General features: G+C 44.5%; 1 protein-coding gene across 1 annotated transcript; it reads left to right on the forward strand.

The window, feature by feature from the left end:
- The first annotated feature begins 21329 nt into the window (after window positions 1-21329).
- On the forward strand, window positions 21330-112100 carry LOC149455652 (cytochrome P450 2K4-like). Its single transcript, XM_089686045.1, has 10 exons — window positions 21330-21871; window positions 35584-35780; window positions 39898-40060; window positions 50058-50207; window positions 58288-58448; window positions 61632-61808; window positions 67062-67203; window positions 79852-80036; window positions 101457-101598; window positions 107235-112100. Exons 2-10 carry the CDS (start codon window positions 35607-35609, stop codon window positions 107411-107413), a joined length of 1473 nt encoding a protein of 490 aa, XP_089542171.1. The 5' UTR covers window positions 21330-21871; window positions 35584-35606; the 3' UTR covers window positions 107414-112100.
- The last annotated feature ends 32079 nt before the right edge of the window (window positions 112101-144179 follow it).

Genomic DNA, 144179 nt, shown 5'->3' on the forward strand with positions numbered 1-144179 from the left:
GGAGGCCGTACAGGGACCCATGAGAGACTCTAGACTTGGCAGCAGCATGAGGAGGCGGTATATAGGGGCCCATGGCAGATTAGGGGCCTGGCAGCAGCTATGTGAGGCCCGTAATCTGCCTGCACCCTATGTCAAAAAATTAAACACACCAGCAGTGTGAAGAGACCTGAAAGTGGCACATGGCAGCAGAGTGTGGCGATGGAGACAGCAGCAATGGGAGGCCGTACAGGGACCCATGAGAGACTCTGGACTTGGCAGCAGCATGAGGAGGCGGTATATAGGGGCCCATGGCAGATTAGGGGCCTGGCAGCAGCTATGTGAGGCCCGTAATCTGCCTGCACCCTATGTCAAAAAATTAAACACACCAGCAGTGTGAAGAGACCTGAAAGTGGCACATGGCAGAGTGTGGCGATGGAGACAGCAGCAATGGGAGGCCGTACAGGGACCCATGACAGACTCTAGACTTGGCAGCAGCATGAGGAGGCGGTATATAGGGGCCCATGGCAGATTAGGGGCCTGGCAGCAGCTATGTGAGGCCCGTAATCTGCCTGCACCCTATGTCAAAAAATTTAACACACCAGCAGTGTGAAGAGACCTGAAAGTGGCACATGGCAGCAGAGTGTGGCGATGGAGACAGCAGCAATGGGAGGCCGTACAGGGACCCATGAGAGACTCTGGACTTGGCAGCAGCATGAGGAGGCGGTATATAGGGGCCCATGGCAGATTAGGGGCCTGGCAGCAGCTATGTGAGGCCCGTTATCTTGCAGCACCCTATGTCAAAAAATTAAACACACCAGCAGTGTGAAGAGACCTGAAAGTGGCACATGGCAGCAGAGTGTGGCGATGGAGACAGCAGTAATGGGAGGCCGTACAGGGACCCATGAGAGACTCTAGACTTGGCAGCAGCATGAGGAGGCGGTATATAGGGGCCCATGGCAGATTAGGGGCCTGGCAGCAGCTATGTGAGGCCCGTAATCTGCCTGCACCCTATGTCAAAAAATTTAACACACCAGCAGTGTGAAGAGACCTGAAAGTGGCACATGGCAGCAGAGTGTGGCGATGGAGACAGCAGCAATGGGAGGCCGTACAGGGACCCATGAGAGACTCTGGACTTGGCAGCAGCATGAGGAGGCGGTATATAGGGGCCCATGGCAGATTAGGGGCCTGGCAGCAGCTATGTGAGGCCCGTAATCTGCCTGCACCCTATGTCAAAAAATTAAACACACCAGCAGTGTGAAGAGACCTGAAAGTGGCACATGGCAGCAGAGTGTGGCGATGGAGACAGCAGCAATGGGAGGCCGTACAGGGACCCATGAGAGACTCTAGACTTGGCAGCAGCATGAGGAGGCGGTATATAGGGGCCCATGGCAGATTAGGGGCCTGGCAGCAGCTATGTGAGGCCCGTAATCTGCCTGCACCCTATGTCAAAAAATTAAACACACCAGCAGTGTGAAGAGACCTGAAAGTGGCACATGGCAGCAGAGTGTGGCGATGGAGACAGCAGCAATGGGAGGCCGTACAGGGACCCATGAGAGACTCTGGACTTGGCAGCAGCATGAGGAGGCGGTATATAGGGGCCCATGGCAGATTAGGGGCCTGGCAGCAGCTATGTGAGGCCCGTAATCTGCCTGCACCCTATGTCAAAAAATTAAACACACCAGCAGTGTGAAGAGACCTGAAAGTGGCACATGGCAGAGTGTGGCGATGGAGACAGCAGCAATGGGAGGCCGTACAGGGACCCATGACAGACTCTAGACTTGGCAGCAGCATGAGGAGGCGGTATATAGGGGCCCATGGCAGATTAGGGGCCTGGCAGCAGCTATGTGAGGCCCGTAATCTGCCTGCACCCTATGTCAAAAAATTTAACACACCAGCAGTGTGAAGAGACCTGAAAGTGGCACATGGCAGCAGAGTGTGGCGATGGAGACAGCAGCAATGGGAGGCCGTACAGGGACCCATGAGAGACTCTGGACTTGGCAGCAGCATGAGGAGGCGGTATATAGGGGCCCATGGCAGATTAGGGGCCTGGCAGCAGCTATGTGAGGCCCGTTATCTTGCAGCACCCTATGTCAAAAAATTAAACACACCAGCAGTGTGAAGAGACCTGAAAGTGGCACATGGCAGCAGAGTGTGGCGATGGAGACAGCAGCAATGGGAGGCCGTACAGGGACCCATGAGAGACTCTAGACTTGGCAGCAGCATGAGGAGGCGGTATATAGGGGCCCATGGCAGATTAGGGGCCTGGCAGCAGCTATGTGAGGCCCGTAATCTGCCTGCACCCTATGTCAAAAGATTAAACACACCAGCAGTGTGAAGAGACCTGAAAGTGGCACATGGCAGCAGAGTGTGGCGATGGAGACAGCAGCAATGGGAGGCCGTACAGGGACCCATGAGAGACTCTGGACTTGGCAGCAGCATGAGGAGGCGGTATATAGGGGCCCATGGCAGATTAGGGGCCTGGCAGCAGCTATGTGAGGCCCGTAATCTGCCTGCACCCTATGTCAAAAAATTAAACACACCAGCAGTGTGAAGAGACCTGAAAGTGGCACATGGCAGCAGAGTGTGGCGATGGAGACAGCAGCAATGGGAGGCCGTACAGGGACCCATGAGAGACTCTGGACTTGGCAGCAGCATGAGGAGGCGGTATATAGGGGCCCATGGCAGATTAGGGGCCTGGCAGCAGCTATGTGAGGCCCGTAATCTGCCTGCACCCTATGTCAAAAAATTAAACACACCAGCAGTGTGAAGAGACCTGAAAGTGGCACATGGCAGAGTGTGGCGATGGAGACAGCAGCAATGGGAGGCCGTACAGGGACCCATGACAGACTCTAGACTTGGCAGCAGCATGAGGAGGCGGTATATAGGGGCCCATGGCAGATTAGGGGCCTGGCAGCAGCTATGTGAGGCCCGTAATCTGCCTGCACCCTATGTCAAAAAATTTAACACACCAGCAGTGTGAAGAGACCTGAAAGTGGCACATGGCAGCAGAGTGTGGCGATGGAGACAGCAGCAATGGGAGGCCGTACAGGGACCCATGAGAGACTCTGGACCTAGCAGCAGCATGAGGAGGCGGTATATAGGGGCCTATGGCAGATTAGGGGCCTGGCAGCAGCTATAGGAGGCCCGTAATCTGCCAGCACCCTATGTCAAAAAATTAAACACACCAGCAGTGTGAGGAGACCTGAAAGTGGCACATGTTTGAGGCATGATTCATGGCGGATTTAGTCAGTTGTGTCAGGAACTGGTGGTTTGAAATCCAGACTAATCCACGCCTGATTCATTTTCACAAACGTGAGTCTCTCCACACTTTGGGTGGACAGTCGTGTCCTCCGCGGAGTTACAATACCTCCTGCCGCACTAAACACGCGCTCCGATGCCACGCTACTGGCCGGGCATGACAGCCTTTCAAGGGCAAATTCAGCTAGTTGGGGCCAAAGGTCAAGTTTCGTTGCCCAGTAGTCAAGGGGATTGTCTACCTCGGTTGGCAGGGTGCTGTCCAAGTAGGCCCAAGCCTGTTGTTTGAGCTCCTGCTCCAGGTCCACCTGATGCTGCTGCTGCTGCTGCGGCTGGTTAGTAGTTTCCTCACTGCGCTGGTGAAGAAAGCTACTCATCATCGACTGCAGACTGAGGCAGCCGCTGCTGGTGGAGCTGCCACTGCTCCTACCACCCCACCCCTCCCCTGCTGCCATGCCAGCGGAACGCGAGCGCACAGGGCCCACAGTGTCTGAGGATGGACGTTGGCGCACAAAGGCAGAGACCAACTGACTACATAGGTGGTTTTTATAGTACGTAATTTTGGCCTCCCTCTCAGCAGGTGTGAAAAAGGCCACCATTTTGGACCGGTAGCGAGGGTCCAACAAGGTGGACAGCCAAAAGTCATCCCTCTGTCTGATGGTTATTATTCGGCTGTCGCTACGCAAGCAACCGAGCATGCTATGGACCATTTGTGCCAAGGAATGCGAGGGACTCCCTGCCTCCATCTCCACAGCATACTGCCACGGTGCGTCTGGGTCCTCTGTCTCCTCCTCCTCCTCCTCTACCAGATGCTCCTGCTCCTCCACTCCTGTCCACTGAGTGGAAAAACCACCCATTTCACTCAATAATTCCTGAGCACAAATGTCCTCCTCTACCTCCTCCTCTTCTTCCTGTCCTGCCCCCACAGGGGTCATGTGGCGTTGAGATCTGTGCGCCACGTCTACCGCACCCTGACCAGCCATTGTTAACAGCATTTGTTCCAGGACGTGCAACAGAGGAATGACGTCGTTCATCCCATAGTCCTGCCGACTCACGAATAGCGTGGCCTCCTCAAAGGGCCTGAGCAAGCGGCAGGTGTCACGCATGAGCTGCCAATGGCTGACATCTAAGTTACACAGGGGAGTACCTTTATCCGCTTGTAACATCAGGAAATCGGTGATGGCCTTTCGCTGCTCGTAAAGGCGGTCTAACATGTGTAGGGTTGAATTCCACCTTGTTGCAACGTCGCAGATCAGGCGATGCTGTGGAATTCCGTTCTGCCGCTGCAGCTCAATGAGGGTGTTCTTTGCGGTGTAGGAATGGCTGAAATGCATGCACAGTTTACGTGACATTTTAAGGATGTCTTGCAGTGGGATGGTGGATTTTAGGAACCGCTTGACAACCAGATTGAACACGTGAGCCATGCATGGCGCATGGCACAACCTTCCTTGACGCAGAGCAGACACCATGTTCTTTCCGTTGTCAGTCAACATGGTTCCGATTTTTAGTTTGCGCGGAGACAGCCATCTGTCGATTTCTCTGTTCATTACACTCAGCAGTTCCTCCCCTGTGTGACTACGTTCGCCAAGGCATACCAGGTGCAGCACAGCATGACACCGTTGCGCCCTGCACATGTGATATGCCGGTCGGGTAATGGGACTTGGCACGGGGGTGGCGGCTGAGGACACGGCGGAAAAAGAGGTGGTAGAGGCGGACATGCTTGCTGGACCAAGGACGTGCAAACGTGGAGGCAAAAGCGTCGTGACCTGTCCAAGTTGCTGGTGCGGCTGTGCCGGCACCACGTTCACCCAGTGGGCCGTAAATGACATGTACTGTCCCTGACCGTAGTTACAGCTCCACACGTCGGCGCTGCCGTGCACTTTGGCAGAGACCGACATGCTCAAAGACTGGCCCACCATCTCTTCTACATGTGAATGCAGGGCTGGCACTGCCTTTTGGGCAAAGAAATGACGGCTTGGCACTCTCCACCGCGGCGCGGCACAAGCCATCATTTCTCGGAAAGGTGCTGAGTCCACCAGTTGGAAAGGGAGGGACTGCAGCACCAGCAACTTGGACAGGAGGACGTTCAGCTTTTGCACCGTCGGGTGCGTGCTCGCAAACTGTTGTCTCTTGGATACGGATTCCAAGAAAGACTGTTGACGGAATCCGAGAAGAGGAGTAGCAGGAGAAGGAGCATCTGAACGAGCGGAAGATGCCAACGAGCGACAACTCCCCTCAGCAGAGGTGTTGGAGCCTTGACTGGCTGATAGAGGGCGATTGACGACGTCGGGTGACGGAGCAAGTAACGGAGCGGGTGATGGAGCGGGGGCTGGGGCAGGCAGAACCGCCGTATGTTTATCACGGTTTTCCCAGGCCACCGAATGGTGACGCTGCATATGCTGACGCAACGCTGTAGTCCCAACATGGGCCCCCTGGCCACGCTTGCATTTCTGGCCACATAGTCGACATACGGCTACGTTTACTTCCTCGGGCGGCTTGAGGAAAAATTGCCACACCACCGAGTAGGAAACTTTGCCCCCGCTACTCTTCACTGGCTGACTGCTACTTCCTCCGTGCGCACCGGCACCACTACTGGCCGTGGTGGTAGGCTGCAGTGGAGCTGGTGCTCTACTCCGTGGACGTTTGGCTCCACTGACACTGATGCGACCCTGCTGCTGTCTCCTGGGCAACCCACCGACTGTTTTGCTCGCTGCCAAGCTGCCACCCTCTTCTCCTGATGATGCAGAAGAAATTGCCTGATGACGACGAGGCTGCCAAGTGCGATCAACCTCCTCATCATCAAGTAGGGTCTCCGCCTCACTACTAGCCCCCTCGGCTGCGTCTGGGTCAGGAGACAGACCTGTCTCTAGACCGGCTACCGAGCCACTCTCCTCGCCAGTACTTGTTCGCTTGGCTGCTGAAAAGGCCGATGTCTCCCCCCGTTCCTGACCGCCCTCTGTTAGCTCTTCCTCACTGTACAGTGGGGCTGAGCCCACAGCATGCGATACTTCGCTTGGTGAGGGAACAGCAAAGGACAGGGGCAGGTAGAGGACACGTGATTTCAGTGGGCTTGCTCCCGGGCCATGCCAACTAACGGTTGTGTCTGACGTACCCACCGACCGTTGGCTGTAGGTGTCAGAGGTGACCTGGGAAGAGGAAGACGACCGAGCCAACCAATCAATGACGGCAGGGTTGTCGGTGGAGACACGACCGCTGGATGACACCGGGAGCACTGGCCTCTGGCTGCGAATACTGCTGCCTCGACCCCTTCCTCTGCTGCCACGTCTGCTCGCTCCTAAAACATTGCCTCCTCTGCCACTCCTCTGCATGTTGTCTGACATACTATTTAATTCAACGATTAGGTGTCCCTGAGTAACAATTCTCTGGCACTCAGTAACAATTCTGTCTGTCCCTGAGTATGAATTCTGTGGCCCTGAGTAACAATTCTGTGTCTGTGCGAGTAACAATTCTGTGTCTGTGCGAGTAACAATTCTGTGTCTGTGCAAGTAACAATTTTGTGTCTGTGCGAGTAACAATTCTCTGGCACTCAGTAACAATTCTGTCTGTCCCTGAGTAACAATTCTCTGGCACTCAGTAACAATTCTGTCTGTCCCTGAGTAACAATTCTCTGGCACTCAGTAACAATTCTGTCTGTCCCTGAGTATGAATTCTGTGGCCCTGAGTAACAATTCTGTGTCTGTGCGAGTAACAATTCTGTGTCTGTGCAAGTAACAATTTTGTGTCTGTGCGAGTAACAATTCTCTGGCACTCAGTAACAATTCTGTCTGTCCCTGAGTAACAATTCTCTGGCACTCAGTAACAATTCTGTCTGTCCCTGAGTATGAATTCTGTGGCCCTGAGTAACAATTCTGTGTCTGTGCGAGTAACAATTCTGTGTCTGTGCAAGTAACAATTTTGTGTCTGTGCGAGTAACAATTCTCTGGCACTCAGTAACAATTCTGTCTGTCCCTGAGTAACAATTCTCTGGCACTCAGTAACAATTCTGTCTGTCCCTGAGTAACAATTCTCTGGCACTCAGTAACAATTCTGTCTGTCCCTGAGTATGAATTCTGTGGCCCTGAGTAACAATTCTGTGTCTGTGCGAGTAACAATTCTGTGTCTGTGCAAGTAACAATTTTGTGTCTTGCGAGTAACAATTCTCTGGCACTCAGTAACAATTCTGTCTGTCCCTGAGTAACAATTCTCTGGCACTCAGTAACAATTCTGTCTGTCCCTGAGTAACAATTCTCTGGCACTCAGTAACAATTCTGTCTGTCCCTGAGTATGAATTCTGTGGCCCTGAGTAACAATTCTGTGTCTGTGCGAGTAACAATTCTGTGTCTGTGCAAGTAACAATTTTGTGTCTGTGCGAGTAACAATTCTCTGGCACTCAGTAACAATTCTGTCTGTCCCTGAGTAACAATTCTCTGGCACTCAGTAACAATTCTGTCTGTCCCTGAGTAACAATTCTCTGGCACTCAGTAACAATTCTGTCTGTCCCTGAGTAACAATTCTCTGGCACTCAGTAACAATTCTGTCTGTCCCTGAGTATGAATTCTGTGGCCCTGAGTAACAATTCTGTCTGTGCGAGTAACAATTCTGTGTCTGTGCAAGTAACAATTTTGTGTCTGTGCGAGTAACAATTCTCTGGCACTCAGTAACAATTCTGTCTGTCCCTGAGTAACAATTCTCTGGCACTCAGTAACAATTCTGTCTGTCCCTGAGTAACAATTCTCTGGCACTCAGTAACAATTCTGTCTGTCCCTGAGTATGAATTCTGTGGCCCTGAGTAACAATTTTGTGTCTGTGCGAGTAACAATTCTCTGGCACTCAGTAACAATTCTGTCTGTCCCTGAGTAACAATTCTCTGGCACTCAGTAACAATTCTGTCTGTCCCTGAGTAACAATTCTCTGGCACTCAGTAACAATTCTGTCTGTCCCTGAGTATGAATTCTGTGGCCCTGAGTAACAATTCTGTGTCTGTGCGAGTAACAATTCTGTGTCTGTGCAAGTAACAATTTTGTGTCTGTGCGAGTAACAATTCTCTGGCACTCAGTAACAATTCTGTCTGTCCCTGAGTAACAATTCTCTGGCACTCAGTAACAATTCTGTCTGTCCCTGAGTAACAATTCTCTGGCACTCAGTAACAATTCTGTCTGTCCCTGAGTAACAATTCTCTGGCACTCAGTAACAATTCTGTCTGTCCCTGAGTAACAATTCTCTGGCACTCAGTAACAATTCTGTCTGTCCCTGAGTAACAATTCTGTCTGTCCCTGAGTATGAATTCTGTGGCCCTGAGTAAGAATTCTCTGGCACTCAGTAACAATTCTGTCTGTCCCTGAGTAACAATTCTCTGGCACTCAGTAACAATTCTGTCTGTCCCTGAGTAAAAATTCTGTGGCCCTAATAACGTTTCTGTGGCCCTAAGTAACAATTCTCTGGCACTGAGTGAAAATTCTGTCTGTCCCTGAGTATGAATTCTGTGGCCCTAACTAGCGTTTCTTTGTCCCTAAATAACGATTCTGTGGCCCTCATTAACAAGTCTGTGTCCCTGAGTAATGGTTCTCTGTCCCTAAGTAACTTCTCTCTGTCCCCAATTCTCGTTTCTGTGGCCCTAACTCTGTCCCTGTCCCTAGTACAGAGCGGTCTGCCTCTGTTCAATGACTGCAGGCAAATGAAGATTTCCAAAATGGCCGCTATATATACCTCGACCATTACACAGTGCTGGCTGGCTGCTGATTGGCTGATGCGATCACATGTCGTTGAGGAATGCATTATGGGGCAGCGCGCCTTGTCTGCGCGCCTTCCCCGACATCCCCGCTCCGTCGCCGCACATGTCAGCCGCCATTTTCGGAAAAATTTCGATTCGCGCGTCCGAATTAGGCTGTTTTTCGGATTCGGCACGAATCAAAATTTTTCCGATATTCGACTCGAATTCCACTTCGGATACTTCGATTCGCTCATCTCTAGTAACAATGTATTACTTTGGTCATAGTAAAATATGAAAAAAAATCTTAAAAAATTAAAAAAAAGTAATAATAAATTAAAAATTATTAAAAAAAAAAAATATATATATATATATATATATATATATTTATTTATTTTTTTTTTTTTTTTTTTTTTCATACTGTCACCAGTCAGTGTCCCTGTTCACCTCCATGCCAGTTATATGATGATGCTGTACTGCACTGGTGACAGTATGTAAAAAAAAAAAACAGTGAAAATAATTTTTTTAATTTTTTCATTTTCCGAAAAATTCTGACAAAAAAAATACAACTTCAAAAAACTCGCCATTCCTCTTATGAAGTACGTCGGACTGTCTACTCTGCAAAAAGGGGTCATTTGGGGGATATCTGTACTATTCTGACATTCTTGGACCTCAAGAAATTAGATTGGCTGTCAGTACTTCAGGATTGATCAATTTTCAGATCTATACCATAGTTTGTGAACTCTATAACTTTCCTACAAACTAAATAATACATCCTATCTTGGGTTATTTTCACCAAAGACATGTAGCAGAATACATCTCGGCCTACATTTATGAAGAACAATTATTTATTTGTAAACTTTTATAACAGAAACAAAGAAAAACGTGTTTTTTTTTCAAAATTTTTGGTCTTTTTTTGTTAATTTAGCAAAAAATAAAAACCCCAGCAGTGATTAAATACCACCAAAAGAAAGCTCTAGTTGTGTGAAGAAAATGATAAAATTTTAGTTTGGGTACAATGTTGTATGACTGCGCAATTGTCATTCAAAGTGTGAGAGCGCTGAAACGTGAAAAATGGCCTGGGCAGGAAGGTGTAAAATTGCCCGGTATTGAAATGGTTAAATAAGGGCCACCTGTTCAACACCTTAACAGACTGAATGCCCTCACTAATTTAGTTCTACATTGCTTTCAAAGAATGTTTCAATTACACAGAATCAGCAGCATGCATGCCATGACTGTTGGGTCGGTTGGTTTTCTTTGGATTACTCTACAACACCTACTAGTAAACTATCTGCCATGTAGAAATACAATTTATTCCAACAACAGTGATTAATCTGGTTAGTGAAGTTGGACTGCTATTATTTTGAACACAACTGTATGTGCATATTTTAGTGGGCATAGTCTGGGCACAGGCTCAAATGAATGTTTGCTCATGGATACTGACCAGTTTGTTTTTGCATCTAGATTCAATTTGTCTGGAAATCAAGTCTTTAGGTGTGGCTTGACTTTAGGTGTGGCTAGGCTATCTGGCAGGGATGTGTTGATCAAAATACAGTCCACAGAGGTTTAAAAATCTTTCAGCAGGTAAAATAACTAATTTCTTTTGCTGACCATTCTTCTCTATGTGAAGAATGCTTTCTCTAAAAAGTTACCTTATTAAAGTATAACTAAAGGCACATGTCGCATTTTGTGTTAGATTTGGATAGTGAGGATTTAGAACCCTTTTCTGCTTTTTATTACTGTTTGTTACCCCATTAGTGAGATTTACTCTCCCTAACTGCCCTGATCACCAGTGTTACTAGGAAAGTCAGGGTAAATCCAATATTTTGAGTTGCCATGAGAATAAAGAGAGGGAAGCTTCCAATGGAGACACTTGATCCCTTGACAACTGTCCAAGAAGGGATTTCCCTCACTTTGGAGAAAGATATCGCCCTGCTTCCTACTGAGTCTCTCAAATGTGACATACTGTAGATGGCAAAAAAAAACTAGTGGTTTTTTTTTTTGCTTTTAGGTATATGTAGAGCAACCCTCGTGGGGGCTGCTGTGTTTCTAGGTACACCTAAGCTCTGCACAGCCAGGCAACATGCATTCCCCACACTTGCATCCACAGTTAGTGAACAGTCCATGAGCTTGGTTTTTGGTATTTTATTAGGAGAAATAACTTGTATAGGGTAATAGGGATTATGGAATGCCCAACTTAATTGAATTAAAACACAGGGCAATTGCCTTCCTATTTTCAGAAACAGATCCTGGACTGTCCTTTACCTTGAAAGCCATCAGTCTTTGTGGCTCAGTAGCAACAGCCCCTTATGGGTGAGGGACTTGCAGCCCCTCTGAAAAATCAGATCAACTTGTTGACTATATGCAGAGATTGTGGCGATCACGGCGTCAGACCCCAGCCCTTCTCACCAAACTTGTGACCGAAGGACTAGCCAATCTAAAACCGCGCTGTCACGTGCGTAACAATGCCATGCCCAGCTGCACCCTGCACAAAGATTTTCCAGCTAATGGACCACAATCTGTGTACTTGCAGCCTGGGAGTGATTGTTACTGGGCCAGGTTAATTACGCAATTAACCCTTCACACTGCCACCACCTCCTTTTTGTACAGATGATGATGTTTGCATAAGCGTCGGTATACCACTGTCACTGCAGGCAGAGATATACCGAAGATTAAAACACACACACAGTAGGCAGGGGTTCTTAGTTTGTATTAAAGAGCTTTAGAAACAGTTCAACACTTTCAGAAAGTAAGATTTATTATTAAAAGGTCCAAAGGGTGCAATAAAATTATTTACAGAAAAAGATGTAGCCAATATATATATATCTACATATACAGAGAGCAATGACACAGCAAAGAGATAACAGAAAGAAATTTAGGGAGGTAAAGTACTTGCCAAAAGTCCTGGGTTAAGCAGATCAAGTTTCAGAGCAGAAGGACCTTATCTCCCAAAGTTGGTTCCGATGTTAAAAGGGAGTGTCAGGAATTGACTCACCACTGGTGGTGGGACTCACCTGCCTTGTAGGCTGCAGTAACAGTGCTGGCCAGCGGGTGCTCTCAGCAGCCAGAATCTCACTCCTGCAGTCAAGCCATCACCTAAGGCTGATTGCAGGAGGGGTATTTAAGCAGGACCAGGCCTGCAATCAGTGCCTTGGTGTATTGTTCCCATGAGCCCCTGTGCCTGAACCTGATCCTGTCGTCTGCCTGCCTTCCTGATCCCTCTGCCTGACTCCTAATATTGATAGAACTCTGCCTGCACCAACCTCAGCTATTCCTGACCACTCTTCTGCCTGCTCCTTTGTACCTTGTCTGCCCGATGGTTCCTGACCTGGCCTGCCTGACCACTACACCTCACCAGCCCTGACTACTCTTGTCTGTGTGCTTGTACTTTCCGTTATCAGTTGGAGGTTTGGTTTTGTTATATTGTGCATTTATATTTTTGTATAGCTTCTAATAAATTATATTGTTTACACCATACTTGAGCCTGCGTTTCCCTGTGTTAGCCCACACACCTCTGGTCATACCTGGAGCCCTGACAGGGATATTTCTTCAACTTAGCTCAACTCAGCTTAGCTTAGCTTTCTGCTCCAAGCATAACAGCTTTTCTAGCAACTCAGCAGGGTGTCTCCTTGAAGCAGAGAACCAATCGCCTCACTTGGGGAGGGAGGTGTATGTGGAGACCCCAGCTAGAACAAAAATCCCTCATAGCTTATATTATGGCCCATAACATATAGCATTCCACCCACGGGTAGATTAATACGCAGAATCATCTGCTGAACGTCTAGGTATGAAATATGACATACCTGTTGTGACGGTTTAGGAGATATCATTTTCTGCTCTCCTGTTGATGCCAGCTAGGGGATGTAATATATCAGACTACTTGTATTAACGAGACCGATCTGAATATATGCCTGGTTTTTATGTACGTCTTTCGTAGTCCAAGATATGTAATCTTAGGGGAAAGTGGATGTTGGATGTGATGTCTGCTTTATGGCTTATCTGGAATGTTTTTGAGGCTCAGGGGAAGGACTGGTTTATGGTTTTACGATCCTTCTCCAAACAGAGTCTCGCAGACATCTGGGGGCCAGGCCAATTGGGGCTTATAGCCATGAGCTCTCTCACTAGGCCTGTTGCCTTTTGAACTCAGCATTCACATACATACCACATTCCTGAGGGAGGGGGGAAATTGGAGGAGGGAGACTGATTTGGGAGTAGAAATGATACAAGATGGAAGATCCTTAACAAGATGGATGACCGCATCCATCTTTGTATGCACAATTGCTACATCTCCCCCCTCAGGTGGTTGCATGGGAGGGAACTGCAATTTCCCTCCTGACGCAACCGACACCTGCTGCTGGTTTGGCTGATCAGGGCACAGACCCATTGGGCCCAAAGGTTCACCTTGGGGTGATCTGGTACTACTGTACTGCGGGAGAACCAGGTTCCTTCTGAGAAGGGTGCTGTTCTCCCCAGCAACACGGTTGTGCCAACCAAGTGAGTTGTCAGGGGTGAGTACCAGTCGGCTGTGACTATCCGGATATCGTGGCAACTGCCGTGGTGCCCACTTGTTCACAAAACACTTCTGTTCAGGGGTGTCATATGCTAACATATTGAGATGTAGCTTCTTGTCGAGATAGAGAATGAGATTTCCCTCTCCCATCTCCTTCCTCCTGCCCAGGACTACATCTGACCCGAAGGTAGTGGCGTCTGTGTGTACCGGAACCAGACAGCCGAATTCTGGAACTCGCCTCCCAAATGTGTTCGCAAGTACCTTCGGACAAGATGAACAGTAATCTTTACCTGCTAGCATCCAGGACACCAGTTCTGCCAGTTTCCTGTCGGCTAGGTCAGTCACAGGTTTAGCTGAGCCATGATAGTTGCACCCAGGCATCTTACCGTAGCCAGCTGCACCCAAGACTGACGTAACCTGCCTTTTAGCCTGGGGAGTAGTCCAGGCCATAACTGCCTCAGTCTCCCCATTCCCAGACCTCTGGGGATCTCTTCCTACTGGTGGTTCCCAAGGCTGAACCACTGACATGCCCCTCTGACAGTTACCATTCTCGGCTGTCAGACTAGGCACGGGCAGTTTGTTCCTGACTAGTGACAGGGGCCCAAGTTGCTCTTCCCAGACAGGGCCAAACACCGCAAGGCCCCTAAAGTGGGCAACTGCACCCAGTTCCACTCCACATTGCAGGTCATTCCTGACCCCTGGGGAGGTGGTTGGTGCGTTCTCAACCCCAACTAGCTTTCCTGTGCATTCAGGCAAGCCAAATGGGGTGGTGAAGGCTTACTCATCCTGAGCCTCCTGGGTTAGAGATGGCGGCCCATGCCCTCTGCTCAGGTCCATGATGGTTAGACAGCGGGCACCTGCCGGATGCTTCATTACCTCATGGCTCCTGGGCATGGGGTAGGCCACAACCACAGGGCTGGCGCTCAGTTTTCCAAGGTCCTCACAAAGCCTGGTCATCTGATCCTGTTTGGGGACCGAGACTACCGGTGATGCCCAGACCCTGTGGGACCGCTGGATTCCTTACTGCGATATTACCTCTGTCTCTTTGGCTCATTCAGTCTGCACCTTCTGTGAGGTGAGGTGGGCCGATGGCATGAGGGAAGGATACATCCTGCCGTCCAAATCATGAACAGCCGGTGAGCTCTCCCCGGGTTTCCCTGAACCCAGACACCATCTATCATAGGCCTTGCCAGCAGCTTCTGTACCTGAATGGAAAGGAGAGGCGATTGGAGCTGAAGGCTGCAGCCCCCTCTCTGAGAGCTGGCTATCAACTCCAATGAGGCCTCTCGCACTTCCAATCCAGGTGTACTGTCACTACCTCTGACAGATATTTGTCTGCCAGGTGTTTGGGGAGGAAATCTAAGCCAGAAAGAGTTGGAGGGGGTGTCCTCCCTGGCTTCAGATTTTCCCCATACACTTTGACAGGACAAATCTGGTGACACTCTTTCAGTCCCCAAGCCCCCTGCTAGTAGACCATTCATTGCACTATCCCCATCAAGCCATTGTTTATCTTTCTCAGCAGGGAAGCTCACAGCTAGCCTGTTGATGAATGCAACATTTTGGCCATGCTCTAGTGCTGCCTTGCCCGTGGGACTACAAGTCCTAACCAGCTGTTGTTTACAATTCTCAGCAAGGAAGCTCACAGCTAGCTTGCTGCTGAAGTCCACATTTTGATCACTCTTCAGTCCTGCCTTGCCCATGGGACTACAAGTACCAGCCGGCTTTTGTGTACCATGCAAGGACAATGGCTGGGCATTTATAAACGTAGATTCCTCTGAGCCAGAGCAAGAAAGAGGCCTATCCAGACCATCCCTTTGCTCAGCACCCAGAGATTGTACCTCTGCCCACTTCACAGCACTGTGGGTGATTCCCAACAATGAAAATGCGTCATTATTATCATCATGACCATCATCATCATTATCATCATCGACAGTATCAACATTATCAATATCAGCATCATCGTCATCATTATCAACAGTTACTTTTATAATATCAATGACACAAGAGTTCATTACCTCCCCATGCAAGGGGATTTATTCTCCTTCTCCAGCTAATGGGGAATCCTGTAACCCCCTCCATTCTCAGCCCCCTCCCTCTGTCCATCAACAGGTTTCCCAGACATTACCCCAACATCTGCACACAGTACCTTGGCATGTCCAGAAAGTTCCAGGGGGGCCTTCAGGGTATCTCGGCATGGGCATAATAGGACACAAGAGTACCCAAATCGGCACCCAACAAAACATGTGTGGGAATTTCATCCGAGACCCCCACCTCCCTCATCTACCTTCCCGCACCCCAAGCTATGAATACCTTTGCACAGGGTATGCGTGAATGGGTCCCCCCAACTCCCGTGAGGGTAAGGAACTTTTCTGGGATGAGGTTCCTTTGCTCAATCACCTCTGGCCGGATCAAGGTGACTTCTGCCCGGTATCACGGAAACCAGTTACAGACCAGTTGCAATCAGTGACTGGCTGCAAGTTGGTGGGGGTTACCCGCATCTTCCTGCGGACAAACAGCACTGAAGAAAAGTTGCTGGCCGGCTGGCTAGGTGATGTCATCTGCTTCTGCTCAGGACACTGCATCCTGAAATGTCCGGATTTCCACAGGTGTAACATCTGTGGTTGTCAGTCAGTAATGGCTTGGCTCCAAGTACTGCAGGTATTGGGTGAGGGGGAGCGTGACTCATTGGTGTAGGAGGGGTTGCTATGGGTGATTTCCCTCCTTTCCAGCTATTTGGAGGAGCCTTGCGCTGGTCATACACTCGTGTGTGGACGAAGGTATCTGCCAGATCAGCTGCAGCTTTAGCAGATGCTGGTTCTCTCTCCAAGACAAACTGTCTGACGTCTGCCGGGCAGATATGCAGGAGCTGAACTCGTATCATGAGATCCTCTAGAGACTCGTAGGAGTCAGCTTTCAGTCCTTTAGTCCACTGCCAGAATGTGGTACGTAAGCGACTTGCCACATCCGTGTAAGAGTCCCCAGGTCCCTTTTGCAAGGACCTAAACCGCTTGCGGTACACTTCCAGGGTCATCTGGTACTTCCGGACTATGGCTTCTTTTAGAGCTTCATAATCGTCATCCTGCCCCTCTGGCAATTAGACAAACGCATCCAGGGCCTTGCCTCGTAGCCATGGTGTCAGGTACCGAGCCCATTGTGCTTGGGGCAGATGGTACTGACGGCACGTTTTTTCAAATGACAGTAAATACACGTCACTATCTTTTTCCATCACTGGAAACTTGGCTGCTGTGCCCATGGCCAGAGATGCGTCCCTATGCTCTAAGGACCCAAGGTTCTGAGCCTGTCACTGAGGCTGGAGCCTCGCCATCTCCAGCTCATGCCGACGATCAGCTTTCCCCTGCACTGCCTCTCTCTCAGCCACTCTTTCAGCTTGGTGTTCCTCTCTGTCAGCCGCTGCTTGGCGTTCCACTATGTCTGCCGCTGCTTGGCGTTCCTCAGCCTCTCTGTCAGCCACTCTCTCAGCCTGGCATTCAAGGAACTGCAAATATGCCCTAGGGTCTGTCTCCATGAGGCGTTTCAGAGCTTCCTGCATCTGAGGAGAGTCCCTGCTGGATACACGCACTCCGGTGCTGGCCTGCTCAGGCTGTGGTGTGAAGATAACATTCGATGATACTCCAGTGTCAGTCTCTGAATGCCCATCCTGTGAGGCCATCTCTGAGCCACTGGGATCGGAGGTAGCGGGAACCCCTTCATGGTCAAGTTCCCCCGAGTTCTGGTCTGCTCGGCTATCATGCTCCTGTAGGTCACGAATCAAATCTTCACGAGTTTTGCGACCGACCTCCATTCCACGTGAGGTACATTCCGTGCTAGAATCACTTTTGCTCATTTTTCTGTATTCTACGTCACCAGGCATAATTGGAAGCAAAGATAGAATAGAAAGTAGAAAAAGGAAGGAGCTGTTGCTATATGTCTCTCTCTCTCTATATATATATATATATATATACAGTCAGGTCCATAAATATTGGGACATCGACACAATTCTAACATTTTTGGCTCTATACACCACCACAATGGATTTGAAATGAAACAAACAAGATGTGCTTTAACTGCAGACTGTCAGCTTTAATTTGAGGGTATTTACATCCAAATCAGGTGAACGGTTACAACAGTTTGCATATGTGCCTCCCACTTGTTAAGGGACCAAAAGTAATGGGACAATTGGCTTCTCAGCTGTTCCATGGCCAGGTGTGTGTTATTCCCTCATTATCCCAAATACAATGAGCAGATAAAAGGTCCAGAGTTCATTTCAAGTGTGCTCTTTGCATTTGGAATCTATTGCTGTCAACTCTCAAGATGAGATCCAAAGAGCTGTCACTATCAGTGAAGCAAAACATCTCTATGGTGTGCAGGGAGTGATCTCAGATCCCCACCCCTTGCTGAGAAATAATCTTTGATATTTGTGCTTTAGAAGGCTGGAAAACCACTTTAAAGTGTTACTAAACACAAGATCCTGCATTCACTATATCCGGTCTTCCACAGTACAGAGACCAGGGAAGTGCAATTATTTTAGTAAAAATAAATTGCTAAATACCTTTTCTCATCAGCAGTATATAGCAGTCTTGTGACTTCTATCAGTGTCCAGCACAGAAAGAAAACTCCTTCTACAAGGAGGATGCAAAACCCCTGACCTCTGTCTGGACAGTGCTGATTGGTTCTGTGCTGATCACATGCACTCTCCCAAGAAAAAAAAAAATCTCTCTAGCAATACACACTTTACCGAGCATGTGCAAAATGGCTACGGTTCAGTCTGTCTTATCAGGAGATAAGATGTGGATATTTGAACAAGAAAGAAAACTCCTTCTACAAGCTTTAACAAGAGGAGGAGCAGAGAAATCAGGATCAAACAGCCTTTTTACACAATGCAGAGAATTAACCTCTTAGCTTCCACAGTGAGTATAACAAGCATGCTTTACTGTAAATAAAGACTGATTTTACTGTTGTGGGTAGAGATGAGCGAATCGAACCAGGCGAACCGGAATTCGAGTCGAATTTCAGGAAATATTCGATTTGCGTCGAATCCGAAGTTTTGCCAACTTCGGGTGCGCAAATCGAATATTTCCCGATCAGCCGGCAAAAGTGTCCCTGCAGTGAGCTCCGCTATTTCTGACAGTTCTCTGACAGAAGGAACACATGTTTAGTGGTTGAAACATTGTATCTATTAGTTTCCATTTAGGATACAGATGTTTCAACCGCTGTACATGTGAAGAAGCTGTCAGAGAACTGTCAGAAATAGAGGAACTCTGCACATACACTTTTTGCCGGATTGGAATTATTCTTATTTTCATCCTACTTCTTCTTCTTCTTCTTCTTCATCCTCATCCTCATCCTCTTCTTCTGAGGATGAGGATGAAGAAGAAGAAGAAGAAGAAGTAGGATGAAAATAAGAATAATTCCAAGCCGGCAAAAAGTGTATGTGCAGAGTTCCTCTATTCTGCAGATACACTTAGAGGAGCTCTGCAGATACACTTAGAGGAGCTCTGCACATACACTTTTTGCCGGCTTGGAATTAATCTTATTTTCATCCTACTTCTTCTTCTTCATCCTCATCCTCAGAAGAAGAAGAAGAGGATGAGGATGAAGAAGAAGAAGAAGTAGGATGAAAATAAGAATAATTCCAAGCCGGCAAAAAGTGTATGTGCAGAGTTCCTCTATTCTGCAGATACACTTAGAGGAGCTCTGCACATACACTTTTTGCCGGCTTGGAATTAATCTTATTTTCATCCTACTTCTTCTTCTTCTTCTTCATCCTCATCCTCATCCTCCGAAGAAGAAGAGGATGAGGATGAAGAAGAAGAAGTAGGATGAAAATAAGAATAATTCCAAGCCGGCAAAAAGTGTATGTGCAGAGTTCCTCTAAGTGTATCTGCAGAGCTCCTCTAAGTGTATCTGCAGAATAGAGGAACTCTGCACATACACTTTTTGCCGGAAACCGCTGTATGGAGGGAATGTCCCAGAACTGTCAGAAATAGACTATTTATGACAGTTCTGGGACATTCCCTCCATACAGCGGTTGAAACCGCTGTATGGAGTGAATGTCCCAGAACTGTCAGAAATAGACTATTTCTGACAGTTCTGGGACATTCCTTCCATACAGCGGTTGAAACATTGTATCTATTTGTTTCCATAAATGACATTCTGCAAATACACTTAGAGGAGCGCTGCAGATACACTTTTTGCCAGCTTGGAATTAATCTTATTTTCATCCTACTTCTTCTTCATCTTCTTCTTCTTCATCCTCATCCTCATAAGAAGAAGAAGAGGATGAGGATGAAAAAGAAGAAGAAGAAGAAGTAGGATGAAAATAAGAATAATTCCAAGCCGGCAAAAAGTGTATCTGCAGCGCTCCTCTAAGTGTATCTGCAGAATGTCATTTATGGAAAAAAATAGATACGTTTCAACCGCTGTATGGAGTGAATGTTCCATAACTGTCAGAAATAGACTTTTTATGACAGTTCTGGGACATTCACTCCATACAGCGGTTGAAACCGCTGTATGGAGGGAATGTCATAGAACTGTCAGAAATAGACTATTTATGACAGTTCTGGGACACTCACTCCATACAGCGGTTGAAACATTGTATCTATTTGTTTCCATAAATGACATTCTGCAGATACACTTAGAGGAGCGCTGCAGATACACTTTTTGCCAGCTTGGAATTAATCTTATTTTCATCCTACTTCTTCTTCTTCTTCTTCATTCTCATCCTCATAAGAAGAAGAAGAGGATGAGGATGAAGAAGAAGAAGAAGAAGAAGTAGGATGAAAATAAGAATAATTCCAAGCCGGCAAAAAGTGTATCTGCAGCGCTCCTCTAAGTGTATCTGCAGAATGTCATTTATGGAAAAAAATAGATACAATGTTTCAACCGCTGTATGGAGTGAATGTCCCATAACTGTCAGAAATAGACTATTTATGACAGTTCTGGGACACTCACTCCATACAGCGGTTGAAACATTGTATCTATTTGTTTCCATAAATGGATCCATTTATGGAAACAAATAGATACAATGTTTCAACCGCTGTATGGAGTGAGTGTCCCAGAACTGTTAGAAATAGTCTATTTCTGACAGTTCTATGACATTCTCTCCATACAACGGTTGAAACCGCTGTATGGAGTGAATGTCCCATAACTGTCAGAAATAGACTATTTATGACAGTTCTGGGACATTCACTCCATACAGTGGTTGAAACTGCTGTATGGAGGGAATGTCATAGAACTGTCAGAAATAGACTATTTCTGACAGTTCTGGGACACTCACTCCATACAGCGGTTGAAACATTGTATCTATTTGTTTCCATTTGTTTTCATCTCCAAGGGCATTTAAATTAAAGGTACAGTGTTCTGCACTAATTTAAAGGCTCTCTGAAGCCTAGAAACCCTTTTAATAAGTTAACTTCGTAGCGAATTAATTCGCATCGAATCGAATTTCATACTGGAATTCGCCGAATCAGCCGAATCGAATTTTTGAGAAATTCGCTCATCTCTAGTTGTGGGTTTAGTAACACTTTAATGTATGTCATACTCTGCCTTAATTCATATCCTAGGAAAAATCGCAGTATATTCTTCATCAGATGGGATTTAGCATTGCCTGGAGTTCTGCTTTAAATGTTTATTTCAAATAAGACTGAAGAAATGAAAACATTTTTTTTTCTCTTTTTTTTTTTTGCCCTAATGCAGTTCTTTCAAAACAACTAATCCATGGCACAAACAAATCTATTGTTAGTCAGATGGCTTCTTGGCACATACACTACATATTTTATATTTAGATGTTCTTGGCTGCTTGATTGCACTGCCAAATGAGAACAGCAAACAGTCATAGTGCACAGGAATGTGGAAAGTAAGGAGAACACATGTGACTATTTCACCCATTACTTTAGTCTGAGGTCAGTGTGTTCAGTCCAGGCTGCTAACATGAAAAGAAGAATTTTCACTAGGCACTTTGATAACATTTAACAGTACCAAGGCAATGTTCCATGCTGGAACTTCCAACCTGGAACGTCAGTTGGTGCAGGACCTCTAAGTCTTTATGTCCAGAAGAGTTTTGGGACACTAGGCCAGGTGATCTGTTATTTTCTCTAGCACTGGAGGATTCAATATCTGGGAGGTAGAAGAGACAAGCAGAAACTCTACTCTCCACAACTGGGCTCTGCCACCAGCACTCTACCAGTGGGTATTGGTTTCACCTAACATCCAACTAAGGCTCTATATAGGGCTGCCTGGACCTGCTTTGGATTGGTTTTTATATTTTGACATTAGTTTGAGATGCTTGTGAGATCATTTCGAATGCATTGACATGTGCAGTTGACCTTCTCTGGACCTGCTTTAATAAAAACCTAAAGAGAAGACTCTAGCGCTCTATCACCTACCTAAGAAGAAGAGTAGAAACCCTGAAGCTAATGAAGGTAGGTGTACTTTTACATTTCTGCTATGTTAGATGGAATATTCTGTATCTTGTTTTTAATATGTGAATGAAAATATTGCTTTGGTAATGGAGAAATTCATGTTGGGTGGTATTTTATGTACCCATAACAGACTTTTGGCATCAGTTAGTGTAAAATGATGCATTTTTGTTAATTTAAAAAAAATTACTATTAATGTCTCATTACATACGGTTTGAAGAATCTGCATCCAATAGCTATGAATGTTCTCAGCTAACTAGTTATAGAGGTGGGACCTTCTTTGTCACAGCTTCTCTGAAATTATGGTGGTCAGCTTCTCTGAAATGATGGTGGTTATCTTCTCTGAAATTATGGTGGTCAGCTTCTCTGAAATTATGGTGGTTATCTTCTCTGACATTATGGTGGTCAGCTTCTCTGAAATTATGGTGGTCAGCTTCTCTGAAATTATGGTGGTCAGCTTCTCTTAAATTATGGTGGTTATCTTCTCTGAAATTATGGTGGTCAGCTTCTCTGAAATTATGGTGGTCAGCTTCTCTTAAATTATGGTGGTTATCTTCTCTGAAATGATGGTGGTCATCTTCTCTGAAATGATGGTGGTTATCTTCTCTGAAATTATGGTGGTCAGCTTCTCTGAAATTATGGTGGTCAGCTTCTCTGAAATTATGGTGGTCATCTTCTCTGAAATTATGGTGGTCAGCTTCTCTGAAATTATGGTGGTCAGCTTCTCTGAAATTATGGTGGTCAGCTTCTCTGAAATTATGGTGGTCAGCTTGAAAAATAAAGCTGTATGACTAGTTTTCTGCACCACCTCATATAAAGCATTTCTTTTTAGTTTTATTTATTGTTAGGGCTCATGTACACTGCAGCTGATAAACTCACGTTTAGGAGCTTTTCTGCATTTTTTTTTCAGCAGCCCCTGAACTCTCCCTAATGTTTTTCTATGTGTCCATGTACACATCGTTGTTTACAAGCAGTTGAGTTTACAGTCATTTTTTTGAACGCAGAAAACTTGAGTTCAGGAGTAGATGTTATCAGCGTTTTAAACACCAAATGCTTGTAAACGCGAGTAAACACGGCTTACCGCGTTTCTAAGCATTTGTGTTTGAAATATTTTTAACTCTTCCATTTCCAGATGCTGTCCAGAGCCATTTTTCATCATGAAAAATGCATGCAAAGCGTTTTCCCGGTGCTCTAATGGACTTGGTATACCATACTTTGAGGTTTCGCATGAATGAAAATATGTTAGACACTGCTGCAATAATTTCTGCACAGAAATGAGCTGGAACACATCCAAACACCACAAAGAAAAAAAAAGACAGCTAATCTCAACAAATACTGCTCTCTCTGCTTCTGCTCTCTCTATTTCTCTCAAAATATCTGAAATAGTTAATTTGTTACTGTTTTTCAATTAACTCTGGGCATTTTGGAAGGTCTCCTGAGGTTATGTTTAAAAAACACTTCTAAACTCAAACGCTCATAAACGCTCATAAACGCGGTATGCAAACGCTGCTAAACAGACATTTTTTAACCTGCGTTTTCCAGCAGTCAATTTCCATCGTTCTGAAGTGTCCCGTGTACATGGAGCCTTATAACCTTTATCAGACCGGGTTCTGTTGAATGGTCTTGCTAGAAATGCAATGCCAATGGCTGCAGTTGCTAATCTGTATATTCTGATAATAGGGGGTGTTCCCCTGTCAGAAAACAATAGCATAGTGGGAGAGATCCCCACATCAACATCGTATGTGTTGATGCAATTATCTGTCAGGTTTCTTATTTTGTTCAACCTGATGCTTGAAAGAAAAAACTGTACATGCATACCCTGATTTAGTAGTCTAGATTTATTGCCCAATGAGCTTCTGGTCATCACAGCCAGCACTGAAATTAACCCTGTATGCCTAGTTGCAGTCTTTGCCAGTCTGTAGAAATCTTGGATTGCCTCCTTAGCTAAAAGGTGACAGCTGTTTGTAAGTTCTGAGAAATAGCCCAACAGTTTATCACTTTAATACCGGGCACTTTTACCCCCTTCTTGCCCAGGTTAGTTTTCAGCTTTCTGCAATCTCACAGTTTGAATGATAATTGTGCGGTCATGCAACACTATAAACTAAATTTTATCATTTTATGCACACAACTAGCGCTTTCTCTTGGTGGTATTTAATCACCACTGTTTTTTTTATTTTTTATTAGATAACAGACGAAAACCCTAAAAGTTTGAAAAAAAAAAGAAAGTTTTTCTTTGTTTTTGTTATAAAATTTTGCAAAGAAATAATTGTTGTTCACAAATTTAGGCCAGAATGTATACTGCTACATTTCTTTGGTGAAAATAACCCAAATTAGTGTGTAATATTTAGTCTGTAGGAAAGTTAGAGTCCACAAACTATGGTATATATCTGAAAATCAATCAGTCCCAATGTACTGATGGCCACACGTTTCAGGACAGTACAGATATCCCCCTCATAACCCCTTTTTGGAAAATAGACAGTCTTCAGTATTTAGTAAGGTGTGGTGCGTTTTTTTGCAGTGAGGGACACTGACTAGTGACAATATGAAAAAAAAAATTGTTTTCATTTTGTTTTGTATAAAACACTGTGACCAGAGTATTATAATGTTACCATAGTAACATTGTACTACTCTGGGGAAGTGATCAGTATTTTTTTTTTATTTCACTGCTATGGGCAAGCATTTAACTGCATGAAACTAATTAATTCAGTGTTTTTTGTTGTAATTGGCCATAACTAATCACATGGCACAGATGGGCTGTGATTGGCCTAGTCTGTACCATACAATCACTGAGACCAATCACAGTTAGCAACACAATTGTACACAATGAATGGCATAAAAGTAAGCCATGCATTGTTTTCAATTGCCAATGGACCTGCGGTGATTAGTCACAGTGATCATATGGTATGGGCTAGTACACAAATCGGTCATTGGCTTTGTCCAATGGACACAGTAGGTGACAGATCTTGCCACAGCACGGCCCCGCAGGCGGGTGAGGTGGTGATCTGGAAGGATATCAAATGATGCCCACCTGGATGGACGAAAGTCCCTCTTGGGATTGCCTGCATTGATGCCCTCCTCTTCCCTGACAATTTCAATTGACAACACTGGTCCCTAGTAATTTCCTGACTATGCTGACCCCTCTCCTGCATACTATCCTGACATACTCATGTGGTATAATAATGACAGTAGGGTGGTTGCTAGGTGATCCTCTCAAAATCTGTTAGGGGCCCCATGATATGTGTTTATGTCCCCGATGATAATGTGTTAGAGCTTAAAGTGTAAACAAATATTTTTCAAAAGATATAAGGCCTTGGCAGGGAAGGCAAGCTATTAATAAATGAATTTGTTAAATGCAGTTGCAGTAACATAATTATATACTGGAACCTCCCTTGTGTATTCTGAATGTATTGTAGCTGCTATTTTAATTTCCAGCTCCTCTAGGTCACAAGATATAAAAAAAATTATATTCTGTGCTCCTTGCTGCAGATTATTAATTGTTCCTCCCAGGGGCGGACTGACCATTTGGAAACTCGGGTACTGCCCGAGAGCCTGGGGTCAGTAGGGGACCCCATGAGATGCCCCTGAAACCTTTTTCATAGGCGTTTTTGAGTTTGGGCAAGTACACAGGGGTCCCATGATCCCCTATTGCCCGGGGGCCCCATGAGTTGTCAGTCCGCCCCTGGTTCCTCCTTTTGCATTCTTATGCATGCAGTATATTTTCTGTTGTGTTTTGAAGCATTGTTTTAAATCTTATTATCTTTGCACAGTCCTGTGCTTTTACAGCTGTCATTAACTGCCAGTATTTAGTTACAATGAACAGAGGGTGAAGAACTGTTGTCAGAGCAGATCCTCACATTAAGTTTGCTGGGACTTGTACGGGAAACTATTAGGGTGAATTTACACTTATGTGTTCTGTTTTGGTATGTTAATGTATTAATGTGTTGGTAAGCTGGATTGGCTGCCATTTCCTCCCAATCTGGGCAGGGACTCTGCCTAGCTACAGTACGTCTTCAGATAGAGTATGCTCAAACCTGTCCTTGGCAACTCCACCACTTTGTGTCCCATTCACTTCAAGCCTGAGACCCACTCCCACCATAGTTTTCTGGCACAAGACCTGCCTTCTTACAGTGCATCCAGAAAGTATTCACAGCGCTTAACTTTTGCCACTTTTTTTGTGTTACAGCCTTATTCCAAAATGGATTAAGTTAATTTTTTCCTCAACATTCTACAAACAATACCCCATAACGACAATGTGAAAGAAGTTCGTTTTGAAATCTTTGCAATTTATTAAAAAAAAAAACAAAAAAAAACCACATGTACATAAGTATTCACAGCCTTTGCCATGACACTCAAAATTGAACTCTGGTGCATCCTGTTCCCACTGATCATCCTTGAGATGTTTCCACAACTTGATCGGAGTCCACCTGTGGGAAATTCAGTTGATTGGACATTGAACCTGTCTATATAAGGTCCTATAGTTAACAGTGCACAAACCGAGCCATGAAGTCCAAGGAATTGTCCGTAGACCTCCGAAACAGGATTGTATCAAGGCACAGATCTGGAGAAAAATTTCTGCAGCATTGAATGTCCCAATAAGTACAGTGACCTCCATCATCTGTAAATAGAAAAAGTTTGAAACCACCAGGAATCTTCCTAGAGGGGGCCGCTCGGCCAGAATGAGCGATTGAGGGAGAAGGGCCTTAGCCAAGGAGGTGATGAAGCACCCGATGGTCACTCTGAAAGAGCTCCAGTGTTTCTCTGTGGAGAGAGGAGAACCTTCCAGAAGAACAACCATCTCTGCAGCACTCCACCAAGCAGACCTGTGTGGTAGAGTGGCCAGACGGAAGCCACTCCTCAGTAAAAGGCAAATGGCAGCCTGCCTAGAGTTTGCCAAAAGGCACCTGAGGGACTCTCAGACCATGAGAAACAAAACTCTCTGGTCTGATGAAACACATATTGAACTCTTTGACCTGAATGCCAAGGGTCTTGTCTGGAGGAAACCAGGAACCACTCACCACCTGGCCAATACCATCCCTGCAGTGAAGCAAGGTGGTGGCAGCATCATGCTATGGGGATGTTTTTCAGTGGCAGGAACTGGAAGACTAGTCAGGATCGAAGGAAAGATGAATTCATCAATGTACAGAGAAATATTTGATGAAAACCTGTTCCAGAGTGCTCAGGGCCTTAGACTGGGGTAGCGGTTCATCTTTCAACAGGAAAACGACTCTAAGCACACAGTGCCACTCCAGGCCAACTCTGTGAATGTCCTGGAGTGGCACAGCCAGAGCTCAGACTTGAACCCTATTGAACATCTCTGGAGAGATCTGAAAATGGCTGTGCACCTACGCTCCCCATCCAACCTGATGGAGCTTGAGAGGTACTGAAAAAACGACTGGGAGAAATTGCTCAAAAATAGGTGTGCCAAGCTTGTAGCATCATACTTAAAATGACTTGAGGCTGTAATTGGTGATAAAGGGGCTTCAACAAAGTATTGAGCAAAGGCTGGGAATACTTATGTACATGTTTTTTTTTTTTTTTTTTTCGTTTTTTAGTTTTAATAAATTGCAAAGATTTCAAAACAAACTTCTTTTATGTTGTCATTATGGGGTATTGTTTGTAGAATGTTGAGAAAAAAAATGAATTTAATTCATTTTGGAATAAGGTTGTAACATAACAACATGTGGCAAAAGTTAAGCACTGTGAATACTTTCTGGATGCACTGTAAATGAGAATGTCCACACAGAGTGCCGTTTCAACGATCTAAGTAGAACATCAGAGGCAATAACTTGGCACATTAACTTCTTAACTCCACATCTTCACAAATACACCGCAGAACACTTTGAGTGCCACCAAACCAAATTCCTAAAGTCCAGCCATCTTCCCAAATACTCTTTGTCCCTGAACAGTGGGTCATCACACAAAGTCTACTCCCTGGCCTAGGCCCTGCAGGTCTACCACTCTTTCTACCAACATGCTGTAAGCCAGGGGTAGCCAAGTTCCTAGTACTTTAAAGGGCACAATGTTCCAACCACTATCATCATTGGGGTAATGATCTTTCTAAAAATGTGTACTACCATAGGCTTACAAACATGGCTTGCATTGAGGCAGTTCATTCATTATTAATGAGAATCCAGCACAGAGCAATGGGCCTAAAAATGAATGCTACCATTTTTTCCCACTGCAGGACACACAGTATATTAGCAAAGCAAGACGGGGTTTCAAATCCAAACAGGAGTGGGTTGCTACCATGGCCGGCTCTAGGGGGGTGCTGGGATGGACTTTGCCCCCCCAGGACCAGTGACACATCATTGTGCCCTCTCACACACTGCACACAGAGGAATCCATAGCTTGTCAGCAGTATCTGCCTGTGACTGCTGGACTTTCAGGCTGGGAGGGGGTTGCACTGCCGATCCTATTACTCAATGTCTTGCTCTCACCAGTCCTGTCGGTGAGATAGAGACACGGGATTGGCAGTGTGCTCAGTACAGTGCACTGGATGCATGGAACAAAGCAGGCTGAATCTGCCCCTTCCCCCATCCTATTGTGTCTGCCGCACCTATACTCCACTCTCCCTCCCCCCATATGCACACATAGCTCTGAAAGGACTTGCTGTGCATGTGCAAGCTCCAAGTTGGATTACATAAAAAATGCAAGAAGTACTTATGCTGGATCCTAGCTGCCTGAGGGCAAAGCAATCCACTCACAGATCACTCATTTGACAACACTTTGCCTCCTAACCATCTGTTTTAACCACTTAAATGCTGCACCACCCCACCACAAGCATTGCATTCAATTGCGGGGAAGTTGGTGTGCCGTATCAGCACAGTATATATTCACTTTTTTTTTTTCAACAAATGTTTGTGAAATGTCACACAGACATTTCATAAAGTTCAATTGGCTGCAACACGGTACAAGATGGTGGACAGCTTTGTACTGCACTGGGCTAAAAAAAAACTACTGCTTGCACAATACTGAATTGGGCATACAAGTTATTTTGTCTTGTCATGCAGTTAGACTGGCTGTAATAGCCCCACTGCATCTGGTTTGAATATACCCTAAAGGGGGAGCAGTAAAACCATGGCTCAACCTGATGGTTTTACCACCCCAACCACACATGTGACAGCATCCAGAATGAGAAAGAAGCATAACTGTGGAGTCTTATGAAAGGAGTAACTACTGCATAGATACGACCGGAAATGATATCAGTACATCCCTCTGTGCTCATTCTCTCTCCCCACCTTTCTCTTCCCCCTCTCTTTCATGTTTCCCCATTGTCCATCCATCTGCCACCCTCTTTCCCTCCTCCCTCTAACCCCCTCTTCTTTCCACTCCTGGTCTCACCTTGCCCCATCTCTCTGGTTCCTCTTCCCCTTCCTCCCCATTTCTCACTCCCACCCCTCATCTCTCTGTCCTTCCATATTTCACCTCTCTCTCTGTCACAGAAGTTGGCCTAACGATTGACTTTTGTTGAATGAGAATGTTGGAAAACTTTTCTTGATCATCAGCTGCAGCCACTTATCAGTATATTCTGACATCAATAGCACAGTGGGGAGGATTCCTCCATCCACCTCAATTGGAAGGAGGAATCAAGCCCACTGGCTAATAGAACAAAAAACGATGACTCTATGACCATCTTTACTCCTACTCCTGCCCTCTCTCTATATTGTACATGACATAAGCCTGACCAAGGTGTTCATTATCTCAACAGTTGCTGGTTTTAATCACTTGCTAACCGCGCTATAGCCGAATGACAGCTATAATGTGATTGTCCAGTTCTGGGAGGGCATCATATGATGTCCTCCCAGAATGCACTCACCCACACGCCCCCAGTGGTGCGCACCCGGCAATCTCCATGATTGCTGTGTCCTTACGGACACAGCTGATCACGTGGCGTGGTAAGAGGCCAATCACAGCGGCCTTTTACCATATGATCAGCTGTGTCCAATGACGCAGCAGATCACAATGTAAATACAGTTGCAGTGATGATCAGTGTCCTGCAGTGCCACCCACCAGTTCACAGCAGTGCCTCCCAGCATTGCCCATCAGTGCTGCTCAGTAGTTGCACCCACCAGTGCCGAGCAGTGCCACTTATCAGTGCCCAGCAGTGCCATCAGTCAATGGTATCTGTCACCGCCACCCATTAGTGCCTCCTATCAGTGACCAGCATTGCTGCATATCAGTGCAGCATCATCAGTGCCACTTCATCAGTGCTACTTATCTGTGCCTCCTCATCAGTGCTGCCTATCAGTGCAGCCTCATCAATGCACATCAGTGAAGGAGAAAAATTACCTATTTGCAAAATTTTATAATATAGTGCAAAAAATAAAACCCCCATTGACTATTAAATACCACCAAAAGAAAGCTCTATTTGTGTGACAAAAAATGATAAAACTTTCATATGGGTACAATGTTGCAAAAACCATGCAATTGTCATTCAAAGTGTGAGAGCGCTGAAAGCTGAAAATTGGCCTGGACAGGAAGGGGGTAAAAGTGCCCGGTAGGCAAGTGGTTAATGAGGTTCTTCAAGATAGGCTCAGTGAGACCAAGCTATACCTTTTTGTGTGAAAAAGAAAATGTAAAGGAAGGTTTAATTTTTTTAAATTATTCTTTGTCCGAATGTTTTTTTTTTTCCTGTGCGACTGTCGCTTGTGGCATAGTATTTAGGAGTATTTTGTGGGTACAAGGACTGTGGCATATGTGTAGAGTGTATACTGGGTCTAGGCTCAGTTTCTTTTTATCCCACTTTAAGCCATTGCCACTGTTACTCTAGGTCAGTGATGGCGAACCTATGGCACGCGTGCCAGAGCTGGCACGCAGAGCCATCTCAGTGGGCACGCCAGGAAGAAGAGGAAGATGAGCGCACACGGACCGGCCATCCAGATCTCGTCCACACTGGACCCCCATCAAACTACATTTCCCACATGTCTCTGGGGCCAGGGTGGGTGTGGACGAGAGGAAACGGCTCCAATGCGGCTCTGGCACCAGGGGTGATGTAGCCGGGGATGGGCGTGGAAGAGAGGAAGAGGCTCCCACACTGCTCCGGGGCCAGGGGCAACGTGTTAAGCGTAGATGGGAATGAGCTGCTGGGTTGGAAGCCACACCGACGCTGCCAGAGGTGAGATTAACTGCTTGCAGTGTCATCCATCAGTGCCGCCTGTCAGTGCCCAGCAGTGTTGCCCATCAGTGGCACCCATCAATGATGCCCTGCAGTGCGATCCGTCAGTGCTGCCCAGCTGTGCCGCCTGTCAGTGCTGCCCAGCTGTGCCACCTGTCAGTGCTGCCCAGCAGTGCCACCCGTCAGTGCTGCCCAGCAGTGCCACCCATCAATGATGCCCAGCAGTGCCATCCAGTGCCCAGCAGTGTCGCCCATCAGTGCCCAGCAGTGTCGCCTGTCAGTGCTGCCCAGCAGTGCCACCTGTCAGTGCTGCCCAGCAGTGTCGCCCAGCAGTGCTGCCCAGCAGTGTCGCCCAGCAGTGCTGCCCATCAGTGCCACCCATCAATGATGCCCATCAGTGCCCAGCAGTGTCATCCATCAGTGCCCAGCAGTGTCACCCATCAGTGCCCAGCAGTGTCGCCTCTCAGTGCTGCCCAGCAGTGTCGCCTCTCAGTGCTGCCCAGCAGTGCCACCTGTCAGTGCTGCCCAGCAGTGCCACCTGTCAGTGCTGCCCAGCAGTGCCACCTGTCAGTGCTGCCCAGCAGTGTCGCCCATCAGTGCCACCCATCAATGATGCCCAGCAGTGCCGCCGATCAGTGCCGTCTGTCAGTGCCTCCAGGTAAGCAAGTGGTTAATTGCAGTGTTGGCACTTTGAAATAAAAAAGTTGGTTTGTGTTGCAGTTTTGGGCACTCGGGCTCAAAAAGGTTCGCCATCACTGCTCTAGGTTCACACCTAAGCATTTTCTGCAGCGTTTTGCAGAAATGCAGTACAATCCATTTAACATGATTTCCAATGGGACATGATTACATCTGTGTGTTTTCACCTGATGTATTTTTTGGAAAGGGTCAGGGACTTTTTTAAACGTTGCATTTTTGGTTCTACAGACTTCGATGGAAATGCTGCAGAAAAGCATGTTTTGCACTTTTGTTGCATTTTTGTCGTGTTTTTGATGCGTTTTGCATTTTAAATCTGCCTAGCAAAAAGAAAGAAAAAAATTAGAAAAAAACCCACGAAATGCATCAAAAACACAGCAAAAACTCAATGCAGAAACGGCTCAAACGCAACCTGCATCGGTGTGAACCTAGCCTTGGGCACAGCCTGACCATGACAACCAATTGCAATGGTGTGCTACATGCACTGTGGTACATGCAATGATCATTAAATATAATTAACAAAAATTCAGCGCTCACAAGCTATAGAATGGGATGGTGACATAGTGGAAGGAAAAATGGGAACTGACTGAACACACAATATAATGGAGAAGAGTCACTGGGTGGAATGGTCCATAGCAGGGGTGGACTGACCGATCGTGGGGCCCCTGTGTCCTTGCCCAAACTCAAAAAAAGCCTATAAAAAAGGTACCAGGGGCATTTCATGGGACCCCCTACTGACCTCGGGCCCTTGGGCAGTGCTCGAATGGTCAGTCCGCCCCTGGTCCATAGGATAGGCAATAGGAGGAGAAGGCAGACCAAGGAACCAGGACACCTGGATAGGAGCTGGCAAGCCTCGTCAGAGATGGTGAAGATCCTATGTGACCGAAGTGTTGGCAGTGTGTATACACAGTTGTCCTGAGGCTGATGATGGAAGAAGGGATGGACCAGAAGGCAAACGCCTGGGAAGGGAATGGCAGCTCCTCGTCAAGGATGTGGGGAATCCCTCAAAGATAAGCAGAAGAAAAAGGAGGGTGCCCTCCTTTTCTTCTGCTTATCCTGTGCTACATGCACTGCTGGACTTATTTTCTGCTCAATCCCAGTTTTTCCTCAGCTGGGATTGAAGGTTGAAAACCGCTGGCCTAATACATGTGTTTTTCATTGCAGCCACATGGAGTTGTAGGGAGCTAATAGAGGAGAGGATAAAATGGTAGTGTGTAGACATTATGCCCCCCTGACTTTTTTACTGCACCGGCAGATCAGACAGGCTAGATCCGGCCCTGGTTGATACTACCCGTCAAATGTTTTGGGCTTAAAGCATATAAACTCACCATGCCCGATTAGTAGTCTCCATCTGCTTAGGAGTACAACTCCGATTCCAAAAATGTCAGCAACAGTTGAATACAACTGAGCTAATGTGACAGACTGATCCAACATGCACCACTAACCATATACCACACCCAGTGAACATGAGAACTCCCAATAAGCACATAAATAACCACAGGGGAAAACATACACAAATATATCAACTCTAATACATACTGGCTTTTGGAAGTTATAAAAGTAATACTTCACATATATGTCTAAAGACTTCAGGAGCGAATAAAGCGGAAGATCAACCCAGATGCAGATCCACATCTCACCTGAGGTTTAACCCCAAATGTGATCTGGTCTGCAACCTGTGGATTCACCATACTTCTCTCTGTAATAATTTACAATGCCTAATCCCCCTTCTTATTTTTGTGAGTTATCATGTTCACTGGGTGTATTATGTGGATAGTGGTGCACGTTAGCTCAGCCCGTCCCCTGCATCTACAGGTGTCGTTATTTGATCCGATTACAAATGGTGGGTTGGGCAGCCGTGTTCCACTCCATATATTGGTTTTGTTATTTTTGATAGAACTAGCTATGAATAAGGTCTGTATTTAGACTGAAAAGCATTAGCATAAGTTTATTATGGAATAGTTTTACTTCTTTATGCAGTAAAGAAGATTTTTGTATTCACCTGTTGCTGATATTTTTGGAATTGAAGAAGGGGTTGCAGCCTCTGACAGGCTTCTATTGATGTCCATGACCATGATTTATATTACCTCTCACAAAGACCACAGTACACCCCATGATAATGCCTTCCTCTGCTTTTGTCTCCAGTAGGATGGCATCGTATTTGTTTAGGTGTGGTCAGGTGCTGGGCTAGAGCAATATGGAGAAGGAGAGCAAAGTGCTGAGAATATTCAAAAATAGGTGTAGCGCTCTCTAAAATGAAAAACCGTGAATAAAATCCCCAATAGGATATAACAATAGAATAGATTTGAGATGCTGATAAACACCATACATGATCGCCCATCCTGTATGGTGTTTATCAGCATCTCAAATCTATTCCTAATACATCAGAGAAGAAACTCCACACGTAGCATAAACCACATGAAGTCATTCTAAACTCCCAACAATAGTGGGAGCTGGTCATACTGATTAGAACAATTTAAAGGGGATTATCGAGCTGATCTTGGTCTGGAAGGCATATGCTGTTTCTCCTGTGGTGAGATTGTTTGGAGGATACGATTTGGTCTTGGAGGATCCAGGAGTGATCCCAAAGGCTTGTAGGCCCTTTTAGGGTCACGGTAAGGAGGTGAGGAGCCAATCTAGCTGTGTGTGGAATCATCACCAGAGGCTGCAACGCACAAGAATCACCTGCATGATTTTTATATTCTTGTGGACACTGGTGTCACATATTGATCAATAGATTTGGGTTTATATGTTTTGCAGAAGATAAATGTTTATTTTTTTCACTCACAATTGTATTATTTGTGCATTATTAAATCAATCATATTTCCATAGGGGATACATATGTTTATTTCTATATTTGTCATATATATGGTTTGAGTGTTTTTGGACACGGAGCACTTTTTTGTCACTTTTTTGTCACTTTTTTGCAGTTATTCATCCCCCAGTGCTGAGATCACATGTATATTTTCACTATATATCAATATATTTTATTGAGTTTATTCACTTTTGCTGGTTTATCCAGTATTGGAACACTTTAAGTTGTTTGTTTATTCACCATTTGTCACATTGTTATATCCTATTGGGGATTTTATTCGCTGTGTTTTATTTTAGAGAGCGCTACACCTACTTTTGTATATTTTTTTGTTCGTTTCCACTTTTAGGTAATAAGGTACAGGTGTTAGCAGCCTTCAATAGCTGTATTAGGTTCTGAGCACAGGAGGTCCTCTTTATTACATAAAGTGCTGAGAATACTGGGAGTTGTAGTTTGAGATGGCAACCATACAATGGGACAAATAGACTCCTTACACTAAAGACTATTCACCCATTGATGATACTGCTAGCAGGGACCAAGTCACTGATAGCAGAACACCAAGTGTACCTCATTCATACCGCACCCATGCTGCACTCTATACTGCACTTATTCCAAACCTAGATTGCATTTTTACCAACCCTGCACTGCATTATACCAAACCTTTACCGCATCTGAACCACATCTACATTGCACCTGTGGTGAGACAATACTGTACCTATACTGCATGCAGGTTTAGTGGGACTGTTGTTAATTTCACTGACACTCTCAAGAGGCCCCAGCAATATTCGGCAGAAGAACAACTCAATAGACTGCCCCTCCCATAACAATATTTGCAAGTCTCTTTTGCTGATGTTTCTGTTTTTTTCATTTTGGCTGCACTTAGGTTTTAAATTTTCTGTTTTTGGATAAACTTTAAAAGCTGACTTCCACTTTTGAATGGGATTTTTTACCTGTATACAAACTTTGCATCTATATGTTGATTATGGATACATGTATTTATATACTGTACTTCATTAGAATAAAGTTTTTTATGTTTTCACTTGTGAAGGCTTTGACCTTTCCTACTAGCTTGTGACTCCCCCTTTTTGTTTTCAGGTGTTGTCACAGACTTATAACTAATGGATCCAGTCACAATTATCTTCTGCATTGTTACCTGTGTTTTTCTGGCAATATTTTTACACGAACAGAAGAAAAATGTTCATAAAAACTATCCCCCGGGACCTCCGACTTTCCCGATCATTGGAAATATGCATGTTATAAGCATGGAAAAACCTTATGTGACATTTCACGAGGTAAGATCTTGGGTATACACATGTATAGAGAAAAGAGGTTCTTCATCTAAAATAATAGTTGGTTAATGTTCAGGCAACAGGTGTATTAAAGCACAACACTGCCCTAGATAAGGTAGCAGCTTTGGCTTCTCCCCCATTTCTTTGATTGACTAGGATTGCAATAGTAACAGAAGCCACTCCATTTACATTATTATTATTATTATTATACAGGATTTATATAGCGCCAACGGTTTGCTCAGCGCTTTACATTATAGTGGGAGACAATACAGTAGCAATACAGTTCAATACAAGAGGGATTAGAGGGCCCTGCTCCTTGGAGTTTACAATCTAGGAGGGCGGGGTGAGTGGTACAGTAGGTAGTCACTGTGGGGGATCGAGTGGTTGTAAGAGTAGAGGATACCAGAATTAGCAGAGTGTGGGATAGGCTTCCCTGAAGAGAAAGGTTTTCAGTGAACGCCGAAAGGCAAGTAGAGTAGGTGATAATCTGATAGGTTGGGGTAGGGAGTTCCAGAGGATGGGTGACGCCCTGGAGAAGTCTATTATCTATACTATCATGGCTATCCAATGAGACACCAATTGTATGCTAGTTCATCCTCCCCTGTGAAGTGACAGTCATGTGTACAGTTTTTATCACTTGTGCTCAGGACCTGGGGTCAGTAGGGGGCCCCATGAGATGCCCCTGGTACTTTTTCATAGGCTTTTTTGGGTGTGGTTTGAGTGTGGGCGAGGACACAGGGGCCCCATGATCTCCTATTGCCCAGGGGCCCCATGAGTTGTGAGTCCGCCCCTGGTTGTGCTTTACTGCAAGATCAAGAGGTAACCTGGGCCCTCTAGACATCCACTGGGCACTAGGCTTCTGTCTAGATTGCCCTGTAGATGATTTGGCTTCTTCAGATCATTCCATGTTATAACACATATCATCTCCTAATACACCCAACAATTAAACAGCAACTCCAATCTACAATAACAAAAATATGTACTCTTATCCATGACTAAATTATACAATCAATGGATGCACATGTTAGCAGAGCCCTGATTCATCACCAGCAACAGTCAAACCAGCCGAGGGCACCTCCAATTTTTCTCCTGCAACTGGAATGTGATGGGGTACCATACTCCTGTAGAATGGAGGAATTCCACCATTTTTGTTACTCACATACTCCCAGCCAGAGGCCCAGCTCCAGAAATAACGGAATAGCCACACACAATCAGTCTTTTCAATATTTTACTGTAACATGAGCAGAGTGCACAGTTCTTCACAATACACAAGTACACCTCTTCCTCCTTCCACCAGACAATAGAATTACGACACAGTCTGCACTCCTTTTTTTTTTTTTCCCCCCAACTCTGGGATGCCAACTAGCACATCCATTTTCCTAAGGTGTAGATTTTTTATATTATTTCTCTAATGGGGTCTATGTCACCATACTGCCCCGAACTACATCACTGACCTAATATCCAAGTACCGCCCAGCACGCACACTCCGCTCCTCACAAGACCTCCTTCTCTCTAGTTCCCTGGTCTCCTCCTCCCATGCCCGCCTCCAGGACTTCTCCAGGGTGTCACCCATCCTCTGGAACTCCCTGCCCCAACCCATCAGATTATCACCTACTCTCCTCTCCTTTAGGCGCACCCTGAAAACCCATCTCTTCAGGTTAGCCTACCCCGCCCCCTGCTAACTTGCCGACCTCCTCCACTCTTCCTACCACTCCATCCCCCACAGCTATCTCCTCCTGTGCCACCATCCCCTCCCTCCTAGATTGTAAGCTTGAAAGAGCAGGGCCCTCGATCCCCTCATGTTTTGCATTGTATTGGTATTGTTCTGTCACATGTTCTGTCCCCCTTTGTAATGTACAGCGCTGAGCGAACTATTGGCGCTTTATAAATACTGAATAATAATAATAATAATAATGTCAGGACTGCCCCAAAGGGCTACTCTTCAGGACTGCCCCAAAGGGCTACTGCCCCAAAGTGTCAGGACTGTCAGGACTGCCCCAAAGGGCTACTGCCCCAAAGTGCTACAACCTACATAGTGGTGTTCTGTATCTCCCTATCAACCCCTGTAGCTCTTACCCAGAGACAAGGTTTCCTTGAAAGGGGTACTAATCTCTGCTTGAACACACATCACCCATCCAACAACATACAGTAGATGGATGCATCCATTTTTGTGACGCTCCAAGTAAAAAGGTCACCAAACTGCGTAATGCATATCCAGAAAACACTGCCAATGTCTTAAAGTCAGAAACATCACACAGTTTATTTTAAAGTACAGCTTGTTACTTGTCATAGCACACATCATAACAGGCATTAATGGTAATGCACAGTAGTGCACTTTGTAAGAGTAATCATTCCTAGGAATTTCAATCCATTGCACATGTAGCTTGTGCTGCAGTGAATGTTCTCTACAGCACACCAAAACACATGGGGGAACATGCTCTGTGCATTGTGGCATGTCAATTTGTGAAATATTTTTATAAGAAACAGACCTATTTTTGTTATTTAGTGAGGTACATTCCATCAGGCTGAATGATGCTCAATAGTTTGAGGGAATATCCGATTGCCTCTCAGGAGATCAGGAAGGAATTTTTCCCCCTCAGGAACAAATTCAGTCATGCCTTGCTGGGTTTTTTGCCATCCTCTGGATCAACTGTGGGATAACTTTTTTTTTTTTTTTTTTTTTTTTTTTTATGGTTGAATTGGATGGACTTTTTTCAGCCAGACTATGTGTTCAATACTATGAACTATGTATTCAGTTTGTCAAAAGTGGAATTATATTTCCTAGCTCCTTTTGAGGACATGTCTTTATCATATCAGAACAAACCTACTTACCTAGCAAGAAAAGAGGTCTACAGGCTAGGAATCTCCTCTATTGTCCCCACAACTCTTTTTTTAGTTCTCTTTTGTCAACTCATTGTTCTGGGAACTATTCATATAATAAAGTTAGAATGCATGGTTAACAAAATAAAAGTTGAATCATAGAATCCCACATTCGATGCTATGTTTGTCCTATTGTTATTTAGGAGGGCTGAGCAGCAGCCTGGGTGTGATGGCTAGCAGGGTAAAATTTCGGTCAGAGCTGAGGCTCTGCAGATCATCTCTCCGAAACTAACCCTGTACTAGAACTTTGGAGAAAGTTCTGGAAGCGGTGGGTGGAGGTGAGGAGTGGCTAGTCTGCACTCTTGAGCTATCCTGACCAATCCCCAACAGAAGGCTTGGCTTGGGGTCAGGACACCCCTTAAAAGTGACAGGGACTGCTCAGCAGCAGGAGAGTTAGTGGAGGGTGGATGATGAAGTGAGGCTAGAGAGCAGGAGCCTGGGAGGGAGCCTAGATGGAGAGCAGGCAGAGGAGCTTGGAAGCAGGAAAGCTCAGGACTTCACTGGCCACCAGAGGGAGGACCAACTATACAGCAGGGAAGGAGCGGCCCAGCTAGAAGGCTTTGTAGCAGCTATCAACCCACCAGAAGCGTGGGAGAAGAATTGAGTGAGTAGACCTACACCCCCTGGGCCAGTAAGTGGAAGGAGCACTTCAGTAGGAAACTGGATTAGCTTACTACCCAGGACTGTCTTACATTTAAATTGACAGGCACTGGATCCCCTGTCCAGGCAGCCAGATAAAGGAGTATCTGGGGTCTGGAGTGTTAGTACAGCTCTCCAGAAGAGAAGTTTGCTGTAAAGACTTGTACATAGTTCCAGGAAGTTGTCCTCGGTTGTTATACCCTTGGGCATCCCATACAACCCTTACTCCATCCAAGTTCTAATTTTTCTAATAAAATCTAAAAAACAAGCTCAAGGGCTGGTTACAAGTCTGAATGGAATATGCATGATGCTTGACTTTGCAGGTCTATAGGGGGACCCAAAACTTCAGCAACTCCTAAAGGGGTAGTGCTACAGTAAAATGACTTACATTTTCTCAAAGCATTTCCATTTATACTGTATATTATATGGAATATGACACCTCTCCTTTTTTAAAAAAATTCCAATTTTTTTTAACTATTAAAAAGTAATATGTTTTTTGTATGTTTATTAAAGATTACCTAGCCATGACATTTCATCTGTGATGAATCGCCCCCTGGTTTCTTATAGGCTGAACTAATTTTTTTTCTTTCTAATATTGCAGCTCGCTGAGAAGTACGGCTCAGTGTACAGCCTACAGATAGGGACACAGAAGATGGTTGTGCTCTGTGGCTACGAAACGGTAAAAGATGCTCTAGTCAACCATGCTGAGGAGTTTGCTGGGAGACCCCTTGTGCCAGTTTTTGTAGACATTTCTCATGAGCATGGTAACTATATTTTTATTTATTTGTAGTGGTATGGCTGACATAATATACTTATAAATAGTGTATACTAGCCTTTTTCTAGCCAGTGTACAGAGGCACCCTGGGGTGCCTTTTGAATTTTTCAGGGGTGCCTTGGCAAAATGCCCAAAAAATTGTCAACAAACCAGCAACTGGATCAAGCCTGCCTTTTTGCTACATAAAGCCACAAATTTTTATTGTGCAGAATTACAAACTTGAACACTGTGCAGGCCAGTCACTGGCATCCTGACAAGCAATGACAGTGTCAAATACCTTTTTATAGCATCCATTTTTCCTCCTCTCCCCTGCTCCCCTCTGTCAGGATTTTTAGCAGAGAGAGGGAGAGAAACAGAGGTAGAAGGAAGTGCTAGAATACTATTCAGTATAAGTTTTTGAAAAGTTGGAGGAATAAATCACCTGTAATGCTAGGTAGCCCACATGTGTGTGGATTCTGCTGTGTTATGTAAAACTATTCACTTTTTTCACTTTAAAATGGGGTGCCCCACGACTGTTCATCATTTTAAAGGATGCCATCACTGGAAAAAAAAGGTTTAGAAACACTGGTATATAGTACTACTAATGTGCAATTAAATAGTTAAACATGCAAGACTTCAGAAAAAAAACTGCAATAAAATAGTAAACCATCTACCTTAAAATATTTTATTTATTTTATTGTACTTGGATATTTTAATATATAACAATAAAATATACAAACATCATATATATATATATATATATATATATATATATATATATATATATATATATATATATATATATATATATATTTATTTTTTTTATTAATAAAATATATATATATTAATAATAAAATATATATATTTTTATATATATATTTTATTATTAATATATATATATATATATATATTTTATTATTAATATATATATTTTATTATTATATATTATTATATATATATATAATTTTTTATTTTTTTTTTACAGTGTATACACCCCCCAAAAATATTTATTTCTTTTATACTTCTATTTTGCATACTCTTTATTGTATTTTGTTGTCGTTTTGAGGTTTTTTTTTTTTTTTTTTGTTTTTTTTTTTTTGATCGAAAACATTTTAAAAATATGAAAATAGTACCTTTTTGGATTTTGAACACTGGGCATGTGTGTGTGTGTTACTTTTTCAGGTCATTATTAAAGTGTTACTAAACCCAGGAGCCTGCATTCACTATATCTGGTCTCCCACAGTACACAGAGCAATTGTTTTAGTAAATATAAACTGCTAAATACCTTTTCTTATTGGCAGCTACAGCAGTCCTGTGACTTCAGATGAGGACGGGTTAAAGCTTGTAGCAGGAGTTTTCTTTCTGCTCTAGGAGGATGCAGAACCCCTGACTTCTGTCTGGACAGTTCTGACTGGCTCTGTGCTGATTACATGCACTCCCCCCCCCCCCCCCCCCCCAAAAAAAAAAAAAAAACACTCTCTAACAATACACACTAAACTGAGCATGTGCATGTGGCTACGGGTTCAGCATGTCTTATCAGGTGGACATTTGAACAAGAGGTGGGGCAGAGAAAACAGGATCAAATGGCCTTTTTACACAATGCAGAGGATTAACCCCTTAGGTTCCACAGTGAGTATAACAAGCATGCTTTACTGATTTTACTGTTGTGGGTTTAGTGACACTTTAACAAAATAGAATAGTTGCTATTCAGAATCAATAGTTTTACAATTTTCTACAAAAAACTCCAACAATAGAAAATACACCAAAATCTAGTATTAGAGTTTTTTTTTTAAAAAAGGTCAATTCATCCTGTATGGCATAACAACAAGGTTGAGTTGCCAAATCCTTTCTTCACTCTCTCAATATGTAATCAATTACATCTGTTTCAATTCCAGCCCATTGATAAAGAAAGTCCATTGAAAAAAAAAAATATTCATGGATTTCCTTATCAATAACCTGGAACGCAAACACAAGTCATTGGTTATACTGTGATAATGGAGCAATGAGAACTGGATGAGTGACTCCCCATAATGTCATTTTATGCAGAGTACAAGGAATGGAGTTTTGTCAATACAACAAATGTCCATTTACTGTGATAAGGAGTGAGGCGTGGTTCACACTATTGCGGGCCGTGTGGCGTGCATTTGCACGGGCACGGAAGGCCATTCATTTGAATGGGCTACTGTGCTTTGTTTCTTGCAGGAAAAAGTGTATGCACGTTTTTAAAAACACAGCCACAGGGAAACCACATGGTCTTTTTAACCATGCGGCTTGTCTGCGGTCCACACACCTGCAAATGCTATGCAGACTGAGATGCGTAGGGGTGCCATTCAGATACAATTCCCGCAGCCAGTCTACAAGTGTGAACCTAGCCTGAGAAGGCTTTGACAGTCAGGGGCTAACCGTGGCACTGTGAATGTTACAAACAATGCTATTGTCTTAAAGCTACAGGGAATGCCTAAATTATAAGTCCAGTGCACAAAGCAGTTGAGTGTTTCTTAACCCCTTAGCCTCCCGGCCCTTTAAGGGTTTCAGGAGGCGGGGCGGGGTTTTAGGGTCATGATCGAGAAAGGTCCCGATCGAAAGAGGAGATCAGGACCTTTCCGTGAGTGTTGTGAGTACCGGACATGTGTGCTGGGAGCGCGCAGGGTGTGCGCTCTCCGCACATATGGTTTTTTTAACCACTTCCAGACCAGACACTTTTACCCCCTTCCTGTCCAGGGCAATTTTCAGCTTTCAGCGCTATCACACTTTGAATGACAATTGCGCGGTCATGCAACACTACCCAAATGAATTTTTTACCATTTTTTTGAGACAGATAAAGCTTTATTTTGTTGGTATTTATTCACCGCTGGGATTTTTATTTTTTTTGCTATGTAAATGAAGAGTCCAAAAATTTTGAAAAAAAGTGTTTTTTTTTTTTATAAAATTTTGCAAATAAATAATATTTCATTATAAATCTTTGCCAAAATTTATTCCATTATCTTTTTAGTAAAAAAAAAATCCAAATTAGTTTATAACCAAAAAAATTATAATTTTTAAACATTTTCTTTTACATTTTTCTTTTCTTTTTTTATATTATTATTATTATTATTATTATTATTTTTTTACATACTGTCACCCTAGCAGTACAGTGTCACCATGGTGATGGAGGGTGATGAAGATTTTTTTTTTTTTTTTTTTACACATTGCTTTTACACCCATATAGGATGTAAAAGCAATCATTTCTCTTTCTCTCTGTGTGCATTCTTGCACTCATTGAGAAGTACTGAGGAGTGAGCTGTGATTGGTCAGAGCTTGTCACATGGCACAAGCCTGTTGTGAATAGGCTTGTTCCATGTGACCTCTGTGGTCATTCACAGATTTCACACGTAGTAAGCAATGATGTCACAAGTGACATCTTGCTTACTACTTTGCATGTGATCACTGATTGGCCAATCAGTGATCACATGATCGGGACCTCGTACAGAGGTCCCGTCCGACGATCAGTGTTTCACTGTGTCCGGAGGCGGTGCTGCGCGCTCCCAGGGAGCGCGCACAAGCAGGGGGCGGGGAGGCCGTTTATAAACGGCCACCCGACCCTGCACTGCCACCCTCCGGCCGTTTTATATGCAACGGCCGGTCGGGAAGTGGTTAATTGCACATAAATGTGCGGCCACTCGGCGTCTAGGCCCAGACACCGGGAGGCCACACATTTGTGTGCGGCCAGCATGAGGAGGTTCAAGGAACCCAGGACCCATTCCACCAGCGTAGGGTGTGACAGTGGGTCCAAGGATTTCATCCCGATACCTAATGGCAGTCAGGGTGCAATTGTCTAGCCTTATGAGGTCTGTGCATCCCTCCATGGATATGCCTCCCCAGACCATCACTGACCCACCACCAAAACGGTCATGCTGAACGATGTTACAGGCAGCATAACGGTTTATACGACTTCTCCAGACCCTTTCACGTCTGTCACATGTGCTCAGGGTGAACCTGCTCTCATCTGTGAAAAGCACAGGACCTGCCAATTCTGGTGTTCAATGGCAAATTCCACTCAAGCTCTATGGTGCCGGGCAGTGATCACAGAGCCAACTAGAGGACGTCGAGCCCTCAGGCCACCCTCATGAAGTACACAAAGGAGCAGATACCGGTCCTGATGATGGGTTAGGGACCTTCTACAGCCCTGTCCAGCTCTCCTAGAGTAACTGCCTGTCTCTTGGAATCACCTCCATGCTCTTGAGACAGTGCTGGGTGACACAGAAAACCTTCTGGCAATGACACGTATTGATGGGTCATCCTGGAGGAGTTGGACTACCTCTGCAACCTCTGTAGGGTCCAGGTATCACCTCATGCTACCAGCAGTGACACTTACCCTAGCCAAATGCAAAACTAGTAAAAAACAGTCAGAAAAGATGAGTAGGGAAAAAAATGTCAGTGGCCTCCACCTGTAAAACCATTCCTGTTTTGGGGGTCATCTCATTGTTGCCCATCTAGTGCACCTGTTGTTAATTTCATTAACACCAAAGCAGCTGAAACTGATTAACAACCCCCTCTGCTACTTAACTGATCAGATCAATATCCCAGGAGTTTAATTTACTTGATGCTATACCCTGATTAACCGCTTCTGCATGGCCCTATAGCAAAAATACTGTTACAGGCCTCACGGGTGCAGAAAATCACGTGTGTATATATATATATATACCCGTGCCGCCTTTTGTGGCCCCAGCTGTCAATTATCTGGTCCCGGCTGATGATTCCCCCGGCACCCACCGATGTCCAAGGATTTCCAACGGGGGAGAGACCAGTATTTAAACAATACAGATCTCTCCCATGTCAGCTCCTGCACACTGCTTTGTATGGTTCTGCATACAAGAGGTCAGGAATGATAGCCTTCCTTGTTTCTATCATGACAGGTTTGCTTTAAATGGAGTTCCTCTCTGTGTCAGAATGCCCACCGCAGTCCCTCTATAACTGGCTGGTTGCCGCATTACTAGTGAAAAAAAAAAATTCCAGTGTATATATACCGCCATTTGTTGACGCTATAACTTGGGATTTTTTTTTAGCAAAGACCTGTGGCAGAATATATTTTGGCTTAAATTTATGAAGAAATTACATTTTTAAAAAAAAAATTTTTTGGATATGTTTTATAGCAAAAAGTAAAATTATTATTATTTTTTTTTTTTCAAACTGGACCGTTTTCTTTTGTTTATATTTAATTTATGTACAGCGTTGCATGACCACGTAGTTGTCAGTTAAAGTAACGCAGCACCGTATTGCAAAAAATGGCCTGGTCAGGAAGGGGGTAAATCCTCCGGAGGGCAAGTGGTTAACATAGTAAATAAAGTAAGATATGTGGAAGATGGTGCAGCTTTTATGGAGGGGGGAGAAGATTGGGGCAGTGGAGGAGGGGTTGCATGCAGAGGTCTGAGTTAAAGAAGGGTGAAAGCAAGATGTGCATGGGGAATGCAGAGTAAGCAGCTGTGGAAGAGGCTAAACTCTTTACTTTGTGTGTAGCACGCCTCTGAACGCTGCACTCTTTTGTGTAGCACGCCCCTGAACTCTGCACTCTACTGCGTAGCACTCCCCTGAACTCTGCACTCTACTGCGTAGCACTCCCCTGAACTCTGCACTCTACTGCGTAGCACTCCCCTGAACTCTGCACTCTACTGCGTAGCACGCCCCTGAACTCTGCACTCTACTGCGTAGCACTCCCCTGAACTCTGCACTCTACTGCGTAGCACTCCCATGAACTCTGCACTATACTGCGTAGCACTCCCCTGAACTCTGCACTCTACTGCGTAGCACGCCCCTGAACTCTGCACTCTACTGCGTAGCACGCCCCTGAACTCTGCACTCTACTGCGTAGCACGCCCCTGAACTCTGCACTCTACTGCGTAGCACGCCCCTGAACTCTGCACTCTACTGCGTAGCACGCCCCTGAACTCTGCACTCTACTGCGTAGCACGCCCCTGAACTCTGCACTCTACTGCGTAGCACGCCCCTGAACTCTGCACTCTACTGCGTAGCACGCCCCTGAACTCTGCACTCTACTGCGTAGCACGCCCCTGAACTCTGCACTCTACTGCGTAGCACGCCCCTGAACTCTGCACTCTACTGCGTAGCACGCCCCTGAACTCTGCACTCTACTGCGTAGCACGCCCCTGAACTCTGCACTCTACTGCGTAGCACGCCCCTGAACTCTGCACTCTACTGCGTAGCACGCCCCTGAACTCTGCACTCTACTGCGTAGCACGCCCCTGAACTCTGCACTCTACTGCGTAGCACGCCCCTGAACTCTGCACTCTACTGCGTAGCACGCCCCTGAACTCTGCACTCTACTGCGTAGCACTCCCCTGAACTCTGCACTCTACTGCGTAGCACGCCCCTGAACTCTGCACTCTGAATGCAGCATGCCCCTAAACTCTATACTCTGTGTGTGTGTAATACACTTCTGGAATTTACTGCCCTTTTAAGACCCTCACACTTTTAGTGAAATTTGATCACACCCACTATTTGATGTGGTTTGGAGGGTGTGTGTGCGGGGGGGGGGTAGAGGTGTTTTGGGGGGACGTGGTTGAATTTCTGTACATAATTTCTGAGATAAAAAGCCCTGGTAATGGCATGCAAACTCTCCTCCAAGACGCCTCATGCTCAAAACCACATTCCCCCAAGTCACTTGCACTCACCATGTGGAATGACTTATCTGTGAAACAATAAACAATACCGCTTGTATTAAGATAGTCCTCCTTATATCTGCACTCCTTCCATATCACCTACTGACAGTGGGTAGAAGTGATGCACACTCAGTGTTGAGCTCTAATGAATACTGAATATTCCATCAAAGGAAAGGAAAAGACCAAAAGTGTAACTCTGTTAAAAGCAAATAATTGTTCAAACTCCAGTAAAAATGCTACTCACAAACACATGTATAAAAAGCCCATCAATGGTCACAATGATATCCCCACAATGAATCTGTGTGCTGCATCAGCGGTGTCTCACCCTCGCTAACTGCGAGCGGAACGTCATTTCCTGGCAGGGGATGTAAGGTGGCTTTCGGTTGCGCTACGGTCTGATTATCTATAGTATTATGCCCCACTGTATACAGTTTTCTTAAAGTGGTACTAAAAGCTAATTCTTTAAAATTTTAAAAACATCAGTATTTACAAATGTAGTGCAACTTCATAAATTATTCCTCAAAAAATCTATTAAAAAAATGCTGTTTAAATTCCTCAAGCATTCAGACATCCATCGCAAATACCATCGGTAATGTATATAATATGCATATTGCCTTTGATCCTCAGCTCAATCTAGTGGCCTTAAAGTGTTACTAAACCCAGGACCCTGCGTTCACTATATCTGGTCTCCCAGGACCCTGCATTCACTATATCTGGTCTCCCCCGGACCCTGCATTCACTATATCTGGTCTCCCCCGGACCCTGCATTCACTATATCTGGTCTCCCCCGGACCCTGCATTCACTATATCTGGTCTCCCCGGACCCTGCATTCACTATATCTGGTCTCCCCGGACCCTGCATTCACTATATCTGGTCTCCCCGGACCCTGCATTCACTATATCTGGTCTCCCCGGACCCTGCATTCACTATATCTGGTCTCCCCGGACCCTGCATTCACTATATCTGGTCTCCCCGGACCCTGCATTCACTATATCTGGTCTCCCCGGACCCTGCATTCACTATATCTGGTCTCCCCGGACCCTGCATTCACTATATCTGGTCTCCCCAGGACCCTGCATTCACTATATCTGGTCTCCCCAGGACCCTGCATTCACTATATCTGGTCTCCCCGGACCCTGCATTCACTATATCTGGTCTCCCCGGTCCCTGCATTCACTATATCTGGTCTCCCAGGTCCCTGCATTCACTATATCTGGTCTCCCAGGTCCCTGCATTCACTATATCTGGTCTCCCAGGTCCCTGCATTCACTATATCTGGTCTCCCCAGACCCTGCATTCACTATATCTGGTCTCCCAGGACCCTGCATTCACTATATCTGGTCTCCCACAGTACACACAACATGAAATTATTTTAGTAAATATAAACTGCTAAATACCTTTTTAGCAGTTAGAGCAGTCTTGTGACTTCTATCAGTGTCCAGCAGAGCACATGGTAAAGCTTGTAGGAGGAATTCTCATTTTGCTATAGGAGGATGCAGAACCCCTGACCTCTGTCTGGACAGTGCTGATTGGCCCTGTGCTGATCACATGCACTCTCCCAAGAAAAAAAAACCTATCTAGCAATACACACTAAACTGAGCACTTGCAAAGTGACTCCACACATACTGTATGTCTTATCAGGAGATAAGAGGGAGACGCTGGAAGAAGGAGAGGATCAGAGAAGTCAGGATCAAACAGCATTTTTAAACCATGCAGATGATTAACCCCTTAGGTTCCACAGTATAACAGTTATGCTTTTATGCTGCATATACAGACTGATTTTGTTGTTGTGGGTTTAGTAACACGTAAATATAGTATTTTTTCTAAAATAGCATGTCACGGACACTGGCTGCAGGGACCTTTTTCTGTCCACTTTCACCCCATTATTTGTTATATTTTCCTTTTTAAGTTTTTGAAGGACTGTTTTTTCTTGTATTTACCTTTTTAAGGAGTATTCCTAGTTTGTTTGTTTTATTTGGAACAATACATGTTCGTTGAAAGAGCTGGTCACATTGGTCTCTTACAGCCACGATTAAGGCCTTATGACTGAAAAACGGTGGCTTTTTACATGACTGTACCACATGAACTTTAATAGAGAGCATTTGATTATAGCCGGAATGCCAGCTTTTAAATGCATTACTTGAAGATGAAGAGGTTAACAGAGACCTTCCTAGCTGGAAGCCCTTGCCTGCAAGCTGTGGATGATTAGGATGGTAGTAGCTCTGTTTCACCTGTCTTCACATTGCTCTGTTCCATGTACTCTGTTCCATGTAGGTGCCAGACTGTCTGGGGTGGGCTCCCAGACTGGTCTGGGTGCCTGGCTGTTGATTAGCTTACTGTTAATTAGATCACTGTTTAATTAGGTTACTGTTAGCTGTTCATTAGATGTGCTGTTAGATAAACTGATGATATTACTGGTTAAAGTTTGCATTGTTTAGGATCATGTGATTAAGCTCTTATCTGATTTTGTGTGGTATAAATTCTTTGGGAATTTTTTCAATAAGTGAGTTAATGTTTGCACCTAAGCTAGTGTTGTGTAGTTCTTGCTAGCAATTCCCAGCTATAATACCTTGTTCCTGTGTTCCAGCGGCAAGGAATCGGCTCTCTGATGGAGACATCCAGGCAGGGTGCCAGGCAGTCCATCACAATCTCATTTAGCAAAATAATGCATTATGGTATGTGGAGCTGACAGTCCTAGAAAATGAATATATAAGGCTAATTACGTGTATTATTTATGACAACTGTGTGAATGCTTGAGGCATTCACACAGCAAGTTTTTTTTTTTTTTTATAAATAGACCACTTTCTGTTTAAGTCTATTAGGGGCACAGTCCCTGGGTGCCAATGGACCACATTTCTGAACTACCAGCCTCATCTACATTCACGTTCCTGCTTCCTTGGGACTATATGACTCAGGTTATAATGCCCTGACACTTGCACGACCAAGTAAGCCACCTTTAAGCAGAGATGCAGAGGTGAGTGCATCTATCGCTCTCAAGTAAGTCGCAAGAGAGTGCACAAAGTGGTAGCTCCAGAAAGGCTCCATAGGACCTGCAAGCCAAGGAGCCATCGCTACATGGACGTATGGACCAACGGTCAGGAGACAGTGAGAAAAGGACACACAGAAGTAAATATAATGCATAAAATGCTTGCGATTATATACTGTAAATTCTACCCTCTGCATCTAATATAGGATTATTATTACTTTAAGCATTTATTTTTGTGAATTGGTTTCAAAGTTTCTTACCTGAAGATCCTGGGTCACAATTTCAAACATAGTAAAAGATTTTGGTTTACATACACATAATCTGATAGGTTGTGTGGTGTTGTTTTTTTTCTCTTTTTCTTTAGGTATTATATTCTCTAATGGCAACAACTGGAAATTCATGAAACGATTTGCTGTGTCTACTATGCGAAATTTGGGGATGGGGAAGGGAACAATAGAAGATTCGATCTTGGAAGAGTGCAAAAATTTGGTAAAAACCTTTAAAGCTTACAAAGGTCAGTAATGAGTTCTGGTTTTGTTGCGACAATTGTGATTGTAGCACAATGTCACTGTCCGATCATGGAATCTGATTGGCTGTTTGACATGGTGGCTTATGCTTTATGCATCATGCAAAGCCGCTCTTATTTTACTGTGATGGTCTTGGCCATGCTTCTTCTGTGGTTTGGTTTTCTCTCGTAATCTGGCTGTCTTCTAGTAAAATGCTTGGAGGAATATAAATTTAGGTTCAACTTGAACACTGAATTTAAGTCCCAAATGACTGTGTAAGTAAAGTAAAGCACCAAACATATTACCCATTTCTGCTTCTTAATAGTAAAACAAAACAAGGAAAGCTCAGATGAGGTAATAAAAAAACCTTGTCTTCTGCTGCCACCTGGAGGAATCTGTTTGAAACATGGCCTCATGGATTGCTACATATATACTGCTCAAAAAAATGAAAAGAACACTTTGAAAATACATCAGATATCAATGGGGAAAAATCTCATGCTGAATATCTATACTGATATGGGCTGGGTATTGTGTTAGGAATGTAAGGATGCCCCATCGTTTGATGGAAGTGAAAGTTACCAACCTACTGAGGATTGAATTCAAAGACACCTTGAAAATCAAAGTGAAAAAATTATGCAGCAGGCTAGTCCATTTTACTGAAATTTAATTGCAGCAACTCCAAATGGTACTCAGTAGTTTGTATGTCCCCATGTGCTTGTATGCATGCCTGACAACGTCGGGGCATGCTCCTAATGAGACAACGGATGGTGTCCTGGGGAATTTCCTCCGAGATCTGGACCAGGTCATCACTGAGCTCCTGGACAGTCTGAGGTGCAACCTGGCTGCATCTGATGGACTGAAACATGATATCCCAGAGGTGTTCTATTGGACTTAGGTCAGGCAAGTGTAGAGGCCATTCATTGGTATCAATTCCTCCTTCTTCATCCTCCAGGAACTTCCTGCAAACTCTCGTCACATGAGGCCGGACATTGCCGTGCATCAGGAGGACCCACTGCACCAGCGTAGGGTCTGACAATGGGTCCATGGATTTCATCCCGATACCTAATGCCATTGTCTAGCCTTTAGAAGTCTGTGTCCCTCCATGGATATCCCTCCCCAGACTATCACTGACCCACCACCAAAATGGTCATGCTGAACGATGTTACAGGCAGCATAACATTCTCCACAGTTTCTCTAGACCCTTTCACATCTGTCACATGTGCTCAGGGTGAACCTGCTCTCATCTGTGAAAAGCACAGGGCACCAGTGGCTGATCTACTAATTCTTGTGTTCAATAGCAAATGCCAATCGAGCTTTTTGGTACCCAGCAGTGAGTACATGGCCCACTAAAGGACGTAGGGGCACCCGGTCCACTCCCCCATGAAGTCTATTTCTGATTGCTTGGTCAGAAACATTCTCACCAGTGGACTGCTGGAGGTAATTTTGTAGGGCTCTGGCAGTGCTCATCCTGTTCCTCCTTGCACAAAGGAGCAGGTATCGGTCCTGCTGATGGGTCAAGGACCTTCTATGGCCCTGTTCAGCTCTCCTAGAGTAAATGCCTGTCTCCTGGAATCTCCTCCATGCTCTTGAGACTGTGCTGGGAGACACAGCAAACCTTCTGGCAATGGCACGTATTGATGTTCCATCCTGGAAGAGTTGGACTGCCTGTGCAACCTCTGTAGGGTCCAGGTATCGCCTCATACTACCAGTATTGACACTGACCCTATTCAAATGCAAAACTAGTGAAAAACAATCAGAAAATGTGAGTAGGGAAAAAATGTCAGTGGCCTCCACCTGTAAAACCATTCCTGTTTTGGGGGTCATCTCATTGTTGCCCATATATTGCACCAGTTGTTAACTTCATTAACACCAAAGCAGCTGAAACTGATTAACAACCCCCTCTGCTACTTAACTGACCAGATCAACATCACAGGAGTTTCATTGACTTAATGCTATACTCTGATTAAAAAGTGTTCCTTAAATTCTTTTGAGCAGTGTAGTTCTATACATGGTCACTTTCCTCTGCAGTACACTATGGAGCAGACTCATCACAGTTAGTAAAATCAAGCACAAAAGCCGATTCACCCATAGCACCCAATCCACATGTTTGTTTAACTCCAACTGTCTCATATTTGCAACAGCTCTAATTTTGAGCCTTTTGCTCCTGTTTTAAATGTATGAGTCTCTGTGCAGAATCCCCATATTAGAATAAAGTAAATAGATTTGCTTGTATTTACAGCACTAGGTTGTGGTATCATCTCTTTTGATTTGCACATACATAATTATTGTTTGAGATTGCACTGCACCATTAATCTATTTACTGTATATTGTGGTGTGTCACACAGCTAGATGTTAGCAGCAGTCCTTTTTAGACCGTTTATACTAATTCCTGATAATTTTGGCAGCGCATGAGTTTATCCACTTACTAATAACTTGTCCGTATTAGAATAAGCCCCTGGGTAGATTCCTTTGTTTTAGGGCCGGCTCACACCATGCCCGCAGCTGAATGCATTCCTGTATGATTCACATGCGGTTCTGTGTGGTGAAAATTTTAAATATTGAATGGAAATTTAAATTGAAATTTTAAAAAATGAATGGGCTAAAATCACACTGCGCTGCACCAATAGCAGTGCATGCACTAATTTTTAAAACGCACTGCAACTGGATCACATGGTACAAAAGTACCTTACAATTCGGTGTGGGCAAACGCACTGCATTTGTGAGCTGTGTTTGGCGTGTCGTTAACTTTATTTACACCCGGTGCAGATCGCAGTTGTACTGTGTTTTGCATGTGGTTTAAATTGCACAGAACGCATAATGCATTCCTGTGCAACAATTAACAGTTAATGCTTTGCAGCATGCCCTTATACATTTGAGTGGATGACATTCAACTGCCTGTGGTGTGCATACAACCAAGGGCGTATTTACCACAAGGCAAACAAGGCACTTGCCTAGGGTGGCATTTTTCAGAGGGGCAGCACCTCCCCTAGAAGAAAGGATGGAAGAAGGGACATGCGCACCATGGGAACCAGGCGGGAACTGAGAGAAGCTGCAGGCTGCTTGATGGAGTATGTAGAGCTTGGCTATCGTTCCAGAGGATGTCTGGAGCTGTGAAGATGAGTGTTGTAGAGTCAGTCACTGATCTTGTGCCAGCATTTGTCACCCTCCTTCGATCATGTCTGGGGTTCTGCTTGTTGACCTGAACATGGCTCATCCTAAGTTGTTTGCTTCCTGTTGCGAAAGCGTTTGAACCAGTCTCTATCCCCGGGGAGGTAGTGGAAGGCTCTCTTGGGTGAGGTACAGGGGTGTTGTTGGTCAATGTCAGGCTCTTCCTGTGGGAGGGGGAAGGGGGGGTTGTGTTGGTCGATGTCTGTGGAGGCAGATGATTTTTGTGTTGCCTAGGGCAGCACAAGACCTAAATACACCACTGCATACAACCCCATGTAGCTGCCACTGCAGCTTAAAAGAGAAGTTTGGAGCTTTTTTTCTTTTCCCCCAAAATTACTTGCCTAGATGGTCCGATTCTGTATCTGTCCCCCGCCGGCTCTAAGTGTGAGAACTCAGGGATTACATGACCACTGATTGCTGAGTTTTCACCGCCACTGTGAGCAGAGAGCGGTAACTGTCAGTCACCGCTCTTTGCTCTGCTCCCCCCTCCTCCCCTCTTGCTCACTGGAGCTCTGGGTTGTAGATGGGAGGGAGCGTCTGACTCAGGCTCTCAGCAGATTGCTGAGAGGCTGACCCAGATGCCACTCCAAACTCTGGGGTGGATCCCAGCTTTAAAGTCGGGATCTTTCCCCAGCCTAGACCAGCTGACATCAGCTGACAGCGGGCGTTAGCTGAAAACAGGTCACAGGAGTGCAGAACAAACTGCACTCCTATGACCCAGAGGAGAAGTACAGTCAAAGAGCTTTGGCTGTACTTTTCCTTTTAAGGGGGGCAATCAAGGAAAGGTAAAACTGCAGCTCAACTGCCTATTTTTACAGCCGACCCTGGCTGTCCATGTGAACAAGCCCTATGTTAGCCATGTGACCATTATTTTCAAACCTCATTGGACTTGAAAAATAATTGTCAATTTTGGAAATTAGAATCCTTATTGTGATGTGTTAGCTTTGTGAATGAAATTGATTGTAAAGGCAAAGTTTTTAAACATGTTATACATACCTGTTTTGGCAATGATTTTGCATAGAGCAGCCCTGATCCTCCTCTGATCTCTCACCGCTGGTATTGTCCCCCCCCCCCACTAAGTGCCCCCAGAGCAAACCGCTTGCTAAGGGGGCACTCGTGCTTGCTCATTCCTGAGCTGCCTCTGTGTCCATAAGACACAAGTGCAGCTCGGCCATGCCCCATGCTCCCTCTTCACTGCTGTGTCTAAGCCAATGAGAAGAGAGAGTGTAAAGAGCCTCTGCTCCCGTGCACATAGAATGCATTAGGGTAAAAAATCTTCTGCCTTTTAGAACCAATATAAGCCCAATGTGCAGAGTTAAACTGGAAAAAAATGAAAAAATAATTACTATAACCAGGAAGAGGCTCATCCAGGGTGTCTTTTAAAATGAATAACAATCACACAGTCAACTCTTAGAAACGTAAATGTTACAGGAATTATACATATGTATTGGCCAGCATCAAATCACATATATGGATTTTTTTTATTAATGTCCTCCTTCTATTAAGTCCATCCTATACACTTTGCTCCCACATTTGCAGGTGGCAGCAGTAAACATGCCATGTTTTAAAAGTATTTTATTCATTTATGTTGGTGTTCTGGGGTGCTGAAAACAGAAACATGAAAACCAGTAAGGGGAATTTATCAAAACTGGATCAGACAGCTGTGCATGGCAACCAGTCAGCTTCTAGCTTTCATTTTCAAAGCCTAATTGAACAAGCTGAAGCTGGAAGCTGGTTGGTTACTATTGCTGCTCCATATCCTGTCTGCTTTAATTTTATAAAATTTTGCCAATGTTCTTAGGCACTGAATGACAGTTTAGGAGTATCGAAAGCCAAAAATGTATTTATTTATTTTTTTAGCGCTACCCCTGAAGGAGCCACTTGGGAATTTTGTGTTTTATGTTGTGCCCCTCAACCCCAAGAACAACCTTAACCCCTCTGGCACAGCTAGTCGAATGAAAGTTACTGCAAGCGCTTATAAAACACAATTGTAGATTCTTTTTAACTTGGTTATGCATTAGCACCAGGAAATAGACACAAGACTGTTTAGTAGTAAATGAACTCAATGTATGGGTCAGAACAAATAGTGGTTTGAGTATGAAGGAACACACAGAAGGCAGGTTCAGACACAGTTCTTAGACAGAACAATCACTATGCCAAGGTAACGTAGAATAGAGTTATGTACAACTAGACTGGGATTAACTCATGAATTAGCAAAGTGAACAATAAACATTGCATATAAGACTTAACTGCAATGTAAATAATAATAATATAACTAGTCTAGAGTGAACTCTAGGAGAATGGCTAGGATTTGGTGCAATATCCCCTGAGCGGTACCTCTTCGCAAAAGAAATAAGTGAAGATCTCTGTGTAGCAGCTGTAAAGGGACAGTCTTTAGTCCTAACTCTTCAGACAGCTAGCGTTGGGGTCTAGTAGTACCATTGGTGCACATCAGTAGTCCCAGGTGAGCCTGTAAGCAGCAATAAGGCTACTTGATGGTTGTATGGCCAGTTCCTAAGGGGCTCAGTCTCTCTAGCAGCAGATGTAATCCGCAGAGTAGAAGCTCACCAGTCCCAGTGATATTGCAGCTCACCAACCGGTCACACACAGCAATTAGTCCACTCTCTGCTCTGCACCCTGGTGACTCTGTCTCCTGAACTCTGGATCCCGCTCAGACCACAGATATGCAGCAGTGATGATGCACACACTGGACAGCAATGTGCATTCTTCATTCTTGCTCAAGAGGAAGCTGTGTCTTCTACAATTGAGAAAATGCAGCTCTTTCCCCTCCTTTTGGCAATCTTCCTTTGCTGTAATTGACAGCATTTCAACTGCATTTACCAGATTCTCTCTCCTCTGGTTTACAGATCCCACAGTGCAGTGCTGCCTTCCTATTAAATAGTGCATGCTCAGCAGCTCCCTCCTCTTGCTGATATAGCACCACAGGGCAGCAGCTACAGAGAGCAGCTGCAGCCAGTGTTCCTCTCGCTCTTCATTCTTATCCAAGCAGCTGGCTACATTTAGTTTGGAATAGAATGGTGAGAGTGCAATCAGGACTTGCTAGGGAGATACATATTCTCTAATTTCAAGATGGAACAATCACTTTGGAAAGATTTTGGCTTGTTTTATGTTGTGTTTCCAGAATAGCAACTAAAGAGAAACCTCCCCAAAAATTCCCCCAAGTTTTACTTGTTTACTAAAGTATCCAAAATGTAAAAAAAAAGTTTTATCTTTGTATTTACTTTGAGCTTTTCCCACCTAAGGGTATGTTCATACTGGTGACTGAGGGGGGGAAGGGTTACAATAAAAGCAGGAGGCTGAGGCACAGTTCTACCATTCCCAACTGCCCACCTAAACTAGGGCATGCAGCCACTCAGCACTGTACAATTAAACAGCATTTTACTTTTAGTAGGTGATACCATCATGGAATGTAACTCATTCAAGTGGATTGGGTAATGCTGAAATGCACACGGTTGTAGCACAGTAGGCAACCATTTTAAGGGTTAAAGCGGGGGTGAGAAAGCAAAATATATCCTCCTCACTCCCTGTCAAATGCCCTCTGAAAAACAATCCACACAATACGCACAAGTAAACAAGTGCTTACTGTGTACATTCTAGTAGCATTATGTTGCATGTCTGTTTTTGATCCATTTCTGTAGGTTGGCAACGCACTGAACTTGAATGGGTTACCGTAACGCAATGCACATTAACATGTGACACAATGCTCATGTGCGTGTAAATGTAATGCAGCACAAAGAAATAGATACGTGTAATTCCAGCCTTAAAGTGATAGTAAAAGTTATTAAAAAAAATAAAATAAAAAAGAGGTCATACTTACCTGCTGTGTGCAATGATATTGCGCAGAGTGGTCCGTTTCTCCCTCTTTGGCAGTCCCCTGCTCCTCCTTCTTCCCAGTACCCCTTTAGCAGACCAGGAGGCAACCTTGTGGGCTGGCTCCTGATCCAGGCTGTGTGGCTCCATAGACCTACACCGTATCAGAAAGCCATGCCCCCACTCCCTCCTCTCAGAAGTTTGACTGACAGCAGCAGGAGCAGTGGTGTATTTGGGTTTCATGCTGCCCAATGCAGCACAAAAATTGGCTCCCCCCCACAGAGAGACCCTGACACAGACCAACACCCCCTCTCTCCCATGAAGAGAGCCAGACATTGACCAACACCACCCCAGCCCCCCCACATCCACCCGGGAGAGCCTTTTACTACCACCACCCCCCACACCCTTGCAAACCCCCCCACTCCGGCAAGAGATAAGACACTCACCTTCACAGCTCCTGACATCCCCTGGAACAAGAGTCAGGCTCTGCATACACTATTAACAGCCTGCAGCCTCTCTTAGATCTCCTTACTGCGTGTGTCCCTTCTTCCTTTCCTTCTTTCAGGGGACGGTACTGCCCACCTGTAAAAAGCTGCTGCCCCCCAGAAAAGCGCCGCCCTAGGCAAATGCCTTGTTTGCCTTGTGGTAAATACACCCCTGAGCAGGAGCCTATGGATATGAGACCTGGAAGAGAGAGAAGTGCTGCAGGTAGAAAAACATTTTTACTTTAGAACTACTTTAAAGTTGTTTTTGCTCTTAAAAGCAGCCACAGCATTAGTACACAAATCCAGTTGAGCAATCATAAAATCTAACGCTCTCTGTTCATTGGAGAGCTCTAGCTCTGACAGAGAGGAGGGTATGTTGGACTACTGCAGAGACACCACTGCTTTCAAACGGTGATCAAGGGTCTTTCTCTGCACCATGCTGTCAGGTTCAGGCTTTTCTACTAAGCCTGTGTCTACTTTTATAAATTAAAAACAGAAATGTAAAACTTGGAAAACCTTTTGTCTGGAACATTTTTAGCTGAATTAAGCTGGAAATTCATTTGGGCTTTAAACAGGTTTTAGGAAAGCTTTGATCTTTTTGCAGGAGCACCATTCGAAAACACGGCAATCATGAATGCTGCTGTGGCCAATATCATTGTTTCCATCCTAATGGGCCATCGCTTTGAATATGATGATCCAAAACTTCAGAGGCTTTTGACAATCATCAATGACAACGTCAGAATCATCGGAAGCCCAATGGTTTTTGTAAGTTTAGTAACCTGCTCAAGTCTTTAAGTGGATGCTGGTCAATTGGGGTTTTTAAAATGATATATACTAACAAATATGCTTGTTCATTAAAAAAAGGTAATTTTTGGAGTCAGTGCAGGTTGTTGATTGTGTTAACTGTGTGCATGTGGAACATTTCACATTGTGATATTTAATTTCTGTTTTGTGTATGTACAGTATGTGTTAAGCAGATATTAGACTGGTAAGTAAAGGTCAACCTTGCACAGGCCAAAATTTATTGTCTAAGTCATGTGATTGAGATTGATACAGCCAATTGTAATAGCCCTTAGATGAGGAGTATTGAATTAAAACTACGGTCACTACAATTTTCTTCTGGCCAAGGTCTGAATAGGGTGTCGCCACCAGAGTGCCATTTTACATCATGTATTCCCAGCACATCAGTTGTGCCCATCAGAGTGCCCCTTTCCACAGTATGTGCCCATTTGTTCCCCTTAACATAACATATGCCCATCAGAGTGCCCCCTTAACCTAAAAGATCAGAGCGCTCCTTAACAGAAAATATGCCCATCACAGTGCCCCTTAACAAAAAATGGGCCCATCTGAGAGACCCTTAACATAAAATGGGCCCGTCTGAGAGACCCTTAACATAAAATGGGCCCGTCTGAGAGACCCTTAACATAAAATGGGCCCGTCTGAGAGACCCTTAACATAAAATGGGCCCGTCTGAGAGACCCTTAACATAAAATGGGCCCGTCTGAGAGACCCTTAACATAAAATGGGCCCGTCTGAGAGACCCTTAACATAAAATGGGCCCATCTGAGAGACTCCTAACATAAAATGGGCCTGTCAGAGTGCCCCTCAACATAAAATAGGCCCATCAGAGTACCCCTTAATATAAAATAAGGGTCATGCTGATGGGCACATTTTATGTTAAGGGGCACTCTGATGAACACATTTATATTAAGGGGCACTCTGATGGGCACATTTATATTAAGGGGCACTCTGATGGGCACATTTATATTAAGGGGCACTCTGATGGGCACATTTATATTAAGGGGCACTCTGATGGACACATTCTATTAACATCAGAGTGCCCCTGTAAGACCACACCCTACCTTGAGGGCAGACAGGAGCTTCCCGCGATCCTTGCTGAAGGGTCAGCTGGACACTTGTGTATAGGCAGGGAGCGGGAGACAGTGATCTGCAAGGGGCAAAAATTGCTCAGTGCTCAAGGAACCCCTAGTAACCTCTGGAGCAGGGGTCTCCAGACTTTTTTCAGCAAATGGCCAGTTTATTGTTCTTCAGACATTAGGGGGCTGGATTGTGGCCAGTGGAAGTAGAAAATGCCCTGGCATCAGTGGGAGTAAACAATGCCTTAGCAGTTGGTGGGAGAAAAATTATAGAGCCTGTAGTCAGTAAAAGGAGGAATAGTGAGAGTAGCGGTGCTCCAAGGGCTGGATGAAGGCACGCAAACCACATCTGGCCCACATGCTTCAGTTTGGAGACCACTGTTCTGAAGGAACTCTGGGGTTCATTGGAACCCTGGTTGAGAGAGGTTACCATAAGCAGATGCTAATTTACTGTGAGCATTATGGAAAAAAAGTGGGCAGTGGAAAGAGTGGGGGGCAGTAAATCTTAGGCATGTGACATGGAATATCATTTTAAAAGGCAACAGAGGAACTAAAATCAGGAAAATGTCAAATATGAATCCAATGGAGACCTCAGCAAGTCCAGGATGTCCTTGGTTTTTTATGAAAAGTGATAAAAAAAACTTTAAAGGAGAAGTGTGTGAATGGAAAAAAAATATACATCCATACTCTCTCCCATAGCATTGGTGTGATGATGCAGCTATCCTCCTCCAGGTCTAAGAACTGAGCAATCACATGACCACTGATCGTTCAGCTCTCTGTCAGTCACTGCTCTCTGATCTGCCCCTCCAGCGCTCATTGGAGCTGAGCTGAGAAGGAGGTGGAAGCAACTGACTCGGTCACTCAGCAGCATGCTAAAAAGCTGAGCTAGCTGCCAATCAGGCATCTGGGTGGATCCCAACATTATTGTCAGGATCCTTTCAGAGCCTGGAGCAGCTCTGTGACATCAACCGACAGCCCTCTTTATGTTTTGCATGTTTTTAGTAGATTTAAAAATAATCATTGGTCTCATAAAAACATGCATAGTTCATAGAGGTGCCACAGGGATAAGTGGTTCCAGACTTTCTGTGGCCAAATAAGATTACTTCTAGTTGATGACGGATTATACACAGTGACAATAATAGCTGAGACAGTTGATTACTTTTCACATTATATTCAGTGACATCAGTTAGTAGGGCATTTGGTGGGAGGTTACTGGCAGTGCACTAACATTGTAGTGCACTATATTTGTGAATATTATTCTTATTGTTTTAGTAAAGTGAATTTTAAAGAAGTAAAACACTGTGCAAGGTTTTTAATTTTTTTTTAACCTGGAAGAACTGTTTGATGGGTATTATGGTACATGGCTGCTCCTATTGTCAAGACATGAAGAGAGGAGGTAATCGGAAAATTTGGTACCCTAAGGAGGCGAATGAGATCCTATAGGTCAATACATTCAGGTGGATAGTGAATGGTGGTAGAACTCATTTGTGAAATATTGCACAAGAAGCAACTAATGCGTGCATAGTGGATATATTGCATTATTATGAGAACTTATATTTATTCAAAATATCACATGGATGGTGATGTATGCATATGTCACATGTAATATAGTTGGCTTTTTGATTCATTATTCCATTTTTAATTTGTGTTTCTAGTTTATTGTACATGCTGCATTTGTTTACTGGGGGAAGGTGATGTTCATTAGGGGATGTATTCGCATGTAGGTGTATATAGTATTCACACTGCACGTTTGATAGATGAATATGTATATAGAGGGTTGTCAACCAATACCCAAGGAAGAATACAAGCGGGAATTTTGTACTGAAGCCCTCCCATGAGTGTGATCCTCGTTTTTACTTACTGTATTCTTATTTGACAGCTGTGTAGTATTTGCCATGGAATATGAATAATGTATTACAATGCAATGTGAGAACATGTAAAAATAGTTGATTCAGAGAATGTATATAGAACCTATTATTATTTGTATTTGTTGTGTTTTCAGAATGTGTTACATATCACCACTTGCACTATTACTAATATATCAGGGCCATTATTTGCCTTTTTATTTCAGCTCTATAATTCATTTCCATCTTTGCTCCGTTGGCTACCTGGCAGTCATAATGAAGTCCTCCCCAACTTAGAGGAACTGCATGCCTTTATCAGAGAAACGTTCACCAACCAGAGGAAGCAGCTGGATGTCAACGACCAGAGAAATGTTGTTGATGTATTCCTTGTCAAACAAAAGGAGGTATATATATCATTCTATAAAGTATAACCTAACTTGGCCTGTAATATTTTTCAATAGAGGGAGTGTATAGTGCAGTTCCTTCTTGTGTTTGCAAATGCTTGACACAGATCAGCTCTTGTGGCAGCCTTCTACATTGCGACTTGCTCCATCATTGATCACTGGGGAAGATGCCTTCATGCTGGCATATCTTACAGCATAAAAAAAAAAAAAAAGACACAAAAATAAAAACAATGTGCTGGGTTCCCCCTAATCCCCCTAATTATGCACATAGACTCTTAGAGGGTCTATTAGGAATTTTAAGGTGGTACTCCACCGTTATGGAGTGCAAGAGGACTCCAGTGGCACCCTGTGAAGCTCTGGTGAACTCCATGCCCAAGAGGGTTAAGACAGTGCTGGAAAATAATGGTTGCCACACAAAATATTGACACTTTGGAACCAATTTGAACATTTTCATTTAGGGGTGTACTCACTTTTGTTGCCAGCGGTTTAGACATTAATGGCTGTGTGTTGAGTTATTTTGAGGGTACAGCAAATTTACATGTTAAACAAGCTGTACACTCACTACTTTACATTGTAGCAAAGTGTCATTTCTTCAGTGTTGTCACATGAAAAGATAGAATCAAATATTTACAAAAATGTGAGGGGTGTACTCAATTGAGATACTGTAGGTGCAAATCTCATAATGTGGAAGGGCTTTATAGAAGATATTATCTTCATTTGGAGAGGATCAAGGGAGGAATTGGATTTATTTATTTAAGGTACAAACAATACCTATAACCTCCAGTTTACACCACACATTAGTAAGGAGAGGGTCAAATTCCTAGACTTAGACATTTTTATTGAAAAAGATCTGATACTTACAAAAACATTTTTAGAAACCAATTGGCAGCAATAGTTATTTTCTCAATATGAACTGTCAATTTTTTAAATGGTTAATTAATATACCAAAGGGGCAATTTTTGCACTTGTGAAAACCTTAGAAGACAATTATAAGGAGTTGTGTTGAATTGAACATACCTGGGTTTAGTTAGTGTTCTCCCCTTTCTGATCTATACCTGTTAGGATCCGCCAGGTGGTGCCTCAGGCTGCCAACTGACAGACCTACCCAGAGCGTGGGGTCTAAGCCCGGGCTGTGCTTTCACCAGGGCCCCTGATGGTGGGGATGGACTTGAAACAGTCCCGGACCAGGTCACGACCTCTGAGCAGGCCCACCAGTGGCTGAGGAGACCTCCGGGGACGTATGCAGGTACCGGAGAGCCAGATGTGAAGCGGATGGCGGCCCCAGCAGGGTAGTAACGGATCGTGGTCCCGTGGGGGTAAGCGAGGTACAGAATCGGCGGGCAAAGAGTAGTCGGGTCACACGCAGGGTCAGCAGGGTAAGTCAGTCCGTAGAATGGTCAGGGCAATCCGGGTCAATCACAGGAGCAGGCAGAATAGTCAGGACAATCCGGGTCAATCACAGGAGCAGGCAGCGTAGTCAGGGCAATCCGGGTCAATCACAAGGGCAGGCAGCGTAGTCAGGGTCAAACAGGGTCACTAGACAGGTGCAGGAACTCGGGAACATAGGAAGACCTTGCGGCAATTGCTGACAGTGCAGGGCATCTTTAAATAGTGCGCCCTGCACTGTCATTGGCCGCCCAGGACGCGCCCCCGGGCTGTCATTGGCCGCCCGAGGCGCGCCCGCGGCTTCCACTACTGCGCATGCGCGGCGTCCTGTCATCTCCGGCTCGCCGGGACCTGGTGCCTGTGTCCCGGCGTGAGCCGTTGCCAGCGCGCATGCGCCGGCCGATGGGACGCCGCGATCCCTGACAATACCTAACTGCCAGCCCTCAAAATGGGGAGCTTACCTTCCAGGAAGGTCCATTTTGATGAGGACAAGGGCCTCTTCCTCACAACCCTGGTATGGTGCTTGTGGGAGTCTGTGGTCATGTGGTTTATAGGAATCTAAAAACCTCCATTAAAAATACATAAGGAAGAGGATAGAACAGGAAGGCTCTTCTAAGTGCAGAATATCCAGAAGTATTGATGACTGTTAGCAACACTTACAAACTTCCCTCCGGATCCTGACGATCTTACTGAGTCTGTTTCTAACTGCAAGTTTGTAAGCATTTCTAACTGTCATCATTAAAGTTCTTCTGGATATACTGCACTTAGAAGCACCTGCACCTTACTGTTCTACCCTGTTGCATATGGAGTTTGCTTCAACTTCTAGAAGTGCTGCCCAGTGCCTGTTATCCAGTGTCTCCTCCATTCCTGGCTGACATCTCCTGCCCACAGCCTCCTCCATTGATGCGCCCTACACACACCCTCTATTAAAAATACATAGTCAAAAAAATTAAGTACCTTATTTTTTGCTCCATAAGACGCACTTTTTTCCCCCAAAAAAAGGGGGGGAAATGTCAGTGCGTCTTATGGAGCAAATATGCAGTGTCCGGTATTGCCGCCGCCACTGTGTCAGAATACTGGGCCAGCCGCTCAGCTCTTCTCTGCAGCAGGACCTTACCTGTTCCTTGGTCCAACGCTGTACAGTCTTCCCATCTTTAGTGTGAGCACCTAAATGTGACAGCCGGGTGCCCACTATGCATGCGCGAGAAGCGCTGCGCTTTGTAAATAGTCCAGCGTCTTCTGGGACACATGACAGATCCCAGAAGATGCCGAGCCATTCACTAAGCGCAGTGCTTCTCGCGCATGCACAGTGGGCACCCGACTATCAGCCGAGTACCCACAGGGAGGACAACTGTCAAATTCAGGTACCCGCTCCCCCTCCCTCCACAAAAGGTCCACAGTCTCTTGGTCATCCCCTGCACTGTGCCGTCTCTGGTCATCCCCTGCACTGTCTGCCGTCTCTGGTCATCCCCTGTACTGTGTCCGCAGTCTCTTGGTCATCCCCTGTACTGTGTCCGCAGTCTCTTGGTCATCCCCTGTACTGTGTCCGCAGTCTCTTGGTCATCCCCTGTACTGTGTATCCGCAGTCTCTTGGTCATCCCCTGTACTGTGTATCTGCAGTCTCTTGGTCATCCCCTGTACTGTGTATCTGCAGTCTCTTGGTCATCCCCTGTACTGTGTATCTGCAGTCTCTTGGTCATCCCCTGTACTGTGTATCTGCAGTCTCTTGGTCATCCCCTGTACTGTGTATCTGCAGTCTCTTGGTCATCCCCTGTACTGTGTATCTGCAGTCTCTTGGTCATCCCCTGTACTGTGTATCTGCAGTCTCTTGGTCATCCCCTGTACTGTGTATCTGCAGTCTCTTGGTCATCCCCTGTACTGTGTATCTGCAGTCTCTTGGTCATTCCCTGTACTGTGTATCTGCAGTCTCTTGGTCATTCCCTGTACTGTGTATCCGCAGTCTCTGGTCATCTCCTGTACTGTGTCTGAAGTCCATTGGTTCAGAATATTTTTTTTTTCTTCTTTTTTTCTCCTCTAAAACCTAGGCGCGTCTTATAGTCTGGTGCATCTTATGGATCAAAAAATACGGTAATACACAAGGCACTTTTGACATGACCATATTTGCTCAATGATGTCACCCATGAGATCCCAGCCTTGTTTACATTTAGTGTCTGTGTTTGTTTTGTTTTTTTTAGTAAACTTTATGTGAAGTTCACAAAGTAACACTTCATTAATGCTCAGGTACTGAGTATGTACTGTGGGAACTTGCTTCAAATGGTAGAGCTTTTTTAAAGCACACAGCAACTCGCTTCTTTTTTTAAGGCCTTTTTAGCCCACTTTTATTTAAAGAAAAAGTTCCATAAAGCTTCCCACGCAGGGGTATCCACCATCACACACATGAAACAATATTCAGCCTCCTGGCTTGTACACAGTTGTATGTCTGTCTCCTGCAGACTCTTTCCAAAATGACACTTTGTACACAGCTAGCCACTAGCACACAGCTACTCTGACTTCCACCTCTCCTTGGTGAAGCCCTCCGGACTCCAAGGCAGAGACCTCCTGCCTACCAGGGTGGAGCCCTCCTGACTCCTGTCTGCCAGGGTGGAGCCCAGACTCATGGCCTGGCCTCCACACAAAGGCCCGCACACACCTGTGCAATCGCGTTGACTGCTCTCAAAACATGGAGCAGGATTGGAGATTTCATCCCTCCCAAATCTCTTAGAAATCTCCAGGCTACAGGTCCCAAAACGGGCTTTACAAACCAAAGAGGAAACTGTTAAACCAGTTTCCTCTGCATTATGAGAACTGCCTGGAGCCCCTCAACCTGTATGGTTGAGAATCCTGGGTCACCACCGTGATTTCCACCGTGGCAGGATACTGCACTGCCACAGTACTCAGGGAAGATGATATTTTAGTATCCAAACTCCCACAGTGACCGGGATTTAATTAAAATTAAACAGGCTAGAAAGTATGTTTGGAGATGTCGCCAACTGTTCAGTAAAATAAAATAAGGTTGTTTTATTCGACTGGAATTAATATATCAAGAGATTTGTAGGATGTAGCTCTTACATGGGGTGCATAAATATATCTAAATCAAAGAAAATGAAGAAATGTATGGTAGAGAAATTGTACCTGCATTGACCTATGAAGATAAATGCAGCTCAAAAAATATGGTGGCCATACACTATTAGACTTTTATTGGAAATTTTTCATTTTAAGAACACTAGTTTGATTTTCTGATCGTTAATCATAATCAGCGACAAATTGACATTCAGTTTCAATTGCAGTGGCGAGAAAATTTGAAGTAGCAAGATGGAAAATTTTTCTCAAATAAATGATTTGTTATATATTGCTTTTGCTTAGGAAAATCCATTCATTTCAAAATTGGGTGTTGAAAGCAAATTACATTTTTGAAGTACTTTCAAATGACATTTGGCAAGTTGCTGAATTTAAACTGTACTGCAAACCTCCACTTAAAAATCTAATAGTATGTGTTTCTGGGATGAAATATGGTGCTCTAGCAAATTGGCCAATACTGGCTATACTACACCCATTGTACTGTATGTGAATGAAAATCTGCCCAATATGAAAACCTCCAACAATAGACACTTAATAGAAGTGTTAGCCTTTCCCTACTTTAGTCAAAACAAATTAAAAGTGTTGGCCTTTAAAGCTTGAGGTTCAGCATGTTTAACAGTCAACTAACTTTTTTGAAGGAAAACTAAGCAATTGGTGCCTCCAAGTTTTTAAAGACACATTCCCTTTTAAAGTAGAAATATCAAATTTGATTGCAGGTTTTCAAAATGTTTTAAAGCAAGATATATACCAGATGAAGAATGAAATAACTCTTAACTGTGTGAATTTCAGGAAAAGCCAAATCCAGAGTTATATTTCACTGATGCAAATCTGACATCTCTTATCACGGACTTGTTTGCTGCTGGGATGGACACAACCTCTGCCACTCTCCGATGGGGCCTTTTGTTAATGATGAAGTACCCAGAAATTCAGAGTAAGTGATTAGTTTTTGTGCTGTTTTATTTAGGCACAACAGAAGCTCTCTCCATTCACTTCAATTGTCTTATGGCTTCTTTGTGACCGCTTAGACCACAGGGAATCTATAAGCAGGTGCCTTATTTAGTACAAAATTCCTTTGAAGTTTAGTTTTAAGTGCTAATATTTAAGTTCAGTAACCCATAGCAACCTAGGAGAATTCATTCTGCTGAGCTCAGTCAGCAGATGAATTCTGATTGGTTGCAATGGGTTTCTCAACCTAAAGAGACTGTCACCTTAGTCTTGCAGGTCACCCTTTACCCCCCATATGCTATACTTCTTAAGGCCACATATGTCTCTGCATAGTAAGCTACCCCTGCAGGCCTTTGTCTTTATCAACATGGGGACAAGATGCTTTGCCGGGGGGGATCCCCAAGCCTTATAATGGAATATGACCTGGTATGGTTCAGGAGGAGGGCACTCACTTGCCACCTCCATTCCTGCCTACCGGACTGCATGCTCAGATAAGCGCCTGGTAAGGATTGGGGAAGGGGGCACTCCATTTCTTTTTGCATGGGGTTGCCCCTTAAAATCCATACCAGACCAAAAGAATGAGTGTGGATTTTGGGGGGGGGGGGAACCCCATATTTTTTTTTTTTTTAAATTTGTCTTTTTTGCCATGTGGTCCCTCATAAAATCCATACCAGACCCCTGCTGACAGCATGCATAACTCATCATTGTTAGGAAGCCTATGGACACTGCCTGCTTAACCACTCATGACTCCTCACCACTGCTAACAGCAGGGATGAGTCACAGTAGTAAAAACATCAAAAACGCACTGCAGCTGCACTACATAATTGCACTGAAAATCAGATTAAAATCGCACTTCACTAGTGTGAACCTTGACTTAAAGAGCTGCATGCATTCTTAAATGCACAAACTATAACTGGATACCAACATTTATAGGTAATAACACCAGGGGTAGTTGATACAGAGAATATCACATTGCCACCTGGGGGATCATGATCATGTTGCAGGAGCGGACTGACCATTTGGAAACTCTTGCACTGCCCGAGGGCCCGGGGTCAGTAGGGGGCCCCATGAGATGCCCCTGGTACCTTTTTTTTCATAGGCTTTTTTGAGTTTGGGCAAGGACACGGGCCACATGATCCCCTATTGCCCGGGGGCCCCATGAGTTGTCAGTCCGCCCCTGGCCTGTTGTAGCAGTCCCATCCACGTTACAGCAAACAACCCACACTTTCAGAGCCTCCCCCTTTTTATACTCATTCAGGATGGAGGACAGAGCCCAAAAATACCCAGGAATCTTCTGTTAAAGAAATATATAAGCAAGCGCATATATATAAAAGAAAAATATTTAACAATTATTCCAGGTAGCTGCTAGCACTAAAGGATATAGGCAACAATCCCAATTAATGTATTCAAATATCAGAAAGTGCAGCACTATCATAAATATAAATATGGCAATATATTCAAGTTTAAAAAGTAATAAGTGCACAATATAAGAATAAAGTGCTATTCATGCAATATGTGAAATCAATAAGTCCATAATATTCATATGATGTCAATAAAATAAAGTGGGTAATTCAACAGGAGTCTTTCTTTAATTTACGATATAATCCTGTGCCCAAAGTACAATGGTGCATGTGTCTTTAAAGGTAATCCACCACTTCTGTTGGGTGTGCACTCACCAGAACTTTGATGTATACAGGCATTGGTTACAATCTGTAACATCTGGGTGCAGGGGTAGTAGGACAGCTTTAAGGGTTAAATCAGCATCCTCACAGTACCGGTGGTGTGTGCCTCTTTAAATATTTTGTTATTCTGAAGAGTTTTTTCTGAAGCAGCATTTACCTCTTTCCCCATCTGGGCACCCTGACTAACTATCTGTTATACAAAAACAGTCTTGTATCAATCAAAACCAACTTGTAAGCAACCACTTACATGCAGAGGAGCAAGCAGTTGCAAGGGACAAAGGATAAAAGGGTTGTGGGATGCCCTTTCCAGAAAATCTGTCACCTTGCCCTAAATTAAGGTGAGCTCCAGTCAGATATAAAAGACACAAATTAATATTATCATTACTAGATCATTATACACTCACCAGCCACTTTATTAGGTACACCTTGCTAGTGCCAAGAAAATATCCTCCATATCATTACACGTCCACCACCAGCCTGAACCATTCATACAAGGCAGGAGGAATCCATGATTTCCTGTTGTTTACACCAAATTCTGACCCTGCCATCTGAATGTCGCAGCAACCAGTCTGCCCATTCTCCTCTGACATCAACAAGACATTTCCGTCCACACAACTGTCGCTCACCGGATTTTTTCTCTTTTTGGGACCATTCTCTGTAAACCCTAGAGATGGTTGTGTGTGAAAATCCCAGTAGATCAGCAGTTTTTGATATACTCAGACCAGCCCGTCTGGCATTAACAACCATGCCACATTCAAAGTCACTTAAATCCCCTTTCTTACCCATTCTGATGCTCAGTTTGTACTTCAGCCGTCGTCTCCACCATGTCTAAATTCATTGAGTTGCTGCCATGTAATTGGCTGATTAGCAAGTTGTGTTAATAAGCACTTGAACAGGTGTACCTAATAAAGTGGCCAGTGAGTGTATACTATATGTTTAATGCAGGTGTTTTAGTCTTGGACTTAATCATCCAGTGCTTATCTGTTCCTGTCCAAAATTTATGACGCTGGCCAGCTTGTGGAATGTGCGCACATAAAGAAACTCACACTGATACCTTTGGTCTGTGAAAACTTCTCTCTAATTTATTGAAATGAAACCGTGAGCTTATATATGAAAAATGATGCGAACATCACGTGATAACAGCATAAGCATTATATTAGTCTTTGATTGGTCACTTTACACGAAAACAATCTCCGTCATGGTATAGGTGTGATCTTCTTCAGTCTTATCTTAAAAAGAGAAAAACATTCTTTTGTCTTCCAAATCACACGATGGGAGGGGGTCTGTTCCTGTGAGCAAATATTTCTTAAGCAAGGATTTCTTAAAGTACCACAAAGCCCAGCAGGCAGAAAATATTCACACAACATATGTATTAAAGTATAAAAGTAAATATTTATAAAACTTATAGAAATAGCGTATATATATATATATATTCAATAGGAAACGAAATAGGCATTTTACCAAATCCATCACAGTCCCCCCTTAAAATGACTATTTTACTCTGTCCCTATAAAGCCTAGCTCATCTGTCCTTATGTACCTTGGAACTCTTTTGTGCTGTACGTTAGACAAGTGATGACTATTTCATCACCTCCCTTGCCACAGACTTTGTACATAAGGAAGTCAGATGCTATCCCTACAAAATCCATCATATGGGGATCCTCTTGGTCCTGGTTCAGGAAGGTAGGTGTTCTGTTGTCTACAGCTTTGCTTATTAACTTCTTTACAAATGGTAGAATACAACATACAATCAGAGCTAAAAGAACTAGAATTATTAGTACAGTTACCCCTATTTGGGCGAGCACTTTTTTCCACCCACTCATCCAGCTAAAATATTGATCCCACGGGTCTGAGATACCTGAGTTCTTCTTCAGCTCCACTGACAGATCTTCCAATTTATTTATACCCAGAGTAACCTTACCATTCGGGCCAGTATTGTCAGGAATATATGTACAACATGTTCCGGTTCCTTCTATCATTTTACAGACACCTCCTTTTTCTGCTAAAATCATGTCTAGAGCCATCCTATTCTGGAATGTCATGTAGGATGTAGGGGCTAGCTGGTCAACGATTCCTTGAAGGGCATCCCTGGTGTAATTCACAAACCTCTGTTGGTTGTAGTATATGTAATTTATCTAATCTACATTTTTATTAACAGTTATCATGGGAATCAGGGATTCAAAACCTGCTTTACTTGGTCTTTGGCTTTAAATTTATTAGACACCCCCCTTGGGACTCCAATGGCATCTATATACACATGTGGGTCAAAACTACCAGAAGGAGCTTTTTGTTTCCTCCTACGGCCAGGCGTTGGGTCAGGGATATTCTCTGCTAGGATGTGGAGAGGCATAATGGCCTTTACAAGGGCACACTCACCAGTCCAAATCCCTTCCAATCTTATTCTAATCTTTTGGTCCCCAGTAATCATCCATGACACATATGTATACCTGGTCACTACTATCAGAACATGCTCGTTGTGTCAAGATCATATAGATTACGGTCATAGCACCACATGGGATCTGTACTACAGAAATCAAAGTTGTAAATAGCTACATGAGTGTTGGATGAGTTGTACCAAAATATAGTGGTGTCGCCTATTTCAGTGATATCCACCTGTTGAGCCTCTGTCAGACTCATTAGAAAAAGGATATACAACATAGTTGTCATGGTGTAGATGACGCCTTTCCCTCAGGGTTCGGGACTTTCTTGCAGTGGGAGGCGTGTATCCAAGTGTTCTTCCTGGCCACCTTGTCAGAAGGGGCTGTGGTCAGCAGAACTTGGAATGGACCATCATATCTTGGCTCAAGGGAATGTTTCCTCATAAATGTCTTTACTAATACCCAATCTCCGGGTAATAGGCTGTGAGTTCCTGTATCTGACTCAGAATCTGGAATGGAGAAAACACTTGGACATGGATACGGGTTAATTCACGTGATAATACAGTCACATAATCAGTTAACACATCAAATTGTAATTGCAACTGTTGTGGAAAATAACAACCAAATATGGGGGCTGAGCTAAACAAAATCTCATAAGGGGATAGGGAGTGTTCTCTCTTGGTGTGTATCTGACACTAAATAGGGCAATAAGCAGACTGTCTGGCCAACTCATGCCAGTCTCTTGGGCTACTTTTAGCATTCTTTCTATTTTCCCACTACTTTGGGGGTGATAGGGGGTATGGAACGCCAGAGTGACTCCTAATGCCGCCCATATTTCTTTGGTTACTGAAGCTGTGAAAGCGGGGCCCTGGTCACTCTCTATCACCTCTGGAAGCCCATATCTGCATACAACCTCAGTGAGGAGTTTCTTCACAGTTGTTTTAGCAGTCCTGTTAGTTACAGCAAAGGCCTCTGGCCAACTGGAAAACATGTCCAACACCACTAGGGTGTACTCAACCGCCCACTCTTTGGCATCTGGATATGATCAATTTGTATCCTTTGAAAAGGGTATAGGGGTTTGGCCAAGTGTTTCTGTGGTGTCTTCTCTGTGCGTCCCGGATTGCATTTTGCACAGATGGCACATGCTCTGCAAAAATTGTTCGTCGATGTGGTGATTCCAGGCGCTATATCGTACTTGTTGATGACAAAGTTCATGAGGCTCTTTGACAGATGGGCTGCTCCGTGTGCCCACTGGACTACAGCTGGAAACATATTCTTGGGTAAACAAAGCCTCTTGTTGCACTCAAACAGACCGTCTTTGAAAATAGCTCCTCTCCATCTCCAGCTTTCTTTTTCTTCTTGACTTGCTGCTTCTTGGAGTTCCTTGAGGTAGTTTCTGTCCACAGGTAAGGTCTGTAAGATGAACATTGGTTCCCACTCTCCGGTCACCTCTCCTTCCATTTCTGGTGGTCCCATGGCCGCTCGTTTTGCCGCCAAATCTGCCAGATTATTGCCTTTGGCTTCTGAAGAGTTTAATTTCCCATGAACTTTTACCTTCAGAATAGCCACTTGAATGGATAGAAGGAGTGCTTCCAGCAGTCGTCCAATGGCTGCTCCATGTCTTATGGATGTACCTGCCACAGTCATAAATCCTCTTGCCTTCCATATGGGTCCAAAGTCATGGGCCATCCCAAAGGCGTATCTGGAGTCTGTGTAAATATTGGCTCTTTTACCTTCTGCCATTTTACATGCTGTAGTGAGGGCTTGAAGCTCTGCTTCCTGGGCAGATAAAGTTGGTGGTAATGCTCCTGCTTGTAGAATTTCAAATTCCGAGGTCACAGCATACCCTGTGTGGTACTTGCCTCCTTCATCTGCATATATGGAGCCATCCACAAAAAGTGTGTAGTCAGGGTTTTCCAGAGGAATTTCACTCACTGTAGGGAGATGTGTGGTTTCCATGCGCATCATTTCAAGGCAGTCATGTGGAGTAGTACAGGGGTCTCCTTCTTCACCTTCGCCTTCTTCTCCCCCCCTCGAAAAATGGCAGAAGGGTGGCTGGGTTGAGAGTGAGACACCTTTGGAGGGTCACATTGTCAGGAATGAGGAGGGAGATTTGCAACCGTAGATGTCTGGCCGTGGACAGGTGTCGGGGTTGTACTTGATTCAGGATGGCAGCAATGTCATGCGGTGCCAGAAGAAACTGTGTGTGGTAAAACGAGGTCTGAAGTTCTGTCCAATAGTGCTTGAGCAGAGAAGACAGCTCTTAGAGATGAAGGACCACCCCTAGCTACGGGATCCAAATGACAAGAATAGTACCCAATGGGTCTGGTTTGCCCTCCATGTTCTTGAGCTAGGACCCCCGTGACGTGGCCTTGCTTTTCTGACACAGTTTGAAAGGTTTCTCATAATCTGGAAGTCCCAAGGCAGGAGCAGTGGATATTGCTTGTTTCAGCAGAATAAAATTATCCATGGCCTTGCTTGACAAGGTAAATGGCACAGACTTGAGAGCATCATAAAATGGTTGCATACGGACCGATGCATCAGGGATCCATGCCCTGCAGTAGGATATGAGTCCAAGAAAGGCATGCAGTTGTTTAGCTGCTTTAGGTTGGGGAATATCCTGGATTACAGCTACACGGTCCCCCAGTCTTGTTTGAAAATACTGCCATAAGGGGTGACACGGGTTTGCCCATTTCCTAACGAGAGTTGGGGCGTGGTGGTTGATATTCACGCTGCCCGTCTCGGGGGTCCCTGTCTTATCTGGGGGCTCTGCATTCTCTTCTAAAGTGTCCCCGTTTCCCACAGTTATAACAGGTGATCCTTTCCCTGATATTTGGCAATGGTGGTGGACGAGTGTAGGTGGGATCTTCATCATTGACCACCATGAGGGGCGCTGGTTTTTTTCCTTTTTTATTTTCTATGCCTCTGGCCACCAACAGTCATCAGACATCTTCATAGAGCGGTATTCAGGGCGGGCCACCATCAGACCTTTCCTGATATCCTCTTTGAGCCCTGAGACAAAAGCAGTTGAGAGCATGTGTGTTTGTGCCTTTTCATATTGAGAGAAGCCCAGATCATCAAAGGCCTGTATGAGTCTGGCATAATACTTCTCCACAGACTCCCCTTTATCTTGGGTGATGTCTTGAATTGTGGTAGTCTGATCCGCCAATTTCTCCTTTGTTTAGTCGTGGAGCTGGACACAAAACTCCACGCCTGAAGAACAGGAAATAGCACTTGTCAGGCAGGCATCATTGAAGCCCATCTGCATAACTGGCCAGAAAACATGTCCTGCTTTAATTTGGCATAGACTGAGCAGGTCTTTCCAAGCAGCTGAGTAAGTTTCTTGTATCTGCACTACCCAGCGGTAAAAGGGCATTGGCTGTTTCTCTGGGTCAGGCAGACTCGTCACTAAGGCCGCTGCTTGTGATGGGGTAAAAGCGACATACATTACCGGTGCCCCTTCCGGTAATCTTGAATGTCGGTGTTGTCTTGTGTACTGTTCCGGTTTAGTTTGTACTCCACTGTGCGTGGGTTTGGGAATCAAATCTATTGGTGCCCTTGTCGCTTGCAGCTGTCGATCACTCCATTCAGATGCATCGTCATTCAATTGGACATCTGACATAGGTTTGGGAGTCATACCTATCGGCATCCTTCCTGCTTGAGGTTGTTGATCATCCGACTCGAATACATTGTCATTCATGTATCCGGCTTGTGAAGGTGACACTTCCATATTGGGGAAAACGGGAGTGTGGTAGGAACCATCCTGGTTTAGAACAGGGAGAACTGGGTATATGCCTTATTTAGGCCTTCCGGGTGTACCAAGATGGCCGGCGAACAGAAGTGCACTGGGCTGGGCAGGAAGTGACAACACAGGTGTAGCAAGATGGCTGCTAGCAGGAAGTGTACTGGGCAGGAAGGGACAAAGCAGGAGCAGCAAGATGGCTGCCATCAGGAAGTGCACTGGGCAGGGCTGGGGTGGTGGGCATAAAGTAAGCGTTAGACAAAGGGCAGGGCTGTCCCTCCCCTCCTCCACCCCACATTCCAACATAGGGCGGTGGTTTTAGCAAACTTCCAATTACAATTTTGTGATACAAATACATTATACAATTGCCATTTTCTTGAATTTCTTCCAACTATCCTTCTTTATACAACACTTTTCCAGTTCTGTACAAAACTTCTGTCACGTTCAGCAAACCTTTATCACATAACATTCCTCTCTGTTCCTACAATGATTCATGCCAGTAATCCTTTTCAATATTTTAACACATTAATGGTACACATAAACAGTTTATTTTTTATTTTCTCCCCTGTAGCAATACCTGTTCTGTCCACTACTCTTTGTGGATAACTTCGGCTACATTATACCAAACTTCTTGCTGTCCTCAAGCACATGTTTGTCAACTAAGACATCTTTCTTCTCTTTTTTTTTTTTTCGCCATACCTCCTTATCTTTAATTCCACATACTTTTCCTTTTCTCTCTCTGCAACCAGGTCACATGCTAACATTCCTTTCTAGGGGTCTTATCAGCGTCTGACCCATCTCCTCCCCCCTTCTCTGTCCTTCCTAACAGGAATCTAAGACACTTCACAGGCTGCTGTCCAGACTTTCCTTAACCCTTAACAAACCACAACCTTCTGTTATGAATGGCAAACATTAGCTTACAGACACACATTTAGGACATAACATAGCAGTCTATCTTGGTGGGCTCTGAGTACAGACCACTGAGTAACTCATCGTAACCCACACAAACAGTTACGGCACCCGCTGTCACACTACCGTGACGCATATCCGACACCTCTTCTGTTGTGGTCAACACACAAGGTTACCACACCCAGAGAAATTATGTGTCAAAACCCTCAGTAGGTCCACTCCTCTTCCACCTCAAGACTGATACATAAAAACACACAACAGAGACCCAGGTAACAGATAAGCACATGCAGGTATATTTAAATAAACTCCGGGCATACAAGGTTACCTGCCTTTATTGACCTTTAGCAGCCGTACTAGGCACAGGTATGAATCAACAACAAAGACAGGATAAGCAATGGTAAGATAGCAAAATATATCTTACCATGCTCCGAGAGGTGATCAAGCTCTCCGGCCTGTCCAGTTTGACTGACACCGTACGCCTTTTCATGGCGGCTGGCTGCAGGTTCATTATTCAGTTCCCAGGTTTCTTGGCACCAAATTGTTTTAGTCTTGGACTTAATCATCCAGTGCTTATCTGTTCCTGTCCAAAATTTATGACGCTGGCCAGCTTGTGGAATGTGCGCACATAAAGAAACTCACACTGACACCTTTGGTCTGTGAAAACTTCTCTCTAATTTATTGAAATGAAACCGTGAGCTTATATATGAAAAATGATGCGAACATCACGTGATAACAGCATAAGCATTATATTAGTCTTTGATTGGTCACTTTACACGAAAACAATCTCCGTCATGGTATAGGTGTGATCTTCTTCAGTCTTATCTTAAAAAGAGAAAAACATTCTTTTGTCTTCCAAATCACACGATGGGAGGGGGTCTGTTCCTGTGAGCAAATATTTCTTAAGCAAGGATTTCTTAAAGTACCACAAAGCCCAGCAGGCAGAAAATATTCACACAACATATGTATTAAAGTATAAAAGTAAATATTTATAAAACTTATAGAAATAGCGTATATATATATATATATATATTCAATAGGAAACGAAATAGGCATTTTACCAAATCCATCACACAGGCAGTGTAAGTATATGAATTTGATTTGTTATCCTCTGTACTGCACCACATAAACTGTCAGAGGGCAAATACGTTGACAAAAATTATGCTGATAGAAGGAAAAGTGAATAGTGAGATGATCTTATACGCTGCTGTCCTTTCAGGAACCTGGGGTGGAGAGATGAACCAACTGTATTTCCTAAATGTATGTGATATAATTCACCTACCTAAACTGTGTTATGGGGCTGTGTAGTCAGCTGCTAAAGCAGTACCCATATACAGTTTCCATATACTGCAAGTATGTCATCTGTACTTGGCTGTTTACTTGATGTTTTGTTTTAAAGTGCACCTGTGCCCAGACTATGAACATTTAAACATTTACATATTCTTAAACAGTAAAGTAAAATTAAAACAAGCCTTACTCATCCCTCCAGCTGCTTGTACTGTAAAACAATGCATTCTCAAAGATCACAATAAAGACGGTATATGTCAGGCTTCAGTCAGTTTCTAACAGTTTAGAAACACCTGCTGTGTGTTTTACATTAGAGAACTGTAGGCTGCCAATATATGTTCTCCATAAAAATTATTTCAGTGTCTCTGTTGTGCACTTCAGGGCCCTTTCACACTATGTGCAGGCCTAGCAACTGGCTTGAAGGCCCTGACACTGTCACGGGGAACAGGTCACATGCTCCTTCATACCTCAAAATGCTGAGTATTAACAAGCCGCAGTATATTTACATATTCTTAATAAGCAATTCTTAAAAGGCGTCATACAATCCTTTACTCATCTTTCTAGCTGCTTGTGTTAAGTAAATCATTCTCCAAGATCACAACAATAGCTCTAAAGTCAGGTTCCAACTGACTGCCAAGACCATCAAGAGGCTACCAAGATTCTGCTATAATAGAAAAAAGGTCCAGGACTGATTTCTTAATCTGTGCTTTACTACTTATTGGTAGTGTTAGCCTATATGTTCAAGTTGAACGTTAGTTTGACTCGAACATTGGCCGTTCGTGTGTTTGGTGAACACAGGAATGGTAAGGGCGTTCGGTGGGCTGTTCGCCCACTGCACCCCACAATTCACTGTGCCCTGACAGTGCATTATTAGCCAAAGCAATGCACCTAACCGCAGGATGATATCACAAGGGGGTGGGATGATCCCGCCTCCTTATGCTGTCATCACAATATTTAAGAACTGTCATCCCGGCCCAGCTGTCAGACTGCAGAAGCCAGCGTTGAGAGTGAATTGTGTTTTTTTTTTTTTTAAATCTTTTTTCAAGTTGGGGTGGCAGCAGGCATTTTAATTGAAATTGGATCTACTTTTGGGGGACATATTTTACATTTTTGTTTTTAATAATGGACTTGCCAAGGACTGTCTACTGTCATTGTTTAGAGTACACTTTTTCTGTGAATGAGTAGTGGTACCATGTACCCCATACTCATTCACATGGGGGGGAAGAATCTGGGGGCCCCTTTGTAAAAGGAGGCTTCCATATTCCGATAAGCCCCCTGCCTGCAGACCCCCACAACCACCCGCCATGGGGGAAGAGGCCTTTGTCCCTATCAACATGGGGACAAGGTGCTTTGGGGGGTCCCCCTGCCCCAAAGCATGCCCCCCCATGTTGAGGGCATGTGACCTGGTATGGATCAGGAGGGAGGGGGCGCGCTCTTGTCTCCCCCCCCCCCCCCCCCTTTTCCTGACCTGCCAGGCTGCATGCTTGGATAAGTAACCCCATCGACAGCTGAAACATTAAAGAATGTTTTTAATAGCTGTGCATTATCTTACCGCATACTCAGATGCGGTAAGATACCACTTAGTGAATTGTCTCCTCTGTTCGAAGTTTGTGGTCAAACTTTCATTGTGTCCGAATGTAAAACCGTGAACTGAACGGGGGGGTGTTTGGCCCATCACTACTTACTGGTTTGCTCTCCAGCAAGTGCCTGCAATCATTCATCAGGACAACATTGATACTCTATCTTGGCTAATTGTTTCCTATCATGCTGTAATTCTTTGTTATTCCTAGTTTTCTTCTAGACCAGTGTTTATACATTTAACTTTTCTTTTGCTGTTCCTTTTCTATTCATAATAATCAGCCCTGAGGGAGGGGATATTGAATCTGAATGGCATTGGCTTCCTATAAACTTTCAATAAATATTCCACCTTACCAGGAAGATTGATATTTCTCTCCTATCTTCCTTAGCCTTTTGAATATGGGCTTCGTCCCTTTTTGAGTGGAGTGCCTATTCTTTTATTTCTTCTCACTACTCATTGAGACCTTGACAGAAGCAAGTATACTGGTTGCCTGCTCTGACTGTGAACATGTTCTGGGTCAATGTTTCAGATGTGAATGCAATGATGAGGATGACAGTCCTGGAATGTGTACCTTTCAAAAGATATTAGCAGTAGCACTCACAACATATTTATCCTGGCAATTTCATTTAACACTTTAATACCATGCTATAGCCGAAAGACGGCTACAGCGTGACTCTCTTGTTCTGGGAGGACGTCTATAGAACACGCATCGGGTGCGCTCTGTGACCTCTATGTCCTTTTGGATACAGCTAATCACAAATTGCAGTAAGGGCCAATCACAGCAGCCCTTTACTATGTGATCAGTTGTATCCAATCACAGCTGATCACATGTAAACTGACTTGCCTGTTTTCGGCAGTCTTCATCACACGTTGCGTCTCTGCGGGGAAAAGACAGCCAATACCAGCAAGGCTCTCAATACTTGGGACAGCGCTGAAAGCTGAAAATTGGCCTAGGTAAGAAGGGGGTAAAAGTGCCTAGTGTTAAAGTGGTTAATGAACTATATATACAGACAATACAGAGAAACTTAAAATAATTCTATATGTCTATATCTCAATGACAGAAAATGTTCAGAATGAAATTGAAAAGGTCATTGGTTCAGGGGAACCTCGGGTGATGCATAGAAAACAGATGCCTTATACTGATGCTGTCATCCATGAAATCCAAAGGTTTGGTAACACTGTGCCAATGAACGTTCCGCATGCCACTACTCAAGATGTGACTTTCAAAGGATTCTTTATACCCCAAGTGAGTATCACATTTTATCTTTTATTTATTTTATGAACTGCTCAAATTTTAAATGCATTGGTTAAAAAATGCTGGGCATTAAAAAAATAAATGTAATGCAAACAGACATTTTCTTTTTTTTTAGGTGTTGCCTTATGTTAGAATGACAGGTGACCAGGGCTTTTTTCCAGTGGGAACGCAATTCCAGCACCTCCAGCATTGGATGTATGTAATGGCAAGGGGTGCTGGGATGTGCTGGACAGTCTATTGATGCTGGCTGCTGGGAGATCTGATGTTGCTGCTGGTGTCTTTTGTTGATGGGGTGGCATTTTATTGTGGGGGGTCCATTGTTGCTGGTGGATCTATTGTTGCTGGAAGGGGGACACTGTTGAGGGAGTGGTCTTTGCTGCTGTCAGCTGGACAGTCTATTGATGCTGGTTGCTTGGAGATCTGTTGTTGCTGCTGGTATCTATTGTTGATGGAGTAGCATTTTGTTGTGGGGGTCCATTGTTGCTGGTGCATCTATTGTTGCTGGGAGGTCTGTTGCTGCTGGCTGCAGGGAATCTGTTTTACTGCTTTTCTTGTTATCATTAACAATTAACAAATTCCATGCAAAGTACTTAGCACCTCAAAATTATACTTGCCTCTGTATTCTCTAAAGGGAGTGGTACTGGAAGGTGGGTAGGGGGTGGAACCAAGGGACGGTGCTCAGAGGTGGGGGGGCAGAGACAAGAAGTGATTCAGAAGTGGGGAGTGTCTGCATCTATTCTCTGAGGAGACCACTGTTTTTTGGTTTTTTTTTTTACAGCAACCTGTGTACAGAACCAAATAAAAATGTTACATGGCTAATCCAATTAAAGCTGCCAAACTAGCTGCTGACAAACCCTGTGCTTACAATCACACCGGAAAAAAATTACATTAAAGGTACAGTTCACTTCTAGTATGTATAAAGAAGTTGCTCAAATATTCAAAGGTTATACAGCAAACACTCTAGTTCCCCCATCCCTCCCTGCCTCCAACCATCCCCAACACCCCTCCAAACACAGACCTTATCCAGTACCCATACAATAGGCCGGGTGTCGGCAACCCACGGCTCCAGAGCCGCATGCGGCTCTTTTTCACCTTGGCTGCGGCTCCGGAGCACACTGCCCACCAGGTGACAGGCAATAGGGCAGCAATGGGCAAACTACGGCCCGGCGGACCTTTTAATCCGGCCCGCGGAGCTAGGCTCCTCTCACAGTCCGCCCTGAAGACCGGTGTAGCATGAAAATCTGTCTCCTATGAGGATCTGTCCCCCTCGACGTATCTGCGCATGTGCCGGAGATCGCCGATCGGCTGCTAATGCCTGAAACTGGCACATGCGCAGATACGTCGAGGGGGACAGATCCTCATAGGAGACAGATTTTCATGCTACACCGGAACGGCGTGGGAACACGGCGAGAGGAACGCGCGGAGCAAAGGTAAGTGAATTGACGCAGGGGGGACTTGGGGACTTAATATGGGGGATGAATTAATATGGGGAATGAATTACTATAGGGGGATGAATTACTATATGGGGGATGAATTACTATATGGGGGATGAATTACTATATGGGGGATGTATTACTATGGGGGATGTATTACTATGGGGGATGTATTACTATGGGGGATGTATTACTATATGGGGGATGAATTGCTATATGGGGGATGTATTTTCAGTTTTAAAAATGTGGCTCTCAAAATAAATTTCAATCGTGGTTTTGGCGAGATTTGGCTCAGTTGAAAAAAAAAAGGTTGCTCACCACTGACCTAAGGCTATGATTGTGATTATGACGATACACTGTGGCCCTGATTAACCCTTTGCTTACTGGACCCTTAAACCCCCTTCATGACCAGAGCGCTTTTTGCAATATATGCAGTGTTGGATTTGTTTTAAATGTTGCAATGGTTTTGCGGCTCCCAGTCTCTTTTTCCCTCTCGGAAACGGGTCCAAGTGGCTCTTTATGTCTTAAAGGTTGCAGACCCCTGCAATAGGCGAACACCACTTAAGGCTTGGTTCACACCTGTGATTGTTGCAATCTGCTGTGAGAAAAAAATCCCCAACCCTATCTAAAAACACAGTGGCTGAAAATGCATAGATGTGAATATGCCCCATAGAAAACCATGTTAAATGGACTATAGTGAGTTTCTGCAAAAGGCAAAAAGCACTGAAAAATGGAAAAAAGGTGTAAACTAGGCCTAACTCACCACCACTAAGTAGTCCCCTGCCTATCTCTCTAATTGATCAGAGTCCATTTGCCAGAAACCATTGATGTGCAGCGCTGCCCCAAAAGAGCCCCTGGCGACTGGGCCTATTTCCCCCTTACAGCACCTACAGCCAGGCACATAGCATTTCTGGCACAAGTCCACAGGTTCAGTAATCAGTCTAGGGGATTTTTTTTTTTGGTGTTTTTATTGGGGAACAATGAACTTAGGTTGGGAGCATAGGATACCACAAACTGTAGAAATTGGACATCTTGAGGATCACTTTAATTTCTGGCTGCTCTCTACAGGTTGCAACTGTACTGCACAACTTTTAGCTGCAATGTACTTTCTCAGCTGTCTGCAATGGTGGTAGTAGTACTACTACTACTACAACTCCTTGCTGTCTTGCACTGCTCCTGACTATACTAAGTTCAGTCTCTGAGAAGTGGTGTGTCTCTAGTTAACTTTCACAACTTCTGGCTGCACCCAGTCCAGACTTATTGTCAGGGATAGCTCCCTCACCGTCAAACAGCTGTGCGTCGGCACCGGATCCCTGCAGCCGTGGCGGCGCGAGTTTAAATGCTCAGGAGCGTGCGAGTGCATGCATGCGCACTAGCGTACACGTAACCGCAAGGCAGGCTATTTAAACCACCAGCACAGTTTAGCATATGCCTTCTGGTCTATAACTTCTTGCACTTCATAACCTGATTCTGTTGCATATATATGATCTGACCCTGACTAAGAAAGAACTCCGCCTGCACTGACCCGGCTTTTCCCTGACTATCCGCTTGCCTGCTCCCTTGTACCTGACCCGCTTGATTGATCTTGACTCAGCTTGTCTGACACTGCTGCACATACATACCTGTATCTGCACCTGGCCTGTATCTTGGTTGCCGCCATACTTACCTGCTGTAGGTACGTTCCTGCACCTGGCCTGCACCCTGGTTACCGCCATATCTGCCTGCTGCCGCACCTACGCTCCTGTGTCCGCTCCTGGTCTGTATCCTGGTTGCCGCCATACCTGCCTGCTGCTGCACCCACGTTCCTGCATCTGCACCTGGCCTGCGTGTGGATCTTCTGGGTCCTCACCTGCCTACCATCATCTCCATACCCACCCGGCACTCGTGCCACTCCTGGCTCGGCGCCCTCTGTCCCCACTATCAGGGGCTCCGAGCTGCACATCAGGCTCCCCAACCAGGTACGTGACACTTAGTGTATTGCATTCTACAGTCACTTCTCATTTTAATGTATGTATTAGGTACTTGTTAGTCCCAGAAATGGAGCTTTCACACTGCAGAACCCCTGGCTTGTTGACTCAATGCTGACCTAGTCTGTCTCTCCCTTTCCAGTAGGGCCCTCAGTTAAGCCTAGCTAAAACCTTCATGGTTGTACCAAACTCCTGAGGCCTCTCTCCTTCCTCTCCTCTCTGCCCCAGGGACAGAATCCCCAGCACAGGGGTCTCCACCAGATGCCTGAACTCTGCTCCCAGACTGCCAGGTCTCAGGGCATTTTAGGGGGTTTTTCTCCACCTACTGGGCACACCTCCCCAGGGATTGGTTGGAGATCCATAAATATTCAGGCTGCTTGTTCTGCTCTTCCTCCCATTATACTTCAAGAACATTCCAGGAGACCACGGGAAAGCAGCAGACCAGCAACCTTTGAGACTCTGCACAGCTCCTAACACAATTAACCCCTGCTCCTCTGCCTACCGGGGAGCCAACTAAATTGACCTAGCAACCTACCAACTACGAGGGTGCTAAAAATGCTAAAGCTTCAGCATGACAGAGAACTACAATTGAAAAAAGAGATTTCTATAATGACACCCTCCACGATTCTCACATAACATGACCCATTTAAACATGATTGGTGAGGCTGGGGTCAGAGACAGTAAATTAAAGCTTCCAGGAAGTGCACCTTCTCCCTCCTACTTATCCTATGCACAGCTATGTGCATGTAAATGCAGTTGATTATAAAGATCTTGTAATGAAATGTCTTCAGCCTTTACCATTTGCAGGTCGTTAATCAATTCTGCAGCCCAGGTCTCTGCTGTACACACCTGACGTCATTGGATGACTTTCAGGCAAGGACAGTGCTTCAAACCTGTGCCTGATCAACAGGTCTACTGTTTGATCAGATCACAGAGAGGTCTGTGTTCCTAACACCCCGGTCACATTCGTATGCCATGCGACTTTCAAATCGTATGCCAAGACGCACCATATTGTCCACTATTGGAGCAGTCATATTGGTGCGGTTCCGACTTGGTCAGAGTCACACAGATTTCTAAAGTAGTGCATGCGCTTCTTATGGTGCGATATGCATACACATCTGTGTCAGATGTCTTGCAAACTGCACCTCAAATCAGCAAGTCAGCCGACTTTGAAATTGTGCGACTTCACTGTAAGTCGCACGATTTTAAAATCGGCTTTGATGTGACCGGGGTATAAATAAGCTACCATTGCTGACATCTTCTTTTGAGAAACTCCTAAGCTGTCATGCTGACATTTTGACTTCACCTTTGTGTCACTAATGAAAAACATGCATAGAGATAATTAATGCTGACACTTTTCCAACACTCATGTACAGCATCCTTGTTTCAGACCTTTGACTGAAGATGCTGTTGGCCAATATGTCTTTAATGCTGTTGGCCAATATGTCTTTAATACCCAAACCACAGAAAGATCACTGTTTAACACAAAACTATAGACCAATCTCAGTAATGAATAATGATCTGAAAATATTTAGCCACATTTTGGCGGACAGGTTGGCCCCTATTATCTCCTCTTTGGTCTCCCCAGACCAATCGGGTTTCATTCCTGACAGATTCATTACTGATAACATTCGCCTCACTCTAAATGTTATTCAAGATGCCAATCTTCATTCTAAAGAGGTTCTGTTGATGAGTCTAGACATAAACAAGGCCTTTGATAGTGTGCTTTGGCCTTATTTATTCTCCTTGCTACGGAAAATGGGCTTCAGCTATGGGTTTTTGGCTGGTGGGCATGCCCTGTACGACTCCCCTAAAACGAGAATAAGGCTCCCTGGCTGTAATTCTGACTTTTTTTACGCTGGGTAGAGGCACCCGTCAGGGTTGTCCTCTTTCACTCCTCTTGTTTGCGCTGGTGTTGGAAACTTTGGCAGTGGCGATTAAATCACATCCGGATATTTCTGGCTATCCATTATTAATTTCACATTTCAAAATAAGCATGTATGCTGATGACGTTATGCTTTTTCTTACTAAACCATTAACTTCATTGCCTAATTTATGTGCCTTACTGAACGATTTTGCTGTAGCGTCAGGTCTCACTGTTAATTTCACCAAATCGGTGATTATGCCTGTTAATGTTCCTGATTCCCTAAGTGCATCTCTCCGTAGTTCTTTTCCGTTTCGTTGGGCCATGGATCGTATATCCTATTTGGGGGTTAATCTCACTCCCAGATACTCGGATATGTTTACTGCTAATTATCCATCATGTGTATCACGTCTCTCTACTCTATTAAAGATTTGGCATGGTTACCCTATTTCCTTTCTGGGTAGAGTCACGGCTGTTAAAATTAATATCTTGCTAAATTACTTTATCTTTTCAGAGCACTTCCAGTCCCGGTCTCGAAAACGTTTTTAGACCACTTTCAGCGGACTATTAACAATTTTATTTGGGGTAATAAGCGTCCACGCTTTGCTTCATCCATTTTGTACCGCTGACAACGGACTGGAGGTCTCGGTCTTCCCAATTTTTGGATATATTACCTCTCGGCCCGTTTTGCGCAACTATCACAATGGGCGACTATTAATTCCCAGACCCCATGGATCAAATTTGAATCTCAGTCTATACGCCCATTCTACTTACCGGGTATTCTCTGGTCCAAAGCCTCTCCCCGATCGCTTACCTTCCATAACTCCATAGTGACCCATTCACTGACACTTTGGTCCAAATACAAAATTAAATTGAATCTAGTCTCTCCTATTCCCCCAGGGGTTTCATTTATTGGTGATCCTACTTTTGTTGCAGCTTTTTCCTCCCCTCAAACGTTTCGTTGGTGGTATGATTGTTCCCTTATCAGATTATCTGATTTCCAGAGAGGAGGATCATACATTACTTTTGATATGCTGCGCAAGTTTTTTGATATCCCTCTTTGTGAGTACCATCGCTACTGTCAGGGATCGCGGCTCCGTGCTCCACGATCGCGGCTCTGTCCCCCGCGCATGTGCATTGGCGGCAGATCGCGCCGGGACACAGGCACTAGGTCCCGGCGAGCCGCGGCTGACAGGACGCCGCGCATGCGCAGTAGGTGCCGGGGGCGCGCCTCAGGCGCCCAATGACAGCCGGGGGCGCATCCTAGCCGGCCAATGACCGTGCAGGGCGCACTATTTAAAGATGCCCTGCACTGTCACAGATTGCCGCAAGGTCTTCCTGTGATCCCGAGTTCCTGTACCTGTCTAGTGACCCTGATTGACCCTGACTACGCTGCCTGCTCCTGTGATTGACCCGGATTGTCCTGACTATTCTGCCTGCTCCTGTGATTGACCCGGATTGTCCTGACTACTCTGCCTGCTCCTGTGATTGACCCGGATTGCCCTGACCATTCTACGGATTGACTTCCCTGCTGACCCTGCGTGTGACCCGACTACTCTTCGCCTACCGATTCTGTACCCCGCTTACCCTCACGGGCCCACGATCCGTTACTACCCTGCTGGGGCCGCCATCCTCTTCATATCTGGCTCTCCCGGTACCTGTCCCCAAAGGTCTCCTCAGCCACTGGTGGGCCTGCTCGGAGGTCATGACCTGGCCCGGGACTGTTTCAAGTCCATCCCCACCATCAGGGGCTCTGGTGAAAGCACAGCCCGGGCTTAGACCCCACGCTCTGAGTAGGTCTGTCAGTTGGCAGCCTGAGGCACCACCTGGCGGATCATAACAGTACCTTGCTGCGCCCGACTGGAGGACCGCATGGAGTCATTAGCTGCCCTGACTCCCCCTGCTCAGAGTCCTCCACCTGCAGAACCTCCCGCTAACACGGTATCCGGAGCGGTTGCCACACCCCTAGCTCCTGAACCCCGCGTTCCTCTGCTGGAACGATTCCGTGGTGGCTGGAGCCGCTTCCGAGCCTTCCGGAACGCTTGCACCCTGTACTTTGACTTACAGCCCCGCACGTTCACCACCGAGACCGTCAAGGTGGGGTTTATAGTCTCCCTCCTTCAGGATAAGCCCCAGGATTGGGCTCACCGTCTGATGGAGAAGCACGACCCCCATCTTGACTCCGTGACCGAGTTCTTTCGGGCCATGGCCGTCTTGTATGACGACCCTCAGCGGGCTGCTTCCGCAGAGGCTACTCTATACTCTCTCTGCGGCAGGGCCGCCGGACAGCCGAAGAATACGCGTCCGATTTTAGGCGTTGCATGGGAGACACCAGATGGAACGATGCGGCCTTATGTCACCAGTTCCGCATCGGGCTGTCTGAGTCTCTCAAAGACGAACTAGCACGAGTAGGCCTACCTGACTCCCTGGAAAAACTGATTGAGTTGGCCATTCAAATTGACCGTAGACTAAGGGAACGTCGGCTGGAAAGGAGCAGCCAGGGTCAGAGGGTGGCATGGATTCCATCCAGAGATACAGCTCCAACCCCAGGGAACCATCCGCGAAGCACGGAAACAGGGGACAACCCAGAACCCATGCAGCTGGGATTGGCCCGTTCCCACTTATCGGTCAAGGAACGTCAGAGGAGACTATCACAGAACCTATGTCTGTACTGCGGGGAAGCTGGTCATCAGGTGCGCTCCTGTCTTGCTAAAATGAGTAAGTCCACGCCCGTTTCTTTTACTTTACCTGCAGGAAGGGATGATCAGTCGAGTTACCTGGCCATTCCTGTGTCTTTACAGCTCCCCGGAGGAACATTGTCGGTGACCGAAATCGTTGACTCAGGAGCCTGTAGTTGCTTCATCGATCTGACTTTTGCCCACCGGCAAAAAATCCCTCTCCAGACCAAAGAAAGGGGGTTCAACATCTTCTTGGCAGATGGGTCCCGTATAAAATCAGGGGTGGTGGACCAGGAGACACCACCCATTTTCACCACATTGGCAGACCATCACCAGGAGTTCCTCCGTTTGGATGCCATCGCATCCCCCCTTTTTCCAGTCATTCTGGGGCTCCCTTGGCTGAGGGCCCATAACCCCCAGATTGACTGGGAAAAGGGAACAATTCAATTTCGTTCACCCTATTGTTTGAGTCACTGCCACGTCACAGGATCCGTGGTTCCCCGGTTCCTCCTGTGCTTGGATGGCGACACCGATTTATCCCAGGTTATTCCTCCGGCCTACCATGACTTCTTAGACGTCTTTAGTAAGCGAGGAGCTGATGTTCTCCCTCCGCACCGTTCCTACGACTGCCCCATAGACCTCCTACCCGGATCTGAAATCTCATTCGGCCGTATCTTTCCCTTGTCCGAAACAGAATCGGGAGTACTGAGGGAATACATTGACGAGAACCTTCAGAAGGGATTTATTCGTCCATCCACATCCCCAGCCGGGGCCGGGTTATTCTTCGTAGAGAAGAAGGACAAATCGTTACGGCCCTGCATAGACTACCGTGACCTGAATAAAATAACGGTAAAGAATCGTTATCCCTTACCCCTAGTCCCCGAGCTCCTCCAGAGATTGAGATCGGCAACGATATTTACTAAATTAGACCTGCGGGGGGCCTATAACCTTGTCCGTATCAGGGAGGGGGATGAGTGGAAGACGGCGTTCCGTACGAAATTCGGTCACTACGAGTATTTGGTGATGCCGTTCGGGCTCTGTAATGCTCCGGCGACCTTTCAGCACTTTATCAACGATGTTTTTCGTGACTTTCTCGATATTTTCGTGGTGGTTTATTTGGATGACATCCTAATTTTTTCCCCCTCACTGGAGGTTCATCGGGGTCACGTGATACGGGTATTAGAACGGTTGCGTCAACACGGGCTATACGCGAAGGCAGAAAAGTGCTGTTTCGAACAACACGAAATCACGTTCTTGGGACTGGTTCTCTCTTCCGCGGGGGTCGCGATGGATCCCCAGAAAGTCACGGCGATCTTAGTTTGGCCAGTACCCGCCGACAAAAAGGGGGTACAGCGTTTCATCGGTTTTTCCAACTTTTACAGGAAGTTTATTAGGAACTTCTCCGGTCTGGTCTCCCCGATCACGCAACTGACGAAACAAGGGGTCCGCTTTAAGTGGACTCCCGAAGCGCAGACAGCATTCGAAAAGCTCAAAGAATTGTTCACCTCTGCTCCCATTCTCTGCCATCCAGATGCTTCTCTCCCATATGTTTTGGAAGTGGACGCCTCCGAAAATGCGGTAGGAGCGGTTTTGTCCCAAAGGAATGGTACCAAGGAACTACTGCACCCTGTGGCGTTCTTCTCCAGGAAGTTGACACCAGCGGAACGCAACTATGACATTGGAGATCGGGAGCTCCTGGCCATTAAAACTGCTCTTGAAGAATGGAGGTATTTACTGGAAGGAGCCACACACCCAATCCTAATATTCACAGATCACAAAAACCTTGAATATTTAAGAACGGCAAAACGACTGAGACCTCGCCAAGCGAGATGGGCTCTTTTTTTCTCTCGATTCTCATTCCATATAACGTACCGACCCGGTACTAAGAACACTAAACCAGACGCTCTGCCCCGCATGTTTGAGGACCCCGACGACGCTGTGGTACCTGACACCATCTTACCTTCTGGGAGTTTCCTCGCTCTACAAACGGAACTTCGCTCCCGGCTTCTCGATGCTTCTGTAGGACTACCAGTTCCGTCTGGGTCACCCCTCCAGAGCCATGGTGGGCTATTTTGGAAGGAAGACCGGATCATGGTCCCAGAAGAAGTGCGAACCTTGGTCCTAGGGCACTGCCACGACCATCCAATGGCGGGCCACTTCGGGGTAACGAAAACTCTGGATCTACTACGGCGCTCGTTCTGGTGGCCAGACATGATCAAGGATTGTGAGCATTACGTCCGAACTTGTCCCACCTGTCAAAGGAACAAGCCCTCCAGGAGCAGGGCATGGGGATTGTTACGTCCATTACCCATACCCAAGCGGGCCTGGCAAATGATAGCCATGCATTTCGTGGTCGAACTTCCACCATCCCAGGGCTACACTGCAATAATGTTGATCGTCGACCGCTTCTCAAAGATGGCACATTTCGTGCCCCTGGAGAAGACCCCATCAGCACCAGAAACGGCACGGATCTTCATCAAGGAAGTGGTTAGGCTTCATGGTGTTCCCGAAGATATAGTGTCAGATCGGGGGGTCCAATTCACCTCCAGGTTCTGGAACGCCTTATGTAAATCGCTGGGAATCAAGCTGTCGCTTTCATCCGCCTACCATCCACAGACCAACGGCCAAACTGAGAGGACAAACCAGACGCTGGAACAGTACTTACGGTGCTACACATCCTACCTTCAGGATGACTGGCTGTCGTTGCTGCCTTCCGCGGAATTCTCATACAACAACTCGAGTCACTCAGCTACGGGTCAATACCCGTTCTTTTCCAATTATGGGTATCATCCCACATTCCTCCCTGATCTGATGCCTGAGAATCCGGTACCGGCATCTCAAGACATCTTGAACTTCTTTTCTGTCAATAACAAGACAATTCAGGAGGCCATCGCTAAAGCCCAAGAGGACAGTAAAAGGGCATTCGACAGAAAGAGAAGAGGAGAATTACTGCTTCAACCAGGGGATCTGGTTTGGCTAGCAACAACCAACTTGAAGATGCTGTGTCCTTCAAGGAAGCTGGGACCCAAGTACATTGGCCCATTTTCGGTAAAACGAGTAGTTAACGAGGTGGCCTACGAACTCGAGCTTCCGCAGACCTTCAAGATACATCCTGTGTTCCATGTATCTCTCCTGAAGCCATCCAGACCGGATCCCTTCCCGGACCATGAATCCAGACCTCCCGAGGCAGTCACCATAGGTGACCAGGAGGAATACGAAGTGGAGACTATCCTCAGTTGCTGAAGGAGGGGGGGCCAGACACAGTTCCTGATAAAATGGAAGGGGTATGGCCCTGAGGAGAACTCATGGGAACCCGCCCAGAACGTCCACGCACCCAGGCTCATCCGGGAATTTTGTCGTGCTCACCCGCGGTGGAGAGGTCAGTGGGGCTCCCGGAGGGTGCCCATTGGGGGGGGCAATGTCAGGGATCGCGGCTCCGTGCTCCACGATCGCGGCTCTGTCCCCCGCGCATGCGCATTGGCGGCAGATCACGCCGGGACACAGGCACTAGGTCCCGGCGAGCCGCGGCTGACAGGACGCCGCGCATGCGCAGTAGGTGACGGGGGCGCGCCTCAGGCGCCCAATGACAGCCGGGGGCGCGTCCTAGCCGGCCAATGACAGTGCAGGGCGCACTATTTAAAGATGCCCTGCACTGTCACAGATTGCCGCAAGGTCTTCCTGTGATCCCGGGTTCCTGTACATGTCTAGTGACCCTGATTGACCCTGACTACGCTGCCTGCTCCTGTGATTGACCCGGATTGTCCTGACTACTCTGCCTGCTCCTGTGATTGACCCGGATTGCCCTGACCATTCTACGGATTGACTTCCCTGCTGACCCTGCGTGTGACCCGACTACTCTTCGCCTACCGATTCTGTACCCCGCTTACCCTCACGGGCCCACGATCCGTTACTACCCTGCTGGGGCCGCCATCCTCTTCATATCTGGCTCTCCCGGTACCTGTCCCCAAAGGTCTCCTCAGCCACTGGTGGGCCTGCTCGGAGGTCGTGACCTGGCCCGGGACTGTTTCAAGTCCATCCCCACCATCAGGGGCTCTGGTGAAAGCACAGCCCGGGCTTAGACCCTACGCTCTGAGTAGGTCTGTCAGTTGGCAGCCTGAGGCACCACCTGGCGGATCATAACAGCTACAGACAGATTAGACACTTTTTTAATTCACATTTTGGCCTTATACCATCCTCCCCGATTTCCTTTTTCGAACGTATCAGCCGTGACTCTCCCATGGGTAGGGGTCTTATTTCTGATCTTTATCATCAATCTTTGACTTGTCTTTTTCATACACCCCCTTTATACAGACAAAAATGGGAGGAGGATAGTGGCGTCACCTTTTTGGATGAGGATTGGGATTCCATGGTGGATAACATATGTAAGTGTTCTAGATCCCTTTCTGTTTGTGAGACGGCCCTTAATTTTTTGACCAGATGGTATTATACACCATCAAGACTAAATGTACTGTTCCCACAAACGTCCCCCCTCTGTTTCCGGGGCTGTGACCTTACGGGAACTTTGGTTCATATATTTTGGGATTGCCCGATAGTATCTGTGATTTGGTGCAAGATATCTGAGGTGGCTACCTTATTGGTGGGTACCCAGGTACGATTGTCTATGCAGACCTGCTTACTGGGGGCTCATATCCTGGGGGTCTCTGATGCCATTATGAGATTGATACATACTATTTGTATTGCCACTTTATTGCCTTGCATTGGAAGTCCAATGCTGTACCCTTGACCTCCGTTTTACACAGAATTGATACTGTAATGCTCATGGAACGCATTCATTATACCCTACTGGATAAGTGCACTTATTTGATAAAAAGTGGGAGTCGTGGAGGGATTGTAGACATTTATTGCATGATTAATAACATTCCCAGTGAAAGTTGAATGGCATATATTGTTGACAGATGTATCATTTAATCTACCTCATCATTTACACATTTCATGTTCCTGCAATCTTAATTTTTTTTTCTTTTCTCTCTCTTCTCCTTTTCTTTTCTTACATTAATATACTTTTCTGTATTGTACTATTCAAAAGTGCCTTGTTATTGCTGAAAGTTATATTTGAAAATGTGCTGTTGTTTTACAGTCTACTTTCATATAATAAAATCGTTTGTAAACAAAAATATGCCAACTCCCTACCTCCCAAATTCTCTTCCATGGGACAGGGTAAGATTCTGTTAAACAAATCCATTCAAATGACATTTGGGCCCTGATTTACTATTGTGCCTGGGCGCATTTCCGTGGGCGAACGTCTAACTTTTACTAGCGACCGTCTACTTTTACCCCGCTAAGAGATTTACTATTGAGCAGCGTCAACAAGTAGACGCCCAATCGAATTTACTAACGAGACACACACCAGGAATCAGACTCAAAAAGCAGACTTGCTAAGAGGCGCGTCTAACGCCATGAAAAATCACTGCAGAGACATGTTCACATTGAAATTTGCTTTGCCAAAAATCAGGACTTCACTTTAAACAATATCTGCCATTTAAAAAAAAATGTAAAATGTGTTTAAAAATAGTTTTTTTAAAGCAAATTGACACAGTAAAGAACTAGACGCGCGTGCATTGTCTTTGGCCGATATATATGCGCATGTGCAGAACACATTTTAGACGTCCTCTGTGGGCGCTTGCTTTTTAGACGCTGCTCAATAGTAAATCTCTGTGTGGAATCCACTGACAGCCGACACCCGGTCGCGCCTACCGTGTTTAACAAACAGCACTAGGCATATCTTTATGTACTCTAATTTGATTTCCTTAGTTTTATTGATTCTATTTTTGTTTCTTGTCCTTTATAATTATTTCTGTAATGATTTTACATATTTCGAAGGTCTAGATAATATTTATTTTGACAGCTGAATGTAAAAATAAAGGTCTGCAATAAAAAAAAGAAAAAAAAAACAGCATGAGGTCCCCCTCCCATCCATACCAAGCCCTTCGGGTCTGGTATGGATATTAAGGGGTAACTCCACGCCGAAGTTAAAAAAAAACAAAAATAAAAACGCGTGGGGTTCCCCCCAAAATCCATACCAGACCCTTATCCGAGCATGCAGCCCGCCAGGTCAGGAAAGGGGGGGGGACGAGCGAGCGCCCCCCCTCCTGAACCATACAAGGCCACATGCCCTCAAAATGGGGGGGTGCTCTGGGGCAGGGGGGGCACCTTATGTGAATGTCAAATGATGGCCTGGACTAATGATTGATTTGATAATGCTGGTTTGCACTCCACCCCTTTTTGGGAAGGTTTGTCAAACCATGAGAAGAGTGAGCGAGAGAAGGATTTAAACAAAAATTAATAAAATAATGGCATGGAGTCCCCCCCCCCCCAAAATCCTTAACAGACCCTTATCCGAGCATGCAGATACCGCATGCCTTCAAAGATTTATTTCCCTTGTTGAATTGCCTGCTTGGTTCACACTAGATGCGATTTAAAATTGTGCTTTTTGTTGGCAATTTCACCATATTTTCTGTAGATTTACCAATCCGTTATTGAATTTTCAATTGTGTTTTGCACTGCGGTTTCTATTGTAGTCTATATATGAAATCGCTACAAAATGCTGAAAATGTTAGACAAGATAGACTTTTGAAATTGTGCTGCAGCAAATCGCTTACGTTAAGACACTCACATCCACATTCATTAGATCCGATTTCAGGTACAATTTCAATTCCCAAATCGCACCTGAAATCATGCACCCTGGATGCGACTTGGCATGCGATTTGCATGACATGCGACTTGCAAATCGTATGCCAAGTCGCACCCTATTGTCTGCTATTAGAACAGTCACATGAGTGCGTTTCTGACACTGATTTATAAAGTAGTACATGTACTAATTTTGTGGAGATTTGCATAGATATCTGTGTCAGATGTCTTGCAAATTGCAAGGAAATCGGCATCTTCACTATACGTCGCACAACTTCTAAATTGGCTTTGATGTGACCAGGGTGTAAGGCCTTTTTATGTTTGATTTCCTGAGTGTTTTTCCGATTTATGGGAAATGCCGCATACTAGCAAAAGTGAATTGACATTTTCAGTATTGCATGCGAGATGTGGTCATGTGACTGCCTTAACTCATGTGATAATCTGGAGTGAATTGTGCCCGTAGGGCCAAGAAATATTGCCAATAGGGTTCCCTTTCACATCTCTGTTCAATGTTCTGTTGTATGGTGCACAGGTACACTTCACTGTGGCTTTCTTTCTGACTCTGATTTGTGGGGCCTGTATACCAAGGGTTAACACAGGTGGGAAGAGAATTAATCAGGTGCAAACACTTTCTCTGACCAAATGGATGACAGTGGTGGGTGTGGCCTAATTTATATAAAGAGTTGCAATAGTGGGTGATTTTTCCTTGTACAGGCCATATTATTTCTGCAAGTCCTTGTCTGTGGTGGTTTGGGGAGGAAGAGGTATTGTGGTGAATTGCCCCAGGCCACACTCACACTGTGTTTTGATGTGGGCTGTAAATGTTTTGCATGTTCTTCCTTCTAAGGTGTGTTTGTGTGCTATTGCACAATGATTGTGTTTATTATCTTTGCATTGTAATCCTAACACATGTCAATTGCTCTGCTCTTCCAAGTTTGCTTTATTTAGAATGAAATGCAGTTTTCAGACAAACATGATGAGAAATGTATGTGTGGAGGATTTGGGGAGGTGGGAGGTGTTATTTTGACACACATGCATTTTTATATTGATATTTTGATCTGCAGCTTGTTTTGTGGATAAGCCTTAGTGATTCAAATTAACTGTTTGTTTCCTGAGGTAACCTGTGAAAGCACATGTGCGCCATCTAGCGAACATATCCGGTTTTGGCATCTAAAAATGTGCCAGACGCGATTCCACATTTACTAATAGCAAAATAGACGTTCGTCAATGAGATTGCTAGACGCCTCTCAGAAGACTGACAGGTCTTGATTGATTTGAGTCTGCCTGAATGTTTAGAGTCTGCTGGTAGACTCAAGTCTTAGTAAATCAGGGCCTTGATGTCTTAAAAAATAAATTTTCTATTTTTTCTATTTTTTTTTAATGCGGAAATGTGACTATTCCCTTGCCTCTCTTTACAATGGATGAGTTTGATATGATTTTCATATATTGTCTTTCTAGAAAATACATTTTGTTCATATTTCTGGCTGAAAGAAGCCAATGATCTGCCTCTTATTAAAAAGGATAAGATTCTCTTGTGTAAATACGCAATTTTTAAAACCTATGTCTGAAACAATACATTTTATGCAAATATCCCGACTAAAATAAGCCTAATCTTTGCCTCAATAATAATGCTTGCATTAATAAGGATGAGATTCTTTGCAGGAAATCTGTATAGTGTTTATACTATGCAAAGATTCTGTCTATATTTATATTTATTGATGAGATCTGCTTGCTCTCTCCCTCAGAAACGGTGGCCGATCCAGAAAGGTGCAAAAATGTGAATTTGAATTCCATTACATTTTTCTGTTAAATTTCAAATGTAAATCCATTTATTTATTATTTATTTCAGGTACTTATATAGCACCATCAATTTACGCAGCACTTTACATATATATTGTATATTCACATCAGTCCCTAAGGGCTCGTTCACAGGTGACTTTATTTCTAACTCTTGCCTATAGCGTTTTACAGGCGTTAGACAGGTGTTTGGGAAGCGTTTTTAGCGCTCCTCAAACGGTCCCCAAAAGCCCCATGCGCGGTTTTGATGCGGTTTATAGGCTTTTGCCAAGCGTTAAAACTGCACCACAAATGCCTATAATGAAGTTAAATGGTATTAACGCTCCGCAAGCACCTAGCAACCACGTCACAACCGCACCGCAAACGCCAAACGAGAGGCACCATAGACTTCAATGGGAGGCTTTAACTCCTCCTGACTCTACATGAGGCGTCAATTTTTCGACGTGACGCTAACGCTTCAATGTGAACAATACTGTGTGCTGCCATGTGCAGAATTTACATAGGTGTTTGAGAAGCGTTACAAACGCTTCCCAAATGCCTGTCTTTATGCCTGCTGACAAAGCAAGTGTGAACTGAGCCTAACACTCAAGGGGTGTACAATCTAAGGTATACATTTTTTTCCAGCTGTGATTAAAAGATTAGCTACAATTTTTTTTTATTGCTTTTTACTTTTTTTTTCTGGGAAGAAATAATAATTTTTATTAGAATATGCAATCTTCTTGTAGCCAGACAGACATACAGCAGCCAGTCCAAACAGGGCTAAAAGTTGTGTTGGTAATTTGTTAACATGTACCACACTAACTGATTCTAAGGGGAAAAAAATGACATTTATTTCTTAGTTTTAGCTGCAATCTACTTGCTCTTCATCAGAAAAAGCTACTTGCCTGAAAAGATTTAAAGCTTAAAAGCAAATCTGAAAAAGGAAGTCAATTTTACTTTGTGCGTGCAATCTGCTTACTCTCTCCCTCAGAAATTGTGACCTATTCCAATAAAGCCTTGAAAAGTGTGGTGCAATTCTGCTCAATGTTTACATTTTCAGTTGTATAAAAAAAATACTTTTTTTTTCTAGATGAAAAATTCAGGCTTGTTTGTTTAGAAACTGTAGCCTACCCATAAATGCTTGATATCTTTGATATCTGTGGTTAAATGTCTAGTCTTTTTTGATCTTCATTTAGGATACACGTGGGATGTGCTTACTCTCTCCCTCAGAATTTGTGACCAATCCAATAAAGACTTACATTTGAAACAAATAGACAGTATTTTATTTCTTTCCAGATGCAATATGCCTGTTTACTTTGCATGAAAATTCTGCCTGTCCCTTAATAGCTGTGGTGCTAAATTGTAGTTTTACTTTCCTCGGTCCACAAAAGAAAACTATTTATTTTATAGATGCAATATCCCCACTCAGTCACGCAGAAAGTGCAGCTTGTCCATACAGGCTAAAGATCTGTAGTGCAAATCTGTAACAATATTTCCTTCCTTAGTCTCATAAAAAAAAATATATATTTTTTTTTATTTTCACATACAGTGTGCTTGCTTTCTCCCTAGCAAAATGCAGCCTTTTCAAGAGAGGCTTAAAAGGTGTACTACTAATCTGTACAATTTAAGTCTTTAATCTTAGGAAATAGAATAGAAAACTGCTTCCTCTATACCTCTGAAATAGCAGACTATGACTATCAAAAAGACTTAAAAAATCTACAGAGAATATGTACTATTTTGAGGTGTTTAGTCTTGAAAAAATACACTGTTATTTGTTTTATGAAGATTAAATTTGCATGCTCTCTCCCTCTGATATAGCATCTTGGCTAAAAAAAAAAAGAGTATGTACTGTCCAACAAATAATTTCCTATTTTCTTACCAGTTGCTCTAGAAAATTTCACTTTACTTAAGTTACATATACCACCTGTCAGGTATCTACAGTTGTGTTCAAAATAATAGCAGTCAGACATCACTAACCTGATCAATCACTGTTTTTGGTAGAAATTATATTTCTACATGGCAAATAATTTACTAGCAGGTGTAGTAGAGTAATAGAAATCCAACAGACCCAACAGTCATGACATGCATGCTGCTGATTCTGTGTAAATGAATCACTAATTGAAAGGGGCATGTTCAAAATAATAGCAGTGTGGAGTTCTATTAGTGAGGTCATTCATTCTTTGAAAAACAGGTGGCAATTATTGCCCTTATTTAAGGAAGGAAGGCAGCAAATGTTGTACATGCTGGTTACAGTGCATTTCTCTCTGAAATTCTGAGGAAAATGGGTCGTTCCAGACAGTGTTCAGAAGAACAGTGTACCTTGATTAAAAAGTTGATTGGAGAGGGGAAAACATATAAAGAAGTGCAGAAAATGATAGGCTGCTCAGCTAAAATGATCGCAAATGCTTTAAAATGGCAACCAAAACCTGAAAGACGTGGACGAAAGCGAAAAACTACCATTCAAATGGATAGAATAGCCAAAATGGTAAGGACTCAGCCAGCAATCAGCTCCAGGAAGATCAAAGAAGGTGTAAAGTTACCTGTGAGTACTGTTACAATTAGAAGACGCCTATGTGAAGCCAAGCTATCTGCAAGAAGCCCCCGCAACGTCCCACTGTTGAAAAAGACATGTGCTGAAGAGGTTACAATTTGCCAAAGAGCACATTGACTGGCCTAAAGAAAAATGGCACAACATTTTGTGGACTGATCAAAGTAAGATTGTTCTTTTTGGGTCTAGTGGCCGGAGAAAGTTTGCCAGGCGACCCCCAAACACTGAATTCAAGCCACAAACACACTAAACACACCAGTATACGTGCAACATCTTGGTTCCAGACCAACAAGATTGACGTTATGGAGTGGCCAGCCCAATCCCCGGATCTTAATCAAATAGAAAACTTGTGGGGTGACATCAAAAATGCAGTTTTTGAGGCAAAACCAAGAAATAGAGAAGAACTTAGGAATGTAGTCCAATCATCCTGGGCTGGAATACCTGTTCACAGGTGCCAGAAGTTGGTTGACTCCATGTATGGAAATAAAAGCTATTAGAAGGATTTTGAGCTTTATTCACTTTTTTCAACACACTGCTATTATTTTGAACACAGCTGTATGTATGTTCCATATTGGCCTAGTAAAAACACTTACATAATGTGCAACATGTCCTTGAAATATTTCTGGCTCTTGACTGTTACATAATAAACTGATTTTTCACCGTAACATATGCCTCATCTTTTTCTCTAACATAGTGGCCAAGTACAAATGCTTGCACAGTTTACAGCCCGTGTATACAATATTTATGGTTGCAGTCCTTGAAATATCATACTCCTTTTTTTTTTTTTTTTTTTAAATGTCCCAGTCAAACTGCACACATACTCTCCAACCACTATGCCATATGTATATCTGTGGTCTCTGAAACATGTCCCTGTATTTTTTTTGCTTTTAGTGTGCTTTAAATACTGTCTCACCTTTTTGTAGTGTGAATTTGTGATTTTGAGCTATTTTGGTGCAATCTGGGTTGACATTACTTTATGCACAATACAGTATGGTGCTGATAAGAATATCACAAGCTACACTATATGATTAAAAGTTTGTGGACACCTGACCATCACACCTACAATATACAGTACACGTTTGTTAAATATGCCATTCCAAAACCATGAGCATTGATACACAACTGAACAACACTTTGGGACTATAACAAGTTCCACTGTAAAGCTTGTCTGTGGGAATTCGGCCCATTTAGTAAAAAAGGCACTTGTTAGGTCTAGTACTGATGTTGAACGAGAAGGTCTGGCATGCAATAGGCATTTGAGTATATCCAAAGATTTTCAATAGGGTTGAGGTCAAGGCTCATGTTCATCAGGTCAAAAAACCACACCAAGCATTAAACCATATAATTTTGGAACTGGTTTTGCGCGCAGTCATGTCCTAAAACTGTCATCACAAGGTTGGAAGCACACAGTTGTTTATTATTTCTTTGTATGCTGTAACATTAGCAATTATTATATCACGCCTTGACTACTGCAACTCCCTCCTCACTGGCCTACCTCATCGCAGGCTATCCCCGCTCCAGTCCATCATGAATGCTGCTGCCAGACTAATTCACCTTACTAATCGCTCTGTATCTGCCACCCCTCTCTGCCAATCCCTCCACTGGCTTCCAATTGCCCAGCGGATAAAATTCAAAACACTAACACTGACGTATAAAGCCGTTCATAACACTGCCCCTAATTACATCACCAACCTTGTATCTAAATACCACCCAAACCGTACTCTCCGCTCCTTGCAAGACCTCCTACTCTCTAGCTCCTTTGTCTCCTCCTCCCATGCTCGTCTCCAGGACTTCTCAAGGGCTTCACCCATCTGGAACTCCCTACCCCAATCTATCAGGCTATCGCCTACTCTCTTCACTTTCAGGCGCACTCTGAAAACCCATCTCTTCAGGGAAGCCTACCCCGACCCCAGCTAATATTGCAATCCTCTACTCTTCCTACCACTCCATCCCCCACAGCTGATTACCTCTTGTACCACTATCCCCTCCCTCCTAGATTGTAAGCTCCAAGGAGCAGGGCCCTCTAATCCCTCTTGTATTGAACTGTATTGTTACTGTAATGTCTCCCTCTATTATGTAAAGCACTGAGCAAACTGTCGGAGCTATATAAGTCCTGTATAATAATAATAACCTTCATTGGAAACACCTGCACTCAATCAGGAGGGGGAGTCACATATTTGCCATATACTGTAGTATGTGAGATTATCAGATGTCCACAAACTTTTGATCATATAGTGTATGTTAAGTGACTTGTTGGCATACAAGTCAATAGAAAAGCAAATTGATTCAGCTCAGAAAGAGGCCAATGACAGGTCAGAAGAAAGTCAAATGCAGGTGATAAGGAGTAAAAATCCAGGTCCTAGGTATCTGTGAAGGAACTTGAAGGCATCTCACTCTGAACTTTAGTGCAAACTATATGCATCTAAATGCAAGTTTCTTTCATCCATTTGCTGTGCATTGTGATTCATCCAAATATCTTATGCCTGTGTCCTTGCAGGGTACTCAAGTGATTCCATTACTGTATTCCGTCCTACGAGACAAAGAGCACTTTGAGAAGCCAGAAGAGTTTTACCCTCAGCATTTTCTGGACTCGGAGGGAAACTTTGTTAAGAATGAAGCTTTTATACCATTTTCTGTAGGTGAGTAATTTAAAGAATGAAAACCTACAGTGACCTGAAAGTGTAAAGTCCAAAATAATAACCAATGACAGACTGTCTGTCAGTAAAGGGCACCAGTGCATAAGTTTCAAACAAGGGTCATAGTCAATAATTTCACAAAAGTTTGTTTTCTGAGATGCAAATATGAACTTCTTAAAGTGCCTGTTTTTAAGAAAATAAACATTTCTTTTCCACATATTAACCATAGTTACATAATTTTAATGCATGTGTATCCTGATGCGTAAGCACAAAGCACATGCATTTATGTTTTTAGCACAATGTGTTGGAAACTTTGCAGCCACACAAATGTGTGGTTTTAGAAGAAACACCAGCTAAATCACCTAAAGAAGTATATATAAGGCCAAAATACTTTTTATAAAGTATAGATGTGTTAAAACCCCTGTGAGGTTCTTTCAACAAGGGAGAGATCTCCCTTCATTTCATATCCTAGAGATGCAACAGGAAATGAGAGGAAATCCCTCCAAAATAAAGGATAAAGCCCTTTATAGACTGTTGTCTCAAGAACAAGTGTGCCAACTGGAAGATGGCTCCTTTATCCATGTCCTGGTGACTACCATAATAGTTTGAATGTCCCATGCCCCATGCCACTAGGAGAAATAGGATGAAGTTCCACAGTGGATACATAGACAGCAATGAAAACCTGACAGGGCTTTATTGTTTTTAAATTCTTTCTAAAACTACAAAAAAAATACATGTGCTGGCTTTAGGTGTACTTAAAACTAGTCTCTGGGCAGCCTACAGTAAGTTTACTGTTGACAATATTTTCACACATCTTCCAGGACAACTATTCTGGAGATTATTGGTTCCTCCTTTAGAAGAAAACACCAGCCAAAAAAATGGTCTAAAACACCTCTCTCCTCCCTTGTCCTTATTGTAATAAAAGTACGAACTATCAACCAAGTTCCCAAGGGGAAACCATAGTTACCAAATATACAGTTTTAGTAGAAATCACAGTTGGGAATATTGATGCTAGTCTAGAATATTCATAGAAATACCAATATTGGTTTGTATGCAGGTGCCTCATTTTTTTTTTTATGGGTTTCTGCATGTGTGTGTTATTCTGTTATGTTTTTGCACTGCGACTTTAAATTTCTGGCTGGTGCATAGTTGCTGAGTCATGCCATGCCCTGTGTATGTGAGCCAATATTACTGTGGCTTTATATTGAAGATAAGCCAATTCCAGGGCTGGTTGGAGTACGGTGTGGGAAGTGCTGCTGAGAGGATCTGTACAGATGTGATTTCTGTTGCTTCCTTCAATGGGCACATTCTCAGGGACCAGAAGCCTATGGACTTCCCCTATTCTTTAAGGACGTTTTGCTATGGACATTCTCCAATTTCAGATATGGTCAGCACTGACATTTTTTAGTGCACCTATGCCATTTAATACATCACTATAGGCAGATAGCTCTTGTAATGCACAGCCCACAAACAGCCAATATACCTCCAAAATTTCTTTGCAATTCTTTTGTAAACCAGTGTCCATTGTAATTGTGAATTGTGAAGTGATGTGAAGAACCCAAACTTTACAGTAAAACTGAACTTTGCTTAAGCCAAAAGTTGTTGGTGTAAGGGATGTCTTTTACTAGCTAAGGTGTAACCTTAGTATATCTAGTGAACCTTATACTGGGAGTCAAGCCATGAAACCCTGTGGGTTGAGCAGGCTTGTTCTGTGAAGGGACAGAGTACAAGAGAAATTCAAATTATTTGAATTTAAACGCACTTTAACCTTCAAGGTTGAGACACACTACCAGATATTACAGCAAGTCTGGAGGTGGAATCAAGTGACAGTGTTGGGTGACGGTAACTTTGTTGGGATAGGAGGACAGGTGTGCTTTATGTCCCTCACCTCACGGCTGGATATCCCATACTGGGATCCGCTGCAGCACAGGGTCCATCTAGGGACCAGGCATGGGTGGTCGTGGAGCACCTTACAGCAAGTGTAAAGCAGGCTTCCTGAAGTATGTGTAGATGTCAGATTAATTCAGTACCTAGGTGCTATTAAGGTGCTATTAGAGTCCATGTAACAAGTGTTGGTGTTGAGGCACAATTGGACTGGTGAGATATGGGTGTGCTCTGCGCTCCATCCTGTAATAGGTTAATCTCTTGGGAGAAGAAAGAGAGGAAGAGGAGTTGAAAGTGTTAACTGGTTCCTGGCAGGAACCAAAGTGTGAAGAGTCAACTAAATAGCTTTTAGTATCTAACCTGCATTCTAGGGGGCAAACTCTCAATCTTTAATGGGAATTAGCTGCCCATGGGTAAGTCTAAATGTAGTTTTTCCTCAATATCAATACAGAATGAGAATTGTTTTACAATAAAAAAAATAACAAAAACAGATCTAGCCCCATCACATTAAAAAAACATCACATACCTCAGATAAAAACACAATTTACATGAAAACAAACACATACTATAAAAAATGCACACCGCACAATCTAATTTAGCCCCAAGACCCCTAGAGCATTCAAGAGTCATACAGACTGGAGTAAGAAACTATTTTTGAAGCCTGATGGTACGAGAGGAAATGCTCCTAAATTGCCTACCAGAAGGTAGCATTATAAACAAACATTTCCTACATGGGAAATATCTAACAAAATATTGATAGCTCTCTGAAGACACCTACCCTCATCCATTTCTTCAATACTCGGTAGATACACTCCTTTACCAATCTTTTACACTGTTTTAGTTACCTTTTGTAAAGCCTTTATGTCATGGACTGCACATACCCCTCCACAGAGAGATGTGATAAATGAACACCCTTCCAATAGCAACCTTATGGAAGCTGACAAGAACCTGCTCTTTAAAGCCCACCTTTCACAACTTCCTCAAGAAATGATGAGCCTTGACCACCAGGCAGGATACGTGCTCTGTTCACGACAAATCCTCCCTAATTATTGTTGCCAAAAAGCAGAACTAATGCACACTCTTAACCTCCATCCTACCATCCACAACTGGCTCATGACTGTTTTCCCTAGTACTCCTAAAATCTAAGATGCATTCCTTTGTCTTGTCCACATTTAGCTCTAAATTATCCCATCTGCACCAGCCCACTAAGCTTTTTATTATGTGCCGATATGCAGCCTCATTGCCACCCCTAATCCTCCAAACAACCTTGGTATCGTCTGCATATCTTAGCACAGATTCCTTTTTGAAATGAGAGACACAATCAAGTGAATATAAGGGAAACAAAGGGCTTAGCACACATCCTTGTGGCACCCCTTTATTATCGGACAGCATCAACAAGTAGTAACTACCAATTTTTCTCTGCTGCCTATTGACCAGAGAATCAAAAACCTGGTTACAGTGGGTTGGGCTTGGTCTCAGTACAGCTACCTGAGGGGATCTACAAGATATATAAAATATCTTAAGGCAGGACTACAGTCTGTAAAAGACCTAATTCTGATAGTGCACATTTTACTGGGTAATATATCCATAAGGCTTTGTTTCCGATCTTGTTGCCAGGGGCGGACTGACCATTTGGAAACTCAGGCACTGTCCGAGGGCCCGGGGTCAGGAGGGACCCCCATGAGATGCCCCTGGTACCTTTTTTTTCATAGGCTTTTTTGAGTTTGGGCAAGGACACAGGGGCCCCATGAGTTGTCAGTTCACCCCTGTTTGTTGCCCAGAAGGTTCACCAAGATCTACTGGAATGTGCTTTTACTTTGGGTCCATGAGGTCTTTGTTCCATCAAGTCACTAATCTGTCTAGCAATGGCACTGTTTGATGTTTTATGCTCCCAATTAGGTTCCCAAAACAAAACCTACAGATGACCAGGTCTTCTTTTATATTTAAGACCGCTGCTTTTAACATTATTCTAATCTATTTTAGGAAGATACATTGTATCAGGTTTTAAAATAACATGGACATATAGAATGGTCAAAAAGGGGTCTTTGTAAGAAAGGACTTGCAGATTGCTAACCATTCTAGGTGATGTGAAGGCAAATAAGAAAGTTGTTTTCCAAGCAAAATTTCTGAGTGAGAAGTCCTAAATTGGTTTACTCTGATCTTTAATTACAACATTCAAAACCAACGATGAATCCCATGAAGCCATAGTTTTCAAGACCATAAGCATACAGCATACTCTCGTCACTATTTCTTAATCAGAGGATCTTTAGCTAACCTGACATCTAAGAATACTGATAAAGCTGCTAATTGCAGTTTGAAAGGACTATGTGCTAACCTTGTCTCAAATCCATTTTGGAGAAAGTCTAACAAAGTAGGTATCTGAGAGTTATTTGTGTTCAGCTTAGTATAACATAATGTAGGTTTTCCATACCACTGCATACATCTTTCTTGTATTATGCTTACAAGGTAAGTTGCCAAAAAGCAAATTTCCCTCAAAGGGAATTCCAAAGAGTATAATCCCATTCCCAGATCTTAAGACAAATAGCTCTTCCAGCTGAACTGATAAGAGCAGTAACTTTATCCATAACGGTGACAGACTTGGCTGCTGTAACTGCTAGACAGGTCTTCCCATTGACCACCACTGGGAAGGATTCCTGGATTTCTTCCACTGAAGTATCCAAGGAACGATGCTTATTTAACCTCTGATCTCCCAATCCAAGTTCTTTGCCACACAGGTAGAAGCAAGGGCTGAACCTTAAAGTTTGGATATATCCCATACACATTTTAACAAAGATTCTGCTTTCCTGTCTTTTTGATCCTTATTAAGACCAGACTCCTCAAAGGATACATCCATGACCTTAGGTGCCAGAGAAGGTGCTGTGTAAGAATTTCCACTTCAGGTTTCAAAGGAAAGTGGAGTTTCCAGGATTGGGAAATAAAAATGTTACTATTTGCATCCTTCCACTCCTTAAAAAAATGTATTTTAAAGATTGAAGGAAAGTGGGACTCCAGTGGGACACAATATATCTTGAGTACTTGATAGCACAGGTGCTGATATTTTGGGGGAGGGGGGGTGCCCAACAGAACAACCAGGGTCCCTATGCAAAGTGTCTTTTGTAATGGGGAAAAAGACAATCTGGATAAACAAAAAGCGAAGAGAGACACCATTAGATTGTACACAGAGGACAGTCCGTAGACATGTAAGAAAACTCTCACACTATTATATACAGTACAGTGCAATTGGCTTACCTCCTGCTAGCAGTCTAGAGACTAAGAAAGATCCTGTTCTCTCTGCTGGAGCAGTCCCTTTGAAATCGGCAGTGACTTCTGACATCACAAATTCCTGCCTTTCCTCCTTCCCCAGCTACTGCCCATAAGCTAAGAAGGAGTTATATGTACCACGCAGGCCTTGATGCTTCCCTCCCCTCTTCCAGCCTACACTTTTAGGCAAGTATTCCCATACAACCTGCATTTATACACCATTTAGCTTTAGAGGTTAGCGTTAAGTCTAGTCATGACACCATAACAGGCACTCAGTGCACAGGAAGTTAGGGTATGAAAAATAGGACAGCCAATCAAAACATTTTCCAAACTATAAAAGGTAGCATATGCAGGTGTCACTAATCAATTACAGTATGTGTTTTCAACTAGATAGACGCACAAAAGAGGAAAAATTTCTGTATTACACCTATGATAGTAAATATTTCTATTTAGTCATTTAAAAAATTATTTCTTTTCTTTACTTTTTTCCTAAGGTAAGAGAAGTTGTGCTGGGGAGTCCTTGGCTAAAATGGAGGTGTTCCTTTTCTTTACCACACTGCTGCAAAACTTCACAATCCAGGCTCTACCAGGAGCTGAACTGGACCTCACAGGTGCTGTTGGCTTCACAACCCATCCAATGCAGCATAAGATCTGTGCAATTTCTCGCAATTAACATGAACTGGCATTAAACACAGGATTAAGGAACTGACTGGTCAAAAAAAAATACCGTGTACATGGGGAAAACTGAACGAAATAAAGAAAATGAACTATGAAGATGAATAATAACCGCTAACCGTAATAATTTAGTGAGTGAGAAACAGATAAACAAGTTAGTATAGGGAATGTAGTATGATACTAGTATAAGACAAAAGGTTCTAAGAGACAAACGTATGTAGCACTACACTGGTGAGTGCCGCTGTGTAGTTGGTATCCCTAAGCCTCTCCTCACACAGCCAGGCAACAGCTATTTCTCAAACAGACTTGCATCCAAAGACAATGAGCAGTCCATGGGCTTGGTTTCGTTTTATTAGGGGAATTCAACTTGGACAGAGAAATAGGGATTATGGGATGCCCAGTTTGATTTGAATCAATCAAAGGGGACACTTCCTTCCTATGTACAAAGGCAGATCCTGGACTGTTCTGTTCCTGAAAGCCATCAGTTGTTGCAAATCAGTAGCAGCTGCCCTTTACAAGCGAGGAACTAACAGCCCCTCAAAAATCAACCTTACTCCTCGTAGCTACAGGCAGAGATGTTTTCTCTCCCCCTGTAGAGCTGCTCCCAGCTCCACAGTCTGCAAACACTAACTGCCCTCCTGTCTTCTTGGAAGATCTCCTGGGACAAGGGCAAAGATTGAGCCCAGTGCTGTCCTTAGAAAGCTTGCTACCTGTGGCAGTCTTTCCCCTTGTAGATCCCAAAGGATGCTGCTGTTGTACTCACACTGTCCTCTTTGCTCCGATCTGCACCTTGTCTTGATCTCATTCACATCTCACTGCTGAATGTATCCTCCTGAGCCAGCCCAAGCCCAGCCTGGAGACCTTCCCTCCAGACCTAGGAGACCCCTCCCAGGCACTGACAGTCTTCTCAGCACTCCATCTTCCACCAACTCCCCCTGTAGACTCTTCCATATTTATGAGCCAGTCCACCATTCTACCAGGGCCTCCAAACCTGGGATTGGCCGGACTCCCATGAACATGCAGATCGGGTCTCCACCCCTTCCTGCTTACCGACTTCTGGAAGGTTCTATGGTCCTCCAGACTCAGGAGGAGGCGATAGAGCCACAACATGTTGAGTCATCCAGTTGACCTGCAATAACCCGACCTCAATCACATGACTCACACAACTACCATGAGTCATGCACAATAATTTTGCCTATACTACACTACACTATTCTAGTATCACACTAGAGAGTGCTACACATAGTTTGACTGTAATGTACACAGACCATTCCTGACCCTCCTGAACTAAGCTATACTAGAAAACTCCCACCTCAGCTGCCTACTTGCCCCAAAAAACCAGCCAAACAGAACTTTTGCCTGCTTGTGCTGTGATCACAGGTTTTACTCATGTTCTCACCATGTTTGTGCACATTCTTCAATTTGTTTTTTCACCCAAAAAATATATACCGGAAGGTTATCTGGCCTCCAAAACTGCACATGACTGGTTGAGTATAAAAAGGTTATAAGTCTGAGACAGTTTAAAGTAAACCCACTTATCAACATCTCATACAAGTTTTAAAAAGTTAATGAAAATTCATAAATTGTTTTCACTTTTTTTTTTTTTGCAGCTTTCACTAAAATAAGCCCTAGTTATTCTGCTAGGGAACTTCCTGGAGCATGTGAATTGACTTTATAGACTTAGACTTGCTGTCAAGGCAAAGGCATGTAACCCTTTTGTCCATGTGTCTGAGGCTGTAATTTAAAGGGTATAATGCCCCAAAAAATGTAAATCTTTATCTTCTTTAATTGTCCTAGTGACCACTGTCACCAGAATAAAAGTAAGGGAAAGCCCAACATTTAAAGTTGGCACAGAACAGAAATACAGAGAAAATCTTCTAATAGGGACACTTGTGGGATAGGTGCAGTGTGGTGTGTTGGGCAGTATCCACATAGAGTCCCAATTTGTCAAAAGCAATGTATTGAAGAGAGGTTTGGCAAACACAAAAAGTCTCGGTGGGAAGGCTCACCCATCCTGTGCCACTTACAACTATACAGTAATGAGACAGCGGTCTGGAGCCCTGAAGATGCCAACAGCATCTGCCATAAGGAGCAAAATGTGGCCTGGCTGATCCAACCCAAGGGGGAAAGCTTCCTGTAGAAGTAGAGGTAGTCCCTGCACTCTTCCTACTCCTCTGGAATCTGTCTCTAATTCTAAGCACTGTCCCTACCAGACAGAGAACCTGTCCTTATACTAGCCACTCACATAAATTACACCAAGCCCAGAAGTCAGAGTCCTACATAGACTCTGCGTGACCCAGGATGGCCATTGGAGTCACATGGGGCACTAGAATCCAATCGGATAACTGTCCCTGTATGACCCAGGAAATTATACAGGAACCAAGTTCCTCTCCAATCTACATTGCCACTTTGGTTGAGCGCAACCTGCAGTGGAGAATATAGACTTCACCTGCTTACACACTTGTTTAGGTGACAACTGTCCTAGAGGGTATTTCTTTTACTTTGGCTGTACCTACAGCATAGGAAGTTAAGGGAATTCCCCCGATGGGACACAGATAGCAAACACCATTTTAGTGATTTTAGCTATTCCCTATTCTTGCCAAAATGAAAAACAAATTGTTTCAGATATACTTTAAGCATATAGTTATATGCAATGATATTTGTTTTTCCACTTACTACTGTATTTGCAATGATTTTACAAATAAACATTAAATGCAAGGCAAATGATTCCAAGAGCACTATGGATGTGACCTTTTGGTCAAAGACAACCTAAGAAAACAACGTTACTGGAAAGTGAAGAAGGCATCCAACACTGAGCGTACATCCCAGATGTGTGTGATATTTTATAAACGCAGACTTACTGTCAAATCACAGGCATGTAACCCTTCCATCCAAATTTCTTTATTTAACAAGATATAGAAGGGCAAGCTTGTAAAAATGGCATAAAAAATGTATATATGATTAACACTGCATTAAACATTTAAAATCTCTTCCATGAAAATAAATTAGGCCTGCAATTTAAAGTACCACTAAACTTTGCCTTTTCTCAACAAAATATAAAAGGTTTCCTTTACAGAAGGCACCTAATTCTTACTTTTCCTGCAAGCCCCATTAAATAACTAGTACTACCCAGCAATCACTATTGAAGGCTACTGTTGATGCCATAGACAAGAGGGACCAGCAACCACACACTGCTCACACAAAGTAGTGGCTCATATTCAGTTTCACACCAGAACAGTGAACAAAGCAACTTATTTTACACCAGACCAGAGCTAAAGAAGTTCTCAAGAGGAGAGGATTTATCTTGGGGTTCCTGGGGCATAGCCCAGAATGCAGGCCTTGGCATCCTGAAGAATGCATAGTTTCCAACAGTCACAGATTGCCCAGGACACTCACGGATTTTTGACATTTGTCACAGACAGTCTTTGTCCCGGGCTGAATCACGGAAAATTATTTTTGTCGGACAGGTGTTTTTGGGTTTTTTTACGGACCGCTGGCCACGGCATGGCAGTCCAGAGCATGATCTAGTACAGCAGTGTGAGTGTGTGTGTTTAACTCTCTAATTCTTCCCGCTTGCTCCCTGTGACTGGATCCTCTGCCCCTCCTCTCTGTCCTCCCCCTGTCTGGGACTGACAATCCGTGAGAGACAGGACGTCATGTGGCTGTTTCTCTTATGCTGATTGGTTGTTACTGTGAGGGGGTGTGGTCAACCCAGGGGAGATCACGCCAGCCCGCCTTGGCATCCTCCTCCTCACTTGCAAGGCAGAGGAAGCTCAGGACCTGCAGCCTGGGATGCACACCAGGACACACTGTCAGAGCGGCTGCGGACCAGCCAGATGCCGCTCTATAGTGTAGCAGAGTTGAGTTGTGAGGGAGAGAGATGTGTGTGTGTGTGTGTGTAGGTGCAGTATGGTGGAGCATGCTTTGATATTTATGGTGGAGCATCTGTGATATTTATGGTGGAGCATACTATGACATTTATGGTGGAACATACTGTGATATTTATGGTGGAACATCTGTGATAAGTGTGTGTTTATTTCTTTTTTGGGGTGGAGAGCAAAATTGTAGGGGTAAGCCCAAAAAAATCTCACTCTATTCAACCACACCCCCTTTAAGCCACAGCCAACATTTAGAGTAATTTAAGCCACACCCACTTTTACTGAGCGCGCTCTGCGCACCCCCATTTTTTTCCCCAAGCCACAGTTGATGCCCCCACCCCTAATTTACATATCACTCCGCCTACGCTGGCTTTCTGGACATACAATAAAAAAAGTGGCCCTAAAAATGTTTTTGAAATGTTGGCAACTATGAGAATGACAGATGAAAGTCAAGAAGGATGATGTTTGTAATTCACAGTTTAAACATGTGTATCCCTCTACAGCTTGGCAGCCATCACAAAATTGACAGTATTGATTGTGTGAAGAAGGTCTTGACCAAGTATTGGCTGCCCTGGTGGATGGCAGGACATATGCATGCAGATTTTCAAGTGTCTGTATCATAAGGCACAGCTAAATCATTTATTGCCTGCAACATATATATAGAAAAGAAAAATTATTTTGATAGGCAGCAAGACTTTTTTTAATTAATAAAAAATATATTACATTTTTTAATGGAAAAACAATTCAAGTTCGAGTTAGTCAACTTGTTGCTTAAAATTTTACAATAAAGTTGTCATATGTTACAAATATGTGTCTCAAGTGTTTGAACTGATTGGATTCTACAGTACACGTATATGTTTTTGAGATACATGTAAGAGAACAATATATTCGTTAGCTCTGTGGGAGGCTGGAGACAACAAAACTCCCTCAGATCATATCTTCTAGTTTGATCCTGTTACTTGATATATTTTTGAAAGTGTGGCAGAATAAGGTAGACAAAGATGGCATTGTTCAGGGTGGTTCCCATGATACATATTCTGTAAGGGGAGAAAAGATGCCTTCTAAAGATGTCTGCCTTGTAGATTTGTTAGACTAGACTTTTAGGGCTCATGTACACTGCAGCTGCTAAACTCACATTTAGGAGCTGTTCAGCGTTTTTTTTCAGCAGCCCCTGAACTCACCCTAATGTTTTCCTATGTGTCCATGTACACATCTGTGTTTACAGTTGTTTACAGGCAGTTGAGTTTACAGTCATTTTTTTGAACGCAACAAACTTGCGTTCAGTCGTTGATTTTATCAGCGTTTCAAAAGCAAAACGCAGCAAATCACGTTTATAAGCAGTTGCATTTGAAATTTTTTTTTTTAACTCTTCCAGTTCCCAATGCTGTCCAGAGCCTTTTTTTCATCATGAAAAATGCATGCAAAGAGTTTTCAAGGTGCTCAGATGGACACTTAACACAGGATGTTCCTACCAATTTTGTCACACATCATAATGACCAAGTCACACCTCAGACCTCTCCCACCCTTGGAAACAAAAGATAAGTTGATGCCCATTCACACCTCAAATCCTCCTGAAGACACCCTGCCAGGTGACCTTAATGACTCCACCAGACACCTTTCCCACCCTTGGAAACAAAAGAAATGTTAACGAGCAACTCACACCTAAGTATCTAAACTCATACTACTGCTTCTACTTTGTGTATTTCTGTGAAACAGTCTGAAATAGTTAATAATTTACCACTTTTCAGTGCATTCTGGGCATTTGGGAGGTTCTCCTGTGCTTATCTTTAAAAAATGCTTCTAAATGCAATCGCGCATAAACGTGCTATACAAAACTGGCTAAATAGAGACCCAGCAGCAGTGGTCCCTCTGGTCAGATGGCCACTCACTTCTGGTTGCCTGGGGTGACTCTGGTCCTTAACACAGTGCAGATTGTATCCTGACAGTGGCTTAGTCCTCAGCACACAGGTCATGCTCTGTACTCCCTGAATGCAGTCACAGAGCCCTGCAGCAGACACGTACACTCTCTAGCTTCACCTCTGGCAAATTGTCTGGGGAAACATCCTCAGCTCTCCTCCTTCTAATGCAGGTCACTTTTTTTTGTTTTTTTTTTTGTTTTTGTGCATTAAAATTTATTAAAGGGTTTTTTTTGTTTGTTTTTGTTGTATTCTGACAGCAATAGTTATTTTAACTCAATACTAGCTGTCACTTTTTGAAATGGTTAATGAATATACCGAAGGGGCAAGTTATGTGCTGAACATACCTAGGATTGGCTCCTGTTCTCCTTTTTCTGAACTATATCTTGCCACTTGTCATCAAAATGGTGATGAGGACATGGATCTCCTCCCCACAACCCCGGCCCTGTGGTTGTGGGGTCTTGTCTAAATGTATTTCTTCCTGCATGGTAGAGAAATTGTTTTCTATATGCCTTTGCCCTATTGAAGGTCAGTGCAGTGGCAAGAGATTTAAAATGAAAAGGAGGGGGCGCATGCGCGGCCGGCTACGCGATGGACGCGTATTGAGACCCGCTCCGTCCACCCGCCAGCAGTAAACCGGCACTCACCGGCTCCGGGGGTAACAAACCACCCCATGATCTTCAGGACACCTGCCCGCACATCAGCAGCCATGCCCCGCAGGAGGAGAGCCCCGGATCACCCCGGGAAACTTACTAGTTTCTTCCCTGCCCTGGGAAGCCAAGATGGCGGCCGCAGCAGCAGTGGGAGAGGAGACAGCAGACACGAGGAGGAGGAATACAGAGCCCAGCACAGAGACCCGAGGCTCCAGGCATCGCTATATCCAGGGGACCCTGGTGAGTTGTCACCCCCATTGTCCCCTACGACTAGCAGCCCTGCCAAATCCAGACCTCGTCTGGACCAGGACAAGGACCCTCCCTGCCAAGCCATAAATTACCTGCCTCCATCCCCTACTATAGAGCTCCCTGACATAGGGGCATTCCCTGCCACCGACCAACCGCTCACAGAGGTGACGATGAAGAACATGCTGATGTCCTTGCGTCAATCCCTGCAAAACGACATATTCGCATCTTTAAACCAAATTTCTAACGCGGTACAGCACCAAGAACGCAGAATAGGCCACATTGAAAACAGCTTGGGTGACATAATAACAGCCCACAATGATTTGATTGACGCACATGCGGATCACTCGTCTGACATCGAACAAATTAACTTAAAACTAGCTGACTTGGAAGATCACTCGCGACGCAACAACATTAAAATTAGAGGGATCCCTGAATCAATAACGAGCGAGAATCTACTTCCCTACATACAACAATACGTCAAACTACTCCTCCCAACACTCCCGGACATAGAGCTCGCGATTGACCGAGCCCGTCGGTTGCCCAAGCCAGCGTTTTTATCAGCTTCAATCCCCAGAGATGTACTAATCAGAGTACACTTCTACAACGTTAAGGAAAGAATAATGCAAGCGGTCAGAAGCATGCCTCCTCTTCCACCATCTCACGCAAATCTCCGCCTATATGCGGACCTATCCAAAGCCACGCTCCTCAATAGGAAAAAAATGATTTCCATCACCAAGGCCCTAAGAAATCATGGTATACCATACCAATGGGGTTTCCCAACCAAACTAATAGTGCGGCGACAAGGCAGATTATTTACAGTTAAGAACCTGGAAGCAGGCATCGATCTGCTTAAAACATGGAACATTCTTCCTACGGATACACAGGATAATATCCCTAATTCTGTCCAACACATGGAAGCAACCTGAGCGATCACATGACACATTTTAGGTGCAGACACCTGTACTACCCCCCAAGGGGCCTATGATTAATGTCCAAATGTCTGGCGATCGGCCCTCATTTGAAAATGACTGTTCTACTTATTTTTGTTTGGCATGACCCTCTCCGTGGTCAAAGCTTATTTCTACCCCCCAATTCTAAAGTAGCGCTGTTGGCTACTTGGCCTACCTGCTTTTTTTGCAGAACTATTTTTATTTCCTTGTTTGTCTTCACCTCCCCTCTTTTACGGCACCATCGACTACTCCTCCTTACCTCTACACTCGCATTCTTAGAGTCTACAAGGAACCACATTTCCATAGCCGCTATTCGAGCCATACTGGTATCACAAGTATACTACCAACTCTCATTCCTGGGAAATTACCGAATCTTGATCCTCTTAAACAACATCCCGACGCTATACTTTCAACGCATAATTGCTTACAAATGATTAATATAACATCTCTCAACGTCAGAGGACTAAACTCCCCTTTTAAAAGATCACTACTCCTTAAAGAAACCCGGAAATCTCAAGCTGACATTTTCTTCATACAGGAAACCCATTTCGCCACTGAAAAAATACCCAAGCTACACCTCCACCATTGCTCACAAGTATTTATGTCAACCAACCCCAAGAAGAAAAACTGAGTCATCACAGCCATTAGCGATTCCCTCCCTTTCCGCATTATCTCACAAATAGCTGACCCACTTGGACGCTTTCACATCCTTATCTGTCAGATTAATGACATAACTCACACATTGGTGAATGTCTATGGCCCGAACATCAACCAATTACAATTTTATCGGAAACTATACAAAACTATCTCTTCCCAGAAACAAGGCAGACTCATAATTGGCGGAGATCTCAACGTAATGAGCAACCCACTTGTTGATTCCTCCTCTAAGAAACAACCTACTAAATATACCTTTAATCAATTTCTACGCGACCACAACTTATGACATTTGGAGATGCCACCATGGCTCCGAGAGAGACTACACTTCCTACTCCCCTGCACATCTTTCCTACTCAAGGATAGATATGTTTATCACCGATAAATGGACACTACAACAAGCGACCTCATCGAACATTGGCATCATTTCTTGGTCAGATCATGCTCCAATCAGCCTATCCTTAGATGATGATAGACGTTCGGCACTTCCACCGATCTGGAGACTTAATTCGTCACTCCTAAAATTCCCGGATAACCAGAAGCATATTTCAGAAGCTCACAATCTATTTTTTGATACCAACACCACTCCAGACATCTCAATCACCACACTCTGGCAAACATATAAGGCCTACATGAGAGGTATCCTCATACAATTAAACTCGCGTATAAAAAAACAGCGCTCCCAACAAATTGACCAACTCTTAACTTCCATTAAATTTAATGAAGAACTCAACAAAAATAACCCTAACTCCTCCACCTCCGCGACCCTAAACCAAGAAAGAAACAAATTGCGCAACCTGTTACTCCACTCATACGATACCAATCTCCAAAAACGAAGACCAAATTTTATGCATTAGGAAATAAAGCAAATTCTCTTCTTGCTAAGATCATTAAACAAAAACGACTCAAGACCAAAATTTCTACGCTACAACACCCGACCACGCGCTCACCTCTTACGAACCCACAAGATATAGCCAATGCTTTTGCAACATACTATCAACAGCTATATAATATAAAAGACGACTCATATACAACTCAACCCATGACTTGAAAGTTTCCAACATAACTCCAATTTTGCTCATATCACCCCCTCTCAACTTGAATCTTTATCGGCGCCATTCTCATCTGCAGAAATTGAAAAAATTATCTCTACTTTACCCTTAAACAAATCGCCAGGAAATGATGGATTCACTAATGAATTCTACAAAACATTTGCACCCGACCTTAAGCCGCATCTATCTGCCCTTTATAATCATGCTGCGTCTAACGGTAAATTCCCTTCTGACATGTTGCAGTCGATAATCACCACTACCCAAAACCGGGTAAAGACCCACAACTCACTCAAAATTACAGGCCGATCTCGTTAATCAACACAGACATTAAAATATACGCCAAATTAATTGCCCAAAGACTGCTCCCTTATCTGCCTACACTGATACACCCAGATCAAGTTGGTTTTATACCCGGAAGACAGGCTCCGGATGCTACCAGACGAATAATATCTCTTCTGCACCATCTAGAAACTAATAGACGTCCCTCTCTCCTTTTGTCACTAGATGCGGAAAAAGCTTTCGATAGGATTCACTGGCAACTCATGACACTTACACTACAAAAATTTGGCATTACTGGTTGGATACTATCGGCGATTCTCGCCCTTTACTCCCAACCATCTGCCAGAGTCTTAACTAACGGCACACTTTCACAACCCTTCTCCATATCCAATGGAACCAGACAAGGGTGCCCCTTATCCCCCCTAATCTTCGCCTTACTAATAGAACCACTAGCGACCAAGCTCAGAAACGACCCAAAGTTCACGGGAGTCGAATATCAATCTATTGAACACAAAATTAGTCTCTTTGCAGATGACATCATACTAATAGTCACGAACCCATATAAATCTCTTCAGACGATACGTACACATATTAGTGATTTTTCAGCGGTTTCATACTATAAACTTAATGAACCCAAATCATCAATTTTAAACCTATTCACACCACCTATAACCCAAAAATTACTTTCTAAACAGTTCCCCTTTACTTGGGAAAACTACAGCATCCCATATTTGGGGATTAAACTCACTGCCAACACTAGCCAACTCTACACAGTTAATTACAGACCGCTTCTCGAATCTATCCCACAAGATCTCAAAAGCCTTCGCACTACTACTCTATCGACACTAGGTAGAATAGCGACCCTAAAAATGTGTATACTTCCTAAAATACTCTACGTCTTTCGAACACTACCTATTCCAGTCCCCTACTCTTTTTTCACCAAACTCCAGGCGATTTTAAATAAATTCTTATGGAACTTAAAAAAGCCTAGATGCACTACGAATCTACTAATACGCCCTACCTCCAGAGGGGGAGCAGGCCTTCCACACGTGAAATCCTACTACCAAGCTGTCCTACTGGACCAGCTCTTCTGGTGGCACCCTTCCCCTGAAAAAATATGGACCACCATGGAAACATCTTTGTACCACCCACATGTTTTAACAGACACACTGTTCCTACCCCGTACCGCTCATACTCAAACGCACCACAAACATCCATGTATCAAGGCCTCCTTAACAGCCTGGTATGACTTTATTGAATATAACAAATCGGGGAACCACAATGTCCAAATTCTTACCCCACTATCATCTCTTCTCCACCTCATTCCCAATTTAAACTTAAAAACATGGACGGCCCTTGGCATACTCCATATTCAAGACATATACACCTCTGATACACTAGATTCCTTCCACGTCACCCAAAATAAATTCCACCTTCCGGACAACAAACAATTTACCTATATCCGCATAGCCCATGCGCTCTGTAAAACTAATATCCCACTTACCTTGGGAATCCCTGCACCGGTCAATCATTTCTTTCATAGAAACACCTACCCAAGGAAAAGAATCTCCGCATTCTACACCTTTATAATTGAAAAGCAATTCACAACGTACACGTCTTCCTTAACCAACTGGGAGAGAAACTTACATCAATCCTTTTCCCCTAATTTATGGGAAAAAACATTTACTATTACCTACAAAGCTTCGAAATGTTCCTCCCACTGGGAAACGTATTTAAAAATCCTACACGAATGGTATATGACCCCACTAAACTATCATTATTTTACTCACAACACTCGCAAGCTTGCTGGAGACATTGCGGAGAGGTTGGTTCACTTTTCCATATACTTTGGAACTGTAAGTCAATTAAATCTTACTGGAACAAAGTTTTTAACATACTATCTTCAATTACGGATACGTCAATTACTCCAAACCCCGCTTTAGCTCTCCTACATATTGGCATAGATAAATTCCCCATAAATTCACGGACCATTATTCTACATACTTTAGCAGCTGCAAAAACCAACATTACCAGATTATGGCGCTCTAATACTACTCCCCTCTTGTCTCGCCTCTTTCAAGACCTAAATCTCCAATGTGAAATGGAAAGAAGAATAGCCTCCCACAACTCCTCTTCCCACAAATTTACAGCTCAATGGTCTCGATGGTTAAAACATCCAAACTGCTCCGTAAAATGATTACTACTTCAACCCGATCTTATATATAAAAAACGAGTATTCTTTTGTGCCGCCCCCTCCTGTTTCCTTCCCCCTTTTCCAATTCCTATCTCTTCTTTAATTAAAACCTAGTTATCTCGAGAAAGTTCACTCGACAATGAGCATACCTCTCATGTAACACCTGGAATCTAAAATATCCCCGGCCTATTGGTGGGGATCCTTCATGCATATCTATATTTGTGTGTACTATGATTTCCTAAGTGAACTTGATATTCTCATTTACCTTGTTTATCTTTTATGTATGTTTCAAAAACCTTTCAATAAATAATATTTGAATATAAAATAAAAAGGATGGTATATTTTTCTCAAAAGAATGAATTTGTAACAGTCAATGGAGTTGATTTACTAAAATTGGAGAGTGCAAAATTTGGCAGAGCTATGCATAGTAGCCAAACCGCTTCTAACTTAAAATGTTTCAATTAAGCTTTGAAAGAAAAAAAAACCTGGAAGCTGATTGGTTTCTATGCAGACCTGCACCAATTTTGCACACTCCAGTTTTCGTAATCAACCTCAATGTGTTTTTGTTTTGAAAAGTCAATTCATTTTAAAATTGGTTGTTAAAAGCAAACAAAAAGTTGAAGTACTTTCAAATGACATTTGGCAAGTCATCGCATGTACTGAGAATTTTCTAAAGAACCTTCATTTGAACATTTACTAGTGCGGGGTCAGCTGTTGGCTGCTGTTTCTGGAATGGAACACCAAATCAAGAAACAAGAAGGACAGGGGATACCACATCCTATCAGTAGATCTCTAATTGAAGAAAAACATACATGGACTTTCTCGGTATCCCATAGGTACATAGAACAATATATTCCAAAATATAAATGTTATTACACAAATCAAGTACAAAAATCACAAATACATTATTAAAAGATCAGCCTCTACAATCATAGGGAGTGCTTCCCTTAGAAACTATACAGGTATAGAGGTAATACCCCAATCCCAGCGTGAGGTACAATACAAGGGACACAAACTCCAATCATATTACCATCCTCTACATGTTTTGCAGTGTGAGCTGCTTCTTCAGGAGGCAAAGATGGAGGCATTGTTTAATAATTGATCAAAACAGACATATTAAAATATTAATAAAAACAAAAACCACATGTATCAAGTAATTAGTAAACGCCAGGCTGAGCCATAAGGCTTACCCATTGCTTGAAAGACAGGAACCCATTCAGAAATGGAAAGTGGAACCCGGGAAAGATCCCTCCATGGGGGCAGACGTGGGAGCAGGCCAGTGCAGGTGACAAAACATAAAATCAAAGTCTGATCAAAAAATATGTATTCAGAATCTTGAAAATTAATTAAAATAGGGCACATCCATAGAGCAGGAAAACCCTGCATATAGGATAAAGTACTAACCAGCAATTCAAGGCTTATTCAATCCAGTGGAAAAGAGTATACGTGTGTATAAAATGTCCTTCCAAGCGCCAAAAAGCAGTTAACCCACAGGGCCCAATTAAAGGCAATATGCCAAAAATCTAATGCACAAAAACAACGGACTGAAATAGTGGTGGCAATACAATATATCCAAGTTCCAGGAGGAAGAGGTTTTTTTTTAAACACTTACATTCCAATATGGTTCCTCTCATTGCTTTCAGCATGTAAACAGCATAGTGTTAGGTGCCCTAAACATTGGCATTTACTAACGGATTACCACGTTCTCAGTAGGTATGAGATGACTACCCCTGAGCTGGTTTTCCACTGGGCTTTCTCATGCCTAATTGATTGACTTTGAGTCATTATGTGCCTGACCCTGGGCCCATGGGCACCTTTCATGTGGGGGATATCCTTGGTGCTTATGGGTCAAACGGTGAATATTTTGTGTCAAAGACTTATGTGAATTGCTCCACACAAGGAGAGATTTATTTGGCAATATGTTCATGTATTGAATTTTATGTAGGCAAGATTGTTCACCAATTAGGCAACATATTAATGACCAGTTCTATTATTCTGGCAATAGCAAGATTTAATCCCTGTGCGTTGGCACAGGGCTCCATCACCAGGCCCGCACTGGGACAAAAAATAGGCCTGGACGTTTTATACTGAGCAGTCAATTTCTCCAGGGACTGGGAGGGGGAATGGGGGAATAGGGATTGAGTGGTCATGGGGGCAGTTGGTGAAAGGATAGTCATGGTGTTGTTACTCTGCACTGTAATGTAAAGGGGCACTGTGATATAATTTACAGTGCAGTTCTCTTTATATCACAGTGCCCCTTTACATTAGAGTACCTCTAGCAATCACAGCCCCTATCATAGTGCCACTTGCAGTCATGCCTCCTCCCCCTTTCTCTCTAAGCCCCCTCCTATATATTCAGCAAAGATATGGCCCAATCCAGCAAAGAGACAGCCCCATATAACAAAGAGACATCCCCATCGAGCAAAGAGACATCACTATTCAGCAACAAGACATCCCAATTCAGCAAAGAGACAGCCCAGTCAAGCAAAGAGACAGCCCAATCCACCCCCGCTACAGAGGCCCAGTTCACACTGATGTGGTGCAGAATTTGTTGATTTCTGTGCATTTCCAGCATCGCATCAAAATCGCACTCTGTTCATGTGAACCGCTGTGGATGTGTATGTTAAGTGAACAACAAAATTTGTTGGCAGAATGCAGTGTGATTTGCAGAATCAGATGGCATGGGTGTGAACACACATGCGATCCGATTCTGGTGCAACAAAAAAGTTTCCTGCTCCATTTTGGTGCAGATGCGGTGCAATTTGAGCCATACAAAATGAATAGGCTCAAATTACACTGCTGTAAAAATCACATATGATTTGCACAGGAAGAAAGAGTTCCCACTATACAGGATATAAACAGGGCCTAAAAGAGCTTTAAAACAACCCTTACTTGTCTCTCTAGCTGTTTGTACTGTAAAGCAATTAATTCTCAAAGATCACAACAAAGACTCTAAAGATTAGATTTCAGTCAGTTTCACAGTTTAGAAACACCCGCTGTGTGTGTTAAGTTAGAGGGCTGACAGGCTGCCAATATTTGCCTTCCATAAAAAAAAAGTTATTTCAGGGCCCTTTCACACTATACACAGTTGCCTGCATTTTTCTTCAAGGATAAACGCCACCTCTCTGGATGGTCCTGCATGTTTCTGTAGACTAAGCACAGCAAATCACGCTGCAGTGCAGTGACACAAATGACGTGTTACTTTGTGTACTGCACATAAAGTTCACTCAAAAAAAAGAAAAGGGGGCTATGTGATGCGATAAACAGCATATCACACCACCCACTGCTGCATGGCTCTGCAGTCCAAAACTGCAGCACTTTGTATGCGAGCAAGTGTGAACACGCCCTTAGAAATTAACTTCTCAACATTCCTATAGCTATAGAGGTGAATGAGAGTTTGTTTGAAAGCCTTAATATTTAAGCATAGTATCCCATAGTACCAATGAGAATTCATTTTGCTGAACTAAAACCTGTATGAGATGGATTCTGATTGGTTACAATGAGGTACTGCACCTAAAGAAACACTGTCATCTTGGCCTTGTCATCCATTGACTTCCATATACTCACCTTACCTTACCTTCTGAGCTCCTTGCTGCTCTGAACGAAGTGACTCAGAAGGGCAGTGACACCACTGCCATGGTCATGTGATAGTGCCCAGGCCTAGCAACTGGCTGCTAGACCCTGCCATTCTCACGGGGGAGTCGTTCACATGCTCCTTCATACCCCAAAGTGCTGAGTATTAACAAAACAGCAGAATATTTTATATAATCTTAACAAGCAGTAAAAAGGTTATATATAGTCCTTTACTCACCTTCCTAGAGGCTTGTGTAGTGAAGTAATTATTCTTCAAGATTAGAACAGCTCTAAAGTCAGTTTGACTGCCAATAGGCTGCCAAGATTGTGCCACACAATCTGCGATTTCAGGACTTCTGTTTTAAACTTCAAAACTTAATTTCTCCACAATGCCTATAGCTACAGAAATGAACAAGGGCTTGTATTAAAGTTCTTTTAGAGTCTGTGTGCAATATGTAAGCATTAAAGTCTGCATAGCCTGGGTATACCTTCACTTTAAAGGTGAATCTGCTTAATGTGTAGTCAGATTTTATGTGACCTCTGACCCTGAAGCTGGCCAGAAAGTAAGTATATCTTAATTTGTCTGGCCTTCCTTCTGCTGTTCCTTTATATTTATATTATCTGACCCTTGGGAAGGAGATGATGATAAATATTCCACCTTACTAGAAGGATTGAAGTTTCTTTCTCCTATCTTCCTCAGCTTTTTCATCATGGGCTTTGCCCCTTTTTGAGTGGAGTGCCTATTCTTGTATTTCTTCTCACTACTCATGGAGACTTTGATTAAAGAAATTATACACACTGGCTATCCTGACTGTGAACATGTTCTGGATCAGTGATGCTTTAGGTACCGATGAGGATATTGGCCCTGGAACCTGCACATTTTAAAACACCTTGGCAGTGACAAGCACAACATATTTATCCTGGCAATTTTGTTTAATTACTTATATTTGGACAATAAAGAAAAATGTTAAATAATCCAATTTGTCTATATCTCAATTACAGAAAATGTTCAAAATGAAATTGAAAGTCATTGGTTTAGGGGAACCTTAGTTGATGCATAGAAAACAGATGCCATATTCTGATGCCGTCATCCATGAAATGCAAAGGCTTGGTAACATTGTGCCAATGAACGTTCCACTTGCCACTACTCAAGATGTGACTTTCAAAGGATTCTTTATACTCAAAATGAGTATCACATATCTTTTATTATATGAACTGAACAAAATTTAAATGTATTGGTTAAAAAATTCTGGGTATGGGGGGCGTATGCGCGGCCAGGGACGATGGCGGCTGCATTCTAGCTGAGCTCCGCTCATCCCCGGCCAGCGCGGACTCACCTGCTACACGCCACTGCTTCCCTGCTAATAAGGGTGAGTCCCACCCACTTGGCACCCTGCCCGGCTCGAGGGAGAAACCTGTATGGGGAAGATAGGGCGCTGGAAGCCCCCCTCCCCACAGCCACCGGATTCGCGGCCCTCGCCGCTCCGGCGGTTCCTGTCCAGGCTGCAATCCCCGGCCTCCAGTATGCCCAGGAACCCAGGGAGAGATCCCGGCCCCCCGGTGGTCACGGAGGGTACTGCATCTTCATGTATGTCAACTTCCATGCCTGCCTCTGCCCTGACTCAGCCCCAGATGGAGGACTCTGATCCCCATAATATAACTGGGGATTCCCAGCATATATCTGGGGGGGCAGCAGAATACTCTGCATCGGGAAATCATCCTCCCTCCAGCCAGATATCTCAGCAAACCATACCGTCTCCTTCCCTCACACTTTCAGCGCTAGATGACAAGTTGCAAATTTTTCTGCGCAATATTACCGCATCCATATCCGCTGAAATTGGAAAGCTGGCATTAGATCTCAGAGGGGAAATAACTCAGATTGGAGACCGCACAGATAAATTGGAGACTGAGTTTGATGATTTGGTGCAATACGTTCATGTTTTGGAAGAGGATAACGCATATTTGAAGCATTCCATGTCCCAAATGCAACTCCAGCAAGAGGATTTAGAAAACTGGGAACGGCGCCAAAATATCCGTATACGCGGTATGTCCGAATCTATCGCTGATGCGCAATTGCACCGTCACCTTCTGTCCCTCTTTAGCGCAACTGCTCCATTGGTTCCGGAAACGGATTGGCGAATGGATAGGGCTCATCGCTCACTGGGCCCAAAACCTGTCGAAGGCACCAGACCACGCGACGTCATAGTTCGCTTCCACTTTTTTCAGAGCAAAGAAGCCTTATTATCAGCTGCTCGCCACAAATCATCTCTGGAATTTAAAGGTGACAGACTCCAACTCTTCTGCGATTTGTCTCCGACTACCTTGGCCAAGAGACGAGCCCTGAAGCCGCTCACCACACACCTCCAACAACATCATGTCCTTTACCGATGGGGGTTTCCTTTCCGGTTGGTCGTGACTAGGGATAATTCCCAAGTCGTGCTTCGTGATCTTCAAGAGGCGGATTCCTTCTTAAAGCGCCTGGGACTTCCACCTTTGCCTGAAGATGTGTCCCCTCTGCCACCAACTCCGTCTCGTCCATCCGCCACCCCCAACAAGATCTGGACTCCAGTCCGCGGAGGTCGGAAGAGACTCACACGTACCCCACAGCGTCCACGTCACCCTCAGTAGATCAATCCATCTGTATGATGATTCTCTGGGGTGCCCTTCCGATGTGTTTCCGGTGATGATCCTTCCTTCCTGGGTTTTTTTACATAATATTTTTTTCTTTTTGGGTTTCTCTTTTCTGTCCGGCCGAACCATTGTTGGGTGCATTTTCTCACTTCTGTTTTATCTGGCCGGGCATGACGATTTTTCTGATGTCTTGGTTGTCGTGCTGCTCCCGAATTTGTCTAGCCATAGGCCTAGACGACTTGGGCCAATTGGTTGTTCCCGAGTTTATATCCTCATGGATACTTATGTCAATTTCTATGTTTACATTTTTCTGTGTTACTTTATTGTTTTTTGTTTTTTTTTCTATTGCATCGATGGTATTTCATTTCTTTTTTAGGCTAACACATTTGCTTCAATTTTTGTTATTTTATAATGGCTTTGCGGTTTATGTCGTATAATGTCAAGGGCCTCAACTCCATTCAAAAAAGGTGGATGGCTTTGAGGGAATTTCGATCCTCAGGAGCAGACATTATTTTTGTTCAAGAGACCCATTTCAAATCAGCTGGCTCCTTTCGTTTTGCCTCAAGATTTTTTCCCCAAGCCTATTCGGCCTTTGATCCCTCCGGGAAGGCTGGGGTGGCAGTTTTGATTGGGTCGCACTGCTCCCTTCGGATTGTTTCCTCCAGAGTTGACCAAAAAGGTCGTTTCATTATTCTGGAATGTATGCTGGGTAACACTCCCCTTGTTCTGCTGAATTTATACGCCCCCAATACAGGTCAATTGCAATTTCTTTCCCAAACACTCGCCGCTTTAGACTCTTTTTCCACTTCACATGTGATTGTGGGGGGTGATTTTAATTTGATTTTATCCCCCCATAAGGACAGGAAAGTTCTTTTTGAGTCCACACCCTCAAAGCGGCAATGCTCCGCTTCAAAATCCTTTCGTAGACTGATAAGGGAGCATCGTCTCTTCGATGCTTGGCGGATTAAACACCCCACCCATAAACAATTTACTTTCTACTCCACCCCCCACCGTAGCTTCTCCCGCTTAGATCATTTTTTCATCTCTGCCCCATTGCTTTCACTCTTGGTCTCTTCTGAAATTAACCCCATTACCTGGTCTGACCACGCCTCTCTGACTTTAAACCTTTTCTTTCCTCCCGCTCTACCCAAACCATGTCATTGGCGCCTTAATGAGACCTTCCTCTCCACAGATCATCTTAGGGATGAATTGTCTCGGGGACTTGATACCTATTTTACCCTCAATGTTGGCTCCGTAGCCTCTTCCTCTATTTTATGGGAGGCCCATAAGGCGGTATTTCGGGGACTCTGTATTTCTATGGGTTCTCGTTTAAAGAAATCTGCGGCACGTGCTAAGGCCTCTCTTGTACATCAACTATTTTTGGCGGAACAACGGTTGATGGCCAAGCCTTCCATTTCTGGGCTCCGGAAGGTAACATTTTTACGTGACCGAATTAAAACCCTCGACTCCAGTAAGGCTGCACAATCCCTGCTGTGGGTTAAACAGAAATTTTATGAATTTTCCAACAAACCCCATCGTATGTTAGTCAATCGACTTAAAGCTCAGTCTCCTTCCACGATGCCTGATCTTTTAATCCAACCAAACGGCAGTCCTACCTATGATCCTCAGGTCATGGCAACCCTTTTTGGCTCCTACTATGAGAAACTGTATAACTGTTTGATCCCAGACCTCCACCCGCCTCTCACACAGTTATCCTTTGACAATTTTTTTGATTCCTTGTCATTTCCGAGACTATCTCCCTCAGACATTGCCATTCTTAATGCTAACATTACGATAGAGGAATTACTTGATACAATTAAACATCTCCCTTCTCGTAAGGCCCCGGGTCCGGATGGTTTACCCTACACCTATTATAAATCCTTTATTGGTATCCTGGCTCCCCATCTCCTTTCTCTTTACAGAGATCTTTTTAAGGGGGTCACACCCCAGACTGAATTTTCACGAGCCTATATCTCGGTTATCCCTAAACCCGATAAGGATCCCTCTATTGTAGACAACTACCGTCCGATTGCCCTACTTAATTCCGATTACAAGATTTTCACAAAAATTTTAGCCAACCGACTGTCCGGAATTATTTCCAAACTCATACATAGGGACCAAGTGGGCTTTGTGCCTTCCAGACATGCTGCGGATAACACCAGGAGAACTATTGATCTGGTTGATCTGGTTGATCTGGTTAATCGATCCTCCACCCCTGCTGTGTTACTGAGCTTGGACGCTCAAAAAGATTTCGACCGGTTAAGTTGGCCCTACATGTTTCTGGTTTTGGAGAAGTTTGGTTTCCGGGGTCCATTTGTAGCAGCCTTGAAGGCCCTTTATTCTTCCCCATTTTCGCAGGTCAGATTAGCATCTTTTCTTTCACTCCCTTTTCAGATGTCAAATGGCACACGTCAGGGTTGTCCACTCTCCCCTCTGCTGTTTATTCTTTGCCTGGAGCCACTGGCCACAGCCATTAGGTCGAATCCGGATATTCACGGGATACATTCCCATACCCATGAGTACAAATTATCGCTGTTTGCAGACGACATCCTCCTCACACTCACGAGTCCCTATACTTCTTTACCGATTTTGCATCAGATCTTGAAACGATTTGGGGCTATTTCAGGTTACAAAGTTAATACGTCTAAAACTGAGGCACTCCCAATTCACGTCCCACCTGTCACATTATCCTCGCTTCAGGAAGCCTTTCCCTATCGGTGGTGTACCCATTCTTTAAAATATTTAGGTACTAATCTTACTTCCTCTTACCAATCCATATACGAGGCCAATTTCCCTCCACTATTCATAGCAATTTCTCGCTCTCTGAAACGATGGGATGCCTTGCCCATTTCTTTCCTAGGACGCATTAACGTATTAAAAATGACAGTGTTGCCTAAACTTTTGTACCTGTTTGCGACCCTCCCCGTTCCCATTCCTATGTCCAGACTTCACTCTCTTCAGAAATCTTTCCTGCATTTTATTTGGCACAATAGGCGGCACAGGATTGCATGTTCCATTTTGCTTTCCCCAAGATCTAGGGGGGGCTTGGGGGCCCCGGATATTATAACATATTACTACGCAACTCATCTTCATTTTCTCATGTCATGGTCTTCCCATCATCCTCCCAACACATGGACTGAGATCGAATCTTTGCAATTGTCCCCAGCTCATCCATGCTCTCTCCTTTGGTCGACCTCAGCAGTGGATGTCTCCTCCTTTCGCCATTTATTTCTGGGACCTATGTACTTTTCTCTGACTGTTTGGCGGAAATGTAGGGCTAAATTTACATTGGCCTCTGATTGCTCCCCACTGACAAATGTCCTCTATAACCCTAATCTCCCAGACAATATGGCCATGTCCCGGATGTCGCATTGGGTTGTAGCTAACCTTTTTCAACTGCGTCACTTGGTACATCCGGTGACCCGTAAGTTACACTCATTCCCAGTCCTCCAGAAAAAAGCCCTTTTACCTCCTCAACACCTATATATTTATCTTCAAATACGCCACTTTTTTTCCACTTTATCTCCCTCATTGACTCTGGGGAAACCTACTCCCTTTGAAAGTTTATGTATGCAGGGTCCCCACCATAGGGGTATAATCTCTAATACTTATAAACTTCTTATGGAAGCCCCCTCCTTATCCAATGATACTCACCTTTATATGCGTAGGTGGTCTCAATTCATACAACGTGACATTGATTTATTAACATGGAAGAAAATTTGGGAAAATGCATCTAGATCTTCTGTCTGTGTGGTTTTTAAGGAAAATATTTACAAGATTATGATGTTATGGTATAAAACACCTGAGGTTCTGCATGCTTATAATCCGAGTGCTTCTCCTGATTGCTGGCGCTGTAGTAGAGACCCTGGTTCTCTCTATCATATTTTTTGGACATGCAGCTCCATTACCCCTTTCTGGCAGGATATTCTTTCCTTGTTGAATTCATTGCTGCATGTCTCTCTCCCACTTGATCCCTTACATTTTTTACTGGGTCTACCATTCCCAAGATTACCTAAATTATCCAGGAAACTTGCTGTCCATGTGCTGACCGCGGCCAGGAGAAGCATTCCTATGTGTTGGTTATCCTCTACTCCTCCTTCAATGTCAATTTTGTACAAACTCATTGCTGATGTGAGACAGATGGAATATTTGACTGCACTACATAGTTGTTCGTTTGCTGTATTTGAGATGATTTGGATCCCATGGGATACTTTCACCTCTTCTATGCCGGTCCAAGTTGCAAGGCCCTGATATCCTTTACATTGATATTTATGACTCCGCTGGTCCTGACACTATTTAATTTTGCCATCGATGTATCTTTCTGTTATGTTTATTTTCTCTTCTTAACCTTTTGAAATATACTGTTTTTGTATTTCATGAAAACCAATAAAAATTATTAATACAAAAAAAAAAAAAATTCTGGGTATGAAAAAAGACATTTTATGCAGATATTTTCTATGCGTTGTGTTATTTTAGAACAGGTATCGCTAAATGGTGGACCGCGGGACGGATCCAAACTGAGCCACTCCCCTATCCATACCTGCTATTTAGGAGCCATTTTTCCCCCCTGGCCTCCAATGCTGTCATTCTCAATGTATAACAGAGATTGGGAGGCAGGGTAACAATGATCAGAGGGCATGGAGGCACAGTGCTGAATGGAGGGCAGGATCAGGAGCTGCATGAGCTATCTTTCCAGATTAACTAGCAAGTAATTGGTTGCTAGGACCCAGGATGGTCCTCCCAGCCAATCACTGGCTAGTTAATATGAAAAGTTAACCCCTGGCAGATCCCACCCTCCATCCAGAGCTGGTGTGCCTCCCACCCTCCTTTCATTGCTATCCTGCCTCCCACTTTACGCTCCGTGTGAGGTAGGAGAGTGAAGATGGGCAAGAGTACATGGCTCTGAAGGTGGAGGGGGAACAAGGGGTAACATGAAGGGGGCAGTGCTGTGTGTGTGCAGGGTTGATTTGAAAGGGGGCAGATGTGAAGGGGGCAGAGCACATTATTGTGAGGGGGAAGGGTGATGTGAAAGGGGAGCAGTGCTGGGGGGGATGATATGCAGGGGAGAAAGTGCTGGTGGGGAGGGGAGATGTGATGTAAAGGGGGGAGTGATGGAAAGAGGTGCAAATGCTGTGGGAAGAGATGTGAAGGGGACAGTACTGTGGGGGGAGGGGAGATGTAAAGGGGGGAGCAGTGCTGTGGGGGGTGATGTAAAGGGGGTGCAGTGCTAATGTGAAGCAGCAATGTACATGAATGTGAAGGGGAAACTGTGAAGTGGCAGACTGAGTGCGCTGATGTAAGAACGGGGTTGTGATAAAAGGGGTGGGGGCTGTGATGGGAAGGATCTGAGTAGTCACACAAATGTGATTTGGACCTCTGCTGGAAGAAAGTTTAACTTTTTGGACCTCCAGGAATTTTAATTCAGTATCTCTGTTTTATTCACTTTAAAGTGCAGTTAAATCCTAACAATGATGGTCTCTTATGAGCTCCTCTTTGGTATGGTAAATATACCACTGAACTTATTTTGTTTTTGTTAGTTTGCTACACCTTTTGATAAGTGCAAAAAATATGCATTGATCCTGACAGAAATCAGTGAGCTCATAACTTTCTGAGCTTTTTGAATGTGTATCAGTTAGCATTGTTTCTACAGTATATCTCTTCATGAAATAACAAACATCTCCCTGTGTTAGGGAAAGAAGGGGAGATGATCTGTAGCCCTAACACACTTGCTGCCCCAAAGGAACAATGCTGCTCCCTCATCAATACAGTAGTTACTGAGCATTGTAATTCTAGGATATGAAGTGTGTTACTGGTAGGATCAATAGATAAAAGTAAAAGAAGAAAATCCTGAGGAAAAAAAAGACTAATGCAGTCACCGGACTGAAGGACTGGTAAAATGCAATATGTTACATCTGTGTTCTTGTTTGAACAAACTTTAAGCTATGAAAGTATTTTATTTTAGAACATGTCCAGGGAACATAAAACAATGAGACCTATGTTTATCTCTGGTACTTTTGTGTGAGGTTACAATTTAAAGAATGAAGCTGTTCTGGAGATACCAGAAATACAACTTTTGTGTGTCTGCATACGAATGCTGAACATTGCTGTGTGGGCAAATTTTATTTTTTTTTGTAAAATATCCCTTCTTGGAATTTTGTTTTGGAAATGGAAGCATAGGTAATCCTCCCACTGAAAATTAAACCAGAATGCATACAAGGAGGGCAACCTATGTGCTGAGTAGGGATGAGCTCAGGCGTGTTCTGATCCTAGTCCGAAAACACCTGAGTGATCCTGTTATGAAGATGCCATGTGTTCATCTGTACTGTTCCAATCATAAGTGATTGAGGCATTCCCCTTCCTGTAACCACATGTATACAAGGGTCAAGTATTGGTGCAGCTGTGGGGACAGGGAATGCCTTTGGCCAATTATGGTTAGCAAAGTACAGTAACAGCCTTTTGGTGGGTTTGGACAAGAATCAAAGCACACCTGAGCTCATCCCTACTCCTGTACAGTCCCTTTTTTACCAAACATTTCTGTACTGCCCCAGTCCACTCCATTTTTATTTATTTGCAATCCAGTGATCCAGGAAAGCACCTGCTGGTGATACTGGGCCACATATTGCAGCCCTTCTTTTCTTTGATCTCATATACATTTAACTTATTGATAAAAAGCCAATGCTAAAAAATTTATTGCATAAACCCATCAGATTAAATCTTCTCCAGAAGATTAAAAGTGACATTTTTCAAGGAAGTATGAGGGCTGCCATTGCTAACCTCCTGAAAAAAATCTTAGTTGTCTGGTTGTATACCGGGCGAGGGTACGTGCCCCTACGCACCATCTAGCCCATTGATAATTCTAAAATATAACCTTTATTCAGATATATATAAATTGTATGCTAAGCTGCAATGAATGCCTATTGGAGTGAAATGTACTGCGCACAACAGTATGACTGGATACCATTATAATTATTTACCTTACATCCAAATGTATAATAGCACCAGACCAGATCAAATACCATACCGTTTTAGATGAAGTTACGGCATAAAGAAGATACTGTAGTTTGATCATAAGCCTATCAGAATATATAATCTCTATTAAGGAGATAAAGTTACCCCACGGATAGTATAATCTATCTTGCTACAGATATGTAATATGGGTACACTCATCCATGGGCCTTAATGTTAGTCTGTAATGGACAAGCCCCATATATCACCATATCCAGTCAAAAATACCTCACTATCTTGTGGAATGCAAATGATGCACTATAAAGCAGAGTACAGATCACTCCAAAAAAGGGGGGAGTGGAATAAATACCATGTGCATTCAAAAAAGTGCTCCCAATGACAGACCCAAATAAAAGAAAAAAAGAAACTCTACATGTTTCACTGCAAAAAACAGAGCTTCATCAGGAGTATAAAGAGTTAAAATAGGACACATAGTGGCTGGAAGTTGTGCTCAGTTTCACATGGTGGCAAAATGGCTAGTTGTCTGGTTGTGTCTGACTTTAAGACATGAAACCCGAACATGTATACTGTAAAGGAATGTCCCAAAAGAAGGGTTTTTTTTCAATGGGAACGTGGGGGAACGCAGTTCCAGCACCTTGAACACTGAATGTATGTAATGGTAAGCAGTGTTGGGCTGTGCTGGAGGGTCTATTTATGATAGCTGCTGGGGGATCTATTATCACTTGTAGGGGTCTATTGCTGTCATGGAGGTCTACTGTTGCTGGTGGGGGTCTATTGTTGCTGGGGGGTCAATTGTTGCTAGGAGGGAGCTACTGTTGCTTGCTTCTGGAGGATATATTGATGCTGACTGCTGGGAGTCTATTAGTGCTGGGGTGGATCTATTGTTGCTGGGTGGTATTTTGTTTGGTTCTGTATTCTCTAAAAGAGGTGGTATTGGGAGGTGAGTAGTGGGTGGAACTAAGTGAGGGTGCTCAGAGGTGGGTAGGGGGTGGAGACGGGGTGACTAAAAAGGGAGACGTTCCTGCACCTATTCTCTGAGTAAAAAAGCCCTGCACAAAAGTGTTCAAATGTCCTACCTCTCAGAAGCTTCTCAGAATTTTCTCAGAAGCATTGAAGCCAAACCTTGAGCATGACAGCCAGATAACTAAAATTCTAGGGGTTTCTCCTACTCCCCCCTTCTAATCTTCTGCATGTAAATGCAGTTGATTATACTAAAGAGATCATGTAATGATTAGTCTTTAACCTTCACCATTTCCAGTTCATTAATCAGTAGTGCAGCGTAGATGACTTTCAAGAGAGGCCAGAGATTTAAGCCTGGGCCTGACGAACAAGTTTATTGCTGCTCATGTTATTGAGAGGTACATGTGTTCATATACAATTAGGCTGCCATTGCTGGTCCCTTTTGAGAAACTCCCCATCTGTCATGCTGACATTTTTACTTCAACTTTTTGTCACTGGCAAAAAACATGTTTAGAGATAATTAGTACTGATTCTTTTCCAGCACTCATGTACAGCATTCTCGTTCCAGCCCTTTGACTTAAGGCCAGGCAGTTAGCAATTAAAAAAAAAACAGAACAATTGAAAATTTTGGGTTGGAATATGACTTTCCTCTACTTCCAAAATGTACTCCTTTTTAAAGGGATGATATTCTGTGCATGAAATCTTCACAATTTTGATTCTGTCTCCAACAAATATTAGTTTGTAATTGTATTGTTATGGCTTTATTAGGAATACTAGTTGCAGCACATCAGTACCATTAATATACAGTATAGTGTCTAAAACAAATTAGTCTTATTGCTTATTTCTGGCTGAAATATGACTTACTGTTCTTCTGAAACTTCCTTGGATCAAAAAAAGGTGTGATTCCACGGATCAAATTTTTAAAAATATTTGTGGAACAAAATTTTCATTTCATATTTCTGTCTAATAAATGCCTACTGCCTACCTCCCAAATTGCCTCCTAATTAAAATTAGTAGTTTATGTGCCTCATATGTGTTTATGCAGTGTCTCTGGAGAAATAAAGCTTCACTGAAGGTTTCTGGAAGAAATGTGCCTACCCTCTGCCTCCAAAATTCCATCACATTTAATTGAGTAAATAGTTCAATATAATTTATAAAATACTTTAGTGAACAATACAGCTTAATTTGATATCTTTGGCTAAAATATTCTAACTCCCCACCTCCCCAATTGTCTCCCATGGAAAAGGAATACGATTCTGGTAAGCAAATTCATATAACTGACATGTGGGGGGGAATTTACTAAAACTGGTGCACACAGAATCTAGTGCAGCTCTGCATAGTAACCTATCAACTTTTAAGTTTTATTGACAAAGCTTATTTGAACAAACTGAAGTTAGAAGCTGAATGGTTACTATGCACAGCTGTACCAAACTGCTGTGTGCATTTAGTAGTAGAAGTTTTAGTAACTCTTCCTTAGTATCTTAAAAAATACATTTTCTTTTTTTTTTTAATTCGCTGAAATTTGGCTATTCCCTGTCTTTAAGATTACCTCTCATTAAAATGGATATGTTTTTTTTTTTAGCTAATCCATATGATTTCCATAAATTGTCTTTCTAGAAAATACATTTGCTATTCTTATTTCTGGCTGAAAGAAACTGACAATCTGCCTTTAAATGTAGCTACTAGAGATGAGCGAAGTATTCAAAAATTTGATTCGGCTGATTCGGCGAATTCGCGGAATAAATTCGATTCGAGTCGAATATATTCGCTGCGAATTTAACTTATAAAAAGGGTGTTTCTAGGCTTCAGAGAGCCTTTATATTAGTGCAGAACACTGTACCTTTAATTTAAATGCCCTTGGAGTCTGCTGGGGAAGAGAAATAATACTGTCAGTCAGTATGACATGCAGATGAGTGCCGTCGATCTTAGAATCACCGCACACTTCACTCATTTGGGCAGTCACGGGGCCAAAACCAGAGTGTGGAGCCACAGTGTGGCGGTGGAGGCAGCAGCAATGGGAGGCCATACAGCACCCTATGACAAAATGGAACCCACCAGCAGTGTGAGGAGACCTGAAAGTGGCACATGGCAGAGTGTGACGATGGAGACAGCAGCAATGGGAGGCCGTACAGGGACCCATGAGACACTCTGGACCTGGCAGCAGCATGAGGAGGCGGTACGGGGGCCCATGGCAGATTACGGGCCTGGCAGCAGCAATGGGAGGCCCGTAATCTGCCAGCACCCTATGACAAAATGGAACCCACCAGCAGTGTGAGGAGACCTGAAAGTGGCACATGGCACAGTGTGGCGATGGAGACAGCAGCAATGGGAGGCCGTACAGGGACCCATGAGACACTCTGGACCTGGCAGCAGCATGAGGAGGCGGTACGGGGGCCCATGGCAGATTACGGGCCCGGAAGCAGCAATGGGAGGCCCGTAATCTGCCAGCACCCTATGACAAAATGGAACCCACCAGCAGTGTGAGGAGACCTGAAAGTGGCACATGGCACAGTATGGCGATGGAGACAGCAGCAATGGGAGGCCGTACAGGGACCCATGAGACACTCTGGACCTGGCAGCAGCATGAGGAGGCGGTACGGGGGCCCATGGCAGATTACGGGCCTGGCAGCAGCAATGGGAGGCCCATAATCTGCCAGCACCCTATGACAAAATGGAACCCACCAGCAGTGTGAGGAGACCTGAAAGTGGCACATGGCAGAGTGTGACGATGGAGACAGCAGCAATGGGAGGCCGTACAGGGACCCATGACAGATTACGGGCCTGGCAGCAGCATGAGGAGGCGGTACAGGGGCCCATGGCAGATTACGGGCCTGGCAGCAGCAATGGGAGGCCCGTAATCTGCCAGCACCCTATGACAAAATGGAACCCACCAGCAGTGTGAGGAGACCTGAAAGTGGCACATGGCAGAGTGTGGCAATGGAGACAGCAGCAATGGGAGACCGTACAGGGACCCATGAGACACTCTGGACCTGGCAGCAGCATGAGGAGGCGGTACAGGGGCCCATGGCAGATTACGGGCCTGGCAGCAGCAATGGGAGGCCCATAATCTGCCAGCACCCTATGACAAAATGGAACCCACCAGCAGTGTGAGGAGACCTGAAAGTGGCACATGGCAGAGTGTGACGATGGAGACAGCAGCAATGGGAGGCCGTACAGGGACCCATGACAGATTACGGGCCTGGCAGCAGCATGAGGAGGCGGTACAGGGGCCCATGGCAGATTACGGGCCTGGCAGCAGCAATGGGAGGCCCGTAATCTGCCAGCACCCTATGACAAAATGGAACCCACCAGCAGTGTGAGGAGACCTGAAAGTGGCACATGGCAGAGTGCGACGATGGAGACAGCAGCAATGGGAGGCCGTACAGGGACCCATGACAGATTACGGGCCTGGCAGCAGCATGAGGAGGCGGTACAGGGGCCCATGGCAGATTACGGGCCTGGCAGCAGCAATGGGAGGCCCGTAATCTGCCAGCACCCTATGACAAAATGGAACCCACCAGCAGTGTGAGGAGACCTGAAAGTGGCACATGGCAGAGTGTGGCAATGGAGACAGCAGCAATGGGAGGCCGTACAGGGACCCATGAGACACTCTGGACCTGGCAGCAGCATGAGGAGGCGGTACGGGGGCCCATGGCAGATTACGGGCCTGGCAGCAGCAATGGGAGGCCCGTAATCTGCCAGCACCCTATGACAAAATGGAACCCACCAGCAGTGTGAGGAGACCGGAAAGTGGCACATGGCAGAGTGTGACGATGGAGACAGCAGCAATGGGAGGCCGTACAGGGACCCATGACAGATTACGGGCCTGGCAGCAGCATGAGGAGGCGGTACAGGGGCCCATGGCAGATTACGGGCCTGGCAGCAGCAATGGGAGGCCCGTAATCTGCCAGCACCCTATGACAAAATGGAACCCACCAGCAGTGTGAGGAGACCTGAAAGTGGCACATGGCAGAGTGTGGCGATGGAGACAGCAGCAATGGGAGGCCGTACAGGGACACATGAAACACTCTGGACCTGGCAGCAGCATGAGGAGGCGGTACGGGGGCCCATGGCAGATTACGGGCCTGGCAGCAGCAATGGGAGGCCCGTAATCTGCCAGCACCCTATGACAAAATGGAACCCACCAGCAGTGTGAGGAGACCTGAAAGTGGCACATGGCAGAGTGTGGCGATGGAGACAGCAGCAATGGGAGGCCGTACAGGGACCCATAAGACACTCTGGACCTGGCAGCAGCATGAGGAGGCGGTACGGGGGCCCATGGCAGATTACGGGCCTGGCAGCAGCAATGGGAGGCCCGTAATCTGCCAGCACCCTATGACAAAATGGAACCCACCAGCAGTGTGAGGAGACCTGAAAGTGGCACATGGCAGAGTGTGGCGATGGAGACAGCAGCAATGGGAGGCCGTACAGGGACCCATGAGACACTCTGGACCTGGCAGCAGCATGAGGAGGCGGTACGGGGGCCCATGGCAGATTACGGGCCTGGCAGCAGCAATGGGAGGCCCGTAATCTGCCAGCACCCTATGACAAAATGGAACCCACCAGCAGTGTGAGGAGACCTGAAAGTGGCACATGGCACAGTGTGGCGATGGAGACAGCAGCAATGGGAGGCCGTACAGGGACCCATGAGACACTCTGGACCTGGCAGCAGCAAGAGGAGGCGGTACAGGGGCCCATGGCAGAGTGGCGACGCGTAAGCAGCTTAAATTGAAGGCCATACAGAGGCCTATGTTAAAAATAATAACATGTTTGGGGCATGATTCATGGCGGATTTAGTCAGTTGTGTCAGGAACTGGTGGTTTGAAATCCAGACTAATCCACGCCTGATTCATTTTCACAAACGTGAGTCTCTCCACACTTTGGGTGGACAGTCGTGTCCTCCGCGGAGTTACAATACCTCCTGCCGCACTAAACACGCGCTCCGATGCCACGCTACTGGCCGGGCATGACAGCCTTTCAAGGGCAAATTCAGCTAGTTGGGGCCAAAGGTCAAGTTTCGTTGCCCAGTAGTCAAGGGGATTGTCTACCTCGGTTGGCAGGGTGCTGTCCAAGTAGGCCCAAGCCTGTTGTTTGAGGTCCTGCTCCAGGTCCACCTGATGCTGCTGCTGCTGCGGCTGGTTAGTAGTTTCCTCACTGCGCTGGTGAAGAAAGCTACTCATCATCGACTGCAGACTGAGGCAGCCGCTGCTGGTGGAGCTGCCACTGCTCCTACCACCCCACCCCTCCCCTGCTGCCATGGCAGCGGAACGCGAGCGCACAGGGCCCACAGTGTCTGAGGATGGACGTTGGCGCAGAAAGGCAGAGACCAACTGACTACATAGGTGGTTTTCATAGTACGTTATTTTGGCCTCCCTCTCAGCAGGTGTGAAAAAGGCCACCATTTTTGAACGGTAGCGAGGGTCCAACAAGGTGGACAGCCAAAAGTCATCCCTCTGTCTGATGGTTATTATTCGGCTGTCGCTACACAAGCAACCGAGCATGCTATGGGCCATTTGTGCCAAAGAATGCGAGGGACTCCCTGCCTCCATCTCCACAGCATACTGCCACGGTGCGTCTGGGTCCTCTGTCTCCTCCTCCTCCTCTACCAGATGCTCCTGCTCCTCCACTCCTGTCCGCTGAGTGGAAAAACCACCCATTTCACTCAATAATTCCTGAGCACCAATGTCCTCCTCTACCTCCTCCTCTTCTTCCTGTCCTGCCCCCCACAGGGGTCATGTGGCGTTGAGATCTGTGCGCCACGTCTACCGCACCCTGACCAGCCATTGTTAACAGCATTTGTTCCAGGACGTGCAACAGAGGAATGACGTCGTTCATCCCATAGTCCTGCCGACTCACGAATAGCGTGGCCTCCTCAAAGGGCCTGAGCAAGCGGCAGGTGTCACGCATGAGCTGCCAATGGCTGACATCTAAGTTACACAGGGGAGTACCTTTATCCGCTTGTAACATCAGGAAATCGGTGATGGCCTTTCGCTGTTCGTAAAGGCGGTCTAACATATGTAGGGTTGAATTCCACCTTGTTGCAACGTCGCAGATCAGGCGATCCTGTGGAATTCCGTTCTGCCGCTGCAGCTCAAGGTGGGTGTGCTTTGCGGTGTAGGAATGGCTGAAATGCATGCAAAATTTACGTGACATTTTAAGGATGTCTTGCAGTGGGATGGTGGATTTTAGGAACCGCTTGACAACCAGATTGAACACGTGAGCCATGCATGGCGCATGGCACAACCTTCCTTGACGCAGAGCAGACACCATGTTCTTTCCGTTGTCGGTCAACATGGTTCCGATTTTCAGTTTGCGCGGAGACAGCCATCTGTCGATTTCTCTGTTCATTACACTGAGAAGTTCCTCCCCTGTGTGACTACGTTCGCTAAGGCATACCAGGTGCAGCACAGCGTGACACCGTTGCGCCCTGCACATGTGATATGCCGGCCGGGTAATGGGACTTGGCACGGGGGTGGCGGCTGAGGACACGGCGGAAGAAGAGGTGGTAGAGGCGGACATCTTTGCTGGACCAAGGACGTGCAAACGTGGAGGCAAAAGCGGCGTGACCTGTCCAAGTTGCTGGTGCGGCTGTGCCGGCACCACGTTCACCCAGTGGGCCGTAAATGACATGTACTGTCCCTGACCGTAGTTACAGCTCCACACGTCGGCGCTGCCATGCACTTTGGCAGAGACTGACATGCTCAAAGACTGGCCCACCATCTCTTCTACATGTGAATGCAGGGCTGGCACTGCCTTTTTGGCGAAGAAATGCCGGCTTGGCACTCTCCACCGCGGCGCGGCACAAGCCATCATTTCTCGGGAAGGTGCTGAGTCCACCACTTGGAAAGGGAGGGACTGCAGCACCAGCAACTTGGACAGGAGGACGTTCAGCTTTTGCACCGTCGGGTGCGTGCTCGCAAACTGTTGTCTCTTGGAAACGGATTCCAAGAAAGACTGCTGACGGAATCCGTGAAGAGGAGTAGCAGGAGAAGGAGCATCTGAACGAGCGGAAGATGCCAACGAGCGACAACTCCCCTCAGCAGAGGTGTTGGAGCCTTGACTGGCTGATAGAGGGCGATTGACGTCGGGTGACGGAGCAAGTAACGGAGCGGGTGATGGAGCGGGGGCTGGGGCAGGCAGAACCGCCGTATCTTTATCACGGTTTTCCCAGGCCACCGAATGGCGACGCTGCATATGCTGACGCAACGCTGTAGTCCCAACATGGGCCCCCTGGCCACGCTTGACTTTCTGGCCACATAGTCGACATACGGCTACGTTTACTTCCTCGGGCGGCTTGACAAAAAATTGCCACACCGCCGAGTAGGAAACTTTGCCCCCGCTACTCCTCACTGGCTGACTGCTACTTCCTCCGTGCACACCGGCACCACTACTGGCCGTGGTGGTAGGCTGCAGTGGAGCTGGTGCTCTACTCCGTGGCCGTTTGCCTCCACTGACACTGCTGCGACCCTGCTGCCTCCTGGGCAACCCACCGACTGTTTTGCTCGCTGCCAAGCTGGCACCCTCTTCTCCTGATGATGCGGAAGCAATAGCCTGATGACGACGAGGCTGCCAAGTGCGATCAGCCTCATCATCATCAATTAGGGTCTCCGCCTCACTACTAGCCCCCTCGGCTGCGTGTGGGTCAGGAGACAGACCTGTCTCTAGACCGGCTACCGAGCCACTCTCCTCGCCAGTACTTCTTCGCCTGGCTGCTGAAGATGCGGATGTCTCCCCCCGTTCCTGACCGCCCTCTGTTAGCTCTTCCTCACTGTACAGTGGGGCTGAGCCCACAGCATGCGATACTTCGCTTGGTGAGGGAACACCAAAGGACAGGGGCAGGTAGAGGACACGTGATTTCAGTGGGCTTGCTCCCGGGCCATGCCAACTAACGGTTGTGTCTGACGTACCTACCGACCGTTGGCTGTAGGTGTCAGAGGTGACCTGGGAAGAGGAAGACGACCGAGCCAACCAATCGATGACGGCAGGGTTGTCGGTGGAGACACGACCGCTGGATGACACCGGGAGCACTGGCCTCTGGCTGCGACTAGTGCTGCCTCGACCCCTTCCTCTGCTGCCACGTCTGCTCGCTCCTGAAACATTGCCTCCTCTGCCACTCCTCTGCGTGTTGTCTGACATACTCTTTAATTCAACGATTCTGTGTCCCTGAGTAACGATTATGTGTCCCTGAGTAACAATTCTGTGTCTGTCCCTGAGTAACAATTCTGTGTCCCTCAGTAACAATTCTGTGTCCCTCAGTAACAATTCTGTGTCTGTCCCTGAGTAACAATTCTGTGTCCCTCAGTAACAATTCTGTGTCTGTCCCTGAGTAACAATTCTGTGTCCCTCAGTAACAATTCTGTGTCCCTCAGTAACAATTCTGTGTCCCACAGTAACAATTCTGTGTCTGTCCCTGAGTAACAATTCTGTGTCCCTCAGTAACAATTCTGTGTCCCTCAGTAACAATTCTGTGTCTGTCCCTGAGTAACAATTCTGTGTCCCTCAGTAACAATTCTGTGTCCCTCAGTAACAATTCTGTGTCTGTCCCTGAGTAACAATTCTGTGTCCCTGAGTAACAGTTCTGTGTCCCTGAGTAACAATTCTGTGTCCCTGAGTAACAGTTCTGTGTCCCTGAGTAACAATTCTGTGTCCCTGAGTAACAGTTCTGTGTCCCTGAGTAACAATTCTGTGTCCCTCAGTAACAATTCTGTGTCCCTCAGTAACAATTCTGTGTCCCTCAGTAACAATTCTGTGTCTGTCCCTGAGTAACAATTCTGTGTCCCTCAGTAACAATTCTGTGTCCCTCAGTAACAATTCTGTGTCCCTCGGTAACAATTCTGTGTCTGTCCCTGAGTAACAATTCTGTGTCTTTCCCTGAGTAACAATTCTGTGTCCCTGAGTAACAGTTCTGTGTCTTTCCCTGAGTAACAATTCTGTGTCCCTGAGTAACAGTTCTGTGTCCCTGAGTAACAATTCTGTGTCCCTGAGTAACAGTTCTGTGTCCCTGAGTAACAGTTCTGTGTCCCTGAGTAACAATTCTGTGTCCCTCAGTAACAATTCTGTGTCCCTCAGTAACAATTCTGTGTCCCTCAGTAACAATTCTGTGTCTGTCCCTGAGTAACAATTCTGTGTCCCTGAGTAACAGTTCTGTGTCCCTGAGTAACAATTCTGTGTCCCTGAGTAACAGTTCTGTGTCCCTGAGTAACAATTCTGTGTCCCTGAGTAACAATTCTGTGTCCCTCAGTAACAATTCTGTGCCCCTCAGTAACAATTCTGTGCCCATCAGTAACAATTCTGTGTCCCTCAGTAACAATTCTGTGTCTGTCCCTGAGTAACAATTCTGTGTCCCTGAGTAACAATTCTGTGTCCCTAAGTAACGATTCTGTGGCCCTAAAGTCTCTTTGGCCCTAACTCTGTCCCTAATACAGAGAGGTCTGTCTCTGTTGAATGACCGGAGGCTAATGGAGAATTCTAAGATGGCTGCAATTTATAGCTCGACCATTACACAGTGCTGGCTGGCTGGCTGCTGATTGGCTAATGCGATCACATGTCATGAATGAATGCATTATGGGTCAGCGCGCCTTGTCTGCGCGCCTTCCCAGAGATCCCCGCTCCGTCGCCACACATGTTGCCGCCATTTTTGGAAAATTTTGAATTTTTCCTAATCTTCGAAACGAATTCCACTTCGCCAAGTTCGATTCGCTCATCTCTAGTAGCTACTATTAAAAAGAATGGGAATCTGTTGTGAAAAAATGCAATTTTTAAAATCTGTGTCTGAAATAATGCTTTAAATTTCAAGAAGAGCCAAATCCAGAGATATATTTCAGTGATACAAATCTGACATCTCTTATCAAGGACTTGTTTGCTGCTGGGATGGACACAACCTCTGCCACTCTCCGATAGGGCCTTCTGTTAATGATGAGGTACCCAGAAATCCAGAGTAAGTAATTCATTTTTGTGCTGTTTTATTTAGGCATGACAGAGGTTATTTCCATTCCCCCAACTATCTGATAGTTTCCTTGTGACCACCCAATGGGAATCTATAATTAGGTGCCATATTTAGTACATGTTCTTTGGAGTTTATTTTTAAATGCTAATATTTAAGTTGAGTAACCCATAGCAACCAATGAGAATTCATTCTGCTGAGTTAAATCAGTAAAATATGAATTCTGGTTGGTTGCAATGGTTTTCTGAACCTAAAGAGACTCTGTCACCTTGGCTTTGTGGGGCAAGGTGCCATTGTCTCTAGAAAGGTCACCTCCTGACCCTCATATACTCACTATACCTGTGCCCCCTCAAGGCGACTTTGCACAGCCAAGCCTTCACAACCAGCACTGAGATCGGCTGTGGTGGTGAACCGGAGGCAATGACATCACTCCCCTGGTCTGGAATAGACTCCTTCAAAAACTAGTTCTGGCCAAGTCAGTAAATTTTTAAAAGAAGAGTTAAATGCATTCCTAAATGCACTAAATATAACTGGATACCAACATTTAAAGGTAATAACACCAGGGACAGTTGATCCAGGAAATATCCGATTGCCTCCTGGGGGATCAGGAAGGAATTTTTTTTTCCACCCTTGGAGCAAATTGATCATGCTTTGGGTTTTTTGCCTTCCTCTGGATCAACTGTTGGTACAAGATTGTGTATATGGATTTCTATTCCGTTTTTCTTTGTTTTTATTTCTATTGGATGGACTTGTGTATTTTTTCAACACAACTAGCTTTGTAACTATGTCACAGTACTGAGGCCTAGCCATTGGCTAATAGGCCTGGACCTTTTAGGTTACATGCTCCTTCATACCCCAAAGTGCAA

Source organism: Staurois parvus, unplaced genomic scaffold (genome assembly GCF_062004578.1).
Source record: "Staurois parvus isolate SC_StPar_1 unplaced genomic scaffold, SC_StPar_1.0 ptg000390l, whole genome shotgun sequence".
NCBI lineage: Eukaryota > Metazoa > Chordata > Amphibia > Anura > Ranidae > Staurois > Staurois parvus.

Bases quoted from the DNA above. Each gene is read 5' to 3' on its own strand.
- LOC149455652 (XM_089686045.1), top strand. From the start codon at position 35,607: ATGGATCCAGTCACAATTATCTTCTGCATTGTTACCTGTGTTTTTCTG. The intron at 40,061-50,057 runs GTAACTATATTT...CTTTTTCTTTAG, and splicing joins AGACATTTCTCATGAGCATG to GTATTATATTCTCTAATGGC. The intron at 80,037-101,456 runs GTGAGTATCACA...GTGTCCTTGCAG, and splicing joins AAGGATTCTTTATACCCCAA to GGTACTCAAGTGATTCCATT.